The sequence below is a fragment of the Elephas maximus genome, chromosome 19 (assembly GCF_024166365.1).
Source record: "Elephas maximus indicus isolate mEleMax1 chromosome 19, mEleMax1 primary haplotype, whole genome shotgun sequence".
Taxonomy (NCBI): Eukaryota; Metazoa; Chordata; class Mammalia; order Proboscidea; family Elephantidae; genus Elephas; species Elephas maximus.
Window position 1 is genome coordinate 45937443 of NC_064837.1, and position 140134 is coordinate 46077576.

General features: G+C 49.1%; 4 protein-coding genes across 7 annotated transcripts in view; 3 read left to right on the forward strand and 1 right to left on the reverse strand.

Annotated features, from left to right (window-relative positions):
- The first annotated feature begins 390 nt into the window (after positions 1 to 390).
- Positions 391 to 15770, forward strand: MRPL45 (mitochondrial ribosomal protein L45). The gene is made up of 8 exons (XM_049860820.1): positions 391 to 497; positions 1415 to 1592; positions 2341 to 2458; positions 5298 to 5396; positions 10874 to 10922; positions 11815 to 11964; positions 12373 to 12546; positions 12723 to 15770. Exons 1-8 carry the CDS (start codon positions 432 to 434, stop codon positions 12807 to 12809), a joined length of 921 nt encoding a protein of 306 aa, XP_049716777.1. The 5' UTR covers positions 391 to 431; the 3' UTR covers positions 12810 to 15770.
- Positions 15771 to 16982: 1212 nt separating this feature from the next.
- Positions 16983 to 32085, reverse strand: GPR179 (G protein-coupled receptor 179). The gene is made up of 11 exons (XM_049860819.1): positions 31292 to 32085; positions 29662 to 29770; positions 27927 to 28014; positions 27265 to 27500; positions 26256 to 26324; positions 25837 to 25946; positions 25346 to 25584; positions 25025 to 25163; positions 24315 to 24420; positions 23601 to 23747; positions 16983 to 22170 (listed from the first exon to the last, which is right to left on the reverse strand). The coding sequence occupies exons 1-11, from the start codon at positions 32083 to 32085 to the stop codon at positions 17065 to 17067; spliced, it is 7143 nt and encodes a 2380-aa protein (XP_049716776.1). The 3' UTR covers positions 16983 to 17064.
- A 5665-nt stretch (positions 32086 to 37750) lies between these two features.
- SOCS7 (suppressor of cytokine signaling 7) lies at positions 37751 to 82374 on the forward strand. Of its 3 annotated transcripts, XM_049860033.1 has the most exons (10): positions 37751 to 38919; positions 45684 to 45748; positions 48201 to 48305; positions 48923 to 49024; positions 49878 to 50008; positions 50493 to 50661; positions 54229 to 54357; positions 72757 to 72892; positions 73316 to 73466; positions 76731 to 82374. In XM_049860033.1, exons 1-9 carry the CDS (start codon positions 37955 to 37957, stop codon positions 73434 to 73436), a joined length of 1923 nt encoding a protein of 640 aa, XP_049715990.1. In that variant the 5' UTR covers positions 37751 to 37954; the 3' UTR covers positions 73437 to 73466; positions 76731 to 82374. The 3 variants fall into 3 exon arrangements, with proteins under 3 accessions (XP_049715990.1, XP_049715988.1, XP_049715989.1); XM_049860031.1 differs by lacking the exon at positions 48923 to 49024; XM_049860032.1 differs by lacking the exons at positions 48201 to 48305; positions 48923 to 49024.
- Positions 82375 to 101087: 18713 nt separating this feature from the next.
- Positions 101088 to 140134, forward strand: part of ARHGAP23 (Rho GTPase activating protein 23) — a 74912-nt gene continuing 35865 nt past the window's right edge. Inside the window, exons 1-10 of one of the 2 annotated variants that reach the window (XM_049859951.1) lie at positions 101088 to 101186; positions 127343 to 127504; positions 130409 to 130436; positions 131766 to 131861; positions 132062 to 132140; positions 132296 to 132350; positions 135289 to 136453; positions 137667 to 137822; positions 138048 to 138159; positions 138387 to 138444. In XM_049859951.1, coding sequence (XP_049715908.1) covers positions 101124 to 101186; positions 127343 to 127504; positions 130409 to 130436; positions 131766 to 131861; positions 132062 to 132140; positions 132296 to 132350; positions 135289 to 136453; positions 137667 to 137822; positions 138048 to 138159; positions 138387 to 138444 — 1974 coding nt within the window. In that variant the 5' untranslated portion in view covers positions 101088 to 101123. Of the gene's footprint in view, positions 101187 to 123634; positions 123854 to 127342; positions 127505 to 130408; positions 130437 to 131765; positions 131862 to 132061; positions 132141 to 132295; positions 132351 to 135288; positions 136454 to 137666; positions 137823 to 138047; positions 138160 to 138386; positions 138445 to 140134 lie in introns of those variants that run through there. The other variant, XM_049859952.1, reaches the window with a different exon arrangement.

Below are 140134 nucleotides of genomic sequence, written 5' to 3' on the forward strand. Positions count from 1 at the left end.
GCACTTGTCTCAGAGCTCTCTGATTTTAGAAGGGAAACAACTCTTTATTCACTAAAACCCACACCACAGCTGTCGAGACAATCGAATGGAAATAAGGTGCAGCAAAACCCCAAGCATGTAAGGACGCAGAAACCCTTGCCACAAAAAGAGAGCCGTGCGCAGGCGCAACTGGCGCTCTAGAGCTTTCGGGCAAAGTTCTGGCGCGTGACAGCCGTGCGTTCCACCCTACCCCCAACGCCGTCTTACCACGCACGCGCGGCCTGTCCTTCGCCTCCTTCCACGCGCACGTGCGCGCCCGCGTTACGCACAGTTAGTTGGAGGGCGCGCGCCCTGGAAAATTCCACTCCCGAGCTAGCTCCACCCTATGAGCTTCTTCTGGTCTCACGCTCTTCACGCTTAACTCCCATCCCGGCGGCCTTTGCGTGAGCAAAATGGCAGCCCCCGTGCCGCGGGTTTTGTCTTGCTTATCCAGAGCTTTGGGCTGTTGGTCACGGCAGGTGGGTAGGAATTGGGCGGATAGAAGCCAACGGGCTGGAGGAGGAGGACAGAGTAGAGGGAAAGAATCGCTTTGCAGTTATGCTGGGTGAACTTGGAGGATACCGGTCAGACCTAGGTTGGGGAAGTTTGAAATAGACGGGTCCCCTTACTGATGTCAGTGGCAGCAGAGTGGGCAAAGCCTGGGCAGGGCCGTGAGGACGAGCAAATTCGCGGGACTAAGTTTCCCAGTTTGTTTAGCTTCGGTATGTTAGGCGGAAGATGTTAAAGGCTTGGAAAGTGGGCTCACTTGCCTTGATTCTTTGTGAATGTTGTCCAAAGTTGAACAGTATCTTGGAAGGAGAGAGTCCGTTATCGTCATTGTCCCTGCCTGAGCAAACCTCAAGGTCAGAGAGAAAAGGCCTCCCGGCCTTTAAAGAGCTTATTGGTCATTTGGGAGTTAAAACGACAGGATAAAGTTTAGAGTGAGGCTCCGGATACAGTGAGCAGAATGTAGTCAGAGTGAATGTGGAGGAGATGCCAAGAGGTCCTTGCTTATACTTTAATAATAGCATTTTGCACCTTTCAGTATTTAATGTTTAAGTTCCCCTCTAGACTGAAAGTTCTTTGAAAGCAGAAACTTGCTTTAACCAACTTTGCATTCATAGGGGTTAGCATAGGTCTGTACTATAGAAAAGTGCATAGAAGACCTTTAGTAACTGTTGGGTGATGTTAGCATAAAGGTTGTTTATTGGCTGCTAGTAAGAGGCACACATAAAAATTCAGGTAGTACCAGTAGTACATTTTTCCTTGGTGCCTGGCTTTATAATTTTTCCTAAGTCATTCTTGGGATGTACCGTTTCTATAGGGCTTTGTTTAGAGCTTGTTCAAGATGGTAGTTTTTTTTCCAGATTATCTTAACCTTTCCCTTGCCTTCCAGCCAGCCCTGGTGGCTCAGTCCATGACTGTAGTTCCAGTGAGAACTAAAAAACGTTTCACACCTCCTACTTCCAAACCTAACTACGAATCAGAAAAGGAGTTTATAGAACGTGCTCGGAAAGCAGGATTGGTCATTCCTCCAGAGCGTTTGGAGCGTGCCATACATCTGGCCTGTACAGGTGAGGCATGGTATTTCTGGAGCTCTGAATCAGTCCCCTTCTGTCAGAGATCTGGAAAGTGGAATGATTTAGACTATGATTAACAGCATTTAATTAACCACAAAATCAGTTTAACCTCAATTATGATTGACTTTGTGTACACCGTATTTTTTTTATTGTGCTTTAAGTGGAGGTTTACAAATCAGGTCAGTCTCTCATACAAAAATTTATATACATCTTGCTGTGTACTCCTAGTTGCTCTCCCCCTAATGAGACAGCACACTCCTCCTCTCCACCCTGTATTCCCCATGTCCATTCAGTCAGCTTCCGTCCCCTTCTGCCTTCTCATCTCGCCGCCAGACAGGAGCTGCCCACACAGTCTCATATGTCTACTTGAGCCAGAAGCTCACTCCTCACCAGTATCATTTTTACTTACAGTCCAGTCCAATCCCTGTCTAAAGAGTTGCCTTTGGGAATGTGTGTACCATATTTTATGAGGTCATCTTTAATCTTGTCTTCACACCATTCCTAGAAAGCAAGGATGAAATCTACCCATTTTGTGGAAGTAGAAATTGAGGCTCTGAGAGATGACTTAAATTATTTATTTTATTCCCTTTTTTGTTGTTGTTGTAATATGTTTCCCTCTACACACGTGTGTTTTTTAGTCTCCTTTATATCCAGGATCCTTCCCAAGTTTCTGTGACCTAAAAATGACTTTTTATCAATCTTTCCTCACTTTCTTCTTTTTTTTCCCCTCCTATTATTGCAGCTGGTATTTTTGACTCTTATGTTCCTCCTGAGGGTGATGCTCGCATGTCATCTTTTTCAAGGGAAGGAATGAAACAGAGAACTGAACGATTTAAGAAGAACGTGGCATCACAATTGTCGTAGGTATCTGACACAGCTGCGAGTGGATATTAGAATAAAAATTTCTTGTTGTTACTTTATCCCAGAGAGATCTTGAGTTGATGGGTCGGTATAACTCTCATGATAATCTGACAGTATTTTCTTTTTTTGTTGTTCTTTTTTTTTTCAAGTTGTACTTTAGATAAGGGTTTACAGAACAAACTAGTTTCTCGTTAAACAGTTAGTATACATATTGTTTTTTGACGTTGGTTAACAACCTCACGACATGTCAACACTCTCCCTTCTCAACCTTGGGCTACCTATTACCAGCTTTCCTGTGCCCTCCTGCCTTCTAGTCCTTGCCCCTGGGCTGGTGTGCCTCTTTAGTCTCGTTTTGTTTTATGGGCCTGTCCAATCTTTGGCTGAAGGGTGAACCTCAGGAGTGACTTTATCACTGAGCTGAAAAGGTGTTCCGGTGCCATACTCTCAGGGTTTCTCCAGTCTCTGTCAGGCCAGTAAGTCTGATCTTTTCTTTTTGAGTTAGAATTTTATTCTACATTTTTCTCCAGCTCTGCTGGGACCCTCTGTTATGATCCCTGTCAGAGCAGTCAATGGTGGTAGCTGGACACCATTTAGTTATTACTGAACTCAGTCTGGTGGAGGCTGTGGTAGATATGGTCCATTAGTCTTTTGGACTAATCTTCCCCTTGTATCTTTAGTTTTCTTCATTCTTCCTTGCTCCTGAAGGGGTGAGACCAGTGGAGTATGCTAGATGGCCGCTCACAAGCTTTTAAGACCCCAGATGCTACTCAACTAAAGTAGAATGTAGAACATTTTCTTTATGAACTATTTTATGCCAATTGAGCTAGATGTTCCCCGAGACCATGGTCGCCACAACCTTCAGCCCAGAAATTTGGTCCTTCAGGGAGTTTAGATGTGTCTATGAAGCTTCCATGACCTTGCCTTGTACAAGTTGTGCTGGCTTCCCCAGTGTTATGTACTGAATTTGACAGTATTTTCTTTCTCTGTAATAGAGTCGATATTTAATGCAGAACAATGTGGGCATCCTGATTCTTCGCATCTTAGTCTTTGTTGATAATTTTTGTCACATCAGCTAGGAAGTTGACTTTGGGATTCGTAGGACCCTTTTTTGGTCATATATTTTAAAATTTTAAATAATAATGAAAGAACATACTTACCTGAGAAGTGCCTTAGAGAGTAAACTTCAGAGGGTAGGAAAAGCCAAAAAAGGTCAAGAAGACAGATCTGTTCTAGGGAGGTGACTGGGCCTTAGTTAATGGGCATAAACCTGAACCTTCTTTTTAGTCTCTCTTTTAGGTGAAAGGACAAAGACTTAGTATTTATTGCTCTATCTCTGACTGTACCTAGAACAGGTTTTTCAGAATTGTTGATAGGCTTATGTGTATAAGTAACACTGATTCAATGTTAATTCTACATGTGGTCATAATTTATTTCTCTAAGTACAGATCTCATCATATTACCTTCTCTGCTTAAAACTCTTTGTGGCTCCCTATGACCTGAAGAATAAAATCTATCTTTCTTTAGGGCATTTAAGGCTTCTCATAATCTGGCCCTTGGCTTGCCCTCCACCATCTTCTGACCCTTTGTTTCCTTTATCTCTTGATAAACTTCAGTGTTTCTAAGCTAATTGCAGTGCCTTGAATATTCTGTGCCTTTGCACATCCTTTCCTTTGCCTGAAAATGTTTTTTCCCCCTTCTTTACCAGGTAATTCCAGTTTGCTCCTCAAGACTTCACTCATTCATCATGTCTGCTTTTAAGCCATCTCTTATTCCTTTTAGAGCTGTCTCTACTGTAATTGTAACTATATTCTTATACTTACTACTTCTGATAACTCTGTGCCACAGTGATTTTCTTTCATTTATTTCTCTTCTTCTGGACTATGAGCTCTTCGATGGTAGTGTGCACCATGGTTTTATCATGGGGTTATCATTTAGGGGAGAAAAACACAAATAATTACAGAAACAGTGAAGTATAAGTGCTGTGGGAGCATGTGACAGGGAAGCACAGCTTGGTCTGGGAAGTCAGGGAAAGCTTCCCTGAGAAAGTGACATTGAAAGCTGGGACCGAAAGGATTGTTTGGAGTTAGCTGGGTGAAGGGGTGGTGAGGAATAGCATTCTAGAGAGATAGAAGAGTATAAGCAGGAGCTCTGAGATGAAAAACGCTTGCCAAATTCAACGATTGGAAAAAAGCCATCATGGCTGGAGAAGTGAGTAGGAGAGTGGAATCAAGATGAGGCTGAAGAGAGGGGCAATTAGGCAGGGCTGTGCCAAGGAATTTAAATTTTATCCAGAAGGCAATGGAAAACCAGTTTAAATGAAGGAATTGATGAGATTTGATTTTTCAGAAATATACTCCGGCTACAGTGTGGAGATTGGATTGGAGTGGATAGGAGGCAAGGATGGCTGTGGTAGATGAGATCTTGAAAGTCTAAAAAAAATCTTTTGCTCCTCATTTGACTTATAATTTTCCCTTGTATAGAATTCTGGGTTAGAAATGATTTTTTTTCCTCAACTAAAATCCTCTCTGTCTTACTCCATTGTTTTCCTAACTACCAGTGTTGCTGTTTAGAAGTTCAGTGTCATTCTATTGTTGCTGTGTATTAAACCAGCTTTTTCTTTCTTAATGCTTACAGGATGTTTTCTTTGATTTTAGAATTCTGAAATTTGGCTCTGAGGTGCTTTGTTCTTTCTTTAAAATGATTTATTTAAGATAGAGGGTTGAATATGTAGGAACTTGACACATTTAGAAAGCAGTTATTGAATAATTGGACAGAAATTAGTGAATTTTATGTAAACTAAGAAATCTTTAGAAGTGATTCTCATGCTTAATTTTACAGAATCCGGAAGATAAAAGAATACGATGCAAATTTTAAAACAAAGGACTTCCCTGAAAAAGCTAAGGATATCTACGTCGAAGCTCACCTTTGTCTAAACAAGTAAGTGGACTTCCTATTTTGTACCCATTCAGTACTCAGAAACTATTATTTCAGGTCTTGCACAGATTTTTTTTTATCAGGTTAAGAGTTCTAGAATGAGAGAGCTTTCTGTGTGGGAAATACTTAGTGACTGAAGCTATCCTTAGCTCCTCTCCAGCTTCTGGAAGCTTTCACCATTTAATCTGTTCTGGCTGCACCAGCAAGTGTTGGGTCTCTGTGCTGGAATGGCTACTGTTTTCACCACACCTGATAGCTTTATTCACCCTGATCCTCTTTGTATGTTTTACCTATGTACATTTCCATTTCTATAGCTATTTTGAATAAGCTTCTTTTTAAAATTTCCAACTTTTTCTTAATTCAATCAAGGGCAGACAAATCAGAGCTGCTGGGGAGATAAGAAACTTGCTAGGAGTGATCTTAAATCTTTAGACTGTTCCTGACATTCTTTTGAACTGTGGCTAGGCTTCAGGTAGGACCCAAAACTTGTACTCTGAGATCCATTAATAATTTATTTTTGTTTTTCTTAAAAAATTAAATTACAAAATATTCCACAAATGATGGAGAAGTACCACCCATCTTAATAAATGTTTACATTTTTGCAATATTTACTTCAACATCCTTAATTTGGGGGAAAGGAGAAATAAAACATAGATAAAGCTAAAGCCCCATCTCCCCATTCTTTTCCCTTCCCAGAGATAAACACTGTCTTAGTTATCTAGTGCTACTGTAACATAAATACCACAAATGGATGGCTTTAACAAAGAGAAATTCATTTTCTCACAGTCTAGTAGGCTAGAAGTCCAAATTAAGAGTGTCAGCTCCAGGGTAAGGCTTTCTCTCTGTCGGCTTTGGAGAAAGGTCCTTCTCATCAATCTTCCCCTGGACTAGCAGCTTCTCCACACAGGAACCCCAGGTCCAAAGGACACACTTTGCTCCTAGTGCTGCTTTCTTGGTGATATAAGGTACTCCCCATCTCTCTGCTTGTTTTTCTCTTTTGTGTCTCAAAAGAGATTGGCTCAAGACACAATCCAGTCTTGTAGATTGAGCCCTGCCTCATTACATAACTGCTACCTATCTCAGCTCATTAACATTGTAGAGGTAGGATTTCTAACACATAGGAAAATCGCATCAGATGACAAAATGGTAGACAGTCACACAATACTGGGAATCATGGCCTAGACAAATTGGTGTATATATTTTTGGGAGACACAGTTCAATCCATGACAACCACTGCCCCAACTGTCATTCTCATGCATATTTTTATACCTTCACTATATGTATGTATCTAAACAGTATATAGTATTGTTTTACGTATTTTAAATTTCTTATATGAATGGTAGCTATTGTTATATATATCCTTGTAACCTGTTATTTTCATTTAGTGTTCAGGATTTTTTTTTTGTATATTTGATTTTTTTCTACTGCATTATTTTGTACCATTATTTTGCTTCTTTTTCCCTTTTCGTTTGTCAGTTTATGTAATTTTCATCTTCCTTTTTTATTTCTTCTACTCAGTGGAACTAATACATTCTACTTCTGTTTTTGTTTTTGTTTTTAAGTGGTTATCATTAAATCATTTAACATGCTTTTTTTTTTTAATCGTGCTTTAGATGAAGGTTTACAGAGCAATTAGCTTTCATTAAACAATACATATATTGTTTTGTGACATTGGTTCCCAACTGGCAATGTGTCAACACTCTCCGCTTCTCAACCTTGGATTTCCCATTTCCATTCATCCAGCATTCCTGTCCCTTCTGCCTTTTCATCCTTGCCCCTGGGCTGGTGTGCCCATTTAGTCTTGTATACATAGTTGAGCTACTATTTTATTGTTTGTTTTATGGGCCTGTCTCATCTTTGCCTGAAGGGTGAACTTCAGGAGTGACTTCAGTACTGAGTTAAAAGGGTGTCCGGGGGCCATACTCTCAGGGTTTCTCCAGGCTCAGTTAGACCAGTAAGTCTGGTCTTTTTGTGTGAGTTTGAATTTTGTTCTACATTTTTCTTCAGTTCTGTGTGGGACCCTCTGTTGTGATGCCTGTCAGAGCAGTCGGGGGTAGCTGGGCACCATTTAGTTGTGCTGGTGGAGCTGTGGTAATTGTTCATTAGTCCTTTGGCCTAATCTTTCCCTTGCGTCTTTGGTTTTGTTCATTCTTCTTATTCTTGCCCCAGAAGGGGTGGGACCAGTGGAGTATCTTGGATGGCCATTCATGAACTTTTAAGACGCCAGACACTACTCACCAAAGTAGGATGTAGAACATTTTCTTTATAAACTATGTTAAGCCAATTGAGCTAGATGTCACCTGAGCCCATGGTCCTCAGCCCAGTAATTTGGTCCCTCAGGGAGTTTGGATGTGTTTGTGGAGCTTCCATGACCTTGCCTTAGTCAAATGGTGCTGACTTCCCCAGTATCTTGTACTATCTTACCCTTCACCGTAGTTACCACTTATTTATTGCCTACTTAGTGTTTTTCCCTCCCCATACCTCCCTCCCTCCTATCCATCAAATATTGTCTTTTTGTGTATAAACTTATTCATGAGTTTTTTATAATAGTAGTCTAATATAATATTTCTCCTTTTGTGATTGACTTATTTCACTCAGCGTAATGTCGTCCAGATTTATCTATGTTGTGAGATGTTTTGCAAATTCATCATTGTCCTTTATTGTTGCATAGTATTTCATGGTGTATATGTAGCATAGTTTGTTTATCCATTCATCTGTTAACGGACACTTAGATTATTTCCATCTTTTTGCTATTGGGAATAATGCTGCAGTGAACATGGGTGTGCATATGCCTATTCGTGTGACGGCTGTTACTTCTTTAGGACATATTCCTAGGAGTGGGATTGCTAGATCATATGCTATTTCTATTTCTAGCTTTTTAAGGAAGCACCGTAACATTTTCCAAAATGGTTGCACCATTTTGCATTCCCACTGGCAGTTCTTAACATGCATTTTTGAGTTAGCATTACAAGAATCTCAGAATGCTTTTTATTCCAGTCATTACCTCATCTGCCTTGTTTTTAAGAAGAGATATTCTGTGTCTTTAAATTTCTTTGACTGTCGCTGCTGCCTACGAAGCAGCTTTAACCTGCCAGACCTATCAAAACACAGACCCCAATTTTTGAAGTCGCTCATCCTGGCACCAACAAACTGCACCAGGAACATGGGTCGCTGTCCCCATGGCTGCCTGCCAAGGGGCCGGGGGTTAGGGAGTGGTAGTTGCTACGTGACATGCTGAAATTCACTAAAATTGCCCAGCTTCATTCTTCATCAAGGACTCTCCTGGATGCTGCAAGTTTTCGCCTAGACTCCATAGTTCTGAAATAGTTAATTCTGATAGTTCTTGTAAGCTCAATAATTGTTTCAGCGGAGGGACTGATTCATGCAGCTTCGTCTTTTGCCATCTTCTGTGATGTCACTCCCCTCTTATGTTTTCTCTTTTTTACGTCTCTGTACCATAGTTTAGGTAGTTTCCTTATATCTCTCTTCAAGTTTACTGATTATCTCATCAGCTGTGTCTAATTTTACCTGGTCAGTGAGTCTTATATTTTTTATTTCATTGTCGTACTTAGTCCTTTTTCAGAACTTTCTTTTTAACAACACTTTGCATTTTTCTTCTTTTTATAAAATTCCTTTTTTTATCTCCTTACATTTACCCAATTTATAGATTCCTTTGAGTTGCTCTGTTATCTCAAATTCTTGGGACACTAATACTGCTGTTGGTTGTGTCTGTTGACTTTTGCTAGATAAATGCCAAGTGTGTTTTGTGATGTTTAGTTGTAAACTGACCTTCAGTGGAAATTGTTTCTTCTGAATATTATGAATATGCTTCCATAGAGGCTTTGTGTTTGCTTCTGCCATGCTCCTAGGGGTACTTTTGGCCAAGTATCAGTTTTTATGTTAATTTCTTAGCTTAGGACTTTCTATACTGAAGAGGCAACATATTCTGTGTCCAAATCTGAATATATTGTGGGCTTGGGGGCCTTAATTTTTCACAATTTTTTTTTTGTTTTTCCACTCAGAGTCCCGGACAGAGATAAGCTTTGTATCCAGGTTGGCTATTTTTCTAGTCTCCCTTTCCTGCAGCTGCAATCTGTTGAGGCTCTTAGCTTTATTTAGGGATCTCAATTCCAGCACCCTGCCCTTCAAGGATCCAAAGTTTCAGGGAAAAGTCAAGCCCTAGTGCCATCGTATCCTATTTCTGGATCCATTAATCATCCCTTAAGCAATCATGGTATCAACTTGCATGCTTTCCATTTGGGCTTTTAGCTCCCGCTTCCTTTATGGCATCTGGGATTTACCTTTCTTTCTTGTGAACTAGGCTAGAGTATTTAAGAGAGAGAGAGAGTGTGTGTGTGTGTGTGGTTATATTTGATCCAACATTTCTAGGTATTTATAGTGGGAATAGTTTCACATTAGCTCAGTCCATTATGCTGCCAGAGCCGATATCTTCCTTTTATTTCTCAGTGTAAGTTCTACTGCAAAATAGTAAGTGAGCTCATAGAGAAGAGAATTCATTTCTACTGAAGATTTCTAAGCCAGGATAGTGAGGATGAAGAATTCATTCAGAGGTGTCAGCTATGGTCATGGTCATGGTAGCTCTAACTACCACTTAGTCTGTTCTAGCTTAGAGCTACAGTGAGGGAAATGACCTAGACTCTTTCTTGTTAGGGATGGAGGTGAAAGTGAAGCAGACAGACAGGTTATAGTTAATATGTTACCCACTCTGGAATTAGAGATGAGATTTTTCAAGGGGACAAAGAGTTAAACTCTCTAGAAAATATTAAACTATGGGGAAAAATTATGTGTGTATCTGAAAGAAGTTAGTCTGTGGTTTAGGTTTATTTAAGATCCCTCAGCTAGGGAACCTTCCTAAAACCTTATGTCTGCAGGAGCTGGGTTTGCTGTTTTCTAATTCTGACAGCATAATGTCAGTATGACTAGGCCAGTATGGCAGCAGCAAAGATGGAGGGAAAAGAAAGAAAGGACCAGAAAAGACAGACTGTCTTTTGGCTAGGTTCACAGATGTCAGTGTAAGATCATCTTACTAAGATGGTGTAAGTCAGTACCAAGATAGCTGGTACTGCTGGTGTGTCAGAGGTGAGAGGAGATGAGATGAGCCTTTGATTACTATTTGTGTTGGACTTCATTGCCCATACCAGCTTACAGCAGAAATCAATCCCCATGTCCCAGGGAGGGTCTCTTACCCATCTTAAGGAGCTACGGTAATGACAGAGAAATTCCTTTCTGTTCCTGAGACTAAAGCATAACTTTGCTAGTAGATTGGAAGGTTTTCTGATAAATCATGTTATTGTTCATCTCTGTGACCCTAGAACTTTGCACATTACTTAGCTTATAATGTGCAGAAAATGTTTCTAAAGTTGAATTGAACTGTTTTCTGTTCTTAGGACCATTTTCAAATTCTGTGTATGGTATTCATAAAAGCAGGAGTCAATGATATATATCTCTTTCTCTTTTAGTTCAGACCATGATCGGCTTCATACCTTGGCTACCGAACTCTGTTTTCCGGTAGGTTCTCATCTTCCTTAGAACTGTGGGGATGCCTGAGTGGGCAGATTCTAGGCATTACCTTTGGTTTTCTTAGGAAGGGTCGGTTTTGAAAGTGTAGGAAGTTTAAAGCCCAGGCTTAAGTTCCATTATTTAATGATAACAACTTGATACAAACGCTGGTAGAGGCCATGGCAAATGAGGAAAGAGGAAGTCCATCAGCAAGTAGTACTGAAACCGCAAGGTGCAGATCCTGAGGTCAGGATTTGGGCTACCTTAGGCCAGACCTCCACGTGCCTACAGTGTAATAAAGTATTTAGCAGGATTCATGAGGCTTATGTTGTATGCTAGCTGCGGTGCTAGGTACTCTTGGGAGACAACTAAGAATGAGGACACTTTGGTTTAGTTAGAGGTTTCAAAGTAAGAACTTCAGTTTCTGTCAATTCAGCTGAATCACCCCAGAGACAAGTTTAGGTAACCCAGTCTTAGCAGTTTAGCCTTTATTTCCCTGTAAAATTCCCACTCTCCACTGCTAAAAGGTGAGGACAAAAGAAAAGAAACATATGCAGAAGTACGTGCAGTAATTAGCAGATTATGGAAGTATATGGGAGGGATGATGGTGAACTGGGTTATACTGGCAGTTTAGAGTGTGGTTTTCATTAATTTGGAGAAGGATCTTCAAGAGTTTTGATTTAGATGAAAAGAGAGTTGTCATAAGGTATATTCCAGATGAACAGTAGCTTGCTGAATCACAAGCCTGGAAGGTCAGAGAGAAAATAGGCACTAGAAGGCATTCGAGGGGAAAAGTTGCATGTTGCCTGTAGTATTGCAGGAAGCGAGAGCAGATATGATAGAATCAGCTTCCCTAAAAGGAGGGAAAACCCCAGTTAAACTTCTTTTCCTCTACCCTTAGGACATGGTCTGGGACCTCAAATACAAGACCGTTCGCTGGAGTTTCGTGGAATCTTTAGAGCCACCCCAGGTGGTTCAGGTTCGCTGTTCAAACCTGGTGAACCAGGGCAATGTGTATGGCCAGGTCACCGTACGCATGCACACCCGGCAGGTAGAGTCACCAGCCCACTTTCCTCCCAGCTTTTCTTTACTCTAGGTACAGGCACCTACCTCTGGAGTGCTGGGTACAGCTGCCCAGGACTGAAGGTCCTAAGGAAAGGTTCACCGTGGCTTTTCCTGCTCTGTCACTACCCACTTCCCACCACTAGATGTTAGCTCTGCTAAGGCACACTGTGAGGCTGTTTTGCCCCACCCTCCCTGGACTTGACTCCCTCCTTCCTACTCTTCCACCCCCATTAAACTCTGAGTAAAGTGTCAGTAGTTGATCAATTAGTCTACATTCAGAATTCCTAGATAGTTTTTTTCCACACATTAAAAAATTTTGTTATGGTTGTTTCAGAATTGTGTGGCAAAAATAAAATTCTGAGAAGTAAGGCTGGATTTGCTTTCATGCTTACAGATTCTGGCCATCTATGACCGGTTTGGTCGACTGATGTATGGACAGGAAGATGTGCCCAAGGATGTCCTAGAGTATGTTGTGTTTGAAAAGCACCTGATGAACCCCTATGGGAGCTGGAGAATGCATGGCAAGATTGTCCCCCAGTGGGCACCCCCTAAGCAGCCTATCCTTAAGGTAAGGCAGCTTGTGTGGTTGAGGCAGTAGTTTTGGCATCCTAAGTCACATGCTCCACCTAGTGGAGACAGGAGGTGATGCAGCACCAGGGAAGGGGAATCCTGGGGGGAGTGGATATCACTCCTGGGTAAGTCATTGGCTTAGTTGATGGATAACTCAGCTTCCTACACTTTCAGACGGTGATGATCCCTGGCCCCCAGCTGAAACCATGGGAAGACTATGAAGAACCTCAAGGGGAGACCAATAAAGCTCGGCTAGCCTGATGGCAAGGATGATCCCTGGGGTGAAGGATTGCTGATAAGGTGGCTGGAAGCTAGGAAGTCATCTGCCTCAGCCACGTAATAGAAAGAACTACCTTTGTTTTTGTCTGTCATGCTGGGGTCTTTTCAGCAGTGTCATCCTCAACAGCCATGGCTGATGGCTGGGCCCAGGTGGGTGCTTGGTATGCACAGCCATGGACCTCCACTTCTTCCTTCTTTTTTTTAATTGTATGTGTAGCTTCTGAGTCTAGATGAAAAATGGTATGTTTCCAAGTATATCTGATACCAGTTTTCCCATATCAGTGCCTGTTGAGCAAACTGGGAGCGTTCTCTTTCTAATCACAGGGCAGGGATCATAGTCTGAAATAAACACTGTCAGAGTATTGAAAAAATAGTGGTAGGTTCTGTACATTTGCCGTGATTCAGGTTGGAGGTAGACCAGCTTTCAAATAGCCGAAGTAGAAGACAAGCTTGATTGTGAGTGATATGTCTTCTAAGAAACCCAGACTTCGGGAAAATTATCAGTGCTTATAAAATATTGTATCATTTACTGGTGAGGAGTGAGCTTTTTGCCTCAAGTAGACACATGAGACTATGTGGGCAACTTCTATCTGGAGGGGAGGTGAGAAGACAGAAGGGGGCAGAAGCTGGCAGAGTGGACATGGGAATCCAGGGTGGAGAGAAGGAGTGTGCTGTCTCATTAGGGAGAGAGCAACTAGGAGTATATAGCAAGGTGTATGTAAATTTTTGTACAAGAGACTGACTGGATTTGTAAACTTTCACTTACAGTACAAAAAAAAAAAAAATTGTATCATTTAAGAGAGTCTCATGCACTGACTTTCTGAATCAGTATTTGTATTTCATAGAGGAATGTCAGTCCAAAGAAGTCATTTGACCCCCAGCCTTTGGATTGTGTTCTTAATTATCCCCTACATTCTGGTGTGATCCCAGGGAGCCTGGGTGGAGGCAGAGACCATGAAAGGGGTGATACATTTGAGAAATTCGTCTGTAAGCCTCGGTTCCCTGACTTCTGGCACCTCCTGGAAATGGTGACTATTCTTCACAGTGTTGGGAAGGCAAACATACCAGAGTATAAGCCTGTGTTGAAGTGAAGCAGTCCAGCCCTTCTTTGTTCCTTTGCTCCAGCTGGGCTTTCAGGAGGAGGATGTGAAACTTCATATGCTTGTGTGTCCTGGGATCATTCGAGGTACGACAAGGGAAGTCACTGTGCCAGCTACAGGCTGGCTGATGGTACTATCGCGTTTATCAACACATTGTGGGCTTCTCTTAATTTTTATACTTTCTGTTTCTCAAAACTTAGCTTTTTTTTTTTTCCTGCCAAAGGATTTGTCATTTGGGGTAAGGACTAATCTGTTTTGACCTTGTCTAGAAAGTAGAAGCCAAAGAAACTGGAATCAAATTGAGACTAGTTTTAATTTTTCAGTCTTCCTAAAGCTACCATCTCAGCTAAGGAGTAAGCAGGTCAGGCCTCACTGGGGAAAATTGGTGTTTGGACCGCAGCTGCTGAGTGCTGACTGAAAACGAGGACGTGTAGGCTGAGGGGAGAACCAGCACTGGCGGGTTAATCCACAGCAGCCGCTCTCGTCGTGCTCCTTAGTCTCAACCCTTTTGGCTTAAAATGTACATTAGTTTGCAGCATTACCGTCCAAGTGAGGTTCAGCCACATCCTCTTTGCCTGAGCCCTGGATTAAAGCAAAATGGAAAGGGAAGTGCTTTGAGCAGGAGCCACAGCTAGGGAGGAGGGAGGAGGGGGAGATAATCCAGGGAAGGCGGGGAAGCAGAGAAACAAAAAAGCACACTTAATGGAAAAATGATACATTGGTTTCTCTGAATAGGTAAAAGCAGTGCTTCAAATAAACTGTTTCACCTCCACCCTTCTGGATCTGTCTCAGGGTCCCCAGGTAATCCTAAACAGCAGCTAAGCAATAGCTGCCACCGGGGAGCCGGAGGATAAATGCAATTTTCATTTCCCCTTGGAACCAAATCCAGTTGAGCAAATGGCCCCAAATGTGAAGGATTGGCTGGAAGGGCCAGGCAAAGACCATCATCTGAGTGTCAGCTCCAAAGCCAGCGCTGGCAAAGAATTAGCCAGACCAAAAAAAAAAAAAAAATTTTTTTTTTATTTTTACCCCAAAGGCCTAAAGGCTGCAATGTTGTCACTTTGAATTTTGGAGCACGCATTGTTCTTTCTTTACCTGTCTACTGGTCTTTTTCAAAAACTTTGACAACAAAAATCACCACTATCAATAAACTAGAGCCAACTGCATTGGTCAAGAAAAAGTGTTCTTTATTTTTATTCCCCCAAGTGTGGGTGTGGGCACAACTTTGCTGTTCCCAACTAGACCAGACCCAGTGGGATTGTTCTGGGGAGCCCAGTGAGCAAAATTCAAGTTGGCGCAGAAGCTGTGGCGTTAATTTGCAGGAGCCCAGAGCATCAGCAGACTTCATTATGCTCTGAAAGCCCAGAGCAAGGGTAAATGGGAGGGCCTAGATACAGGAATGAGGGCATCTGGACCCTGGAAGACGGTGGGTTCCTTTATTCCTTCTGCCGTTCCTTTTGGAAATGGAGCCAGCCTTTGCTATGTTTTCTGTATACAACTGTAACTACCTAAAGTGTTTGCATGCCAGCTTATTTTTTTCCCATTGCATACTGGATCTCCTTGTTTTAACTTTTTCATCCGCATGAAAGACATCAATATCTGTACAGTTAGAGGGCAGAACTTAATGCTATCTTTAGTGTCCCTGCCCAGCTCTGCCATTTTTAGCCTGCCTGTTTCCATCTTTACCTCTCTCCTACTAGTCCTGGGACTTTTGTACCAGAGTTTTTCTCCTTGTTTCCCTCTGGTAAACCAAAAAAAACCAAACCCGTTGCTATCGTTAGTATCTTCTAATTCCAGCACTCGCCTATCTAGCATTTCTTAGGCAATGGTAGCCTGAACTGACTGTTGAGAGAAGAGAACCGAGCTAGAGAGAGCTTCCTAAGAAAGAAGGCTTTGTATTAACATGACATCCTTTTCCCAGCTCTCAGGCCTCTAACCTGCCCCGTTGGTGCTATCCTTTCTGAGGGCAGAAGCAGTTCCAGTGCTGGCTGTAAACAGGACCTCCTTTCTTGCTCAGGTTTCTCTGAGAAGGAGATTGTGATATGGGCCCCTAGTTAGGGAGCAAGTGATTTAGAGTGGTTCTCACATCAGAACCAGAGATCTCCTTGGCTCCAGTTGCATTGGCAGCAGAGAGGGGTTCCTTTGAAGACAGCACTGAAAGGCTGGGAGGAGGAGAATAAGCCAGTGAGAGCAACTCTGGAGACTGGCAAGAGATGGGGCAGGGAGACGGGGAGAGCATCTAAAAAAAGCCAGCAAGCCAGCAAGAGCCGTGCCCCTTGGACTGCGAGAGAGGCTGTCTTGTAGGGAAAACTCTGCCTTGACCAGTGTGGGAAGGATCTGGAGAAACCGCCTTTCCGTCTGTGTTCTCTGTCTCTGGTGTTGCTCTGGATGTCAGGTGTTGTTAACGGATGTGAGAATGCCTGAGCGTCTCTACTTCAGCGGTCAAGTGGGGCAGGTTGGAGAATCAATAAGCCAGAAACAGATCGAAAGTCAAAAAGGCAAGGTCTGTAAGGCATTTTAGCACCTATTTTCAGTTCATTTTTTCCTGATTTATCTTGTTTATACTGGTATTAAGTGGCTTTTTAAGCTTCCTATGGTGATCTTTATAGTTGTCCCATCCCCGTACCACAGCCATCATTTCAGATGCGTAAATCCCTGGGTCAGGAGTTTTCTATGGTCCACAGTCCCTGTATTACCAATACCTTGTGTATTTTAGAGTTTCTTCTTAAGAAATGACCCTTTGTAGACTTCAGAGAAGAATGAGGTCTCTGTGGGCTGGGCACAGACTTCCTTTCACTCCTAACATTGGCTTTACAAGTGGAGTGTTCAGACTCAGATGGCTTGTGTTGCATGCTCCAGCTGGATGAGAGGATTCTTCAGAAGCAGGAGGCCCAGCCTTTGTCCACTGGAACAGGAAGAAGAGTTAAAGATGAAGAGAAGACGGGACTTCCTGTTAGGGTCCAAGCTGCTCACTATCTCCTTGTACAATTCAGTTTTGGAATGAGTTGACCTCTGGCCTTATGGGGAGGGCACGTGGCCAAGTGTTTTTGATTAGACTCTTTGGGAACTTTTAGAACTTGAAAAGGAGCTTGGTTCCTGAAAACTAGCTCTATGTTTGACCTCACCTGATGAAGTTGTTACTCCCAGTCCCAAGGATAGACATTTGGAAGGGTGAGTTCTTTATTTTGAGTTTTAGAGATTGTTTCTTGTTCTTCAGTTAAGGAGAAAGACTTCTGAGCTTTGGCTTCTTGGAGACTTGGCTCTGGGGCTAAGCTGGTTCCTGGTCCCAGCCATGAAGGTCTTTTGGGTTCTTTGACACCTTCCAGAGTAAAAGTACTGTTTGGCCTGCTCACTTGAGGGCGGGGGCTTTTGCTTTCTGGAAGGAAGCTTCCCAGAGGTCTATAGACTGAAAGGCATGATGCTTTCTCATGGGCTGTGGGGATGAACATTTCTGCCTGAGTTGCTGTTAGAGCCAGCAGCCCAGGTTCCTTAGATGGGGCTCCAGTTCCCTCCCAGGGACAAATTTCTGCCATGGTGCCCTTTATTTTGTTTCCTTCTGGATCTGTGACTTCCCATCGACACAGCTCTACTGCTCTGCTCCCCAGACTGCTTGCTCCATGGGGACTGACTTTGGGTTGGTCGGTGTCCAGAGTATCTGGCTGAGGGAAGAGGCCCCCTGAATCTGCGCCTTCCCATGGGCAGACTGTCTCCTGCTCTCTGCTGAGTTTTGCTGCTGCTTCTGAAAAGTGTTCTTCAGTCCCTCCAGACCCTGCCTTTTGAAAGAACACCTCTCCTTGCTCTTTTGAGTCTCTGTGTACCTCCTGTACCAGTCCTCCTTTCTCTGCTGCTCCTTTACTCATTTCCCAGGGGCAGATCTCTGCTTTCTCGGCAGAGGGAGCCTCTTCCGTTGCCCATGAACACATGTCTGCTACCCTGGCCCCTACACCACTTGCTGCCTCAGAACTGTCTTCACTTCTGTCAGAAGCTTGTGGGGCTGGTTGTGGAGACAGGCCCCCACATTCTTGATTCTCACAAGGACTCACAGCCTCCTGCTTCCTGTCTGCCTTCTCTGGCATTTTCTGAACTGCCACATCTTTGGGCTCTGATTTTTCTAGGGCTTTCCCTTTCTCCCCTTGAGATTCCCCTTTTCCATCTTGTCTTGATACCCCTTTCTCAGGAATCCCTTCACTCCCCTCCCAGGGACAGATCTTGGCCTTGGTGCTGCTGTCAGGTTTGTAAACATCTGGGTCAGGAGCATCCCATGGACATACATCAGTGATCCTGCCCCCAACACTGACCTGTCCCTGGGAGCTGGCTTTCGATTGGTCTGTGTGCTGAGTGTCTGGGTGGGAGAAAAAGCCCCCTGGGGCCAAGCTCTCCCGTAGATAGACAGATTGCAGCTCCTTGCTTGTGTTTTCCCCATCTTCAACAGTGAATTCTGCTTTCGAACATGAGGCTTTTTCTCGGATAAGCATGTGTTCCAGAAGGGAGCCTCTTTTTGGGTCTTGCTTCAGGTCTCCTTGCTCTACTGCCTCATCACTCACTTCTAAGGAATGTCGCTCTGCCACTTTGCTGCTCATGCTGCTTGATAAGCTCGAGACCTTGGGGGCCTGAGCAGAGGGTTGCCACAAGTCCATGTTTTTCCAGGGACAAACAGATTCCCACTCCTGACTCAGTTTTGCCTCCCATTTTGATATGTCTTCTCCCAGGGAGGTGAGTCTCTCTTTTTCTAGAGTTTTCATCCTCTGCCCTGCTGACTCGGACCCTGTCTCCTTTTCCAGTCCCTTTTCAGTCACTCTTTCATTTGCTTCCCAGGGACAGATCTCAGGCTTTTCACCGGTAGGCACCTCCTCCACTTCCCAGGGACACACCTCAGCTGACCTGCACCCCACACTGTCCAGGTCCTGGGGTCCAGCTTTTGATGTATCGGAGTCCAGAGCATGTGAATGTTGAGAGGAGCCACCTGGATCCAGGCCTTCCCAGGGACAAGCCATCTCCCGCTCTCCAGCTGGCTTCTCTGGCTTTTTTGGAGCAGTAACAGCCCTCTCACTGGGCCCATAATCTGTGGAAACCTTTCTGGTATCTCTTGGAAATTTCCTAATGGCTTCCTCTCCCAAACCCCTTTCCTGCACTGCTCTAGCACTTACCTCCCAGGGACAGATATTTGCCTTCTCTGCAGTCAGGGTCTCTGCCACATCCCATGGGCAGATCTCCGCAGTTTTGTTTCCCACACTGCCTGATATCTGGAAACCGGCTTTGGGTCTATCTGTGTCTTGAGAGCCTGGCTGTAGGGGGAGATTGCCAGGGCCTACCCTCTCCTGGGGACACACTGCTTCCTGCTTTGGGGTCTGCCCCTCAGGCTCTGCCCAAGCTGTGACATCTGCTTCTTTGATTCCTGGTTGTCCAGGCATTTTCTCCTGGTCCTTTTGAGATTTACCTCCTTTTGGAGCCTGTCCCGATGTCCAGCCCTCTGTCCTGTCATTTACATCCCAGGGACAGATTTCTGCCTTGGCAGGCATTGTTCCCTTTACCTCTGGTTTGCTATCTTCCCGTGGACAGCCCTGCGTCACTCTGCTTCCTCCAGTGCTTAGGAGTTGGCTCTCAGCTTTAGGTGAGGAATTGTCTACACATGGGCTGGAGTGCCCAGGGACAGTGTGCTCCCAGGCACAGACCAACTCCTGCTGTTGACTTAGTTTCTGCACTGTTTTCACAGCTTGTTCCTCCATCTCTCTAGGATTCCCTTTTCTGGAGGCTTTTCCCATTTCCAGGAGAGATTCTCCACCTGTCCCCTGACTCGCCGTTTCTTTCCCCATTATGTCAGCATCCAGCTCCCAGGGACAGATCTCTGCTTTCTTGGTAGCAGGGGCATCTTCTGCCTCCCATGGACACACCTCAGTGACACTACCGCCCAAACTCCCTGAGTACTCTGGGGTTCCTGAGGCCTGATTTGAGACTGCTGAGGGACCCAAAATATCTGTACTCTCCCATGGACAGAGAGACTCCCGGTCTCCACCTAGCTTCTGTTCTTTCCAAAAGGTTGCTTTCTTGGGGGTTTTCTGCTTGTCCTGGGGGAGCTCCTGGGTTGGCTTCCCATTCTCTCCTTTACTTGCCTCCCAAGGATAGAGCTCTGTCTTGGCCATTTCAGCTTTATAATCTTTTGGGCCAGTGGCTTCCCCTGGACACATAGCCACCTCCCTGGCCTCGCCACTGTCCACCGCGTCAGACCTGCTCTTGGGTCTATTAGTGTTCTGAGGGGCTGGCTGAGGGGACAGTCCCCCGGGATCGGTACCCTCCCAGGGACACACTGCCTCCTGCCCCCTTACCAGCCTCTCTGCCTTTTTCCAAGCACTGGCAACCACATCTTTGGGCTCTGGTTTTTCTGGGGCTTTCCCCCTCTCTTCTTGGGAGCTATCTTCTAGATCCTGCCTTAGTACTCCCCTCTCAGAGGTTCCTTCACTCACCTCCCAGGGGCAGATTTCAGCCTTGTTGCTACTGTCAAGTGGACACATTTCTGATTTGGCTACTTCCCAGGGGCATACCTCCGCCACCCTGTGGTCAGCACTGTCCAGGAGCTGGAGGCCAGCCTTAGGGCATTCCCGCCACCCCCCAGGGGCTTCTTTTGCTCGCTCACCATTTTTTTCCCCAGCTGTGCCCTGTCTGCCTTGTCTCAGTGTGGCAGGCCCCGTTTTACCAGCTTTGCCATCCCGCAGGCCCTGGGCTGTCCTCCTGCCTGTGTCTTGTTTTCTGCTGCCTTCCTGGTGACAGACTAGGAGCATTCTGCTGGTGTGAGCATTCTTTTGGTTCTGGAAGGATTCTTCATCATCGCAGGGAGCAAGGGCAGCCTGCTTACTCACCGCCTTGGGCCGGCCCATCCTGGGAGATCTGGGGGAAGCCCCCAACCCCTCTCCTGAAGCTCTGTCCTTCTCCCGTCTCTTAGGACTCTCTTCCCCACTCTCCTTCTCTCGGTATGTGCTCCGAGAACGGGTTAGAGCTTTGATAGCCAGTCCCAGACTGCGCATGGAACCCTGCTGAACAGGGGCGTTGAGGCTGTGAGATTTAGAGAAGGTCTTGGGCCTATCCTCGTCCACATCCTCAGCTGCCTCCTGGAGACTCCCATCCTGTGTGTCCATTTCATTCTCCTCAGCCCTCCTTTTCTCTACTGCAACCGAGAGGGCCCTCCAGATCCTGGCCCGAGCAGGGGCAGGGGATTGGCGGCCTTGCTCTGGCCCTGAGGGGCCTTCTTGGGTCGCATTTTCTTTCCTGACTGGCAGTTCTGCATTCTCCCAGGGGCAGATATAGGTAAGCAAGCTGGGGCTTTGAGGGGGTACTGGAACAGGTGCTAGGGTAGGGATTGGTGCCAGGGCTGGAGCTGGCATCAGAGTTGGAGCCAAGGTAGAGGTGGGTGACAGCATCCTTGGCTCTCCCAGGCAGGCCCCAGACAGGGTCAAGATGGGTGTGGAGATCTGGTGCCTGATGGGTGGGCGAGGCAGCCGTCTCCCAGCCTCCTCGTGAAGCTGCCTAGAGTCATGGGAACCGCCCACACTGCAGCTCTTGGCAGGGGAGGGTGGGGCTGATAGTGGGGCACCCCAGGCTTGCTCCAGCCTCCTGGCCGATGGCCTCGGCACTGGGCTTGCTACAGCCGCCTCTGCCTTCTTTCGCTCCTCTCGCTCCTTCGCCTGCTGATAGGTCTCCTCCAGGTAGGCCTGGCTGGCAACAAGCAGAGCCTTTTCTCTGGAGTCAGCCACTACACTGAGTGATTTATGCAGGGAGGCAGGCCATGATCTGGGGAGTCTCTCTCCCACCGTCAGGTTGTGGGCGCTGGCGGACCTGAAGCCGAGGAGAGGGGGTCCCTCCACTGACTCCGACTCCCGGCTCTCAGTCTTCGAGACCTTCTTGGCCAGCTTCCTCCTCAGCAGCGAGTCGAGGAGAGGCGGGTCCTGCTCCCTGCGGTGGTCGTAGGTGCTGTGGGACTTGTGGAGGGCCTGTGGTCCCTCAGGTTCCTGGATGCTGGAGCTAAGGAGCCGGCGGCGGGAGGAGCCAGGCAGGCTGCTTTGGCCCAGGGAGCCCAAGTCCCGGGAGTGCTGCCGTGTCAGGGCCTCTGGGAACTCTGCCAGGTATCTCATGAAGGAGCGGCCCAGCCCCTGGCACGAGCTGCCCCGCTTCTTGGGCAGATGGGGGTTGTTGGCGGCCATTTCCTTGGTCTTGTGGACCTCTAGCTGGGCATAGAGCTTCTTCAGCTCATCCTGAGGGGAGGGTGAGGAGAGCAGAGCTGATGTTGAGGCAGAAAGGGCTACCTCTCCCCATCCTCTCAGCTATTATTTAGGCCATTTTCTTAGAGAGACCTCTTTTCTACCAAGCTATGTCCCTTCCTTTGTTCTAAAACTCTCTCAAAATTCATCTCACTGTTTCTCCAGACCAGCACCAACCTGGTTCTGAGCTGTATCCACTCAGCTCTGAGGGCTCAGCATATACCCCCTTCCCTGGGGGCACTGTGGCCTAGTGGTAAATCACCAGCTTGGAGGACAGGAAAACCAGATTCTAGACTGCTGGCACATCATGTGACTCTCATCTATTTTCTTGACCTCTCTGAGCCTCTGCTTCTAGAAAATACTGACATGAAATGATGGAACTAGTGCTCATGTAAAGTGTCATACTGAGGTGAAAATAATGGAATGGGGCTTTGAAGGTCTGTTCTCTTTTATATCCTGTATTTTTCTCCAAAGCCAGCCTGGGGGAGCAGATTGATGAGCTGCTGCTCCAGAAAGTAGAGGGCCCAGGGTAGGTGCTGTTGTGGGTGACAGTGCGCCTCCACACTCTGGCCTCCTTGCTTGGTTGGATTCTCGGCTCAGCCTATACTCGGGGGCAGAAGGCAAAGCAGGCAGAGCTCAGGAGGATGCATGGGGGAAAGAGGCAGAGGTATTTGGGATAAGGAATTGGGGGATGTGGGGAACTGTGCAAATAAGGCACGTGTAGAGGTGGGCCCACGTGGAGGTGGAGGGGATGGACAAATGTCTTCCTGAGATTGCTCTTGTACTTTAAAGTCTTATAAAACAATGGGCTTAGATTTCCAGGTCGCCTGGTTTCCTCTCATTAGGGTGGCTGTAACCCTAATGATCCCCTTGAGCAGGAAAATAAGAGTAAGGGTGCTTTTTCGACATAAGACCCAGGAAGAACTTTCTTTCTCTAAGACCTGCCAGGTCCAGGGGAAGGGGATCCTGGTGTGGAAATCTCTGGTGGCCACTCACTGCCTGAACCACCCTAGCCCCGCCACTGGCCTTAGGGTGACCAATCATCCTGGTTTGCTGGGGACTGAGGGGTTTCCTAGCCTGCCGCCCACCCCGATACCCCTGCTGAGTGGGTGTGGAGGACACGAGGGATCAGGGTGCCACTCATGGCTCTGCCTCTAACTTGCCACATAGCCTGGGCCTTGGATCTGGGCTCCAGAACTGTTGGGGTCTTTTCACATGGGTGGTATGTGTGGCCCCCTTTGAACAGAGTCAGGGGAAGCAGTTTAGGGCTATGAGTGGAAAAGCAAGGGAGGCAGGTCTTGGAGAGAGGGAGAGCTAGGGGGAGGGGATGGATAGTAGCACACAGCCCAGGTGGCAGGGCAACACTGCTCCCTCTGCCAGCCAAAAAGCTAGCACCAAAAGGAGGCTGGGAGGGCAACACGCACCCGAATGTCAGCGGGGTCCAGGCTGCGCTCGCTCCAGGCTGAGGCGATGCTGCTGTCAAGGTAGGAGCCCGAGCGCTGCAGGTCCAGCTCATCCTCATACACCTCGTCCACGATCTCTTCCCGGGGAGGGGCCCCTGGCTTCCAGAACTGGCCAGGGGGGCGCATGAGTGGGGAAAGACTCACCTTGGCTCCCTGTCCCTTCCTGTGCCCATCTGAGCTGTGGAGTAAGTCTACCTCGTGAGCTTCCACACCTCCCGTTCTGATTCCGGATCCTTGGGGTCCACCGTTTTGCTCACCCTCATCCGGCTCCGAGGCCAGGGATGGTCCTAACCCCTGACCCCTCCCAACTCCTAGCCATGCCCTTTGTCTCCCCCACCTATTTTTCTGTAAGACACTGCTTCCAAATAGACTCTCCCAGCCTGCCAACCTTTCAGTTTTCTTTAAGGACTCCTTTCACCCCTAGGTCTTCTCATTTCCCTTGCCCAGGAACTGGAAACAGAAGGAAACAGTAGCTTCTCACTCCCTCCTCCACTCCTCCTCTGAATCTGCTCCTTGCTCTGACTCATTCACCCCCAGCACCTTCTGTCATCCTCACCCTGACCTGGAGAGGGGGTTGCAGCGACAGCAGCACATCCACAGTGGTCGGCCTCTGTGTGTGTGTGTGTGTCTGCGCACATACACCCCACCTCATATCCAGGAGGAGGAGGAGCTCACCTTGGGGATAAAGATCAGCGCCAGTGTGGCAGTGACTGTGCTGTGGGTGTGGAAGAAGAAGAGGAGGAGGGTCCAGTCCGGGTGCAGGGAGGGAACTAGCACAAACCTGGGGGCGGGGGGGGGAGTGGGGAATAGTTAGCTGCAGGTGGCAGTAGCCTCTTCCTGCTCACCTGTCTCACTGGCACTTTTCTCCAGCCCCAGTCCTGAGTGTCTGTGGAGGTGCCCTCCCAGCTACTCCCACTGGTCTTCGTGGGTTGCCCATAGCACAGACTCCGTGCTCCACAGCTCTGTTAAGGCCCACCCAGTGGGTTGATTCTGCCTCCACCACAGGGCCAAGTTGTTAGGGACACACACACAGCAGGCCTGCTGCTCACATGCCTGAGGTTCAAGGGGGAAGAAGGCAGGGGGAATTGAGCATTGTGGGGAGGGGCATGATGGGTTGCTGGAGAGGTGGTGTCAAGAATGGGAAAGGAATTAGGAGTGGGAGGTGCTTCCTCTCCTTGGTGTTGGGGGTCTCCTCACTTCAGTGAGGCCTGGGGTACAAGAGGGGATCTGTGAGGTGAGGAGAGACCTACAGGTGAGAGGCCTTCCTCATCTTGCTGAAGCACATCAGTGTTGCAAGGGTGGCCATGAGATGGGAGTACCTTCACCTGGGTAGGTGAGGAGTGGTGTTGGGTGGAGGAGCCATAGGTAAGTGGGTCTGCCCTCACCTGGCTGTGTGGAAGGCAGCAGAGAGCAGCAGCTCGTTGTGCAGGGCGATGCCCATGTAGCGTGGCTCGTGGAAGGCCAAGGGCACAGCCCGGGTGGCGTAGCAGAGGAAGCTGCCCCAGCACAGGAGCAGCATCTCAGCTGTGGGAGGAGGAGGGAGAGTCTCACTACCTCAGCAGCCATGCTGCCCCTTTCTCTGTAGGGCATGCTGGGAAGGGCCAAGTGCTAGGAGTCTGGGTACAGGCCGGAGGACCAGGATAGAAGGACCCCTGGAGGTACAGAGCTGGGCCAGGATGAGGCTGGCCTCAGCAGAAGCAGCTCACCCACAACCATGATGTAGTCCCAGCGGTCATGGTGACAGAGGTAGAAGTGGCGGCCAGTGGGAGTGTAGCCTCGGGTCACAAGGGGCGTGTGCTGGATGCCTGGCTCTAGGACCCCTGCTGTCCACACCACCAGGAAGCCCAGCACAAAGAGCAGAAACAACCCCAGGCGCCGCAGCAGCCGCCTGCTGCTCAGGTGGGGACCCCGCTGGGCCGTTCGAGACAGAAACAGCTGCAGCACTCTACAAGGGTTAGAGGGTGGTGGAAATGGGGGAAGGGTAGCCTCCATCCATTGCTTCCCTCCTCTCCACATACGCCTTCCATGAGGCACTGCCTCTCTCCCCCCAGAAACTGCATGGAGGGGAGGGCTATCGTAATGGGGCCACAGGGGAGTGGGGCTGGCAAGGGTCTCGCTTTGAAGAACTCCGTTCCATGAATGAGCTGGGGTGGCCTAGGGTGAGCAGCATGACAGCAAAGTACACCCAAGGCCCTACCTATAAAGCTTGAGTATAATGGTGCCATAGACGATGACAAAACCCAGCAGCCGGACCCACCGGAGAGCAATGCAGCGGAATGCACTGGGCTTGAAGTACAGGATGAAGACCTGGGGGCAGGGGTGACAGAAATAGCTGCTCTCCTCCGGTTCCTACTATGTGCTAGGCCTTAGATGCAATAGAGGCATCATCACTCCCATTCTACAGAGCAGTAGCTTAAGTGTCAGAGAGGTTAGGGAACTTGTCTGGGTCACTTACTAGACCACCTCCCATTGGTGGGTATGAGTAGGGGGAATTCGAGATCTCTGAATTCCCCCAAGAGGGCAGAGAGGAGGGGTGGTTCTGAAGGTTTTCAGGGTGCCAGGCTGGGGCTGTACAGGGTTCTGGAAGGTGGGGCCAACCTCTAGCCACAGACTCACAGGGAAGTAGAGCAGTAGAGATCCAAAAAGGATGGTTTCCAGCAGGATAACCCCAGATGTCCGGATCCTCTGTGAACCCAGGAAAAAGGCAGGTAAGCAGGGCAGTGGGATGTTGGAGCCTGGAGGGTACAGTGTGGGAGGGTCACAGGTCTGTTTTAGGGCTCATTCAGTGGCTTTGGGCTAAAGCTTCACCCTGTAACATTAGCACCTCTCTCTTAAGAGGCATACACCATTCCTGCCCCACAGCTCTTAGTACCTCTGAGACTAAGCCTCTTCTGGCTGACGACGCCAAGGTTTCACATAGCCCTCCACCACGCTGCCCCAGGCCCCACCCAGGCCTATCCACCCTGGGCCTTGTTGCAGTCCTAGGAGCAAGAAAGGATCTCGGATGTGCCTCCGAGCTTTGGGTCAGACTGCTGCTTTGTCTAGAATATCCCCTTCTCTGCCTGATAAACACAGTAAACCAGGCCCGCAGCCCTGGTGGCGCAGTGATTATGTGTTTGGCTCCTAACCAAAAGGTCAGTAGTTCAAATCCACCAGCTGCTCCTTGGAAACCCTGTGGGGCAGTTCTACTCTGTGCTATAGGGTCACTATCAGAATCGACTGGACGGCAAAGCATTTGGTTTTTGTTTGTTTTAAAGCCAAGCTTGGCTTGAATGGCATGTTGTCTCGAAAGTCTTTCCCATCCCATCTCAGGCCTAGCCCTTGTCTCATTGTACTGTCATTTTATTACATTCTCCTTCCTCCACTAATCTGAGAGCTCCATGGAGACTGAGATCTCTTCCCCTAGTGCCTAGGCAGTGTTTTGCATAGCATAGATGCTCGACAAGCATTGTTGAATCAAGTCCAATGCCTTAGGTTTCCAGATGAGGAAACAGGTGATTTGGTCTTAGAATCTAGACCATAACCCATTTCTCCTGAGTTCTGGTCTTAGTAGTCTCAGGTCTTGGGTCCAGGGACCCAAGAGGGACAGGGCAAATGTGCAGGAGAGATGTAGGGCCTTCCTCGCCTTGTTCCGGCGGCAGCGGTAGGAGACCAGCATGCTCAGGAAGACGGCCAGCATGCAGCAGGCCTGGCAGGCCAGCACTGCTGCCCGCAGCGTCAGGGCCGCCTCCACCAGGCACGGTGTGCCATCCATGCAGCTGGCGCAGCCCTCAGGACATGGCTGGCACCGCAGCAGCCTCCTGGAGCTGCCTTGTGGAGATCCGGATTGCCCAGTAGGCTGGGTGGTACTCTCCTCTAACCCTATAAAGAATAAGAAGGGTGCAGGGAGAGGGGCTTGGCTGGGGTCACCTTCCTGAGTCCCCAGCCACCTCTGCCTATGGTCACCACACCTCCCTCCTTGCCCTCCTATGGCCTGTGGCCCCTGGGGTAGGGTCAGGAGGGGAAGCACCGAGGAAGTAGATACTCCCGGGGAGGGCAGGGTAGCAGGTAGAGGTGATCCCAGACTAGGGCTCTTTGGGAGGTCAATTTGCACTAGATGGGGAGGTTGTGGGATTGTCCTCAGAAGACACAGATACCTCTAAACTGGACCCTGCCTGCCTCGCTTCCTCCTTACCTTCTGCCCTTCTCCCACAAGTTTCCTCCCAGTGTCTCACCCCAACACTGCCTATCTTTCCCAGATGTCCCTTGAGCCCAGCCACCTGTCTGGCCCTCACCATAGGTACGTACCCCCAGAGAGGCTTGCCCCGTAGAAGCCAGGTCGGCAGCGGCAGAGGTAACGGCCAAGAACAAAGCCCTGACTCTCCAAGGGGATACACTGTGGGGACAGAAACATGGTATGTATTTATAAGGTTCTTCCTCTGGAAGCTCTTTCCTTCCTGGGAAGAGATGGAAGGTCCACATACCTCCCTATCCATAGCACCTAGGTCCAGATTAAGGAATCCTACCAGAAGCCCACCTAGCGCTTAGGAAGCCTTTCCTCTATGGAAATCCGCCTCCATCTCCACAATTGCCTCTTTCTCAAAGAGATCCCAAGCAAAGAGCATGGGAAGGGATCACCTCTTCGTTCAGACTGGCAGTGACAAGAGCCTCACAGGTCCCATTTTCCAGTACCCAGCTGTTGCTAGGGCACAGTGCTGGGGGGAGGTGGAAGTGAAGGAGAGCTTGAGCCCAGGCATACCTTGACTGTCTACATCCTGTTTCAAAGGGTCTCCCTCTTTGGCACACAGGTGGGTTGAAAGGGCCCCCATGGAGGAGCAGCTTCCTCCATTAGGGGCCATCTGGCTTTAGCACAAGACTGTTTTCCCCAGCCCTAATGCCAGGCTAGTGCCAAGCTGGTGGGATGCCAAGGCCAGTCCTTTATTCCACCTCTGCCCATTGATGTTTGCCCAGCAGGGGATGGAGCAGACCTCAGAGCCAAGCCAGGAAGAAGAGCACATGAATGAGGTCACATCTACTGCAGACATGCCAGGAACAGACATCAGTGAGGCAAATGAAGGGAATAATCTTAGGGGGTTCCATATGCAACCCCTGACATCACCTGAAAGGGTTAGAGTGTGGTGCTTATGAAGACGGGGCCCCGCCTTCTCCTCTTGCCTGGATGATTGGAACATGCTATGTTCCTACCACAGTCTGCAGGACCATATAAACGTATACCCCGTATACCCAGAGAAGTCAGTGCGGCTGGATTAAAGAAGTGTCTGGACAGTGGGACCCCTTCTCCATCCCTGGACTTACAGATCCAAACACATGCACCCTTCAGAGCAGCAGGGCCACCTGTTTACAGAATGCAGCGATGCCCAAGCTGCCCCCCACCTCCCAGCAGGCTGCAGGGCTTAGTTCCGCTCAGGAACCCGCAGGCGGCCAGTGCAAACTATGGAGCTGATTAGTCCCCTGGCCTCCTGGTTTCCCACTGCCAGGCTCACAGAATTACCAGCCGTTGCCCTCCACCAGTCTTGACACAACTGCACCGGAGGCTGTGGTTGCCAGCTTCTGGCCTGGGTTCCTTCACCTTCACCAGCCCCAGAGCTCCTCAAGCTCCCCTACCCCAACCCACAATTCCCTTTATTTTGACAAACACCAACGAAGCGTTCTTTGTAGGCCAGGCAGGAGTCCAGAGCTCTGTTGACATGGAGAATGTGGTCCAGAGGAAGAAAAAGGGATGATTACCTGAGACTCAGGAGGTGGCCCTGGGGAGAGATCCAGGCAAGAGGGGAGACAGGGAGGAATACTGAAATTTCAAAGGCATGGGCAGTGGCTGTGGGGAGGTGAGGGTTGCAAGTGGCCTCACTTTTTAAAAGTCTGGTCTCTCGCCTCTGCCAATCGCTAGGGACACCCTGAAGCCTTGAGAGGCTGGGTTGGTTCTGTGAGCAGAACTGGGAGCAAGACCATAGTAGTGATTGGAAAGAGGGAAAGGAGGCAGCCAGAAGCCTAGTGCACCTCCCCTGATCCTCCTTGTCCTTACCTGGGTGCTGTTGAGATCACACAGGTGTGTGTTAGTGTACCAGCCTGGGCCACTGGCACACTGATTGATGTCCACACTCTGAAGATCCATGTCCATCTGCACCTGGCCCCTGGAGCAGTGAATTGGCCATTAGGGAGGAGAAGGTGGACATGTGTTTATGTCTACTGGGCTATGAGGCAATGCAAGCTTTGTAAACTTATCATAGTGGCTGCAGTGTGCCAGGGAGGGACACAGATGCTTTCTACTTCTGCAGTGCTCTTCACCTTCACTGCCTTGGTGAGCAACAGCCCCCATCCCAGGCTGTTCTCCACAAAGCTCAGCTTTCCAAATTCCTATCATTTCCTGGTTTCTATCAATGGGTAGAGGGTGGGGGCATGTCAGGACATGTGGAAGCTAGGGCTCTGATGATTTGTCTGAAGGGGATTTTTTAACTTTCCCACTGCATGTATAGACACAAACACACATACATACACATACACACACAGTACTTAGCTATTAACTACCCCCTCACTGCCCAAGCCAGGTCTGAATTGATCACAGCAAACAAGGTGTGGAATAGAAAAGCCCTGAGGTGGAACTGCCTGGTACAGTGACTCCCCAACCCCTGCTTTGGGCTAAACAGGGAGAGAGTTGGCAAAGAACAAGGCTGCCTGCCAGGAGGAAGGGGACTATGCTGGGGACAATGAATGGGGACACTGTAGCTGGAAAAGCAGTGTTGATGGTTGGATGCCTTGCAGTACTATTTCCACTTACTGCCCCTTCCCAAAAGCCTCCCCCCACCTTTTACTCTGGTTGAGGGAGGAGGTCAGTTGTTTGAAAGGTATCAGGGTCCCGGGACAGGACAGGCAGGGCAGCGGATCCTATTTGAGGTAGGAGAATGGCCATTGGGAGTGACCCTGGGGACTTGACCAACTTCTGGACAGGAAGGGCATTGGTTCTGAGCATCCCCTGAATTTTCCTTCCCTTGGGGAAGCCTCCTCCTAGAGCCCTAAGTCATTAGAGAGCAGCAGGTTAAACTGGAGTGCCCACCTGGCTCATCTAAGTCTGGAGCATGGGTTGTATCTGTCATCCACGCCAAGCTCCCTCCTATACCCACTACTGAGACCTGGGAGCCAAGACCTATGCCCATCTATACCCACACATTTGTACACACTTATATGTAGATACCTACACATAGATGTGAAGCCCTGGTGGCGCAGTGGCTTAAACATTTGGCTGTTAACCAAAAGGTCACTGGTGCGAACCCAGCAGCCACTCCTTGGAAACCCTATGGGGCAGTTCTACTCTCTCCTATAGGGTCACTATGAGTCGGAATTGACTCCACGACGGTGAGTTTTTTTATACATAGATTTATGTATACCGACTTGTATACGCACATGCGCACATGCTCATAGACCTTCATATGCTCAGATACAGAAATACAAATAGGTTCATACACAGTATGTACCCTCACACATGTAGGCATCAACATGTAGTTCCAGATTCCAGAACTGACTGCAAACACACGTCTGTGCCCCCCAGACGTACACACATGGGTGCCAAGTGGCTCATACACACTGTACTTGTGCCTACTCACCGCCCCCCCCCAACATACCTACAAATGCATCAAGTCCTGCACAAGCCCACTTACCTGACTTCCGGGCTGAGGTCTGGCTTGAGTCCATAGAAGGTGGCCGAGAGTGTGATAAGCCAGCCAGGACGGAGCCGGCCCTGCTGGCATTCCAGGAAGGGAGGAGACAACCTCACATGCTGCATGTCCCCCACATAGCCATCCCCCCGTGGCCACTTGGGGCTACCAAGGCTTCCTAGATCATTGGTCAGCACCCGCTTCTGCAGGGCAGGGGTGTCCAGGTCTCCAGCCAGGCTCTCCTCCTGCACCCTGATTCCAGACAAGTCTTGAAGGATGGTCTCCTCCTGCAGCCGAGTGGCCTGTAGGGACAGCTGGATGTGGCTTGCCCCAGGTTGGGGGCTAAAGGTCAGCAAAGCCCGGTATGCTCTTGGGTCTCCCTCGGCCACGCTGCGAACCAGTGCCTGGTACCACTCCACATCCTCCTCCACACTGGACTCGCGGATGTCATTGGCTTGCAGCAGCATGTTGAGGAAGTTGGCAGCCTGGGCAAGGGTGCCTGCTGCCCTCTGTAAGATTGGAGGGAGGCCTGCTTTGGCTCCTGCCCCAAGGGCTTCATATCGCTCACTGCAGTTAGCCCCCAACAGCTGTTTGGCATCTCCAGAATAGAGAAAAGCCAGGGCTGCCTCTGCCCCCTCTGAAGGCACCCACTTGGGCACAGATTCTGGCTGAGCTTGGGAGGACAGCAGGGGCAGAGAGCGGAGGGGCTGTGGACCCTCCAGAGCCCAGACACAAAGGAAACAGCAGCCCAGCAGCCCCCACATAGGAGGGGGTATGACCCCCACCCTGGTGCCCATCCTGGGCAGCTCTCAGGAACCGTGGGCACTGGCTGCCTGGAGGATTTGATGGCTCAGGAGAGCCCAGCAGAGTCTGGCCCTGGATGCTGCCTGCGTCCACGCCTCCTGTCCTAGCTTTCCCTCTCCCCTCTCCTGCCCTCTCTCTCTCAATGCTCAAGCTGTCTCACCTATTTTTTCTTTGCTCTAACGTCATCAGCTGGCTTTTGGATGTAGGCATGAGGGCCCTGCCCTCTCCTCTCTCAGTGTGCCCCTCATCTCAAACCCTCTTAACCCAGGCAAACCACTCTCCCCTTCCCCTCTTATCCAGCATCCAGGCACCCTCCACTCCTCCCCACCCCACCCCGCCACATCTGCTCCAGAGAGAGGGAAGGGAGGGAAGCAGAAGGGGCCAGGAGGGCTCTCTCCCTTCCCCCCCGCCCTTTGCTCCATTAGGATAGATGGGTAAATCCAGGATGGGGTGCCATAGCAACCACAGATGAGCCCGTGCCCCTCTTTCCACCCCTCTGTTCCACTCAGCTTCCTGGCAGCGATTGCAACGGGCATGATAAAGGGCTGAGCTGCATCTCCTGGCAATCCGCTCCGGCTGCATGCACCCCCAACACTCCTGCCTAACTGGAACTTAAGACTGGGGACAGCAAGCGTGGGGAAGAGAGCCTGAAAAAACCATCATCAACCTTTGCACAGGCTGTGGCAGTTTATGAAGCACTTTCCATGTGCATTCTCTCAATAAGCCTCCCTCACAACCACGTATGGTGAATACTGTTATCATCCCCGTTTCACAGACGCAGACACTGAGGCTCAGTGACTCACCCAAGATCACACAGCTGCTCACTTTGAGTAGAGACTTAAACCCAGAGCTACGCTGCACAGTCAAACCGTCACTGTCACCTTGTTACATCAGGGACTGTAGTAAAGCCTCATTAAAACCAAACTCATTGCTGTTGAGTGGATTCTGACTTAATGGCAGTCCCAGGTATTACAGACCAGAAAGGCTCCATAGGTTTTTCTTGGCCTTAATTTATACAGAAGCACATCACCAGGCCTTTCTTCTGCAGCACTGCTGGGGTGTTTGAACTGCCAATCTTTAAGTTAGCAGTCAAGTCGCCACCCAGGGACCTTACAAAGCCTCATTACAGAGCAGTAAATCAAGGCCCAGAGAGGAGAAGGGATTTCCCTAGGACCACTCTGACAGAACTGGAGCCTCCACCCAGGTCTCTACCTCCCCACCCAGGCCTTTCTTCTCCTGCACCACAGAGTTAACAACCACAGCAGCAAAGATGGGAGCAGGGAGAAGAGCTGGGGAGAGGGGGTGTCCAAAGCTTGGCCTCTGCTGCTGCTTTTACCTTCATTTCATCATCATAAGCCCTGGCTTCTTTTCTTCATGAGAACTTGGCCAGCCTGTCTTGCTCTTCCTAGTTTTCTCACCCTCCACGCCCCACTAGCCTCCCTTCTGTTGAACACAGTAACTGAGGGGCAGAGAGTCAGCACTGTCCGAGGCAGCTTCATTGGCTCTGGCAGGGTCTGGATTCTTGGGAATAGTCACAGAACACAGCCCCTTCCTTCTTCCCTCCCTCTTGCTTTGTGCATGCTCCCCCCCCACCCAGCTGACCCAGCCCCATATCTGCCCTTTCCTCTGACACAGCCATCGCCTTCCTTGCATGCTCTCTTGACTCCTGAGTTCTCTTCTACTTCCCCCACCCTTTGATATCCAGATCACTGAGTGCATGTAGGAAGGAATGGATGGTGTTGCTGAAAACTTCTCATGCTTTATAGATGGCCTCTGCAAACAACAGTTCTGCTGTGGAATCCTAAGTGTGAGGATAAGGGCTGGGGTTAGAGGTCAAGCCCCCAGGAGAATCCCTGCTATGTCAGAACTAGAAGGGCCCACAGTCCAGGCCTTTTTCTAATAGAAAGGAAACTAAAACCCTGAGAGGAAGGTGACATCCCACAAAGCTAGTGACTGGCACGCTGGGGATCTTCCTTGACGTCTCTGATTCTGTGTCTAACAGAGACAAGGGATGAAGAGGATTCAGTGACCCAGTCTACCTTCCTGCTATTACTGCTTATTGGTAGTTGAGGGTCAACAAAACACTGGGTGAAGATATCACACTAAGTTAACACGATTTCCCCCTCCCAAAAGCTTTTCATAATATAGTGAAATTTGTGAGAGCTGGAACTTGATGGGACTGCCTTGTTTTTTCCGGGTCTTGAAAGTTTTCCACCTTTGACAGGGTGCAGTCTTGCCACTTTTCTATCCCTTGTTTTAGTGGAAAATATTTGAGTTTTCCTTCTCTGACTGGTTTCCACCTTACACAGGTTACAGCTTTCACAGGTTTACCGTAATCATGACCATATGTATGGTGTTTTAGCATTTGTTAAGCACCTTTACATATAATTTTTCATTTAATCCCAACAGCCCTGTAAGGGCGGGGGGGACTATTACTGAACCACTGTTACAAAGGAAACACAGATACAAAGATGTTTAATTATTTGCTCTTGGTTATACATCCAGGAAATGGCATGATTAGGACTCAAACTAGACTGTGCAAGCTCCAGAAAAGCAGAGACAGTGTCCATCTCACTTATCACTGCACCCACAAACCATAGCCCACTGGGCACTGTAGGTGCTCAATGAACGTTGACTGACTGAATGAACCTCAGAACTTCTTTAGATTCTCTAAGTTGTTTTTCACGCATCTTTCTGACTAGGATCCTACCGCTGCTGGGACCACTTTACAGCCCTTAATGAAAGTGGTATGTATAGACATAACAAACACACATTTAAGTCATAAAGCACAAAAATACACTTCCTTTGCTTAGAGCTTAATTTTCAATGCTTTTCCCAGGACCTGGGCTACAGGCTGGAAAATTAAGGAAATGAGAAATGCCGCATTCTTTACTCAGCCTTTGAAAGAGCCCGTGTGTGTTCCCTGGTGGTGCAAGTGAAGGTGGTGGACATAGCTTTCTTCTGCGGCCAGGGAAGCAGTTGGACAGGAGAGGGCGGTGCAGAGCCAGAAACCTTGCCTTTTGTCAGGGATTCTGTTCTTGGGCCAGAGCTTCCCAGAGACAGTCCGGGATCTTAGGTAGCCTCTTAGGCTTCAGGGGTTCTGAGATCCTACAGCAGTTGCTCTTCTTTTCTGCTAGAAACCTAAGTAACACCTGACAGGTAGCAGGGGAGGGAGGGTAGAGAATGAAATCTGTGGAGTCAGAGTCAGGCAGAGCTGGTTTTGAATTTTACTGCACCTTTTTTTTTGTTTGACCTTAGGTAAGTAACTCTTTGAACTTCAGTTTCTTCATGTGCACGGAAAGATATTCTGTTGTGCAGAATTAGACATGAATTTGTATCAGGAGCCTTTTGCAATGCCTGAAGTTGAACAACAGCTCCATACTTACCTATCAACGGCCTAATCTGCGCCAGGCACCGTCTTTGACACCAAAGGCTCCATGATGGGCAAAAAACAAATATGGCCCTTGCCCTCATGGAGCATATAGCTTCATAAGGAAGACAGACTCTCATCAAACAACCCCATGGAAAGAAAATAAATTGTTGTGGTGTGCCTTTGAATCGATTCTGACTCATATTGACCCTATAGAACAGAGTACAACTGACCCATAGGGTTTCCTAGGCTGTAGTCTTTACTGAAACAGATCGCCAGGTCTTTTCTTCTGTGGATTGGCTGGTGGGTTCCAACCTCTGACCTTTTGGTTAGCAGCTGAGCCCTTTAACCATTGCATCACCAGGGCTCCTTAATGACAAATTACACCTGTGCAATTAAATGCGACAAAGGAATGGTCTCTGAGCTTGGTGAGGAGGAAGTGCCCAGGCAGGATTTCCCTGAAGAAGTAAGAAGGGAGTTCAATCTGAAGAATGAATGGGAGGTGACTAAGCAAAAAGAGAGAAAAACCTTCCAAGAAAAGGGAACAGCTTGCGCAGTGGCCATACGCCTGGGAGCCCGACACAAGGTTGGTGGGACTGCAGGAGAGAGATAACAAGGGGGAGCTTGGTGGGAGACATGGCGAGAAAGAGGCAGGGGCCACACAGGGCCCTGTAGGCCGATTTAAGGAGTTTTGTCTTTATCCTAAGAGCAATGGGAAAACAGGAACTGTTGTAATCAAGGGGTATGAATAAATTTTCATTTTGAAAGTGTCCCTCTCGCTGCAGGACTCAACCCTCTTCCCCTTGCTGCGCCCCCAGGTACTTAAGTTGCTAAATTCTGCTGATCCTTCCTGCCTGCTTGCACTCCTCTTCATCTCTCACTGGGACAAGTGCAGTGGATTCCTGACTGCTCTCCCTGCCTCCAGTCCCACCTCCTTTACCCAACAAGCTTGATCTTCCTTAATCCTTGTAACATTCCTGCAAGTAAGCAAAACAGCAATCTTTATCTGTTTTACCGATGAGGAAATTGAAGCCTGGTGGTGTTCGGGAACCAGCCTGTAGCATTTCATGAAAGCCAACTGTTAAATTTTCAGAAATTCTTCAAGCTGGTTGTTAAACATAGCCACTATAAAATTATATAAAATTACAATGAAATAAATTAAATTAAAAAATAAAGATGATAAATTCTCAAAACTCACCACTTACTAATTATTTTACTATTATCTATGCTTTGGGGTTATTTATATCCGTTGTATGGTGGCACTATTATATAATGGTATGCTATTTGCTCATTTCTTCCTAACTCTGTTCAAAAAAGTCAAGCTGGTAGCTCAAAAGCAGCCACGGTGGGCGTATTTATACCAGGGAAATCAAACAGAGATACAAATCGAGCTTGATTTATTGTTTTGTTGATTATCTAGATTGAAGCAAAGGATGGAGAAACTATTAATCATTCAGATTTAAACACAGTATCATACTGAATTTAAACATAATGTCATGTTAAATTTAAACATAATGTCATATGGTAGCTGTTACATTGTGAATGGCACAGAAATTGAGGAAATCTTCCTCCTGTATTTGAACCCTTGCTTTCTGATTCAGCAAGGCGGCTCCCATCACTGACAATCCAGTCATTTTTTTCTCCACTTCCATTAACACAGAAGAAAATGTCAACCAGCATTCACGCTACAACTATACTCCTTGATCAACTGCAACCATAGGTTGGTTACCCATTGCAATTGTATGTTATTTCTCAATTTTATACCACACATCCTTTATATCAGTAAAATTTATGATGAACTTATATACCTTTGTATGCATACACTCCTCCACCAGAGAACCGGTTATTGAACATGATCAGCACACCCCTGGGTCTAGAACACATATATTCATGTTATCATTCAACAAATATTCATTGGCGGCCAGGGGTGAGGAGTGAGGGAACGGGGAAACAAATTTACGATGAAGTGACTCGGCCAAGGTCATACATCACAAGCGACATAGGCTAGACCAGAACCAGAGGTGTTCCCAAGGCCAGCGGCTCTCTGCCGTGACCAGACCAGCCTTGCAGGGCCGCTGCACCTTACTGAGAGGGCTAGGCAGAGCCCCAGCACCCGGGAAGTGAAAAGCAAGGGTCGAAGCAGACGACCAACAGCCAGCATGGAGGCAGCTCACGTCCAATAGCGGCCCGGGTCGCCCGCAACGTCACGCGCCGTGGAGGCGACGCGAGCACGCCCTCGAGGAAAAAGGCGTGCCCACGGCCTCCCGGAAGTGACGCCATCGGGGGGCGGTCCTCGGTGGCGGCGGCGGCGGCGCGCGTCCTGGGCTCGCGCTGCGCTCCGCGCGCCCCCCGCCCCCCTCTATGAGGCAGAGGCCGCGGCGGCCGTTCGCGCTGTCTCTCCGGGGGCCGCGGCGGGCGGGGCTCCGGCGGGGCCCGGCCTAGTCCCCACCCCAGCCCGGCTCCCAGCCGCCCGCCCTCCCTCCCTCTCCCCGATGCAGGGGGCCGAGCTCCGGGATGGCGAGGCGGCGGCGGCCGCTTCGTACCGCGTCCTGAGCCGCCTGCTCGGCTATGGAGAGGCGGCCCCGGAGCCAGGCCCGCCGCCGCCGCCCCCCGGCCATGGCCCCCAGCCACCACCTTTCCTCGCGCGGCCGGGCCCGCGGGGCTCCCGGCCACCGCAGCTGATGGTGTTCCGCAACGTGGGTCGGCCGCCGGAGGAGGAGGACGCGGAGGCGGCCCCGGAGCCCGGACCCTCGGAACTGCTGTGCCCCCGGCACCGCTGTGCTCTGGACCCCAAGGCCCTGCCGTCGGGGCTGGCGCACGAGCGGACCTGGGGCCCGGCGGCTGGACTAGAGGCACAGTTGGCGGCTCTGGGGCTCGGGCAACCGGCGGGGCCGGGGGTCAAGATGGTCGGTGCGGGTTGCTGCCCGTGCCCGTGCCCCGCGCAGCCGCCCCCTCCGCAGCCTCAGCCGCCTGCTGCCACCCCGCAGGCCGGGGAGGACCCCACGGAGACGAGCGACGCGCTGCTGGTCTTGGAGGGCTTGGAATCCGAGGCCGAGAGCCTGGAGACTAACAGCTGCTCGGAAGAGGAGCTCAGCAGCCCGGGCCGCGGAGGAGGAGGGGGCGGCCGGCTTCTGCTGCAGCCCCCAGGCCCCGAATTACCCGCCGTACCCTTCCCGCTGCAGGACTTGGTTCCCCGAGCGCGCTTGAGTAGAGGGGAGCAGCCGCAGCAACCTCTCCCGCCCCCGCCGCCTCCGGGGCCCCTCCGGCCACTCGCGGGTCCTTCTCGGAAGGGCTCCCTCAAAATCCGTCTCAGTCGCCTCTTTCGTACGAAGAGCTGCAACGGTGGATCCGGCAGTGGTGATGGGACCGGCAAGAGGCCTTCTGGAGAGCTGGCTGCTTCAGCTGCGAGCCTGACAGACATGGGTGGCTCTGCGGGCCGGGAGCTGGACGCGGGGAGGTGAGACCGCATGGGGAACTGGCTGACAAACTTCCTTTTCTTGTTTCATTTCCTCTTTTTTTCTACTGCTAACAGGCGCTCTGCCAATTCGTAAGATTTGGTGTTCTGGAGGTGGCAGAGACTTAGGGCTGAAGATGGTGACAGCTTCCATTAGGTCCCTTTGGAACTGGTGGAAATTGTGGGAACAACTTTAACCCTTGAGTTCACACCTCATGATGTTTCTCAACTGACTAGCAAGGTTTGAGTCTGGAGATGACTTGAAACCATGCACCCACCCCGTTTCTTTTTCTTTTTTGCTTTTCCAAATTGGGTATTACAATTACCCCTGGTAGGGAGGTTGCTGTAAACGTTTGGCCTTTGGGGCAGAAAGCTGGTGTTGCATGTTGACCGCCTTGCTTGTTATTCTGTCTGTGTACCAGCACTTCACCCCCTTCCTCACTCATGCATACAGATGAGGGGATGAACTTGGGCAGTTGTGGGCCAGTAATCAGTTGGGCATCTCTACTCAAAGTTAATGCTTTCTGGCTGTCCCAGGCTTTTGTGTGCTGACCAGTGTCTGTGAGAATAGAGAATAGGTTTGTTCTCAAGCCCATGTGAGAACTCTCAGTATGAGGTATAGACATTAGTACGTCAGCTCTAGGGCAATTGATGAAAATTCCAGACTTAGACATTGAGCTGCTTGTTTTCCTGTGTTTCTGAAGCGTGGACTGTTCTCACACATCCAGTATTGGTTTAGAAAGCTGTCAACTTTTGTGTCGATGAAATGAGACTTCCCTTGTGGTAACTGCCATTGTGGTTTGTGCTTTTGGATGGGTTCTTAGATTTGAATTGGTGTTGGTGTGGCTTATGTGATAGATTCCCGAGATGTCTTGGCAGCCACAAGCCCGGGCTAAATAACAGGATGAATAAATTGATAACCTTACTGTGCAGTAGAATCACTTGGGGGGGGGGACTTTATGAGATCAGTATGTCTAGGGCTCAAGAATTTGAATTAAAAAAAAAAAAAACCTCCCAGTTGATCCTCCCCAGAAGTATGACCTGGACTGGGAATCACTCATCCATGAAATTCTCTTTTCAAGGGAACTTGGGTCCTCCAGGAGGAAGGTGTGGGGTTGATTTGCCTCTGTTGCTCCTTCTGAACAACTGTGCCCTGGGCTCATTCTGGGTGTCAGACCAAACTCAAACTCCCTAAAGAAATCGGTAGGTCGATGCTTGTTGCCGGTTCAGGTAGGCCAGTATTTCTGCATTTGCCTCCCACTGAACTCATGCTGGGAGCTCAGGTCTTGAAAAGTGTGTGGCTGCTGCAATAGCTTTTTTGTGGTAGGCTCTGCATTTGATGCTCCACTCGCCAGTGGGGATGAAATTTTCATCAGATCGGGGGAGGATGGGATTGAAGCTATGGGTAATGACATAGGTTAGATTGCTAATTTTCTTGTGGTTTGCATTGCCTTTGTTCCATATTGACCAGGACTTGGTCTAGGATTCTAGAGACTCCAAATATGAGGTGTGACGTGAAATTAGCTGCTACGTCTAATAGATTAGGAAGAGGAAAAGGCATATAACATTATACGGTTTTTTGCCTTTGGAAGCAGAATTTAATGGTCATTGGTTGCTCTGTCACCAACCTTCATATTGAGCACAATACAGATGTCTGCCGCAGAGCAAATTGGGCTGTAGCTCTGCAAAGAAGCTTAGTTCAGGGCACTGGAGAATTACATTTTTTGGTCCAGGGGCTTTTTCTGATGAATTGAAGAAGAGCTAGGTATTTGTGTACAAACGTTTGGTTGACTGCTGTTAGGAGCCAGCATGTTGTGTGGAGAATATAAATGTCCAGATTCCATTTGGAACCCCAACATCAGCTATGGGATGGGAGCCAAACATGTTTTCTTCTTCCCTTTTTTTTTTCCATCTGTAAAATGGGAGAGTGAGTTCTATCTTGTTCCTGCCCTTACAGGAATAGAGTGAAGAGAATTCTAGATGGAATGTTTTGTGCTTTTTAGAAAAGAAGTAATAAGATTGAGCTAAGTTTTTTAAGTGCTTAGGATTTGGTGCTGCTTGTTAGCTTTTCCACAGCTTACTATGTGCCAGTCTTGCTGGCAGCCTCGCCGCTGTGAGAAGCTTGGTGAGTCTGGCCAGGAGAGTTGTGATTTCTGTGGCTCTGCACCTCCTTCCTGAGTAAGTCTGCCCTGTCGGGAGGAAGGATGAGTTTGGGTTTTTAGTTTGTTCTCTTGTTTTGATTGGTAGGACCTGAAAGCAATGAGAAATTTTAGTCTTTTGCCAAAGGGTATATGCCTTCCTCCTTGTTGTTGGTTGGAGTTAATTATGGGTCTGCAGTCTTTGCTGTATAATTTGGGGCTTTTACAGTAACCTCTAGGCATAATTCTCTTTGCTGTTCTGAACGTTTACCTTTCCCACAGCTATCCACTAGGAAGTGCTTACTAAATCACTTGTAAGGCTAAACAGTTTCCGTATTTTAACACTAAATTTTAGTTCCTTCAGATGCTTTTGAGTCTGCTAACTGGGCTTGCCTGGGTATACTTAGTCTTAAATGTAGTATTTACGAGTTAGCTTAGAGTGGACCCAGCAGCTCATCAGGTTTCTGTTCTGGAGTACTGGGCCAGGCCTTATAACATACACATGTTGGGATATAGCCTTCATGTCTATGGGCCTTGGTATAATATGGAATTTTCTGTTCAGGAAGACCAGTGGGGTTGCCTTGTCTGTTTCACATATGTTGGACTGATTGTGTTTCTTTGGATTTGATGAGAAATAGATGTTGATCTGACTTACCTTTTTGAATCATCACACAATACACACTTGGTTGGAAATGGGTACCTAGTGCATTTTTGAAGATTTTGTTTTTTACTGTTAACAGTTGGGGCTCTTACTGGCTGTCTTCATAGTTGTGAGGTGGAGAAATGGAGAACAGTTCTGTAGCGGTTTCCTATCTGTTTGGAAAAAAGATACAATTCTGGAAGGAGAGGTAGGCTGCCTTGGCATCAGTTTGGGGCCCTGCTGTTGTGGACAGACCTGGCAGACATGAGAAACCGTTTTCGCTGTTTCCTTGGTCTTTAGGTCAAAGGGGGTTTTTGAGTCATAGCATGACATGCTGAGAGCAAAGTGATTTTATGGTGTGGCGAGGAAGTTCTGACTTTATGTTTGCTTTTGGGTCCATCTTCAGTTGGTCTTTTTAACTGTTTTTCTAAGAAGGGGTTGTGGCAGCTCTCTTTTGGAATGAGCTCCCTGGCTTCAGAAAGCTCTCTCTATCCATTGGAGTCTTGTGCCTTTCAAGCCTTAACATTCTCTTCACTAACATCATTCCTAAGGTTTTAGACCTTGGGCTATGCCTCTTTGCTTTTCCCTGGAAGTTCCTTCCATCGGCCCCTTCATTGGTTTATGATGGAGTTTTGGATGTGACCTTGTTGCACAGATGTCTGTGTATTGGAACTAAAAATGAACACATGGTTTTTGTGCCTGTAGCACATGAACAGATACTAGCTTATGACGTGTTGGAAATGGCACAGGCTGGCTGACTTGGCACTGCGTGCCTTAGCAGGGGCAGAGGTACACTGAGGCCGCAAAACCTGGTATTTGGACATCCTAGTTTGGAAGTTCTTTTAGAAAAGGAAATGTGTAAATCTTAGGGGATTAGTAGAGACAATTTATGGATAAGAGAGGGAAGGCATTGCTATTTCATTGTCTACATTTTAGGTTTTCAAGGAACTTGAAAACAGGCCAGTGGTTCTATCTATGTGTTGCCTGTCTAGTCTAATGCTTTTAACTCCTTTTATCCCACAGATCTGTTGCAGTAAAATTAATAATGTGCAGGGTGGAAATGGACAGAGACATTCTGTCTCTTTGTTACCAGTGCACAGCTGACACAAAAGGACTGCCAGCCTCAGGTGGGGGACAGTTTGCCTGAGGTCTTCTGCCCTGCCCTGTTCTGCCACCTGAGGCATAGCCCACCAAATCCTACCCCACCCCTCAAGTCTTCCTGCTGCCGAGATGCTAGTGACCTGCTGGCAAAGTTACACTGGCATAATTTTTGTCAAGATAATCTGGGAAGGAATAAAAATAACATGAGAATGTAGTGTAGAGCTATATCATTCATGTTGCTCTACAAAAACAGCGCCTCATCCTAGAATGGACTTTCATCATTCTAAAATATATCATGCATATGAAAGAGGGTATATTAAGTATATTGTTGTTGTTAATTGTAGTTGAGTCGATTTCAACTCATGGCGACCCCATGTATTCAGAGTAGAACTGCTCCACAGCGTTTTCAACGCTGTGACCTTTCTGAAACAGATTGCCAGGCCTGTCTTCCGAGGTGCCTCTGGGTGGGTTCAAACTGCCAACCTTTGTGCTAGTAATCCAGCGCTTAACTGTCTCCACCACCCAGGGGTTCCTATAAAGTATATATACTGTATAAATAATAACGAGATGCATGCATGGGAACCCGTCGTTATGCTTAGCAAACAGAATGGTATCAATACCTTTGAAGAGCCCTGTGTTTCCTTGATTACATTCCCCTTCTCTCCCTCCCCTGCAGGTTACCACCATCCTCAGTTTTATGTTAATCATTCCCTTGCTTTGTTTTTTTATAGTTGTCTAGATTGGTCTTTTCATGGATGACTGCCATTAGAATGCTCTCAGGATCCTTAAGACAGAAACTGCTTTGGGTTTTTAGTTAGGCAGTATCTCCCTGAAGAGAGAGGGAAGGAAGCACACATATTTATTCTTAGCCTTTCAGTCTTCCAGCCCCTCCACCTTCCCATGTTTCTAGCTGCGAGGCCCCCTTATTTGCCAGGAAAAATCATTCTGGAGCTCTCAAGTGGCTCTGCCTGAGTTTAGATTCAAACGTATTTCTTTTTCTAGATCCTAGCTATGATTTTCTTCTTCAAAATGCCAGGGGCGGGAGAGAAGATGAGCTGAAGTGAGAAGGCCTCCGCAAGATGTGTGCGTTTGGGTACTGCTGTTCTTCAGTGCTTGGCACTGAAGAGCCTCGTCCCCAGCATGGGCAGATGGCAGAGTAATGCAGCTTCCTTTGAAAAGAGGCACATGGCCAAATGGCTGAGGTGTGAACCTTTTGAAAGGCCAGTTCTGTAGGTTTCTCTACTTGCTGAATTTAATGTTGTACCACAAGTTATCAAATAAAAATCAGCCTGGAAGCTCTTTAGCCATCTTAAAGTTGATGTCCAGTGGAATTAACTTTCCATTCCAGCCCTCTGGAGTGTTGGAACTAAGCTGCAGACCATCAGGAGCAACTTTTATAAACAGAGAGACTCTGTGTTGTGGTTTCTTGTTTTTTTTTGTCGCCACCTCTCCGTGTGTGCTGGCAGAGGGGGGGCATTCACAGTGTGCATCCTCATTAGACTCCTCAGTTCTCAGCATGGAGAGGGTTGCAGAGGGCATCTGAGGATAGGTCTAGACAAGGAATCAGCCAGTGTCTCAGCTATTCCTAAGTAAGACCATCGTAGTATGGTTTTGAGGTTCTGTTTGAAGTGAATTCTGAGAAGCTCAGATATCTGTATTAAAGCATAAATGCGTCAACATCCTCCAAAGCCAAATAATTTTAAATAGGATTTCATTTTGGGTTTTCTTTCCTTTGCACCCCTCCCCCACTCACTGGTACAGTTGATAGTAGAATAGAGTTTGTTTATTTTATTTAGTTCTTTGGGTGAGGGTATTTTTGGAAGGCGAGCCAACTACAGTGCTCTCCAGAATCAGGCACTGAATTCTGGGGTGGGATTTTTTTAAAAGCCTGGTTCATTAGGGTATAACTTATATATAGCAAAAAATCGTCTTTTTGGGGATATCCAGTTCTATTAATTTTGACAAACGTATAGTCATCGTAACCTTCACCACAGTCAAGATACAGCATATTTCCATCACCACAACAGGTGGTTTCTTCTGTTGTAGTCAGTCCCCTCCTAAGGTGAGTTTTTGAGTGTGGCACATTTCTGGCCAGAAAGTCTTTGACAGAAGCTTTCCGGTTTCTTTCATTTCTGACTGAAAAGCCAACTGAAATTGGTACAAAGTGAAGTTATTTTTTGGTGTAACTTTTCTGAGAAGGTCTAGGTTTTCAGGCTGGTTCTCTGGAGCTGCACCAAGAAGTCTGGGAGAGCTTAGGGAAGGGAAGGGACCGTCTTCTTTGGATGCTAGGCAGGGCCCTGAACCTGAGGGAGCCCACTTGTTAGCTGATGATTGGATCTGTATCCGGGGACATTTGTGCAGAAAGCAGAGGTCTTAGTGCTTGAAGGTTGCATATATGTCCTGTAGTGTTGTTGTCAAGTAGGAATATATTCCCTGGTTCCCTGGTTTGCTTTGGGATCTCCTACTCCCAGGGGTAGGCCCAGAGGGAAAGCTGTCGCTCTGAGCTGATGCCTGTTCGGGTCAAGAGCCTTTTTCTTGGCTCCCATATGAAAAATCAACTCTGCATTCCATTTCCTTCCTCTTGTAATGGACTTGCTAATTATCACTCTAGGTGTTTTACTGTTATAATGCGCTGGGTATGGAGAGATCCAGAGGGATTTCTCATTGCTTTGTAGCCTGGTGAATTCTGTAGCCAAATCTATTTAAGGAATTGCCTTAATTAATTTAATTCTCGCACTTTAAATTTTAGGCTTTATTACAAGAGTGTTGCTGACAGTGACTTGGGTTTTCTTTGTTTTTCAGTGCATCTGGAATTCAGTGTTGTAGTGATTTAGATGTGTATGTGTTCAGTTTTCCCCCTTTATTCTGTGTTCTTTCTCACCCCTTAGGAAACCCAGGTTGACAAGAACTCAAAGTGCCTTTTCTCCGGTCTCCTTCAGCCCCCTTTTCACAGGTAAGGGTGATATATTTCTCTTTCTTCTGACATCTGAAAGCAGGAGTATTCTGAGACCTGTCAGGAAACACACTTGCCAGTGCATCACAGAGGGAGCTTCAGGCATGTCTGCAGTTATTTTCTTCTTTCCGTGCCCACTGGGTTTGGGGAGAGGCTATTTTTATGGTGTAGACTGTGTTCTTGAGTTTGGAAGCTTTATAGTTTGAGGTAAAGGCTGCTTGCTGGTAATTAGGCAGCCCTAGCATTTATGCAGTGCTTAGTTCAGGGTCATCATGTGTAAATTAAAAGAAGAAATTACAAATTCATAGGATCATGGTGCATAAAAGACTCCCAAAGTCTTAAGGTTCCTGTCCCAGCTTCCAAGGGAGTTGATGGATTATCTAATAAACATGATCCATAATTATCTGGTCTATTTTTAAAGACTTTGGGTAAAGGGGATTACATGAGCTCTTGTTTTCCCATTTTAGGGGCTAGCAGCTCTTGCAGCTGTTAGAGTTCTTCACTGTGTCTAATTTAAGTCCTTCCTCTTGCAGCAGGGAACACAGTTGCTTAAGCAGAAAAGGGATTGAGTATCCTTGGGTACCTGTTTCTTGCCTTACGGGGAACTTTTCCAGAGAGGGAGACTTTTCTACCATGTCAGATATGAAGCTTCTTCTCAGATAATAGAAAAGGCCTTTACCACATTGCTTCAAGTCTCGGAACCTCGGTAGCCCTCACTGATTGTGGCTGAGAAGCTTTTTTTTTTTTTTAGAAAAGAGATTCCAGTCCCAAACCCTTTTGGATATTGTGTCCCTCAGAAAGATGGTTAGAAGAATTATGATTTGGAAATGGACATTTCCAGGAAGATGTTAAGCAGTCAGAGGGACCCCCATTCTTGGGTAGACTATTATGAGCTGTCAGAACAAGTGACTTGTTACCTGTAGTGGGTACCTACTGTAGTGGAGAAGGAGGTCTCTGTTCTTACCCCAAGTCTAGAGTTAAAGAATCTTATCCTGTGGCAACATGTTTTCTGTTAATAATTGCTTCCTCCTTAAAGTAAGGACCACCCACGTTTGTAGGCTCAGGTTCAGTGTTCTTGCTTCAGACAGCCTTAGCTTGCTTGAATTGTATCCTTTATTTAAGTGCCATACCTACAATGTAGACCTCTCTGATCCTGGATGAGGGCAGGTGGTCACCTTAACTGCTTGTCTGGGTCATTGCATTGCTCTGGGAAGCTAGGCTCTCAGTTACCAAACTGATAAGTCCAGTACCAGCTTCCTAGAACTTCCACTGATAATTTTTAGAAGACGTTTTCTCTTTAATTAGTGTTCAAGAAATTTGTAAAAACAAACAAAAAAAAACTGTGTATTTAGGTTCCAAAAGCCCAGCTCCTTTGTCTTTTAGAGAAATTGATCGCCTCATTTTCTTAACTGAGGAACATTAAAATACTAGGCGAGGGTCTAATTCAGCCCCCTGAGGAAGAAAAAGGTGTTGGAAATAACACCCTAAGGACCAAATTAAAGAATTCCTCAGTTCTGACCAGTGGCTCAGACCAGCCAAAACATACCTATTCCTGGCTGTCAACCTAAATGTTAATAAAATACCCTTTATTTTCTGGTGACTCAAACAGAGAGGGGGTAGATAGGGTTGGGTGGTAAGGAGTGGTGTGCATGGCAGAGAGCAGGACTGCAGGACATGCTGGGAAGTAAGAGAAACCATGTGCTACCCCTGCCAAGTTCCTACTGAGAAGCTTCCTCTAAGCTTACCTGACTTTGGCTGATGGTGAAAGTAGTTAATTTTTAGAATCATAAATGCATTTTTTTCAGCCTTTGTAACCTCAGCTATCGGGGATTATTGCTTTCCATGTTCTTTCGGGGTTCTAACAAGCCACTTGCCTTGTTCCCTAAGGCAGAACTTGGCATACAACTCTGTAAACATTAATGTGTGTGGGTTTCATTTGAATAAAGAATACCTCTTGTTCAAGGTTATATTGTAAATCAGTTGGAGACCCAGAATTAGATACCTTTACCACTGTCATCCCATGTTTTTGTCCTAAAGAATCCCTAACCCTTAAAAAAAAAAACTCTTAACACAGGCCAAAACCAAAACCACCAAACCCATTGCTGTCAAGTCGATTCCGACTCATAGCGACCCTGTAGGACAGAGTTGAACTGCCCCAGAGGGTTTCCAGGGAGCGCCTGGTGGATTTGAACTGCCGAACTTTTGGTTAGCAGCTGTAGCTCTTAAGTGCTGTGCCACCAGGGTTTCCAACACAGGGCAAAGGAATGACAAAATTTAAGATTGGTTCCTCTGGTGTTCTGGGGTGATTCCAGCCCTGAAGAGCATTAGATTTTGAGCTTTTTGAGAGCCACGGACCGCTTGCCTCCCTTGCTCGCCCTTTGCTTCCCTTTGCCTTTGGCCTCTGCTTTGGGCAAGGTGCTTCTGTAACACACTTGCTCTGTGAATCCCCCAGGTGAAACAGTGTCGCTTGTGGACGTAGACATCTCTCAGCGGGGCCTGACCTCTCCACATCCTCCAACTCCCCCTCCTCCTCCAAGAAGAAGCCTCAGCCTCCTAGGTATAGTTTCCTCCCTCTCCACTTTCCTGTCTGTCTCCTCTTCCTGGGAGGGTGAACTCTAGGGACTTTGCCTGGAGCCAGACAAGCTTCTGGGTTTCTAATAATGACCCAAGTATTTCCTGTTTCTCTCTCAGCGCCCCATCATCTCCCTGAGTGGTTAGCAGGTCTCTTACCTGCATGCTACAATATTTACCAAACCAAACCTGTTGCCATCAAGTCAATTCTGACTCATAGCAACTCCATAGGACAGGGTAGAACTGCCCCATAGGGTTTCCAAGGAGCAGCTGGTGGATTCGAATTGCCGACCTTTTGGTTCGCAACCTGAGCTCTTAATCACTGCGCTACCAGGGTTCCATATGTTGATAGGTCTTTTATTTATCTTGCCCTGAATGTATTGCTACTAGGCTGCTTTAGGAATATCCTTACACTCCTGGTTTCCAAGCAAAGCAAACCAGATTAAAATGATTCTTACCCTCTGTGCAAAAAGTCAGGGTGAAGATCAGGCTGTCTTGCCCCAGAGGAGGACAGCCTGATAATCCTTTTCCGTCTCCCCTGCTTTTACCTCGTTCATTCTGTGCTCCTATTTCTGAAGCTCTTGCTTTTGTTCTCTCTTCTAGATGATATCAGTGGGACGCTGCCTACATCTGTCCTTGTGGCTCCAATGGGGTCTTCCCTGCAGTCCTTCCCCCTGCCTCCGCCTCCTCCACCCCATGCCCCAGGTTAGCTTAGCTTAGAGGCAAGACTTGCAAGAATTGGGAGCATAAAGTGATAAATCTTTGAAAGATGGGAGGAATTGATATGTGGAAATATCGGCACTATGAGAAAGCTAGAACACCTTGGAAAACAGGCCGAGAACTGGTTTTTCTAACTCATTTTCTTTATGGCAGTGAATTTGATTTTTGTTAGGGATAAAAGTCTTTTTTTTTTTTTTGTCTCTTTGCTACTGAGACTGTTGTGCAAACGTTGAGTAGATAAATCACTTAAGAAATTACCTTAATTTCAGCATAGTGAGGAGGTTTGATATGTAGCTGGTTTTCAAAGTTCTGTGGTTTTTCTAAGCTTTTCATATTTACTGCAGCCTTGTAAATAAGTACCCAAACATTTAGTAGCCCATACCTGCTTTGCCAGCCTCCAGTACCCAAGGAATAAAATGAGTGAAATCAGCATACTTTTCTCCTTGCCTGGCAAAATCGTTACTCTTCCTGGGCAAGTAAGCGAGTCACTATTTCCAAGGCTGCTTTACCGGCGCTTCACCTCGAGGTGGGAGAAGTTGGAATCGCTCTAGGCTGGTGAAGCCCCTGAAGTAGTCACCTTAGTCAGGTTAGTGAGCAGCTCCCCTATCCCTTTCCTGGGGTTAAATGCCCCGCCCATCCTTCACAGCTTACACGAGCCCACACAGCTTTTGTGTTCCAGCCCATCCAGCTCTTTTCTACTGCTTTGGCTCTCACCCTCTCCAGCTTAGCTTCTAATGCCTTGCCCCTCTTCAGTTAGCATCTCTGCTGGGGGGAAGGTCTGCCTGTGGTTGGGAAGCAACAGGAAGAAACAAGTGACCACCACTCTGTTGCCCTGCAGATGCATTTCCCCGGGTTGCTCCCATCCGAGCAACTGAATCCCTGCACAGTCAGCCCCCCCAGCACCTCCAGTGTCCCCTCTACCGGCCTGACTCAAGCAGCTTTGCAGCCAGCCTTCGAGAGTTGGAGAAGGTAGGTGGTGCCTGAGGACTGGCAGCTCCCCTCCCCTCCCACTCTCCTAATTCTGTACCCAGGCTATCCTTTTATTATTTTCGGAGGAAGAGTAGTTTCCTTGCCTCCATATTTACAGTGACAAAACAGTATGCTGTGACTATTCATTCCAGAGAAGATGCAGTGACATTGGATTTGGAAAACAAAATTAGAACATGAAGAAGAAAGGTTGTGGAAAAATTTTTACATTTCTAAGCTGATCTTGATAGATGAACTGACCCAGTCCTTGGTAGTGGAACTGCAGAATTTTTCTTCCATTACTTTTGAGGGTTAAAAGTATAGCGAGCCTGAAGAGGATGGCTAAGGACTGAGCCACTTTCCGCTGCTTTTAGCTCTTGAAATGTTTTGGAGAATAGGGGATTCTCCTGTGGTAAGATAGACCATGCTGACAGGTTTGCCATTTCTCTGTTCCGTTAACTGCTTGACTGCTTCTTGTCTTTGATAGTGTGGTTGGTATTGGGGGCCAATGAATTGGGAAGATGCAGAGATGAAGTTGAAAGGGAAGCCAGATGGTTCTTTCCTGGTACGAGACAGCTCTGATCCTCGTTATATCCTGAGCCTCAGTTTCCGATCACAGGGTATCACCCACCACACTAGAATGGAGCACTATAGAGGTAAGAGGTGCTGGAGCTCCCCCAGCTACCACTAAAAGCCTGATAAGAAATGTCAGCCAGGGTTGCCGAGCCAGTCCATGATTTCTTATATCCTCAGGGCAAATTTTGTTTCATAATTGAGAAATTTTCACATTTTAGAAAGGTACCACATATACACTTATTTGGATCTTGACCGTTATCCAGTAGTCCAAGCACATTGATAATTTCTGCAGTAAAACGTGAACAGTCACACTAAAGGAGATAAAGACCCTGAAGTGCCTCCCAAGAGGTCAGGTTAGATTTTGTTGCCAATGTTGGAAAAGGTTTCCAGAATTGTAAATAAGGGATCATGATCCTATATTAACAGAGCCCTGAGCTAGGAGCAAAGGTAGGAGAGGTGAAAAAGTGCAGACAAAGCTGAAGGTGTGGTCCCTTGTCCTTAGACATTTACAGATTGGTTAGGTCCTTGGTTGTGTGTACCCAGGGATCAGATAGGGACTTGCAGCTAGGTATGTTGGTTCTTTTCCCTTAGATATCACTAATATTTCAGTGCCTGGGAATGACTTTAGGAGCTTGTCAGACTTCAGGGCCTTACTGAGGATGTGTGCCAGGTATCTTTTTTCCTTCCTTAATTTTTTTATACTATAATTGTGTGAATATGTTCTATACATATGTATAGACTAGAAAGTCAAAGCACTTCTTATCAGCCCACTCATTTCACGCCCCACCGCAGAGGTAGCTGCTGTTAGCAATTAGATGTTTATCCTTCTAGAAACTTTTCTTTATGTATAAAAGCAACTCTGTGTGTGTGTGTGTAGTTTTACAAAACGTATCATATAATTGGCTAAGTTGTCTGGGAGAACTTTCCTTTTAAGCTCATTTAAACCTACCTCGTTACTACAAAGTAACAGTATGAATATGCTGTTATTTAACTCTTCTGCTATCAACAAACATTTAGATTTATCTCCAGTTATTCTTTATTGTAAATGTTACAGTGAATATCCTCATTTATGCCTCCATGTTCACATGTGGGAATGTTTCTCTAAGACATCTGGAAGTAGAATTTCTGGGTAAAAAGGAATACGTAGCTAAAGTTGATAAATGTTGCAGTTTGCCTTCCAAAATACTACCAATTACATTCTCACCAATAGTGAATGGGAGTACCTGTTTCTCCATTCCCTGTCCAACGCTAGATATTATTAATCTTTTAAATTTATGCCACAGTTAATAGGTTAAAATAATTTTTTGTTTTAATTTGCACTTCTAGGATTTTAGTGAGTTTAAGTATCTTATATATTTCTTCCACAAATTGCTCATACCTGTTTTTCTGTGGGTCTTTTTCATGTTGATGTATACCTCTTTATTCTAGTTATTAGTCCTGTGATAGATATCTGCTCATCTGTTAACTTTATTATGGCTTCTTTGTCTTTGTCATATAGAGGGCTTTAATTTTAAGTAGTCATATTTACCTTTTTTGGTTTGTTTTAAGAAAGCCTTCTTCCCCACTCTTTGCCTTTCTCTACCTTTGCTGCCTTCTTCCCAGGAAGAATTCAAAGGACTGGAGTTATGAATAGGGAGAAAAGTCTGAGACTCAATTGAATGTTGATACAGCCATTGGTTTCAATCACTAGAAGATATACTGGAGGGGGTAGGAAAGGGAGAGTGAGGGCCCCATTTAAAAGTATTCTTCTAAGTAGGAGGACCTGAACAAGGTTGTTGAAGAAGCTACTCAGAACAGAGCCAGTAAAACTCTTGGTAAAAGGAAGAGACAACCTAGGATCATTAGACGAATTCTCCCAAGCTTTGTTCTTTACTAAACTTAACATTTAGAGATACTTTCTGTCAAACCATGTATAGAAAGAGAAGAGTTTAGTTTTGATGCTGTGACTGCTCTGTTCTGAATTTCTTTGCCCGATAGTCACATCAGGTCTTCCTGCCAGGCATCATGGTGATGATAATTTCCTGTTGTGGTCAGCTTTGTAGTCTCTTAAAAAATATTTATTGGAACCTTGAGATTTGTGGGATCTGTGTGCTTTAGACTGTCTTGCATCCTCCCTGGCGATACCTCCTCTTTTGTGGTCAGATGTTGCTTAATATTCCAGCCATGTCTAGAAGCAGACTTGCTGAACACAGCTCGCTGGATTGACTTTGCATCGGGGCAGTCTCTACTTGACTGCAATCAGAAGCTTGTGATGATCATTGGTAGTTGGACTGGGTAATACATCCTTTGTCAAAGTACCTGCATGTGTTACAGATTTTCAAAATGTGTAGCGAACATTGGGGAGTTTCAGGGACTTGTCCCTACCATCCTTTTCCTGCATATGTGCAACCTTAAATGAGCTACAGAAGACATTGCATCGCCAGTAAGAGCCTCTGTCATGCTCTTCCTAGGTACCACCGTGTCTTCCAGCTCTCGACCATGTGCTGCTAAATTTGCTTGCATTTGCCTTTCTTGTGAGGCAGGAAGTAGCCGGTTAGGTCAGCAAAACTTTGCCCCTAGTTTCCTCTGCCCCCACCTCTTCCATAGAGAAATGCATGGAGGAAAAGATCCAGGAATTAATTAGATAACTGTGGGGTGGTTCGCTGCCTATTTTCATGCCATTCCTAAAAACAACAATGCAAAACCAAACATTTCATAGTGAAGTATTTTGATAAACCTATTAAAATGATAAATGACTGGCCATGGGAATGATGAATAAATGCTTGACCTTTAGGTTCCTGATAGGTGAGATGCCAGGAATGAGAGCTGTTTCAAATGGTTCTCTAATTACTTCTTGTTCAAAGAGGCTTTTCTTCTTTGAATAAATGGAATTTTAATAGAAGCCTTGTAGGTCTTTCCATTGCCAGCTTGCAGTGGAACATTTGTCTTCATTTTTTTAAGTGATACTGTAGAAGTAACTAGAGAGACTCAAATCTGCAGTTCTCTTGAGCAATTAGTATCCCTTTTTAGTATATCTTTGTGGGTGGTTCCTTTGGATCTAGTGCTTTAGTTTTTCTTGTTTTTTTTTAAGTCACGGGGATTCAGATTCCCGTTTGCCTTTGGGACCCTAAAGTTTGGAATAGAATCTTTGTAATGTGTTGAGGTGTATGGGATTTTAGAAGCTAAAGAAGGAAAGACTCAGCATTTGATTTCCTGTGCCTAACAAACACGTGAATGAGAGATCCACAAAACTGCTGTTGCTGTCTTTCCCTGACACTTCCATGAATAGTTGAAGACTACGTAGATCTTCTTGAGGGAGATGTCATTTAAACTTGCTTTTGCTGTGAATCTTTTCTTACGGTCTTTATAGGAAACCTCGCAGTCTCTGATTTAAGGATTAATGTTTATACTTGATGTACCTTTTATATCTTTTTTTATGATTTGAATTTATTATTTACTTGTTTAATAAAAATCTTATAAGACCTAATTAATGTCTTATTAAAGGCAACACCTGTAGGAGCAGGTGGCTTCAGGGACCTTTGTCTGGCTCAGCTTATCCACAAACTGTCCTCCCAAAAGTGAGAATCATTGTTAAAATATTCAAACCAGCCTCACAGAGCTTTCTAAAGTAAGGTTTACATTTTTACCTCTTAATTTTCCAATGGCAGGAACCTTCAGCCTGTGGTGCCACCCGAAGTTTGAGGATCGCTGTCAATCTGTGGTAGAGTTCATTAAGAGGGCCATCATGCATTCCAAGAATGGGAAGTTTCTCTATTTCTTGAGATCTAGGGTTCCAGGTAAGGCTGTAGTTATACTAATAACTTACTTTGGTATGATCTTGTACAGTATCAAAATGTGAAAAAGTAAATAAATAAATAACCAAAGCAAACAGAAAAAATCATGCTTATATTTGAAGCTATTTTTCCTGGCTATTATGGCAACTACTTTTCCTAGAGCCACATGGTCAGTCCCGTCTTTGTACATTAATCCTTCAGTTTATTGAATAGGAGTCTTTGTTTATGTGACCACATAAATGAGAAAACTGACTCCATCTCTGATGTCCAAGCATCATGTGAACATTTGACACTCAGAAGTGTTTTTTTTGGTCACTGATCCAGGCGTCTTGGTCTTTAAATGGGAATCAGAGAGGTGAGAGCCCTAAGGTCAGTTCTGCAGGGACAGGGAAGATAAAAGAGTGTGTATTAGAATGGCAGTGATGAGTGTCAAGGAGGCTGAATTCAATTGTAGCCTGTTAGGAAGTATCTGCTGTGGGTGTGGTCCATGTCATACTAAACATACTGTCAAAGAGTAGATACTTTCTGTTGACCTTGTCACCCTACCAGTGTTGACTACAAAGACTTCTGTCCATTTGGGCGCACTGGGCAGTTCTCGTCCCTGCTGCTGTGGTCATATGGTCTCCCTGCCCACTGACTGGGGAGCTATCTGTATCATCTCTGTTGAAGGGAAAAAAGAGATGGTTTGGATGAACCTGCTTTTATAATGCTGGGAAAAGTAAAATAAGGACAAGCACAATAATGTGAGGAATTTGTAAGATACAAAAGAACAGAACTTAAAATGAGAGCTTCATGCTTTCCCATTGAATGAAATTAAGATTCTTGAACAGGGTGCCAAGAAATTGCTCTAAAAAGTAGAAGTTACAGGGAAGCCTCAGGCAGAACATCAGTAACAGGATTGAGCCAGGTTACAGGAATGTTTTTTATAATCGCGGTGATTTAAATAAGGCATGACAGGGTGTGAACTGTATTTAATTCTCACTTCATTTAGTATTGCTCGGTGCTGTCAACACAGTTGGGTCTCATGCAGTTGACTTGGTTAAAGGGAAAAGTTCGAATTCTTCCTTTGAGGAATTGCCTTTGCTTAGCAGTTTTTAAAGTTTTTTTTTTTTAAAACATTTATTGAAGGTGACCTATGTTATTGAATATCACAAATAAGTCACGTCTCTTCCCTCGGAGAACTCACAGCCTCAATGAAGGGACAGTTAGGAGATACAAGGCAAGAGAACATGTTAAATAGTGGTGACCAACAAGGGAAGGGTAATCAAGTCCGCTTGTGGGAGAGTCAGATCTCAGAGGGTTCTTGACTCTAGAGTACCTATCCACTTGCAGAGTATTGAGGGACTTTGTGGAATCTCGCTTCATCCACAAATATTTATTGAATGCCTTTTATATATCCAGCTATGTCTGCAGAAATTAAGGTTCTTAACGTTGCATTAAAAGAGCTTGTAATAAAGCAAAAAAAAAAAAAAAAAAATCCAGTTGCTGTCAATTTGATTCTTACTGATGGCAGGCCCATGTGTGTCAAGAGTAGAACTGCTCTCCGTAGGATTTTCAGTGGCTCTGATCTTTTGGTACGAGATCACCAGGCCTTTCTTACGAGGCTTCTCTGGGTAGATTCAAACTGCCAAACTTTTGGTTAGTAACCAAGCTACTAACAATATAGTTAGTATCACACACAAGTAAAACTTTGCCAAAAATCATTCAAAAGCAATTGTAGCAGCACATCAACAGAGAGTTGCCAGAAATTCAAACCACATTCAGAAGAGAACGTGGAATGAGGGATTTCATTGCTGAAGTCAGATGGATCTTGGCTGAAAACAGAAAATAATAGAAGATGTTTACCTGTGTTTTATTGACTATGCAAAGGCATTTGACTGTGTGGATCATAACAAATTATGGATAACATTGTGAAGAATGGGAATTCCAGAACACCTAACTGTGCTTATAAGGAACCTGTACATAGACCAAGAGACAGTCATTCGAACAGAACAAGGGGATACTAGATGGTTTAAAGTCAGGAAAGGTGTGAGTCAGGGCTGTATCCTTTCACCATACCTATTCAGTCTGTATGCTGAGCACATGATCCAAGAAGTTAGACTATGTGAAGAAGAACAGGGCATCAGGATTGGAGGAAGGCTCATTAACAACCTGTGATATGCAGATGACATAACCTTGGTTGCTGAAAGTGAAGAGGACTTCAAGCACTTACTGAAGATCAAAGATCACAGCCTTCAGTATGGATTACACCTCAACATAAAGAAAACGGAAATCCTTACAACTGGACCAGTAAGCAACATCATGACAAAAGGAGAAAATACTGAAGTTGTCAAGGATTTCATTTTACTTGGATCTACAATCAACACCCACGGAAACAGTAGTCAAGAAATCAAAAGACACATTGCATTGGGAAAATCTGCCGCAAAAGATCTTTTTTTTTTTTTTATTAACTTTTATTAAGCTTCAAGTGAACGTTTACAAATCCAATCAGTCAGTCACATATAAGTTTACATACATCTCACTCCCTACTCCCACTTGCTCTCCCCCTCTTGAGTCAGCCCTTTCAGTCTCTCCTTTCGTGACAATTTTGCCGGTTTCCCTCTCTCTCTATCCTCCCATCCTCCCTCCAGACAACAGTTGCCAACACAATCTCAAGTGTCCACCTGATATAATTAGCTCACTCTTCATCAGCGTCTCTCTCCCACCCACTGACCAGTCCCTTTCATGTCTGATGAGTTTCTTCGGGGATGGTTCCTGTCCTGTGCCAACAGAAGGTCTGGGGACCATGGCCGCCGGGATTCCTCTAGTCTCAGTCAGACCATTAAGTTTGGTCTTTTTATGAGAATTTGGGGTCTGTATCCCACTGATCTCCTGCTCCCTCAGGGGTCCTCTGCTGTGCTCCCTGTCAGGGCAGTCATCGATTGTGGCCGGGCACCAACTAGTTCTTCTGGTCTCAGGATGATGTAGGTCTCTGGTTCATGTGGCCCTTTCTGTCTCTTGGGCTCTTAGTTGAAAAGACCTTTTTAAAGTGTTAAAAAGCAGAGATGTCACTTTAACAACTAAAGTGTGTTTAGTCACCTCATATGCATGTGGAAGTTGGACAGTGAATAAGGAAGACTGAAGAAGAATTGATGCCTTTGAATTATGGTGTTGGCGAACAATATTGAACATACTATGGACTGCCAGAAGAACAAAGAGTCTGTCCTGGAAGAAGTACAGCCAAAATGTACCTTAGAAGTGAAAATGGCAAGACTTAGTCTCACGTACTTTGGACGTGTTATCCGGAGGGACCAGTCCCTGAAGAAGGACATCATGCTTGGTAAAGTACAACGTCAGTGAAAAAGAGAAAGATAGTGAGATGGATTGCCACAGTGGGCTCAAAACATAGCAATGACTGTGAGGATGGCACAGGACCAGGCAATGTTTCGTTCTTTTGTACATAGGGTTGCTATGAGTCAGAACCGACTTGATGGCCCCTAACAACAACACATAAAGGAAGTAGAATTGTGTTGTTCAGTAGATGTCTTCCTAGGACCTAGATGAATGCTGTAGGTAGCATATCTATTTGCACTTAAAATTGTAATGAATTTGAGAAGGCAAAGCAGAAGCAGTGTTCGTACCTAGACCATAAATGACCTCTCTCTGAAGGGTGGGGACAAAGAAGGCAAAGGCAGTGTTCTCCTTTACCATTGTTTGCTGTCTTCCTTTGCTTATCATAAAGGCCTAGGCCTTATATGAAGTTTATTTAAGGGGAGAGGATTGGAATGAGGAAGTAGAGTGATTAGCATTTAGGTTGAGCTCTAGCAGGGGTTTTCACTCAGATTCTAAAAGGCTCCTGTGTGTTCATGCTTTGGGATGATAATTGTTGAAGGACACTTTGAGTTCTGGCTCCAACAGCATCAAAGATTTTGTGCTAAAACATTCACATTCTCTTTTTTGACATTGCTCTCAGGTGTTAGGGGTTCAGTTTCTAACTGAAATGGGGCCAGCCTGAGATGTAATCAGTGACCTCAGATTTGTTAGAACCATGGGCAATATTGTAATGAGAAGGGATACAGGGGAAATCAAGCTCAGGCACCACCATTTTTACCAAGGACCCCTCCCCCAGATGGTAATTCTTCCATTTATCCTAATTAATTTCCTTCTGCTCCTTATGTGACACTATTCAGGAGCCCTGGTGGCGAAGGCTTAAGAGCTCAGGCTGTTAACCAAAAGGTCAGCAATTTGAATCTACCAGCTGCTCCTTGGAAACCCTACGGGGTAGTTCTACTCTGTCCTGTAGGGTCACTACGAGTTGAAATCGACTCGACGGCACACAACCACAACAACAACAGAACTTTCCCACTAGTCCTACCTTTGCCTACCATGATCCCTGGCATCCTTTAATACCAGCCTTTGTGCCCTGCTAGTGTAGTGCATCCAGCTCTGGGATTTGAGCCAGAAAAACCTGAGTTTGTATCCTCAACTCATTGTACCTCAGTTTCTTAACCTGTTAGAAAAGAAAAAAAAAAAAAAGATTGTAACGTCCCCTTGAAGGGTTTGTAAGGATTAAATGAAATAACAGCTGGCCCCTGGTAGGCATTCAGCAGCAACAGTTATTATCTCACCCTTGCTCTGGCTGCATGGATGCTCAGAGTGGAGGATCAGAGCCCAGTGTGCAGCCCCCCCCCGCCCCAGCAACTCTTTACAACTCCATGATGTACCTGTGCAAACCAAACTTCTGGCTTATTTTCTGCTTTATGTTTATTAGCTCAGTAAATAGAACAGTGTAATAAACCCCATGTACCCATCGCCCAAGGTCACTGGGTGGCGCAAATGGTTTGCACTTGACTATTAACAAAAGGTTTGGTAGTTCATACCCATCTAGTGGCACTGTGAAAGAAAGGCCTGGCAGTCTGCTTCCGTAAAGATCACAGCCACAAAAACCCTACTGAGCTCAGTTCTAATCTGTAACACAGGGTTGCCATGAGACGGAATTGACTCAAAGGCAATGGGTGTGGTTTTTGGTTTACCCATCACCTAGCCTCAATAACCATCCACTGTGGCCAGTCCTGCCCTGTCCACACACTATCCACCACTTTGTTGCATATTATTATTTGTTTAAATAAATTTAAAAGTGAAATACAACATGCATAAAAATTAACAAATCAGTTGTTTTGTATAGCCCTCATTATTTCTGAGAAAAGCCAGATCTTATTATCTGTAGATATTTCAGTATGTTTTTCTGAAAGCTAATGACTTTTTTAAAAATAAAGTTTATACTTCAAAATGCTTTTAGATTTACAGAGAAATTGTAAAGGTAGCATAGAGAGCCCCATAAACCATAGCCCAGTTTTCACCATTGTTGACATCTTACATTAGTGTGGTACATATGTCACAGTTCATGAACCAACATTAATACATTACTATTAACTAAAATCTATGCTTTGTTCATACTTCCTTGCTTTTTAACTGATATTCCTTTTCTGTTCCAGGATGCCATCTAGGACACATTACATTTAGTCATGTCTCCTTAGGACCCTCTTGGCTCTGACAGTTAAATAATAACTTAAAAAAAAGTATTCACAATATTTCACACATTAAAAATTGGCAGTGATTCCTTAATACCATCAAATTTCTGGTCTACATTTACATTTCCAATTGTCTCATGAATGTTATAATTTTTATTTTCAGATAATTTTAGACTTACAGAAAATTGCAAAAATAGTACAGGGAGTTCCTGTATCTCTCTCACCCAGCTTCCCCTAATGTTAACCTCTTACATTCCAAAATTGTTGCTGTCCAGTCAATTCTGACTCATAGACCCTATAGGACAGAGTAGAACTGCCCCATAGGGTTTCCAAGGAGCAGCTGATGGATTCAAACTGGTGACCTTATTAAAACTAAGAAATTAGCATTAGTGTACCACCTGTTAACTACAGGCCTTATTTGGATTTTTCCAGTTTTCCACTAATGTCTTTTTTAGTTCCAGGATCTGTTCCAGGATCCCAAAATAGTTGTCACATCTCCTTAGTCTCTTCCTGTCTGTGACAGTTCCTCAGTCTTTCCTCATCTTTCATGATATTGGCAGTTTTGAAGAGTATTGATCAGCTATTTTGTAGAATGGTCCTCAAATTGAGTTTGTCTGATTATTTTTCTTAGAATTAGATTGAGGTTATGCATTATTGGGAGAATATCACAGAAATATGCCCTTGTGTAACAATAGGGTAGTATTAGAAGTCTTCTAACTTCTCTGGGGATAATGAGAATCACATCAGCCCAAAGCTGATTCCTGTGAGGTGGAGGTCAGACATATCTCCACTCTCCAGCTTCTTCACCATTTCTGAGACCAGCTGTACTCCCCCCGCCACCCCCCAGCATTCTCTACTTTGCTGGGTTCGATAATTTTTTGCAATATCTACGCAGAACTCAGAGGCCATACTTAGAGTTAAGTGGTTTATTAGTGAAATGACACTGTACAACTTGGGATCAGGATCAGGAAACATGTAGGCAAAGTCTGGAAGGATTCCCTGACGTGGAGAGCACATCCATCTCTTCTTCAGTGTAGGACAGCTCTCTCAGCTTGTCTTGGCCATGCAAGCAGGCAGACCCTTCTCTATGCCATGTACCTCCCCACCCCACCAGCTCCCTTAGGAGAGGCCTCCTCTTGGCTGTGCATGTCGCTGCTCTGCTGTTTAGCCCTCCTCAGCCCCCTCAGGACAGGCATCCTTTTGGTCTCCTCAGGGCAGGCCTCCTCTTGGCTGAGTATGCCCCCTTTCAGCTGTGCAGGCCTCTCAGCCTTCAACCTCCCTGCCATTGGCCTCTCCACTGCTAGCTGACAGAGCTCATAGTCACTGTAGCAACTTTGTTCAGCTCTCTGAGCTGTATTCCAAGCAGCAAGTTTCTGCTGTCATCACCGTCCCTGTCACAGGGCCCCTTCTGGGCCCGTCACTGCTGAGTTTGCTGCAGGGCTGCTTCCGGACCTCTCGCTGTCTTCAGTGTTAAGCTTTGACCCATGTTACAGCTCTTTTAGGAGGTTCCTCAACTCTTCTCTCTCTGATGCTTCTCGTTTCTTGCCTTTTCTCCTTTCTCCTTTTCTGAAACCTCTGTAGGGTTGGCTGCATATATAAGCAAATTCCTTGTCAATTTCAAGGCATGGCCCTCCCAGCACAGCCAAACCCCTCAGCGGACCAAAGTCATTTCATTTGCATAGACTGTAGTATATTGACCAGTCCCTGCAAGATGCATAAAATAGACCAATCACAGGGCAGGCTACAGCCCAGGACCAGACAAATAGTATCAAACCATCAAGTTCTTTACAGCTTATCCAGGAAATGTTAGTCAACCTGGACAAAAGCCACAAACCCTCTGGGGCAGAAACCTAGGGCAAAAGTAACGCCTCAGGGTTAGGGAGAGTAAGGGCACATAAAGGAACTCATTTAGTACATTATATCAGGGGGTACATGATGCCAGTGGCTTATTATAGGTGACACTAACCTTGATTGCTGTGTTAAGTTGGTATCTTAACCAAAAACAGATTTTTTAAAAAAAATCTTATTATGCTTTAAGTGAAAGTTTACAAATCAAGTCAGTCTCATACAAAAATTTATAAGCACCTTGCTATATACTCCTAATTGCTTTCCCCCTAATGAGACAGCACACTCCTTCCCTCCACTCTCTATTTTCGCGTCCATTCGGCCAGCTTCTGACCCCCCTCTGCCCTCTCATCTCCCCTCCAGACAGGAGATGCCAGCATAGTCTCATGTGTATACTTGATCCAAGAAGCTCATTCTTAACCAGTATCCTTTTCTATCCCATAGCCCAGTCCAATCCCTGTCTGAAGAGTTGGCTTTGGGAATGGTTCCTGTCTTGGGCTAATAGAAGGTCTGGGGACCATGACCTCTGGGGTCCTTCTAGTCTCAGTCAGACCATTAAGTCTGGTCTTTTTACAAGAATTTGGGGTCTGCATCCCACTGCTCTCCTGCTCCCTCAGGGGTTCTCTATTGTGTTCCCTGTCGGGGCAGTCATTGGTTGTAGCCGGGCACCCTCTAGTTCATCTGGTCTGAGGCTGATGTGGTCTCTGGCTTATGTGGTCCATTCTGTCTCTTGGGCTCATAATTACTTTGTGTCTTTGGTGTTCTTCATTCTTCTTTGCTCCAGGTGGGCTGAAACTCATTGATGCTTCTTAGATGGCAGCTTGCTAGCGTTTAAGACCCCAGAAGCCACTTTCCAAAGTGGGATGCAGAATGTTATCTTAATAGATTTTATTATGCCAGTTGACTTAGATGTCCCCTGAAACCATGGTCCCCAAACCCCCACCGCCCCGCCCCTGCTACGTTGGTCTTCAAAGCATTCAGTTTATTCAGGAAACTTCTTTGCTTTTTGGTTTAGTCCAGTTGTGCTGACTTCTCCTGTATTGTATGTTGTCTTTCCCTTACCTAAAATAGTTCTTGTCTACTGTCTAATTAGTGAAAACCCTTCTCCCTGCCCCCCGACTCCCCCCTCTTGTAACCATCAAAGAGTATTTTTTTCTCTGTTTAAACTGTTTCTCCAGTTCTTACAATAGTGGTTTTATACAATATTTTTCTTTTTGCACTGACTAATTTCTCAGCAGAATGCTTTCCAGATTCTCCCATGTTATGAAATGTTTCACGGATTCAGCATTGTTCTTTATCAATGCGTAATATTCCATCATGTGAATATACCATAATTCGTTAATCCATCCATTGATGAGCACCTTAGTTGCTTCCATCTTTTTGCTATTGTAAACAGTGCTGCAATGAACATGGGTGTGCATATATCTGTTTGTGTAAAGGCCCTTATTTCTCTGGGATATATTTCAAGGAGTGGGATTGCTGGATCGTAAGGTAGTTTCTATTTTTAGTTTTTTAAGGAAGCACCAAATCGATTTCCAAAGTGGTTGTACCATTTTACATTCCCACCAGCAGTGTGTAAGTGTTCCAGTCTCTCCACAACCTCTCCAACATTTATTAATTCCTGTTTTTTGGATTAATGCCAGCCTTGTTGGAGTGAGATGGAATCTCATTGGAGTTTTGATTTGCATTTCTCTAATGGCTAATGATGGTGAGCATTTAATCCTCATTTATCTGTTAGCTACCTGAATGTCTTCTTTAGTGAAGTGCCTGTTCATATCTTTTGCCCATTTTTAAAAAATTTTTATTGTGCTTTAAGTGAAAGTTTACAAATCAAGTCAGTCTCATACAAAAATTTATAAGCACCTTGCTATATACTCCTAATTGCTCTCCCCCTAATGAGACAGCACACTCCTTCCCTCCACTCTCTCTTTTAGTACCCATTCGGCCAGCTTCTGACCCCCTCTACCCTCTCATCCCCCCTTCAGACAGGAGATGCCAGCATAGTCTCATGTGTCTACTTGTTCCAAGAAGCTCATTCTTCACCAGTATCATTGTCTATCCCATAGTCCAGTCCAATCCCTGTCTAAAGAATTGGCTTTGGGAATGGTTCCTGTCTTTGGCTAACAGAAAGTCTGGGGACCATGACCTATGGGGTCCTCCTAGTCTCAGTCAGACCGTTAAGTCTGGTCTTTTTACGAGAATTTGGGGTCTGCATCCCACCGTTCTCCTGCTCCCTCAGGGGTTCTCTATTGTGTTCCCTGTCAGGGCAGTCATCGGTTGTAGCCGGGCACCATCTAGTTCTTCTGGTCTCAGGCTGATGTAGTCTCTGCTTTATATGGCCCTTTCTGCCTCTTTGTCTTTTGCCCATTTTTTAATTGGGTTATTTGTCTTTTTGTTGTTGAGTTTTTGCAGTATCATGTAGATTTTAGAGATCAGGTTCTGATCAGAAATGTCATAGCTAAAAACTTTTTCCCAGTCTGTAGGTAATCTTTTTACTCTTTTGGTGAAGTCTTTGGATGAGCATAAGTGTTTGATTTTTTCAGAGCTCCCAGTTATCAGGTTTCTCTTCTGCATTGTTAGTAATGTTTTGTACGCTGTTTATGCCATGTATTAGGTCTCCTAGCATTGTTTCTGTTTTTTCTTCCATGATCTTCATGAGTTTAGAGTTTATATTTAGGTCTTTGATCCATTTTGAATTAGGTTTTGTGCATGGTGTGAGGTATCAGTCTTGTTTCATTTTTTTTTTTTTGCAGATGGATATCCAGTTATGCCAGCACCATTTGTTAAAAAGACTGTCTTTTCCCAGTTAACTGATTTGGGGCCTTTGTCGAATATCAACTGCTCATATGTGGATGGATTTATGTCTGGATTCTCAATTCTGTTCCGTTGGTCTACGTATCTGTTGTTGTACCAGTACCAGGCTGTTTTCACTACTGTGGTGGTATAATAGATTCTAAAATTAGGTAGAGTGAGGCCTCCCACTTTGTTCTTATTTTTCAGTAATGCTTTACTTATCCGGGGCCTCTTTCCCTTCCATATGAAGTTGGTGATTTGTTTCTCCGTCTCATTAAAAAATGTCATTGGAATTTGGATCAGAATTGCATTTTATCTGTAGATCACTTTTGGTAGAATAGACATTTTTACAATGTTAAGTCTTCCTCTCCATGAGCAAGGTATGTTTTTCCACTTATGTTGGTCTCTTTTGTTTTCTTGCAGTAGTGTCTTGTAGTTTTCTTTGTATAGGTATTTTACATCTCTAGCAAGATTTATTCCTAAGTGTTTTATCTTCTTGGGGGCTACTGTACATGATATTGATTTGGTGATTTCCTCCTCGGGTGTTCTTTTTGTTGGTGCAGAGGAATCCAACTGATTTTTGTATGTTTATCTTGTATCCTGATAGTCTGCTGAACTATTTGTTTCAGTAGTTTTCTTGAGGATTCTTTAGGGTTTTCTGTGTATAAGATCATGTCTTCTGCAGATAGAGATACTTTTACTTCTTCCTTACCAACCTGGATGCCTATTATTTCTTTATCTAGCCTGATTGCCCTCCAGCACAATGTTGAATAAGAATGGTGATAAAGGGCATCCTTGTCTGGTTCCAGATCTCAAAGGGAATGCTTTCAGAATCTCTCCATTTAGGATGATGTTGGCTATTGGCTTTGTATAAATGTTCTTTATTATGTGGAGAAATTTTCCTTCTATTCCTATTTTGCTGAGACTTTTTATCATGAATGGTGTTGAACTTTGTCAAATGCCTTTTATGCATCAATTGATAAAATCATGTGGCTGTTGTCTTTTGTTTTATTTATAGGATGGATTACATTAATTGTTTTTCTAATGTTGAACCATCCCTGCATATCTGGTGTGAATCCCACTTGGTCATGGTGAATTATTTTTTTGATATGTTGTTGAATTCTATTGGCTAGAATTTTGTTGAGGATTTTTACATCTAAGTTCATAAGGGATATAGGTCTGTAATTTTCTTTTTTTGTGGTGCCTTTACCTGGTTTTGGTATCAGGGATATGCTGGCTTCCTAGAATGAATTTGGGAGTATTCCATCCTTTTCTATGCTCTGAAATACCTTTAGTAATAGTGGTGTTAACTCTTCTCTGAAAGTTTGGTAGAACTCTGCAGTGAAACCCAGAGCCAGGGCTTTCTTTTGTTGGGAGTTTTTTTATTACGTTTCCAATCTCTTCTTTTGTTATGGGTCTGTTTAGTTGTTCTACTTCTGTTTATGTTAGTTTAGGTACATAGTATGTTTCTAGGAATTCATCCATTTCTTGTGTTATCAAATTTGTTAGAGTACAATTTTTCATAGTAATCTGATATGATGCTTTTAATTTCAGTTGGGTCTGTTACAATATCGCCCATCTCATTTCTTATTTGGGTTATTTGCTTCCTCTCCTGTTTTTCTTTTGTCAGTTTGGCCAACGGTTTATCAAGTTTGTTAAAATTTTCAAAGAACCAGGTTTTGGTCTTGTTAACTCTCTGAATTGTTTTTCAAAAATAGATTATTTTTTGAATTGGGATTAAAATAACATCTGTATATGGCAATTGGTTAATGTATCTTAAGCTCTTTTTTAATTATAGATTCTCCTTCCATCTTTTTTCCTTCTAAGTGCTTTATTCTTTATTTAGCAGTTTTCAAGGTAACGGGTTGGTTACTTATCATCCTTTGAAGGTGACCATTAGAGAAAATAATATGATTATGAACTCATGGAATTAAACATGTTTGATGGGTTTCAATCCATTGCAGTTGTCCTCATTGTTGTAATTATTTTTTCATCGTTGACCAGTGGAAGCCTCTTTATGTTGGTGTATTTTTTGTATTTTCTTTTTTTTTTAAATATAACAGCTTTATTGAGATTCACGTACCATACAATTCATGCATTTAAAGTGTACAGTTCACTGGTTTTTAATATATTCACAGAGTTGTATAATAATCAACAACGAATTTTAGAACATTTTCATCAGCCCAAAATGAAACCCCATACCGTTAGCAGTCATTCTCCATTCACCCATCCCCACAGCCCTTGGCAGCCACTCATCTACTTTCTATCTCTCTGCGTTTGCCTGTTCTAGACATTTCATATAAAGGGAATAGTACAGTATGTGACCTTTTGTGTCTGGTTTCTTTCGCTTAGTATAATGTTTTTCAAGGTTCATCAATGTTGTAGCATATATCAGTACATCATTCTTTTTGTGGCTGAATAATATTCTATTGTATAAATATATCACATTTTGTTTGTTCATTCAGCAGTTACTGGACAGTTGGTTTTTTCCCCCACTTTTTGGCTATTATGGATAATGCTGCTACAAAGATTTATGAACAAGTTTTTGTATGAATATGTAACTTCAGTTCTCTTCAATGAGGAAAGAATAGTCGTTTTGGTGCTAGGACAACTGGAAAAGACTGTTCTTTCCTCACTGAATTGTCTTACTAGTTTTAATCTGTATTTCTTTTTAAGTTGTAAAAATAATACCTATGCAGTTAAAAGGCCAAACTGCACACAAGGATATAGAAGGAAAAGGGAATCTTCTGCCCTCCCAGCCCTACTCCCATTCCACAGAAAGGTGTATTGTCAATAATTTGTTACATTGCATAGTTTTTCTTAAACTATTTCAAACTGAAGAGTGGAGCAGGGTATTAAGAAACGGTACTTCAGCATTAGCTGAAAACTTCGCTGACCCTTCTTTATCTTAAGATATTTTTTCTTCTTGAAGGATTACATGTAACATCATCGAAAAGTCCTAGTTTCTTCCCTTTATACTTACATTTCTAAGGAAATGAAAACCTTAGTTGTGAAGTGGGTGTGATTCCTGATCTGATTCTGGTCTTAGGGAGCAGTTTGGTATAACAGAAAGAGCTGGGTGCTTAGGCCTGGAGAAGACTTGTAACCTCTCACCCAGTCCTTGGTTGGGGAAGAGAAAAATAGTGAAGTGGCCAGATTTTGGATATGTGCTGAGGACCCCTGGCATGAGGACCAGGGAAGAGTTGCTGATGATCGCTCTTCCACCTCACTCTTACTGTTTCAGCTGTACTGGTGTCTTGTCTGGGATTTCTTTCCATTTGTAACCTCTTCTGTTAGCATATTCTGGATACAAGAGCTCACATAGTTTGCTGCGCCTGGGAGCAAACAGTAAATGGTCAGGTTGACACCAGGCAATATCAGAATTACCAGGTTTCCAACTGCTGTTTGTGAACCTCAAGGCTAAAAGTAACAATTAAATATAAGTAATTAAGTGTATATGGTCATTAATGTATGCTGTTCATTATCCCTGTCTCTTTAAGCACAAATTCTACAGCACTGTGTCTGTGGGAATAAATAATTCGATATATAAATTAATTTTATCTCCAAAACGTCATGTTGAATTTGGCAATATTACCCCCAAAAGCTTTCTGTTGCCGTAGTTTGATTTATTAGGGAATATTTTAAAAACCTGTGAGGGAAAGGGTAAATTCAAAGAAGGATTTGAGCCAAAATCATTTTTTTTTTAAACCATTTGAGTTTAAATATATTCAAGAGAGAAATCTGTGTATGAGTTCTCTCTTTTTTTTTAAATGGTATGTGAGTGGAAGATGAACTACGTGGGCGGTGGGGTGGCTGTAGTCTTCAGAATATCTTAGACTTGAAAGGGTAGCTATTGGAGAGAGAGGACTAGGAGAGGGTGGTCATGAATCAGGGTACCGTGACTTCCTGGCTGATCCCCTAGACATTCAGAGCAGGGCTGGGTGCTCTGCAGAGGCTCCCAATGAGTACCCCTGAGAGGTTCCCTGGGCTATGGCAGAGCCCCCAGTCAGTCCTCCTCAGACAGAACAGGTGTTCACGGCAGGCCAGCTTTATTGATTCTGTGTCATGAGCAAGTTCACTAAGTTCAGTGAACCTCAGTTTCTTTACATGTGAAATGGGCATAATGAAGGCATCTGTCTCAGTATAGTTCTGAAGATGAAATGAGTAAGTACTTTTAAGATAAACTCACTTGTTTAGTAACAGCACAATATATATTTCACTTTATTTTTTTGGAGGACGTTAGTTTCAGCGATCATAAAAAGGTTTTCGGAGGCAGTCTGTAGTTTTAATTTTTCCTTCTCACACCTTAAATTTAAACTCTTTGATATTCAACTCCAATAAATATTTTATTTTCCAGCACATTGTGTCAGCGGACTTTTTTTTTCTTTTTTTATTGTGCTTTAAGTGAAAGTTTACAGTTCAAGTCAGTTTCTCATACAAAAACTTATACACACATTGTTTTTCGACCCTAGCTGCTCTCCCTACAATGTGACAAAACACTCCTCTCCACCCTGTATTTCCCATGTCCATTCAACCAGCTTCTGTCCCCCTCTGGCTTCTCATCTCAAGAGACTTTCTTTCTTTGTTAATTTTTTTGTGTGTGTGATAAAATACATACTACGTCCATAAAATTTACCATTTTAACCATTTTTGAGTGTAATTCTTTGACATTAAGGACATTCACAATGTTATGTAACTATCACTACTATGCATTTCCAGATCTTTTTTTATCATACCAAAGAGAAACTCTACTCCATAAAACAGAAGCTCCCCATTACTTCCCTCTCCCAGCTCCTGGTAACTTCTATTTTACTTTCCTGTCTCTATGAATCTGTCCTTCCTAGATACCACGTACAAGTGGAATTATACAATATTTGTTCTTTCGTGTCTGACTTATTTCACTTAGTAGAATGTCTTCAAAATTCATTCATGTTGTTGCATGTATCAGGACTTCATTCCTTTTTATAGCTGAATAATATTCCAGTGTCTGTATATACCACATTTTGTTCATCCATTTATCTGTTGATGGGTATTTGTTTTTTTCCCCACCTTTTGGCCATTGTGAATAATGCTGCTATGAACATTGGTATAAAGGTATCTGTTTGAGTCTCTGTTTTCTATTCTTTGGGGTACATACGTAAGAGTGGAATTGCTGGGTCATAAGATAATTCTGTGTTTAACTTTTTGAGGAGTCACCAAACTGCTTTCCAGAGTAGCAGCGCCATTTTATATACCCACCAGCAGTAGATGAGGATTTCTCAATATCCTTGTCAAATATTTTCCTTTTATTTGATAATAGCCATCCTAGTGGGTGTTAAATGGTATCTTATTGTAGTTTTGATTTATATTTCCCTAGTGACTCCTTGGAAGCCCTATAGGGCAGTTCTACTCTGTGATCTATAGGGTTGCTATGAGCCAGAACCAAATGGACCAGCACCTAACAATAAAACAACAAGTTACTAATGATGTTGAGCATCATTTCATGTGTTTATTGGCCTTTCGTGTATCTTCTTTGGAGAATTTTTTGTTCAACTCCTTTGCCCATTTTTTAATTGGGTTGTTAGTTTTTTTGTTGTTGAGTGGTAAGGGTTCTTTATATATTCTGGATATAATCCCTTATCAGATATATGATTTGCAGTTACTTTCTTACATTCTTTGAGCTGTCTTTTTACTCTGTTGATAGTGTCCTCTGATGCATGAAAGTTTTAAGTTTTGATAAAGTCCAGTTTATCTACTTTTTCTATTATTGCCTGTGTCTTTGGTATCATATCTAAGAATCTTCTGCCACATCCAAGGTTATAAAGTTTCTCACCTGTATTTTCTTGTAAGAGTCTTATAGTTTTAGCCCTTAGAGTTAGGTCTTAGATTCATTTTGTGATTTTTATATGTGGTGTACAGAATTTCTTTTGCTATAACAATGGCTAACAAAATAATTAATTCAAAGATTTTGCAACTCAGATTCTTTCTCAAAACAGTTTGCTTGTTTATCTTCCTTAGTCCCTTTGTTTATTGAAACCAGAATGTTCTTTGTTCCCTGGAACCTGTGTTAGTGTCCCTGACACTCTGGGTGTCCCTGTACTATAGCACTGACCCTTTGGGGGTTGGGACTTCCCAGCACAGAGCCTGCTGATATTGATGAAACGTAAGCGTGTGATGTCCCCACTGGGCCAGGTTGGCGTTGGTCAGCAAGTACTTTTGCACTGAGTAGTACTAATTCCAGCTTGCCCAAGCTATTATAGTTGCTTTCTTTTAAAAGCAACATTCCCTTTTTAAAATTTTATTTTGTTGTGTTGTTGAGACTATTCAACTGTTTCTACATGCACAGTTCAGTGACACTGATTACATTCTTTGAGTTGTGCAGCCAGTCTCACCCTCCTTTTCTGAGTTGTTCTGCCCTTATTAACATAAACTCACTGTCTTCTAAGGTTCATATCTCATCTTTTGAGTTGCTGTTGTCAGTTTGATCCCGTATAGGTAGTTAAAAGAGCGTAATGCTCAAGGCAGACATCTTTTACTAGTTAAGCTAAACTAATTTTGGTTTTAAGAAGACTTCAGTTTTTTTTTTTTTTTTTTTGGTTTAAGGTTTAAAGATTATCTCAGGGCAGTAGTTTCAGGGGTTCATCCAGCCACCTTGGCTCCAGAAAGTCTGGAGTCCATGATAATTTGATCAGGATTCTTTTGATCAGGATTCTTCTATATAATCTTTGATCAAAATGTTCAGTAATGGTAGCCAGGAAGCATCCAATTCTTCTGGTCTTATGGCAAAGGAGGCAGTTGTTCATGGAGGAAATTTGCCACACATTCCATATCCGCCTCCTGTTCCTGACTCTCCTTCTTCCTCTGTTACTCCAGGCAAATAGAGACCAGTTGTTGTGCCTTGGATGGCTGCTTGGAAGCTTTTAAGACCCCAGGCACTATGCAATGAACTAGGAGGTAAAACAGAAGCACTAAACATTTTATAAAGCCAGTTAACTGGGATGTCCCATAAAACCATGACCCTAAACCTCCAAGCCAAGTGACCAAATCCAGTGAGATTTTTGGGTATACATAAGAACCTCAGCGGCTACTCTTTTTTTTGGTCATTGTTGTAAATATATCTATCACACAACTTTTGCCAATTCAACTTTTCAACTTTTTACAGGTGTATAACTTATTGACAGCAATTATAATAATTGGCTGGACAACCCTACCCTCTAAATCAATGCGATTTGCCTATCACTGTTAACCCCCCCCCCACTCCCTTCTGCCCCTGGTAACCACTATAAACTTTGGTCTCTGTATATTTGCGTTTTATTATCTTTTTATATGTGATGTCATACAATATTTGTCCTTTTGTGACTAACATTTCACTCAGCATAATGTCTTCAGGCTCTGTCCATACTGTTGCATGTATCAAGAGCTCATTTCTCCTGCTGGCTGAGAGTATTCCACTGTATATATATACCCCGTTTTGTTCATCCATTCATCTGTTCATGGGCATTCAAGTTGTATCCACATTTTGGCTATTGCAAATAGTGCTGCATGAACATTGGTGTATAAGTCTCTGAGTCTCTGCTTTCAGATATTTTGAGTGTATACCTAGGATTGGAATTGCTGGGTCATATAGTAGTTCTGTGTTTAGTTTTTTAGGCTTTTGTGTGTGTGTGTGTTCTATAACCCAGCCTGAAATTTTGGAAGTAGGAAGGGGAATAGAGGTGACTAAACCTGGTTATCCTGGCATGGAGTAAATGGCAGGAGTCATAGGCTTTTAAACTTTGATACCAGCTGTTGCCTTTTCTTCACCAGCTTCTCAGTTGGCATTTGGTGGTGCCCTCTCTAAACAGTCTTTCCTAGACTTCAGTTCAGGATACTGCTACGTGTGTAGAACAAGTATCTCCAGTTTCCAGCAGGGATCCTTTTGATTCTTGCCCTTCCTTGAGAGCTTTGAGGCTGGGATTGGCCACCTGGCTACAAATAGTCTCCAGCTTGGCATTATTCATTTGGCTGTTCCGAGGAGGAAGACTCTGAGCTGTTGAGAGTGATGCTAGGGAGGCCCTTGGCAGAGGAGATCAGATTCCCTTGAGTGTGAAATATGGTGGTGGTGCTTCTGCAAATGGAAATCAACAGCTGATTGTGCAAGAGGGAGCTTTTGCACAGAACACATACATGAGTATAAAAAATTCCATTTCTCCTCCCCAGATTCTCTTCATACTGGAAGTTGTAGTTAGCTCCATTGTTTTCCTCTGAATATTTTCCTTCATTTTTATACTTGAAGGACTGCCGCCAACTCCAGTCCAGCTGCTGTATCCAGTGTCCCGGTTCAGCAATGTCAAATCCCTCCAGCACCTTTGCAGATTCCGGATCCGACAGCTCGTCCGGATAGATCACATCCCGGATCTCCCACTGCCTAAGTACGATGGGGTTATTAGGGTTGGGGCAGGAAGGGGGGTGGTTAGTTACAAACATTAGTGAAGCCTGCAAGATGATTGCACAGGCAGAACCTGGCATAAAATATCCACAGGCATCATCTTTTCACTTCTCCTGTGTCTTAGCACCTAACTCTAGAACTGTCATATTGCAGCCAGAAGGGAGAAGGTGTGTGTGTTGGCCTCCCTTCTGCAGTCTTTATGAAAAGTGGAGTGGAAGTGGTAAGAGTGAGGGAGACAGAACTATAATAAGTGAGAAAATGAGATTTTATTAGGTCAGCAAAGAGTATTTGGTATACACTCAAACATATAGGGCCTGAAGAAGGAAGGGTTGAACAAAGGAGGTATTTCTTTTAAGAAGTATAGAAATAACACTTTATGTATGCCCCTCTTGTTTGTTTTTCACAGACCTCTGATCACTTATATCCGAAAGTTCTACTACTATGATCCTCAGGAAGAGGTATACCTGTCTCTAAAGGAAGCGCAGCTCATTTCCAAACAAAAGCAAGAGGTGGAGCCCTCCACGTAGCGAGGGGTCCCCTGCTGGTCACCACCGAGGGTATGCTGTCTCTTCCTGGCTGTTATCTTGCATTGCCTTGAGGTCCCCCGCAAACCCCTACCCCTGTGTGTATACACCTGATCCAGGCATCTGCCTATTGAGGAAAAATCTGATAACAGAGTCCCTAATGGGGCACGTGAAGTCTGTGGGTGGTACAAACAGCTAAACACTTGACTACAAGCTTAGCAGTTAGAACCACCCAGAGGCGCCTTGGAAGACAGGCCTGGCGATCTGCTTCCAAAAGTCACAGACTTGAAAACCCTATGGAGCAGTTCTGCTCTGCACACATGGGGTTGCCATGAGTCAGAATTGATTGGATAGCAACGAACAACACCAGTAGGGCACATAGTCTCATTAGGAGAAGGGCAGAGAGACATGAGAGGCCTAAAGAATATTTACCAAGAAATATACAAGCTAATCCCTGGGAACCCTGGTGGTGCAGTGGTTAAGAGCTCAGCTGCTAGCGAAAAGGTCAGCAGTTAGAATCCACCAGCTGCTCCTTGGAAACCCTAGGAAGCAGTTCTGCTGTGTCCTGTAGGGTTGCTATGAGTTGGAATCGACTCAATGGCACCTAACAACAACAACAATCACTGGGGAAAAAAAATGAGGAGGGCACACAAGTATAGGTAAGTGTACACCTTTCTGTCATACTTACTTTGGTTGGTCTCTCTGATGCATAAATGGTATATAAAGCAGGAAGCCAAAGGGGAAGAAAACTTCATCAGTGCAAAAGCAGACATGCCTTTAATTGCAGTAGGCGTACACTTCAGTAAGAGTTTCACCATGTTCCACAACTTAGAATATGGGGATGAGGAAAAACAGCCTGCTCTTCTGTTTAAAGAGTTCATTTGGGCCTCTGAAAAGTAAATTCTTCAAGAGAATAAATGAATTAACTACGGAATTCATTTATCTACAAGGCTGTTCTCTCATTGCTACACTAACTGACTTATTTATTTTCCCATAAAATATCTTGGAATAGTTTACGTACATGAATTCTAATTAGTCTCTTAAATTGCATTAAAGTGAACATTGAAAGGTAGAGTTGAGTAAGGAACGATATTGCCAGAGAGCAGTGATTTTAGCAGTGCTGGCTACGTGCAAGGTCTCACATTCTAGTGATCGCCTGCCGACGTGCAGTGACTCCCATCTTTCCATTTAGTCTGGAGTGTCGTTTGTAAGCTCTGAATATTTCTGCTTCTCTTCTAACCTTCTCTATTCCCCAATCCCATCCCTCACACAAAACAAAACAAAAAATAAAACGATCAGTGGCCTTAGAGTAAAAAGGGAGCTTTAGTCTCCACACCCTCTCTGCTCTCTTCATAAGGGATGAGAGTGACTACTGGTGTTTTCCTTAGCCGTGACTAAGGTGAATCTAGCTGTACGTCTCCTCCTGGCTTTGGAACTCTTCGATCCTGTGCTCTTTGGGGAAGGCTGTGAACCAGGTAAATAGGGAGTAATAAGAGGAGAAGGAATCAAGAAGAGAAATCAAGAAATTGGTAACTCTGGGAGGCTGCAGAGTTTTGACTTAAAGGATCCTGGACTGGTTGCACAATTTCTTACCATATCTTCAGTTATATGCAAGTTATGTGCCCTCAGAAGTGACTCCTAAAACATCTAAGTGCTGCAAAGATTTATGTCTAGGAGAATTTTCCTGCTTGTTGACGTTGCAGTCAGATTAGGGTGGGAAGGCAGGGGAAAAGGAGGTTCATTACACCTGACCTTGCCCTTGAGGAATAATTAGGATCTCTCAATTACAACACTGCTTCTTTGGGTGTGATGCCCTAGGAAGAACCCAGATGAACAAGAGCACATTCAGAGAAAGGCCTCAGAATGATTCCGGGATCCAAGCCTCATCATATGGGAAATAAATGAAGAGAATAGAAAACAATTAACCTAGAGCAGGGAAGTTTTAGGGTAGGAGCGGCTTGATAACTGAAAGAAGTATCTGATGGATTTTCCTAAAGAAGAGCGATTAAACTTAATTCTGTGTGGTTCCAGGGGGTAGGACAAGAACCAAAACGGATATAAGTTTTAAGGAGTTAGGTTTCAGTCCAGTTTTGGAAGGACATTTTTAACAGGTCCAAAAATGGAATGCTTTTCCTCGGGAGGTAGTGAATTCCTCCATTTTCATTTGTTAGGCAGGTATCTATTAAGTACCCAGTATGCATTGGGAATAGAGTGCTGAGCAAGACAGTCAAGGGCTCTGCTCTCATGGAGCTTCCACTCGTGGAGGGAGAGACAAAGAGCAAACCTGTAAATAAATGTATAGGGTCATTTAGGTTGGCCATATGTGTTATGAGGAAAATAAAATGGGTGAAGTTTAGTGACTAGTGGCGGGGTACTAAAGTTTGGATGTTCAGGGAAGGCCTCTGTGAGGAGATGACATTTCAACTGAGAGGACCTGGGTACAGAGCATCCTGGGCAAGAGGACCTCTGAATTGTAAAGCCTTGAGATGGGGAGGGTGTGCTATGATCAGGTACAGGCTGAGTAGTGTTGGAGGCAGTCATGTATTGGCAAAGGTTTGAACAGAATTCCCAGGGCTTATTTCTGCTATGACATTGAGATCGTTATTTGTGGCAAAGAACAAGCATAATGCAGTACTCACTCCTGATTTAGACCCTAGGACCACTTGAACAAAAGGAAGTATCGCTTCTCAAAGGAAATGTCTTTAAGGTATGAAAAAACCTGGCCTTTATCACTTACTGTTGGTCAAGCCGATTTTAATTTGGGAGTTCTGAATGGCCCACTTGAGCCATGTGTGCTATTATCTAGGAATTCCAGGTCAGGGTGCAGAGAGAAAGAACAATGCCTGTCTTAAATCAGAAGGTAGAAACTGTACTGACATTTGTGATTATATGTCAACACCCTTTAGTAGCCGGAAGCCACAGAGACCTAGAGCTATTTGTAGCCAGACTCATAGGAGCTTAGTTCCCTTTCTAGGCCTAGAGCAGGTGGGCCTCAGGGAAGACATGAAAAAAGATGAGTGGGAAATTAAGGAGTAACAAGAAGTTAGACAATGTGGCAGGATATATCTATTAGTCATTTCAGTACCTTTTTTGGCATCTAAGTTGTAGGCTGCTCAGGCTCTTGACAAAGGCCAGGGTCACATTCCCACCCAGCTACAGTATTTGTGGACATGTTTGTCTATCCAGGCACCATTCTCCTTTTGAGCTGTAACTTCTCTACCTGTAGAGACCAGATTGTTCCTTCACTGCATTTTGGTTCTACTCTGTTTAACAATTGTAATTTCCTTTTTTATCTAGGCATTTGGTTACCAAGCTCCAGTTTTGAAGAACCAAATGAAGATGCCATGAAAAGAGGAATAAGGAAAACAAAAGGGAATAGGAAGGGTCAGGATGCTCTGCGAAAAGACTCTCGTTCCCCTACACGGCCCTGGGGCTCGGAAGAAGCACACAACCATATTCTCTGAGCAGGGGCTTCACCTTTCACATCAGCCCCTGTGGTATCCTGGAACTGGGTGAGCTCCTTGGAAAACTGGAAGAAGTCTGAACACTGTTTCTTTTTTCAGAAGTTTTTTTTTTGGTATTTCTATTTCTCGGTATGGAAAACTCATCTTAAAGGCAGCTGGGGTTTGTGTTCATTGGATTGGAAGTGATATGAAAGATGAGTAGGTCCAAAGGAGGGAAGGGGAGGAGAGGGGACTGCCAGTTACTGTCATTCAGCTGGTGCCAAAGGCAGAGTTAGCCTCTTCATCAAGACCTTGACGAAGGGAGGAAAGGGTCAGAGAAGTGCAAAACAAGATGGGGAGTTTGCCAGGGAATGAGAATCTGCTTCTGCATAGGCAGTTTCACCAGGAGTAGGAAAGAAAGGAGGCGGGTAGTCTTGAATAGAAGATTATTGGACAAAATCTGGCAGATGGCCTTTGCTAGGGGAAGTAGTGAATCCACATCCTTTCCTTTTAAAGTTTAGGAACCTGATTTCAGAATCATCTCTATAGAAGCTCCATTCATTTTGTTTTACTTAATTCCTAAGCTCTGTGACCTCATGTTAGCCCTGTTCTTCCCCTGCCTCCAATCCATCCCTCCTCGTGATTTCATGGTAACATTATCCCTATGGTTTCCGCCAGCTGTCAAGGCAGTCGTTTTTTCTCATCACCAGAGCAGTTCAGAGCTCCAGTCACGGGCTGCTAAGGTTAATGGAGCATGCCCTGGATTTTTAATGGCAAATCGTACCCACAGCTCAGGAGTCAGTGTTACCTCCATCTGTCTGTCACCTGGTGAGAGGGAATATGGAGGAAGGAGACAAATGAAGCTATTGTAGTCGTGCTGTTTCTAGAGAAAGCTCTTCTCCAGTGTCTCAGCCTTAATGGGATTGCCTCAGCTCAGAGGAGGACAGCATTACATTGCATGGTTTTAGGCTTATCACTGTTGTCCCACTTTCGGGAAGGGCGGTAGCAAGGGCTTCTTTCTTTCCCTCAGTATTCTTTCTAGCAAGCAAAACATCTCCTGAGTCAGAGTCTTTTTGGCCTTCATTCGCTGGGAAATCTGTCAGATGCTGATTTGGAAGTTGCCTATCTTCCAGGAAGAAGTGGAAGAGGAAGAAGGAAAGCTTCAATGCTTTTCAGTGGTCTTTAATTTTTTTCTGAAGTGGACCATTGCCAAACCATATAACATTTTGAGTTTTGCTTTCCCATAGGGTTGCTCTGGGGAGAAGTTTGCCATTGAGATGTGAAAATGGCACTGTTGCCTCTTTATTACTCTTTTGCGGTAGCTAGTCCATGTGACTGCCTCTTTTGGTTCCCCTCTGCTTGTATCTGCCTCATCTCACAAGATAAATAATAATGTCAGGTTTGTGGTTTCCTCATGGCTTAGGGTGAGGCCCGTGTCTTGGTAATTGCAGTACTGTCTCATCTAGAAGCATTGGCCTTGTGTCTTATGTTCCATGTGAAATGACCAGCCTCTAGTCATGCAGCCTAGCTGTAAAGGGGTGCCCACAAGATGACCTTTGCAGCGTATACACAGCCCCCCTTTGGTTTGTCATGCATACCTCTTTCCTTGGCTTCTGTGGTAGTATCAGCCACTGATTAAGATTGCGATCCCGGAAATTGGTTTAACCTGTAAGTCTTGCCTCTTGAGGATACAGATAACTTACCATATTGCAGAAAGTGTTACTCCATTGTGCAGCCTGAAGTCAGGAATCCGTTGAGATCCTTTAGGGTTGGTAATGCGCCTACCTGAGATCTTTTTTTTCCCATTTCAGGCACCCATTTATTATTATTATTTTTTTTAGTGTGTGGTGTTTGCCTCGTTCTGGGCCAGATACAGTGGAAAATAGAAGAAGCAGAAGACTTGATCTCTAGCCTAAGGGAGCTTTGAGGTGGCTGCCACACATACAGTAATGAGAGAATGACCCAGTGTCAGAGAGAATCGGGCTGTCTTGAAGAAGTAGGTAAGGTCAGGGTAGACCAGATGTTCTGATAAGGCTTTGCGGTGATACAGTTTTGTTTGGGTCTTGGAAGGTGGATAACTTTTGGGTAGGTAGGCCAGGGCAAGGTACTGAGATGAGAAATACATGAACAATTGCATGGCAACAGAAATCTGTGTGGCATGTACTGAACAGTATACAGCCCCAAGTTCAAGCAGCATCATTAAAAAACCTGATCTGGACTGAAAAATTTCCTGGTCATCGGGCAGGTCTGAATGCGGAGGGGTTATGATGGTGAGGTGGAACCCAAAGCCGAAGTCAGCAGGGCCCTGCCCATCACCAAGGACCTCAGTGTTCTCAGCTCGCTGTGGAGGGAGGCAGAGCTCCTATACCATGGTGCTGAGGGTTTCTATTGGAGAATCTGTCACCCAGGTACAAAAACAAACCAGCTAAGGAAGCGTGACCTGCCCTTCCCACCCACCTTCTTTCTCCTCCTGGGAAGGGTGGTGTTTACTTGTGTCCATATCTGTTTTAGTCACAGCCCAGGTTGCAGCCAAGCCATTCCTCGGTAGAGTGGACTGGAAAACAGACTAGTGGATGAGAAGACAGTCTCCATCCGGCACCGGGCCCCAGTGCCTGTGTGGGGGCCTTCCGTGGAACAAGTTAGGAAATGGTGAGGAGAAGGAGATGGGATGGGGCAGTTGTCTGAAGTGCTGACCCGGTCAAAGAGAGTATATAGCCAAGGGAGGAGATGCAGCTGGGCCAGCATGCCTCCTCCTGGGCCCACCCAGCCCCTTTCCCAGTGTTGTGTGGTGGTCACGGAAACATAGTCTACAGAAGGGGTTGCTGTATTTTAAAGTTACAAACTGGAAAAGGTTCTCACTTCTGGGGACCTGTTATTGATGTCTAAGTTGTGGACGGTGATGCCAGTACCCTCAGGCAGCCTGGAGAGGGGCCGGGCATATGTAACCCTCACTTGTTTGTGATTGATCTACTGTCACCTTTCTCAGGACAGGTGTGAACCAATGTGAGCTAGTGACAACTACTGCAAACCTTGCTATTACTTGAAATGTGTGTGCTGTGGCAGGGAGCACAGGAGCAGGGAGGGCGGTAGGAGTTTTGACGTAGGGGACTAGATTAGTGGGTGACAACTGGCTCTTAGGGAGTTGGGTGATTACCTTGGCCTGGTGCCTGCCTGTGCCTAAATGTACTGAATGTAACACTCTGGAATGAGAGCTGGGGCCTGCCGTACCCTGGCCTTCTGAGAGGAAAGGCTTGGGAGCTTACCTCCATGGCTTCTCCTCCTTCCTTCTTGCCTATTTTTCACTTGATTATGTGAGCCCCTTATGAAGGTTGGGAGTGATGTGGAGATAGCTGCAAACACCCCTACAATCCATATCCAAGAAGAATTAGGGGGTGGGGGTGGTTAGAGTTCCCAGATCCAGGTGTGAGAGACTAGAGTAGAGCCAGAAATGCCCTGGGGTGCCAGCCTTTTCAGCCAGGGGCAGATTAATCCACAAGCAAGGCATGGGCTTACGTTAAACAGGGTATGCACGGGATCACTTGGGTTTACTTACTAACCTGTAGTGCATGATTTTACATGGTTTCACCACATCTTTGATTTGAAAAACAGGTGAAATTGTACACTACAGATTATTAAGTACAGGTAAGCCCGGGCGTACCTTACTTGTAAGGCTAATCTTTCTTGTTTTTAGCCCTCACCCCTGGGCCCCCAGAAGAGCATGAAGGGCTTGCCTGAAGTCCTGTGGTCCCAGCAGGAAGTGGGTGGGGATAGGAGGAACTTTCTCCTTAGGCTAGATCTTTTTTCTGCTGCCCCTCCCTTAGCTTTTGAGCTCTGTAGTTGGAGAACAAGGCATGGAATACGCTCTATGGCTGCTGTAAGGTCTAAAAATTGTGTGTGTCTGTCTGTCTCTCTTCGTGTCTTCATTTGCAGAAGTCATGCCACCGGTTGGGCTGTTGAGAGCATCTCCGTTAGGGGAAGACCTGAAATTTGTTTCCCACTTTTAAGAGAAAGACGTGCCCCCTGTCCCTAAGGGAGGAACTTTTGTGTTAGACATTTTCCCTATGGGAATCCTTGGTTTGGCTTGTGGGAAAGGGGGAAATGGATAAGTGATTTTTATCTCTACTCATCAACACAGCTGTTCTTACACTGAATTTGTGCTATTGCATACATGTAGCCATCTTTCTTTTCACTGCAGCAGTGTTTATCTGTAGTTCAAAATGATTTATTTGCTCCTGGGGAGTAAAGCCTTTTTTATTAAAAAAAGAAAGAAAAAAAAAAGAAAGAAATTCCTTCCCCACTATGATAGTTATGGGATTATTGGGCCACAAAGCTCAAGAAGGCAAGATCAAGCCTGCAAGTCCCCATGATAGATCCTGTTTTGACATTGGAACCTTCATTCTCAGCACAAAACTACAGGAGGCCTCGAGAAGAATGCAGAGTCTTGGGAGGTGTGAGATGGGGTGGGATCTTAGAGACAGAGGTGCAGGGGACTAAGGTGCTGCAGTTAAAATAGAGTAATGAATTGTATTTAAGGTATGGATTCTCTAACCTGCCAGGGAACGACCTTTCTTTACATGCAGATTTCATATTGTCTTTGTCCTTTTCATTGCTTCTTACCTTCTTGGTAGGTGACCTTTCTTTCTGTTCCCTTTGCCCTAGCCCTCCCCACTCCCATCTACCTCCCGGGAAGCCGGTCCTCCGGGAAGCCGGTCCTCCGGTCCTGCGCATGCTGAGTTTGTTGACATGCCTTCATTCCCATTTCACTTCGCTTTCGAGGGTACTGGAACTGCCCCCTTCCCTACCGTACCCCCTCTTCGACAACGCCAAGAGGCATCAAGGGGCAGGCACAAGGCAGCTAGCTGTGGTGGGAAGACAGGAAGGTCTGTTGCAGCTGGACTGAGATCATAGTTGCTCCTGGAAATAAAGCGTAGGGAGAACTTAAGACGCGCTTCACAAGAATCCAGGACAATCACAAAACGCACAGCCCCGCACAGAGCTGGCTCTTAGCTCCCTAACCAGCTCAGGTGGAGCGGGAAGGCTGGTCCAACTACTCCATCCTAGGTGCTCCCTTGAACAGGGACCTGCCCTCACGGTTACGCCCAGAACCTTTTCCCAGGGTCAAGGATGAGTCCGGCACTGCTCTCTGGGTAGGCTGGTTGGTTGGTGGAACGTTGAAACTGGTGCTGCCTGTGACACATCTACCGATACACATTTTTTGGTTGTTTTTAAGGAATTCAATGATGAGGGGTGTCATTCTAGAGTTGAAGTGGCTGTCGGGTCTTTACCAGAAGGGGAGCCCCACCCCCCTGCAACCACTTCTGTCCTCTTTAGCTGTCCCTGCCCTCCTCCAAGCCAAAGCGTGGCCTGGCTTTTGTCTTCCCATTTAGTTTTCCTTCTTTTTGTGATTAATTTATTAAAATAGTTACTGTATAATTTATTTTCATAAACTATAAAAAAAATTACTAAATGGTTAAAATAGACTTGCAGGCCAATCTTAAATGGGGTGGGAGGGTCTGAGGGTGGGGTGGGAAAAGGGAAAGATGTTTTGATATAAACAAAACAAATGCACTTTGGGTGTGTTTTGGTATTTTTCTGGGAATAGAGGGGGTGGGTGCTGGGATGTCCCTGTAGATTAGTTCCAGAATGGGGTGTCTGTATATACTGTATTAATAGGCATGTTTGACTCTTGTAAAGGGACATTAGTAGCTGCTGCAGGTCCTGTTTGGAAACTCCATGTACAATTCCCGGTTTTTTGTAAGTGTCAGTGCGGGAGACGTTTGACTCTTGTGTTTGTATCTCCTTTTTATGATTGCTGTACCGACCCATGTCTTTTTGGGGAGGGGTGAAAAGAGATTTGAAATAAAAATGTTTAGAAATTACTTCATATTACCTGAGTTTCTGTTTCTCAGTCCCTCACCCATCTCCTATGCCTAATCACTCCCCCAACAGGGTCAGATGACCCACCACCAGAGGCTGACAGAATCCCTGTGATTTCAGCCCAGCAGAGCTCCCTCAAAACTGGTCTTGCTGGAAGTGGAGATGCTGAAAAATTTCTGAGACTGATGGCCATTGCTCAAAGCTGCCTTCTTCCCCAGGAAGTACAAGAGAATTACAGAGAACTTTCTGAGGCCAAGTACCTGTGGCCCTTTTGCCTTGGGGAGCAGTGTTAGGAGATTTACTTAGAGGGTTTTCATATTTTACCACAGTCATTATTCCTAGTATTTACCTAGGCCGGCAGTCCAAGTTTTTCTAGGTTTGACCTGCATCCGGCCTGCTGTCCTTTTAGCCCGTTTCCTCTTGAGCTGTGCTCTTAGGAGAGAAGAGGACTGAGTATGTTGCTCTGATGGACAACTATGTGTATCTGGAACCACTCATATCTTTCTTCCTCACTTTCCCTCCCAGTCGTTCTCCACGTTCCTACTTAGAAGGCCAGTGTATCATCTTGGAATGTTCTTGGGAATTGCCTACAATTTCCCTGCATTCTAGAGAGTGGGAAGCCTGCTGGGGGTGAGAAACTTAATCATGAACCTAGGAGTTGCATTTTCTTGGCACTAATTACAAGTGCCTCAAGTAGGGAGTCTTGAAACCCCTGCTAGCCCCAGTCAAGTCATCCACACTTCCTTTCTTTGCCATATCACAGGTCCATCTTATCAATTCTGATAGCCATTCTGTGATAGCATTAACTCCTGATTAATTTTTACTTCCCTTTTGGAAGAAAAGGTGCTTATCAAGCAATAAAGTGTGAACAACATTCCAAGAGAAAACGCTTAAATCAGCTCTCAAATGCTCTAATGGCAAACACTAATGGGGACATCTGGGGTACTAGGCTCAGGGCTCAGTTGGGTTGGGGGCAAGATAGCCCACTCTCCAGGTGCAGCAAGAGTTCAGTGTGTCTAAAACTGGCACTACAGTGACTTTGGCATAAAGGGTCCCATTCAAAGAAATATACCCCCATGTCTATGTCTGTTGCAGTTTTCTTCAAAAACACCAGGGGGTGGGGAAGGTGCATCTGTAGGGAAGGGGCCAGGAAATAACATCCAATGCATAGTGAAACTTCTTGAAATTTTTATCAATCTCTCACACAGGATGCCAAAAACCAAAACCAAACCCAGTCCCATCGAGTAGATTCCGACTCATAGCGACCATATAGGACAGAGTAGAACTGCCCGAGAGAGTTTCCACGGAGTACCTGGCAGATTCAAACTGCTGACCTCTTTGGTTAGCAGCCATAGCACTTAACCACTACACCACCAGGGTTTCCACACACAGGATAGATGGTGCCAAAGACTCTCCTTTTCAACTTCCCCCTAAGCTCAGCTGTTTTCTCTCCCAGTACAAACCTAGCTGTTGTTAACTGCCAGCAGCCTTCCTACTCTACCTGTCCCATCAACCCTCCATCTGCAAAATAAAGGACAGAAACAAGACCAATTCCCTTGGAAGGAAGGACAGGGGGAAAGCAAGCCCTTGATACCCATGAGATAAGGAAGCCCAGGACACAAAGAATTGACCAAATAATCCAAGAAGCTGGACTGTATGAAAGAACCGGGCATCAGGATTGGAGGAAGACTCATTAACTTGCATTCTGCAGATGACACAACCTTGCTTGCTGAAAGTGAAGAGGACTTGAAACACTGATGAAGATCGAAGAACAGAGCCTTCAGTATGGATTACACCTCAACATAAAACAAAAATCCTCAACTGGACCAATAAGCAACATCAGGATAAACGAAGAAAAGACTGAAGTTGTCAAGGATTTCATTTTACTTGGATCCATAATCAACACCCATGGGAGCAGCAGTCAAGAAATCAAACAATACATTGGACTGAGCAAATCTGCTATGAAGACCTCTTTAAAGTGTTAAGCAAAGATGTTACCTTGAAGACTAAGGTGTGCCTGACCCAAGCCATGGTGTTTTCAGTCGCCTCACATGCATGCCAAAGCTGGATAATGAATAAGGAAGACCGAAGAATTGACACCTTTGAATTATGGTGTTGGCAAAGAATGTTAAATATACCATGGACTGCCAAAAGAATGAACAGATACATCTGTCTTGGAAGAAGTATGGCCAGAATGCTCCTTAGAAGCAAGACTTCATCTCACATACTTTGGACATGTTATCAGGAGGGATCAGTCCCTGGAGAAGGACATCATGCTTGGTGAAGTGAGGGTCAGTGAAAAAAGAGGAAGACCCTTGACCAGATGGATTGACACAGTGGCTGCAACAATGAACTCAAGCATGACAAAGATTGTGGGGATGACGCAGAACCAGGCAATGTTTTGTTCTGTTGTACATAGGGTTGCTATGAGTCAGAGCCAACTTAACAGCACCTAATAACAACAGAACACAAAGTAGGGCTCCAAGCTCTAAGTGCAGGGTGTTTGCTTAAGTGAGAACTTAGCAGGGGCAGTAGGTGGTTCAGTGCCACCTCAGATAACTGGACAAAGCCTGCTGCAGCATCTTCCATCCAAAGGCCAGAAGCAGCTCCATTATCCTCTCTCTCACTGTTGGCACCGGCGAGGAAGGGTCCATATCTCTCCTTTAGACTATCTTGAGTTATGGTTGTATCATATCGTTCACACTCCTACTCCAAGCACCAAATTTTCAACCCCTTAAAATTCTGTGGAAGCCATTTAATGGCTGAAACATGCAACCCCTCATCTCCACACAATTAAGTTTCTGTGTACGAAAGGTGAAAATCCAGGTTCAAGGGCTGGCTGACTAGAGACCAAGGAAAACAAGCAACACTCCTGGGAAGGGTGTTGGCTCCATCTTTCCTCAACTCACCACCATCTTGGGCACATGTGTATTCTACGGTGCCAGGCCCTGGAGGTGGGGAGGCAGGTGAACAGGACATAGGCTCTGATCCTCACAGAGGTCACAGTTGGGCAAACTGCACAGAAACATGAGCAAATATCTCAAAAGGAAAGAGCCATTGGTTTGGCTAGGAGTGGCTGGTGAAAAGCCCATAGAGGTGAACCCGGGGAAAAATCTTGAAGGTTAAGCAGGAGCTTTGCAGGCAAAGAGGGTGACAAGTAAGGCTCCTCCAGGCAGAGGGAACAGCAAGAGAGAAGGTAGAGTGGCAGAACAGATGTCATGACCCGGGGACTTGAAGCCCTACATTGTAACCAGAGTGCAGCCTAAATGGCGAGGGAAGGAGAAACAGCCTTGAAAGGTAGGAAAGTCAAAATGAAAAGGGCCTGGAATGGCAGATTGAGGAGTTAAGATTTTCGTCACTGGGCTGAAAGAGACATTGAAAACACCAGAACACACTGTGGAGTCTGAAAGAGAGGCAGCAGGGGTGCAGGGCAGTTCTTCACAGCCAGGACCAGGGCTTTGGGAGCTGGAATCACCTGGGCATCTTTTCAAACCTCACAAGCAATTCCTCCCCACCCCACCCCCAACTCACTCAAGACTGAGACACCCTCTTAGAATCTTGAGGTGTATGTGTTGGGGAGAGGGAATGATAAGGATGCGGGGTAAAACTCAGGTTCATCACAGGGGCCCCTTGCCTCCTCCCCACACCTTCAGTCATGTCCATTCCCTAACACCCCTGTGGAGGACCCAGCACAGGATTTGGAGATGGGCAGACTTGTGTTTGAGTCCTGGCGCCACCACTGGCTAGTTGTGTGATCTTGGGCAATTTATTTAGTCTTTATCAGTTTGTTTCCTCATCTTTAAAAGGGGAAGGTATTATTACCTATCTCATGTATGAAGAGTAAATGAGATAATGCATATAAAATGTGTGGTACATCTTGAACACTCACTACGTAGTTATAGGCACTAATATCATTATTAGCACTATTGTGAAGAGAAGGACTGAGAGGTTTTCGCCTTCCCAAAGGCAGAAGGAAGAATGAAATGACTTCGAGAGACCCCTCACCCAAGGCTGCAACGGAGACCTGGGTTGTAGAGAGAAGGAAGGAAGGAGGAAGGGGAAGTTGCTGGATGGTGGGGCTCTAGGGCGGCTTCGAAGCGTAGGTGTAACTGGGCCAGTCCTTGGGCTTCTCCTGCCACCTAGTGGCTCCTATGGGTTAGGCCACTCCAGCTGTCCCCTCAGATGTAGGTGGCTGTGGGGGCCAGGTTAGGCTTAAATATTCTTAAACACAGTATCTCCAGTCTTCTGCTGCTTCCTCTATTTAATTCCCTGTTCCTCCATTTAATCCCCTCGCCCGTGATAAATCCTTCATATGGCCCTAATGTGTGGGAAAAGACCCCTTTTCTTCAGGTGGAGAGAGTAGGGGAAGCCTTTGTTCTTCTTGGCTCCCAGGCAGAGTGGAGAGCTGAGGCAGACACCCCAGGGGCTGGTGGATGCCACCCTCACTCCCAGCCCCACTGACCTGGTGATTGCTAATGTTGTCCTGGGGAGGTGCCAGGGAAGCCTAGGCCTTTCTCAGTGTCTGCCCTGGGTTCTGTTTAATTCTATAAATACGTACCGATGTGCCTACTTCATGCAGGCCCTGGGTGATGGTTCTCCTGAGCCTTCCCAGTCCTCCTTTGGGAGGCTTTGCCCTTTGGCTTCCAGGATGAGAGGAGAGGCCCAGTGGGGCCCTTGGAGTCAGCTCGGTGTCCAAGTCTCTCATCATCCCCTCCCCCCAGGGGGAGGTGCCTTCCCCTCTGCGGAGGCTGTCTGGGGTGATGTTCTAGTTGCATCATGTTTGACTCCTACTTATAAGGAGAGGGGTCTGGCCCTGGGTGAGGGGCTTCAGGAGGAGCCCAGAAGCCACAGGAAGGAGCCACATGTTAGGCTGTGAATCCAGGGTCCGGCGTCCACAGGCACCTTGCACCTGCTCTCCTACCCATCGCCCTCCCCACCCAATGGCCACTTTTCCTCTCAGGGCTCTGAAGCCTCAGCTGCACCCGGCCAGGATTGCATCATTCTTGGCTTTGTTCACAGAGCAGCAGGTGGAGGAGTGGGGCCTGGCTGCCGCCGCCCAGCTTCCCTCCCATCTCCTTCCACTCCCTCCTGGGTAATCCTCCTTCCTCTTTCCTCAGGTCTCTGGCACCCCAGGAGCTGTCTGCTTTACCCTGTGGCTCTCAGCTCTCTTTCCACCTTCTCCCTGCTCCCCAGGGGGCCCTGGAGGCTGCAGAGGCAAAAAGGAGGAGGTTGGGGACAGGGACCAGTGCCAGGCTGGGAACTCCTGTTCCTCACCTGGTTAGAGACTGGTGCCGCCCCCAGGAGGAACAACTGGTTGTAGCCAGAGTAAGGCTTCCCAGAATTTGGGGACAAAAGTCAGAAATTGTCACCTACTGAACTAAAGCTAATAATAATTAACATTAGATGAATTAATTTGATGCTTTGTAGAAGATACTTAACTTTTATTGATCATTTATGTGCCAGTCAATGGACTAAGCACTTTATACTCACATTCTTAATCTTTCAGCAGCCATGGAAGTAGTACTATTTTCATTCTTGGTCTATAGATCTGGAAGCTGGAGGTCAGAGCACTGAGGATACTTCCAGATCCTTCTGGGGCCAGAAGACTGCAGGGCTACTAAATGGCAGACCTGGGATTTGAGTCCTGGTCTGTATCCCTCTAGCCTCTCAAAGAGATACAGGTGGTGGGAAAATGCTGGCCAGACTAGGACTTTTTTTTTTTTTTTAAACCCCCAATTGGAAGTTTTTACCCAGGAAACTCATCAAGAGACAAGAGGGTCTTCTTTTAATCTTATCAAGAATTCTAAAATAAAATACCTATCAAATGACCTGAGCTGGGCCCTGCCTCACCTGCCTCACTGCTACATAGCTCAGGTAATGCTGCTGCTGAAGGTTCTAGCCCCGTGTGGGTGGTAGCAATGGGAAACAAAGAGCAGGAGCTTGTAAGGGTTCCAGCCTGCCAGGGTAGACTGAAGACTGAGAGGCTGTGCACATGGACCCTGTGGGCTCGGGCCGAGATGGTGGCCAGTGTGATCCTCTTCGCTTTACAGGGACTCTTTGCTTGTGAAAATTCGTGCAGTGCTCAGGGTGTATTGATAAAATAATGTTCAGGTTTAACAACTTAGACACCATCACTCCTCAGGGCCCAGCCCCATCTTTGGGGACAGACAGTGGCTGATCTTGCAAAGCCTGACACCAGACCTCAGGCCTGGCCAAGTGGCAGCCGTTTCAGAGGCCACCTCCTTCTTGTTTTTCATTTCCTAGTGACTTCCTCAGCACTGAAGGAGAACCAGAGGGAAACGAACCAGGAAGAATGGAGGAGTCTGGCTTCTACAGCCCAGGGCCGAACTCCACCATGGCCTGGGAGAGCCGGGGTCAGGGTCTGGGAGACGTGCTTGTTGGCTGGCACTCTTCTCTGTCTCTTATCTCTTTACTCCAGGACAGACTGTCTGAAGGGACAAAGGACCCCATTGACCCCATAGCCTTGTGACCCCACCCAAGTTTGTCCCTCCTCTCCCCAGGCAGCCAGCAGAGCCCTCGGGTGGCAGACAGGGGCCATGGGGCCTCTGAGAGGGCACAGCAGGGAAGCCAAGAGATGCGGAATCCAGCTGGGTGGGGAAGATAGAGAATGTGTGGGCAGTGTCCACCAGATCCCTCGGAGGAGGGCGTCCAGGAATGAGGGGCTCCTGGGACTCCTGGCTGCTGTCCCAGTAGCAAAGCAGCAAACGCCCCACAGTGCCCAAGCATGGGAGGGCTTGGAGAGTCCAACTTTAGCCCCAAACCGGGCTGCCTGGAGGGAGTTCCAGGCCGCCCCAGACGCATTCCTGCCTCCCTCCTCCCAGCATGCCCTGCACACCCAGCCGATAAAGCCCCCTTTGTCTGGGCCCACTGAGGATCTTAACTCTCCCCATCTCAGCTTCCCGCCTCCTTCCTCACCCTCTGGTGCCTAACAAAGAGACCAGGGCACAGTGAGGAGTTGTGAAACCACCTTCATCCAGGCCTGGGCACTGGCCCAGGGGGTTTGGGCAGCCAGCTCCTGCACACCGTTGCCCCCACCCCCAGCCGCCTCAGGGCAGGTTCATTCCCACCCCGGTCCACTCCAGGCTGCATGCCCACCTCTCACATGCCTACTCATGTGATGCCCTCTGGGTTTGACCTTGCTCCATCGGGGGGCCTGCCTCACGGGCGGGACAGCAGGGCAGTGGCAGTCAGGAGTCTCCCCTGAGGGAAGTGTCAAAGGAGGGAATCTTTTTTTTGCAAACTCCTTGGTCTTCACCGGAGTCATGGCCCTACTGCCCGTAAGTCAGTTTCCTGGATGGCATCTGGAGGTTCAGATGCCCCTTCTCTGGTCATAGATAAGCAGTTCAACCCCCTCCTCCTGTTTGGCACATGCTTGGGACATGGTGCACTGGGTGGGTGACAGGAATCTGCATCCCTGCTCCCAACCCCTAGCCAAGGGTGCAGAATACATTTGAATGTGGGCAGAACCCTGTCAACAGGGAGTAGACCCTCCCTGACAGCTCCCGGCTCTCACAGCATCACAGGGTCCAGGCCTGCCCCTGCTCAGACTAGAGTAGGGATGACAGAGTGCCTCACTGTGTTCCAGTGTCTGTGGGTATTTCCGGTCTGCTCTCACCCCTGAAGTGGGTGGTCAGCTTGGGAGACAGGAGGCCTGGGCCATGTTCTGTCACCAAGCTGTTGTGTGACCTTGGGCAAGGCCCTTTCTGGGCCCCCATCCAATGAAGGATGGGGCCCTTCTGATTGTGACAAACCTTAGCAACCAGAAGGGCTTCCCTTGCAGGGAGTCTTCTCTAGACTCACAGTGCACCCCAGCACGGGCAAAACAGACTGTGCTGACAGGGATGGAACTCTGCGTGTGTGACTGTGTGTGTGACCTGTGTGAGTGTGTGCAACTTGTGTGACTGTGAGTGCAACTGTGTTAGTGTGAGTGTATAACTGCGTGACTGTGTGAGGTGTGACTTACGTGTGCGTGATTTATGTGTGTGACCACGTGCGCGTGTTACTGTGTATCTGAGTGTGTGTAAGTTGGTGTGTAAATGTGAGTGCATGACTGTGAGTAGGTGTGACTTATGTGTAAATGTGTGACTGTGTGTGTGTAAGTGGGTGTGTGACTGAGTGCACGACTGTGTGACTGTGAGTGTGTGACTATGTGAGCGTGTGTTACTGCATGTGAGTGGGTGTGTGACTGTGAGTGTGCTCGTCTGCGCGGGTCTCCGCCGGTGGCGGGCGGGGTACGGAGGGGCGGGGCGGGGGCGGACGGAGGGGCGGGGCCTGCGGGGCGGGGCGGGGCGGGGAGGGGGCTCTGGAGCCGACACCAGGCGCTCCTCGCGCGCTCGGCGGCCGCCGGGTGCAGCTGCCGGGACCGGGCGCATGGAGGGGCCGCCGCCCCTTGGGCCCCCCCGGGCCGGCGCGGCGAGGACGGCGTAGCGGGCCGCAGCATGGAGCAGGTCAGCGGGCGCGTGGCGTGGGTGCGCGTCTGAGAAGGAAAGGCGGAGGGGTAATGACTGGAGGAGGGTGGGCGCGCCGACAGGGAGGGGGCCCGCCACCGCGGGAGGGGTCCCACGCTGGAGCTCGGGGAGGGACCAGGCCCTGGGGGAGGGATGAGGCTGGTGTGGCACAGAGCTGGTGTGTACACACACACAGACACACACACACTCCCCCATCGCTGACACACAGAGAGGCATGCTTGGAGGGGCCATGCCGCCTCTCTTTACCTCTCTCCAGAAGGAAGGAACCCGCATTTAGAAACCCCCTTCCCCACTGGTGAGGTCCCAGCCCCTGCTCTGAGTCCAGGCCTGAGGGGGCTGCAGGCTCTGCAGAATGAAGGGGTGACAGGAGGGAGGAGGCTGATCTCAGGACCCCCTGGTGGGACCTCAAGACACAACCACCTCTCTCCCCCCTGAACATCAAGGGGCTTCTCCCAGCCAGGCTCCCCCTCCTCTCCCAGTTACAGCAGCTGCAGCAGCTGCTGCCATTTCACAGCAGTGAAAAGATGGGGTGGGCTGGGCTGGCTCTCTCCATCTGCCCCCCAAATACAGAACTGCAGCCCAGTCAGGCCTGGGGCGGTCTTTCTTTCACATGGGCTCCATCAGAGTCCACTAATAGTGGGGGTTGGGCATAGGCAGCAGGGGTGAAGCCCCCCCTCTGGTCAGTGCCCCTCACCCCCTCAGGAGTGCAGCAAATCTGGGACATCTAGGGCCAGCCCCCTTAAGTGGGCGAGGGGACCTCCATCGGACTTGTAGCCTGCTGTTCTAATTGGGGGGCAGCCTGATGTGGGGCAGAGTGAGGGGGCTGCTCCTGGGGTCACCTTGCCACCCCTTCCTAATCCCTACTTGGTGCAGAGGGCTTGGGATGGGCTCTGGAGTGGTGAGTGGTTTTCGTGTGACTGGGTGTGCCTTTAAGTGCTGGGCTGGTCCACACTCCCTGCCTCTCCCTGCCCTGAGCTCGGGCTCCTTGGAGGTGCTATGCCAAGGTGGTGGTCTGGGGCACGAAGACCCCATCTGGCCTGAGCTCAGGCTCCCTACCTCTGCCATGTGGTGAGGAAGGGTGGAGGGTGAGGAGTCAGGGGGAAGTGGAGGCAGAGGATGGGGTGATCCTAAGTTCTGGGAGTTTGGAGAGGGGCCCTGGGAGGCATGAGTGAGTGCTCCAGGTACTGGAGAAGCACATCTTCCCAGAGTGGGGTGTGATGTTTGGGGTGGGCTTGTGGGTTGGGCTGGTCTGCAGGCCTGGTTGGCATCTTGGCTGTTAATTTAAATAGCCAGTGGCAGCTCCCTGGAGCACCAGGCTGGGCAGGAGGAAGGGGACTCAATTTCGTCATTCTCTGCTGTTGTCATTACTGACTCTACCCTTAACTTGATTAAAAAAAAAAAGAGGCAGGGCTGGAGACCACCACTACTTCACACGAGTCGATTCTTGACTCATAGTAACCCAATGTGACAGAGTAGAACTGCCACATAGGGTTTTTCTAAGATCCCCAGGTCTTTTTTCCCCTTGGAGCCTCAGGGGGAATTTAAACTGCTGACCTTTCAGTTAGCAGCCAAGCACTTTAACCATTGTGCCACCAGGGCTCCTTATTTCCTGTCCAGAGGACCCGAAATGCATCTTGGTGGCCTTGCAGCTCAGCCTGAGTTGCTCCTCAAAGCAGTCCACCTGCCCCACAGCCGCTTTCATCAGCCTTCCATACCTGTTCTGGGGGTCAGCCACATCCTGGTGACAGGGCAGGTCCCCTTTCCCAGAGGACACAGCAGAGTTTGGCTCCCCTGGCATCGTGGAAGGGAGGGGAGAGGATGGAGGGAAGACAGGATACTGGGCTCTTGCTCTGCCCCATCAAAGAGCCACTGGGAGGCCTGGATGTGTGTCCTCTCCCTTGTCGCTGTGAAGTCCCTGCTGGCTCTGATGAGTGTGGCTTTTCCAGGTCCTTTCTAGATGTCCTAGGATATGTCTGCCTTGAGGCACAGCAGCCCCCTGGACCATGAGGCCCCCACAGAGGGGACTCAGGATCAGTACAACCTCGGAGGTGCCCAGGCTGGTGTGGTTAAAGCCTTAGAGCAGCCCAGCCCTGCCGGCCCCATGGGTATCACCAGCCTTCTGGATATGCTGGAAGCGTGGTCTGCATGGGGCGCTTCTGAAATCAGAGCTTCTTTTCATCATACCCGGGGAAGCACCTATTTTAAGTGTCCCATGTGCTGAGCCCTCTTGTAAAGCAAAGAATCCTTTTATAGTGTAAGAACCGCCCTGATGTGTCTGTTTGGTATGTGTGGATTTTGGCATGTAGGGCTTCCTTAAAGGGGAGCATGCTTGGAATCTTTTATGGGGGCTGGAATTACTGGGTGGGTGGGGTGCCAATACGGAGGGGCTTGCCAACCCCTCCTCAGTCGGTGCCCCGCCCTTTTTGTCTCCCCATCAAACTCCCTCACTGCCGCTCAGGGCTGGCTCAAGGCCAGTTGGGCGAGGGGAGCAGCTGGCAGAGATTTCCAGAGCTTCCAGGGGGAGGTGGGTGCCTTCCCCTTTCCTCCTTTTCTCTCTTCTCCTCTCCTTTCCCCTCCCTTCCCTTTCTCTACTTTCCCTTTCTCTCCCTCCTTCCTCCTCCTTTTTCTCTCCCCGCCTCCCTGAAAGGCAAAATGGAGACATAGAGGGAAGTGGAACAAGCCCTTCTATGTGTACGGGCTAGGTGAGGGGATGTAGAACCTCGGGAGCTTGTGGCAGGAGCAGAGCTGCAGGCCAGTGGCCAGAAGAATTAATGAGCTCTCTCATAAAAACAAACAAACAAAAAAACCCAAACCCGTTGCCATCGAGTCAGGTCAATTCCAACTCATAACGACCCAATAGGACGGAGTAAGATTGCCCCGTTTCCAAGGAGCAGTTGATGGATTCGAATTCCTGACCTTTTAGTTAGGAAACCCTGGTGGCATAGTGGTTAAGTGCTGTGGCTGCTAACCAAGAGGTCAGCAGTTTGAATCTGCCAGGCGCTCCTTGGAAACTCTATAGGGCAGTTCTACTCTGTCCTATAGGGTCGCTTTGAGTCGGAATCCACTGGATGGCAGTGGGTGGGCCATTTTAGTTAGCAGCCCAGCTCTCAACCGCTGTGCCACCAGGGCTCCCCATAGAACCCTAGAATTTGGCATCCTGGGGTTGGAAGGGACCACACGGCTTAACCCCTCCCAGAGCACTCTTTTTGCAGAAGAAAGCAGGAGCTTGACATCAGACGGGGGCTTGAATCCTGGGAGACCCTGGACTTCTCTGGTCCTGTTTCCTCATTTATAAAACAACCGAACCAAGCCAGTTGTCGTCGAGTCAACTACTCATGGTGCCCCATGTGTGTCAGGGTAGAACTGGGCTCTGTAGGGTGTTCATAGCTGTGACCTTTTGAAAGCCAGATTTGCAGGCCTTCTGAGGTGCCTCTGGGTGAGTTTGAACTGCCAACTTTTCGGTTAGTGCTCCAAGAGACTCCTTTCCTCATTTGTATACCCGTTGCCATCAGGCCAATTCTGACTCATAGCAACCCTGTAGGGCAGAGTAGAATTGCCCCATAGAGTTTCCAAGTCTGTAAACCTTTTCAGAAGTAGACTGCCACATCTTTCTCCCACGGAGCAGCTGGCAGGTTCAAAGCGCTGATCTTCCTGTTAGCAGCCAAGCGCTTAAAACACTGTGCCACCAGGGCTCCTCCTCATTTATATAGGGAAACTAATAGGGAGACCTACCTTACAGTGTTGTCATGGAGATTAAGTGAAACAATGTTTGCAAAGAGCTTGGCACAAAACATTTTAGTTCCCTTCTTCTCCATCTTGGCTTGCACAAGTGCGTGCCCGCACGCACACACACACACACACACACACAGCCCATGTGCCCAGGTCTTCAATGGCCTACTGTCACACGAGGGCCCAGTTAAGAGCCTCTTCCTCCTCCTGCACCATGATGCAAGCTTCCCAAACAGGGAGCCAAAAAAGGGGTTTGGTTCTCCTGAGGAGCGGGGCCTCTTTCATCCTCCTCCTGCCTTGACACCAAGGCTCTGCTGGGTGTGGCTGGCTTGCCTGATGCCAGCCTAGGGAAGCTGCAGCCTTTTGTTCCCACTCCAAGCTGGCTGCCTAAAGGTCACTGAGCTGAGGGTCCCAGCTGTTTGGCAGATTGCCAATGCCCTCTGGCCCCAGGCTGGCCAGGGGTGTTTACTCTCCCTCCTCCAGGGATGTTCAGGTGGGATTCCTCTTACCCAGGATTCCTCAGGGGCCTGGAAGCAGGCATAAGGGCGGGGACTGGCATCATCTTGAGTGGATGCCCCACCCAACACCATTAAAGATGTTCATTCTGGTCCAGCTCCGTGGGGAGCCTACAGCTTTCTCTAGTGCCTGCACCCCACACCTCCCCAGCTCTCAGCCCTCAGGCCCCCTTTCTCTGCCCCTTATCAGTTGAGGGCCTTCAAAGTCTAGGCCAAACACTGCCTCCCAAGGCCCCCACCTCTCCCCTCACTGAAGGTCCCCTCTTTTGTTTTGCCCAGTGCTGTGTGTGTATGGCATTACAGCACCATTCCATCATCCTTTCTGTGTCTGTTGTTCTCCCCGGAATGCGAGCTCTTTTAGGGCAGGCATGTCACCTGGTTCGTTGTCCTGACCCACTGCTCCACACAACAGCACGTAGTAGTCACTCAATAAACATTCATTACCTTGAATGAGCTGGGCCCTCACCAGCTTTGGAGATGACAGGTTGGGCTGGGGGTGATTTTGCCTTTGGGAGATAAGCAGATGGACCTGGGGGCTGACAGCAGGAGCTGAAAGAGCCGCTAGCTGTCCTGTGCTCGCCTCTCTGGTCCTGCCCTCCTGCCCTTCTCCACCAGGGGGCGCTCCTTCTCCTTGGTGGAAGGCTTTGAAGCTGTGGCCAGTTGGAGTCACCTGCCCTCTAACCCACCTTCCACGCATTGTTTTTTTATTCTCAGCTCACAGAGTGCTTTGAATCCATTATCAAATGTGAGCCTCAAGTTGGAGGCAGGTAGAGAAGGACTTACTGTTTTCATCTTACGGAGGGTGAAACTGAGGTTCAGACGATGTACTTCTCCTTATGGTCATACAGCTACCAGAGGAGCAGGATGAGAACTTGAAACCAGGTCTGCAGACTCTCTGTTCAGTGCTCCCTTGATGACACCATATAACCCCTTGCCAGCTCCTTGCCCAGGCCTGGTTCTGACCCTGGACTGCTCTGCCTGGGGATTCCCTGACTTCTTCCCCTAGTCCCTGCCAGCCCCTGGAGAAGAGGGTTCCTCTTCTGGCCCCCCAGACTCCAGATTCGTTTACTCCACTTCACTTATCACCCTCTCCTCATGTCCTCTCAGGCTCTTTCTTCCTTGGCTCCTGCCCCTCAGCCAGAAAGCATCCTCAAGTGCCCCCTACACAATGGAAGTCTGCCTTGTCCACAAGTCACCTATCCTGTCTAGTTGTCCCTTCCTGCACTCTCAGTGGGCCAGACTCCACCTTCTCATGCCCAGTCACTCTTTCATACAACACAGTCTGGCCTCCACCCCACTGATGCCCTGAAAGTGCTCTCTCTATCCAACACAGAGAAAAAGATGGGCTTTCTTCTACCGTCTTGCCTGCTTCCTCTCAGCCTTTCTAACTGAATCCTCCTTTGGGATATTGTACTTTCTGGTCTCCTCTTATTCTATGCTGTTCTTGGAGAATCTTAACCACGCTCCTGGTCTCAGTGACCACAGATGACTCCCAAAGCCATATCTCCAGCCCAGGCCTCTCTTCTGAGACATGACCTAGGGTTTAAGCTGTCAATTGCTATTCCAGTGGCAGCACAGCCTGGACATTAAGTGAGTGGACTCTGGAGCCCAAATGCCTAGGTTCAAATCCTGTGTGACCTTGGGTAAAGTACTTGAGTTCTCTGGGCCTCAGTTTTCTCATTTGTAAAATGAGGAGTGTACTTTACAGGGACTTTGTAAGGCTTGATTGGAATAATGCATACAAAGGATTAGCACAGAGCCTGGTTTGTCCTAGACAACTTCGAACACCACAGACAACCACTCTACCTAATACTCTGAACTAGAAACCTTGGAGTTGTTCTAGAGGCCTCTGATGTTACCCTGCCTAGGTACCTTATCCCCTTCCCCAATCCGGGGTTCCTGCTGCCTATCCTCTTCCTCTGTTCTCTCCCACATTGTGCCACAATAGCCAAGGCACATCTCCACTTGAACTGCCTACCCTAAGCCAGGGTAGAATCTGAGTGCCTCAGGCTAAGTCATTCCATGTCACATCCCTGCCAGTGTTTCCTGTCTCATCATCTTGCACTTCCTGCCCACCTACCCTCCATTCCAGCCTTGGAGTCTGCTCTTCCCTGCCTCCTTGCTTTTGTCCATGATGGTCATTTCCCCTTAGCGTCCTTTCCCCCGTCCCCACCCCACCCATGGCCCATCCCTGAAGACCAAGGAGATCAACGCCATCTCCTGCTGGAAGCCTCCCTCTGTTCTCCAGTTACTGAGTGCTCTTTTTCTGGGATCTCACTAGAGAGTCTTGGTTTGGTGAGACTAGGAGGAAAGGAGCTGGGCCTTGTCTCTACATCTCCAGTGGCACCTCCCTTGTTCCCTCCATCCCCCCAGCCCCCTACTCTCCCTTCACTTGTTGGGAGCTCCTAATAAGCATTTGTGAATGAAGGAAGGTGATTGGAGTGGGGATGTGTTTAGAAAGAGGGGGAGGAGGAGTCCCTGCTGAGTATACAAGAGTGTCCTCAGACAGGGACATCCCCACCCATCTTGGGCTCTATTTCCAGAAACCCCTGAGAGTGTTCCAGGGATAGGGGGGATTCATAGGGATGAAGGGCAGCAGAGGATAAGATGCAGAGAAACAGGGGATGGGGAGCAGGACGGAGGTGAAGGATGGGAGGAAGAGGGGCTGAAGGAGATGGGGGGTGGGGCAGGATAGGGTGCTGGTCTAGGTGCAGGAAGAGGTGGGGAAGGGCAGCGGGGTGAGGGGAGAGCCAGGCTTTCTGGGAAGTGGGAGGGGGTGGGGGAGGTGTGCAGTGCATTGTGAGGGAGGAGTTGGGCCTGCCTGCTGGATGGAGCCTGAGCTCATTTCCTCTCACTGCCTCCTGCAGGGTCTGAGGGCACAGGCCCTGGAAAAAGTGAGTCAGGGGCACCCCAGTGGCCACCACCACCCTCCTCCCCTCCCCCATGGCTTTGGTTCAGCCTAGATTTCAGATGCCACCCCTTCTCTCTTACCAAAGACACCCCACTTCTGGGCCCAGAGTGACAGCAAGCTTTGAGCCACTGAAGCTACAGGACAGAAAGAGGCAGGAACACAGATCTGGTTGAAGATTAAGCAAGAAAATCCAGGCAGTATGACAGATTACAGTTAGATAGCAGGAAGGACTTCCCAGAAGGGAGGGGATAATTCCGGTTACACATAACCTAGATGAAGAAGGATGGCAAAAGAAGAGGAGTCATTAACTACCCCCCAACCCCCACCGATTTATAAAAGAGAATGGCTTTCCATTCACTTCCAGGGCATTTAAAATAAATAATAAAAACATATGATTTAAAAACCAAGTCACTCAACACACAATACAGGAGAGGTCAACAAGACTGGACTAAACCAAAAGCAAAGACGTCTCCTGAATAAACTGCACACTTCGAAGGCCAGCGTAGCAGGGGTGGGATTTTGGGGACCATGGTTTCAGGAGACATCAAAGTCAATTGGCATAATAAAATCTATTAAGAAAACATTCTGCATCTCACTTTGGAGAGTGGCGTCTGGGGTCTTAAATGCTAGCAAGTAGCCATCTAAGATGCATCAATTGGTCTCAACCACCAAGAGCAAAGGAGAATGAAGAACACCAAAGACAAAAGGTGAGCCCTAGAGACAGAAAGGGCCACATAAACCAGAGACTACATCAGCCTGAGACCAGAAGAACTAGATGGTGCCTGGCTACAACTGATGCCTGCCCTGACAGGGAACACAACAGAGAACCCCTGAGGGAGCAGGAGAGCAGTGGGATGCGGACCCTAAATTCTCATAAAAAGACCAGGCTTAATGGTCTGACTGAGACTAGAAGGACCCCGGTGGTCATGGTCCCCAGACCTTCTGTTAGCCCAAGACAGGAACCATTCACTCCCAAAGCCAACTCTTCAGACAGGGATTGGACTGGACAATGGGACAGAAAATGTTTCTGGTGAAGAGTGAGCTTCTTGGATCAAGTAGACACATAAGACTATGTTGGCATCTCCTGTCTGGAGGAGAGATGGGAGGGTAGAGGGGGTCAGAAGCTGGCCGAATGGACTAGAAAAGAGAGAATGGAGAGAAACAGTGTATTGTCTCATTAGGCAGAGAGCAATTAGGAGTATATAGCAAGGTGCGTATAAATTTTTGTATGAGAGACTGACTTGATTTGTAAACTTTCACTAAAAGCACAATAAAAATTTAAGACAAACAAAAACCAAGTCACTATCTCCTTCCTCAGGCAGTGAGCCCCACAGGAGTAGGGATGGTCTGCTTGGTGTCTGGGCCACCCAACCACCTGCAGCATCTGAGGCCTGGTCTTGATCAGGGTGAAGGTGTGAGGGACTTGGAGCTGATCAGCTCTCAGGATTGGGAGAGTGGTGGTGAAGCAAGCAGGTCTTGTGAAGGCTCTTGCCCTAAGTTTTGTGGGGGATTCTAGCAGGCAGAGTCAACGTTCGCACTTCCATTGTGTCCCTTCTCCAAATCATACTCCTAGTTATCTGTGGCCTCTTCCTTCTTTTCTCCATTATCTGGGTCAAGGAATACAGGAGCCCTTTAAATCTGCAAGGAGGCTTGGGGAAGAGGTAAGAAGTACAAAGTAGAAAGGATGGGGATTAGATAGCAAGGAGAACTTTTCAATAGCAATAAAGGACTGAGGGACTGTCCCTCTCGTGGACCTGTTCAGAAGGGGCTGGACAGGTCCTGCTTGGGGGCAGGGAAATGAGAAGCTAGCTCAGGACCCCTGCTGGCTCTTTAGGCCCAGGCAGTTCAGAGTGAAGCCAGGAAGGGTGGCTGTGGGAAGCTTATGGCGGGAAGGCCTGGGAGGTCTCTTTGCCCTCCGTGCTGCCCACCACAGAGCAGGTCTGTGGGCCACTGAGCTGGTTCGGTGAGAGTCTGAGGGGCTGAGATACTGCCAGCCTCTCTCCTCCAACCTTAATCCCCCTGCCTTTGTGGGGGCCTAGGCTGAGACCCTGCCTGGAAGGGGGGCTTTCCCTAGGTTGAGGGGAGTGGAGCCCCAGAAGGTGCTATCTCTCTGCCATCTTTCTTCCTGTGGGCATCACCCATCTCTGCTCTTGTGTCTCAACTTCCATGAGTCTTTGAATGGAAGACCCCCTAAGCCTTTTTCTTTCTTTCCCTTTCTTCCATCCTGGGTCTTCTCATCCTGGCCTCTGACTTTCTCTGCCTCTCTCTGCAGTCTCTATCTTGTCTCTGCTGCTCTCATGCTCTAAGTGTCTCTTGGTTTCTGACCCTGTCTGTTTCACTGTGTCTCTCTCTGCTTCCCTCTCCCTCCCTCCCTCTCTCTGTGCTAGTTCTGGGTGGGACGCCCTTGTTCTCTTTCCTCGGATCACCGTCTATCTGGGCCGGTGCCCTAGAGGCCGGCACAAACTGTCTCGCTGAGACCCCAACCCCCTTCTCCAGGCTCTGTTAGAACCTCTAGCTCCGCTGCCAGCGCAAAACCCAGCCTCAGCCCTCTTCTTAGCCTGTGGTCCCAGGTAGAAGCTGCTGGTGCGCCCCGTCGGCGGCGTGGGGGGAGGAGCAAGGGGCGGGTCCCCGGGGGGCCCACCCCGGCTCGGCCCCGCCCCGCCCCTCCCGGGTCCCTCTCGGCGCCCCTAGCCGTGCCCCGGCCGCAGAGCCGCCGCTGCTGCCAGATGAATGGAGTCGCCTTCTGCCTGGTCGGGATCCCGCCCCGCCCGGAGCCCCGGCCCCCCCAGGTGAGGGCGCTGGGCCAGGGGAGGGGGCGGGGCAGGGCCGGGCGCCGCCGGGGGACGGGCGGCCGGGCCAGGGTCGGGGCGTCCCCGCTCGGGGCACAGCCTGGGGCACAAGGCGCGGGCACCGCGGGCACGGCGCGGGGGACCTCGGCTGGCGGACGGGCGGGGAGGGGGCCCGAGCGAGAGCTGCCCCGGGCAGGGGGCGGGAAGGAGGGAAGCACGGAGGGGGCCGAGAGGGGCACGGGGCTGCCAGGGCAGGGCACTGACCGGAGCGGCGGTGCCAGGCCCCGGGCGGCCGGGCAGCGGGAGCGGGAGGCCCTCGCCTTTTGTCCGGGTTTCCCAGGCAGGGCGACTGCCGCTGTTTCCTCTGCCGGAGTTTTCGTTTTCCGTTGGCGAGGCCCCGGCACAGCTGGAGGGAGAGGGGGTGGGGGAGGGGGTTCCCGGAGCTGGACGTCCTTGGCCACAGAGGCCGGACACCCCCCTCCTTGCGCCACGCTAGTCGCCGCTGGGCCGGACCGCGCCAAGTGCTGCCCACCGGGGATCGGTCGCCCCCTGAGTCCTGGGGAAAAGAAACATGGTCTAGGACCCCCGCCCCGCAGGAGCGGCTGCCCTCCCCACTGCCCTCTCCGGCTGGCCGTGGGTAGGTGTGGGCACGGGGTGCCAGGGGCATTACTCAGCGCTGGGATGCTTTGCTTGGTTTTTCATCTGCCAGCTGCTGAGGCTGGGGAGGGGCTAGCAGGGGCCTCCCGGCACCCATGAGGCCAGCCCATTCATCTGAGCCTGGCAGCCCAGTCCTGCTGGACTCAACACACATTCCCCCCAACCCAGGTTGCAGGGCTGAACACTGTTAGGCCAGAAGTTTCCTGAACTTGGAAAAGAAGTTCCCTGGGGTCCAGGTTGGGGTCAAGGTCTGGGCTGAGGGCTCTTCCTCTTTTGACTGGCTAAAGGACTTAGAGCCGCTCCTCCCCACCCCTGCACCCAGTGTTGGAACTGGGATCTGGGCCTTTGCAAACCAGTTGGAAGCCTGGTGTGGCTCTCCGAAGCTAGCTAATGCTCAGTTCTCCCTTCATCTGCATCTCTCTCCCCTTTGCCCCCCCTTTCAGCCAAAGTGTGTTTCCTAATTACAAACTTGAAATTCAGGATGGACAGGGGGTGGAGGTGGAGGTCATTAAACATGAGTCCCTTGGGTTTGAGTACATATGGATGGGTATAGACACAATTGGAAAGAAGGCTGACAAATTGTGATAAACGTAAAAAAAAAAAAAAAAATGAGTCCCTTAGATTCCCACTCCACAAACCACATACTTCCTCTCCACCCCCGACCCTTCCCACCCTCACCCTCTGTCTAGAAGTGGGTAGATGGTGTTTGATCCCATGTGACTCCCCCGTTCTGCCAGGGCAGCAGCCCCATTCCCAAAAGTGGCTGGCCCTTAATGAGATGTGCTTGTTGGCTTGCAATTTGAAGTCCGATTACATAACCAGTCATTTCACCTCCAAACACAGCCCAAACGCCCCCAGCCCCAACCTCTTCCTCCACGTGCCCACATGGTGGTTGGGATCACCCAAAGTGGCTGGAAGCTCCAGGTCCCTGCATCCCAGCCCTGCCCTTCCCTTAGGAGTGATGAGAGAGGTAAATCCTCCAAGCCCCCTGTGGGTGTGCAGGGTAGGTGCTAGTATCCCATGCTCCTGAGAGGGTCTGGGGCTACACAGTGACAGTACCAGGGCTAAAAGCCGGCCATCCTGCTGATAAGGCACATGATGAAGTTTTGGGGCCAAAACCAAACCTGTTGCCAAGTCAGTTCCGACTCCAAAGCCAAGCCCAAACTTGTTGCTGTCAAGTTGATTCCAACTCATAGCAACCCTAGAGGACAGAGTAGAACTGCCTCATAGAGTTTCCAAGGAGCGGCTGGTGGATTTGAACTGCCGGCCTTTGGATAGCAGCTGTAGCTCTTAACCACTGAGCCACCAGGGCTTTCAGTTCTGACTAGGGAGGTGTTATTAGGAAGGTGGCTTTATGACACTGTGGAGAATGAGACAGGCCTGAGGGAAGGGGTCAGGTCACTGAACTTCTCTCTTGGGTATTTTGACTTTTCCCCAAGACCTCAGTTTCTGCCCAGCCCAAGCGAGGAGGGACTGCACCTGGGAAATAGGCCCTGTGCTTGGACAGCCTTGATCAGAGCCTCTGTGCCCCCTGCTCAGGCCAATCCTGAGTTTGTGGAGAAAGGGTGGAGTATTCCCAGCATGGATGGGAGTAGGGATGAAGGAGGGTGTTGATTACAGAAACAGGGCAGGAGTGGGTAGAGGCACTTACGACTTCTTTGTTGCAGAGGCACTTAGAGGAACTTCATGATGTATAAGGTTAAGAGAGAGATTACAAAGGAGGAATATGTAATGTGTTAGAGGACTAGGGGTTGCAGCTAGATGATTGGGCGAATTCTACGGATTCCTATGATGTTGGTTTCTGACAGAGAAATCCAGAGGAATTCATAGGGTAGGCAAATAGAAGCACATAATAAATTAGTGCCTGGAAAAAAATGTGTTTTTAAGGAAGGGGAGTTGGGTTAATAGTACAACTAATGACTAAGATATAGATAGCACTTACTCTGGTCCAGGATTTCGGTAAATTACTTCATTTAAACCTCACAACAACACCATGAGGTGGATACCATTATCATCCCCGCTTTACGTTGAAGACACTGAGTCACAGAGAGCTAATAACTTGGCCAAAATATCGAGTAGTGGAGCCAGGGTAGGAACCCAGCAATCCAGCTCCAGGGTTTATGTGCTCACCCTCACTATTTGGCTTCTCAGGACCGGCCTTGTCCCACTGTCTCTCCCACCCTGAATCTGGGCCCGTTTTGGACAAAGCCCAAGGTCAAAATTAACTTCTTGCTGGACTGGAGCTCAGTGGCTTATTGTTCAGCTAGGACAGGGATAGGGACCAGAGTCCCCAAGGACAGCAAAGCCTCAGGTGTCCATATGTGCTTGGTGGGTGGGGAAGCGAGTTATTTATTCCTCCCCACCTCTAGCCCCCAGATGCTGGCTCATAGCACTTAGGCCTTGGCTTGCTTCATTGGTGTTTTCCTTCCAAAGGGGCGTTAGCCTTGCCCTGCTGGCTGCAGGGGTTTGAAGGTGAGGCATTGGCTTGGTCAGGACTTTAGACAAAGGCTGGTTTTAATGGTCCTGCTCTCTCTCCCTCCCCAGAGAAAGTCATGAATAGGGCCTCTGGCAGCTGGCTCTGCCTTTCCCCTAGTATACCCCCTCATTCCCTTCAAACAACCCGCCTTTAGATCCAGGCCCCCCTATTTCATGTGAAATTGTGCCAGCTTGTCAGCAGGGCAGTGCCAGTCAGTACTGGTGGGTAGTGGGCATCCCCTCCCCCACTGCCTCAGTTGGCCATCAGGCCTTGGGACTGGACATTGGGGCAAGTTTAAAGCCTGTGGGGTGGAGGTATTCATCACTTGCCCAACTCCCTCAGGGGGGAAACTGAGGCCAGAGAGTGCCCAATGTCACCTAGCCAGCTGGTGGTAGACAAGAACCCAGTCCTCCCAGGCTCCCAGGCCATGCCTTTCCTTACACGGTTCTGTCCTTAGTGTCCCCCTAGTGCAGAGTTCTGGGACTGGGCCCTGGAAGGAAGAAGGGAGGGCAGGGAGGAGCAGGGATGAGTGGACAATGTGTCCCGTTCATCTCTGTGTCCCCAGGGGCCAGCACAGTGCCTGGCACAGAGCAGCTCTCCATAAATGTTTGTCAAGTGCAGGCCCGGGGGTGGCCCTTCCTCCAGCCTCCCAGGGTACCCCATGCCCAGCTCCATCCCTGGCATCCTGATGGTCAGTCTACAAGTCAATCTTCCTGACTGGGGTTATTTGAGGGCAAGAAAAATAATAATAGCAACTGCTTCCATAGTGCTTACCACAATAGTAGGTAAACCAAAAAACCCAAACCTGTTACTGTCCAGTCAGTTCCAACTCAGTGATGCTGTAGGACAGAGTAGAACTGCCTGCCTGGTAGGGTTTCCAAGGCTGTAATCTTTATGGAAGCAGATTGCCATATCTTTCTCCCATGGAGCAGCTAGTGGTTTCGAACCGCCAACCTTTTGGTTCGCTGCTGAGTGCTTTAACCACTGCACCATTATTATCCCATTTGACAGATAAAGAAACTGGTACAAAGAGATTATGTGTCTTCCTATGGTTACACAGCCAGTAAGTGGCGAAGCTGAGAAGTTGACCATACTCGTAACTTCATTCCAAGAGGCCTCTGAGATGTTGTGTTTGTCTTGATATCCACATTGCCTGCCTGGCACACAGCTGGAACTCAGGGATTGTTTGTTGACTGACTGACTGAGTATGTGAATGATGGAACACTGCATGGGAAAAATCACGGAATCCTGTAATCTAACCCTGCAGAAGTAGCAGGGGTTGGGGTCTTGGGAAGGCAGGCTAGAAGTGCATCGGTGTGCTGTATGCTCTGAGAGGAAGGGAAGGCTCCCCCACACCCTGCCATGCCTGCCCTCCAAGACCTGACAGGAGAGGGAGGGCTCCCCCAGTCTTCTGGGCTCTCTCTGCTCCCTCGCCTTTTCCCCCAAAGTTCCAAGAGGACAGTGCTGAGGCATGGGAAAAGACTACAGGTTGGTTTAAAGAGGCCAGTTCCTTTTTTTTTTGGAAACCCTGGTGGCATAGCTGTTAAGTGCCACAGCTGCTAACCAAAAGGTTGGCAGTTTGAATCCACCAGGCACTCCCTGGAAACTCTGTAGGGCAGTTCTACTCTGTCCTATAGGGTCGCTATGAGTCGGACTCCACTCGACAGCAGTGGGTTTGTTTGGGTTCCGTTCTTAATCTCTCTGCCTCTGAGATGTTCCAGCCCAGTGCATCATGATGGTAGAAGATTCTGTCCCTTTCATCCGAAGGGTGGATGAAGTGTCTGGTTTGGGGCAGGGTCTGTCATAGCTATCAATTTTCCACCTCTCATTAGAAGGACTGTTAGATCTTTAGCCACCTCTGGCCCTAAACCTTAGGCCCAGAGATCACCTGGGCAGGTGATCTCTCCCCCCCCCCGAATCCCTCCCCTCCATTTTGCTGTGCCACACGTCTTCTACGACAAAAGGTGATGAGGAGCTGACTAGGAAAAGAGGACTTAGTGTGGGGGGTATGGTCTGCCATCTACATGGACAGGCTACCCATGGGAGATGACAGGCCACCCATGGGAGATGACAGGCCTTGTTCTCCGTGGCCCGGGCTTGGCATAGCCTCTCTGTACAGCAGGAGGCAGGCAGGATCACCCTGCAGTTGTGTCTGGGCCCAGCCTTCAGCTTGTCAGGGTTCAGATTTCAGCTTTACCGCTTATTTGCTGTGTGATCTTAGACAAGTTATTTAATCGAGTGTTCTTATTGCTGAAATAATCCCTCCAAATTGTTGAGAAGATTTAAATGAGGTCATACAGATAAAGTGGCTGACATTTGGTAACCTCAATAAATGGTAGCAACTATTATTAAACAAACAATAACCAATGGATGGAAATGAGAAGCAACATACTTTCATGGTCAAAGTAATCTGAAGAGGAAATGAGCTGCCCCTGGAGGTGCTGAGGCCCCCATCACTGGAGGTGGGCAAGTATTGGACATGATGTGGACTAGAGACAATTCAGGCACTGGGTAGGGGGCTGACAGAGAAAACTTTGAGGGCCTGCTTTGAGATCAGCACCATGTGATAGGAAATGAGAGGCACAGATGAGACCTGGTTCCTGCTGTTGGGGCCTAGGGAGAGGAGGCAGATACCCCAGCCTCCTGGGACCATGAGAGGCTGGACCATGGTGTGGGCTCTGAGACCCCTCCAGGGAGAGGGAGTTCCATGAGGCTGTTCGGAGGAAGCCTGGAAGGATGGGTATGTTTCTGATGGCTAGGAGGAGGCGGGGAGGCCATTGCAGGCCTGGGAAGGCCTTGGTGGTTGAGGGGTAGTGAGGAATATAGGCTGCTGGTCCTCAAGTCAGCCCCCAGGCTGCCTCTGCAACCTGGCTTCCCAAGAGGGTTGGCTGTGGGTGGGCGGAGACTGGTGGCTCCCTGCCTCCCTCCCCTCTGCCTCTCCTGCAGGAGGGGCCGTACTCTGGGTGGCAAGGAGCCCGGGCCTGTAAGGAGCGGAACTGGGGAAAGAAAGACTTCTTATGCCCAGTACATTTGGGGGCGCCCAGGGGTCGGGTTGGGGGGAAAACAGTGGGGCCTTTGTCCCCAGCCGCCGGGAATCTGGCCGAGGAGCCAGGTCCTCTTTGAAGTGACCCTTTCAAAGCTCAGCTGGAGACCCTGGGAGGAGAGACAGCTCAGGGCAGGGGATGGGGGATGACAGAGACCCACAAGTCAAGGCCTAAGGGATAGAAACAGCCCCCATGCAGGCTTCTTGGGGTGGGCAGGCTAGCAGGAGGTATGTGGGCTGAAGCATGTGACCAGGCTGGGGGGACATTTGGGAGCCATGTGGGAGGACGTCCTCTCCAGCCGTCTCGGCCTCCACACGAGAGGTTCGTATGGGCAGAGGTAGAGTTCATTTTGGTCCTGTGCCTGGTTTCTAACAGTCCCCAGCCTGATTTCTGTCTGACCGTGGGCTTCTAAGTCAACAGCTTCTTCTGACTTTTTAATTTCCTCAAAAAGAATGAGAGCTCTTTGGAGAGAATCAGGAGTGGATACAGGACTTCGAGCCCTTGGTAGGGGGGAGTGGTGGGGAGCTGGGCTATCTGGAGCTTTTCCTGCTCCGGAGATCCCCAAAAGACCGGAAGGGGAGGCTGAAGTGGAGCCCCCCCACCCACCCTCCACCCTGCCTTTCCATCTTTCTCAGTGTGGAGGAAACTGTGTATTGTTCCCCAAAGAGAGGGAAAGAAGGAGGAAGGAGGGAAGCCAACCAGAGAGGGGACATATTATATGTTTCAGCTGGAGGAATTTTAGAGGCTGCCCGGCCTGCCCCCCGCCTCACCATTTGATTTGTGGAGAAACTGAGACCTAGAGAAATGACAGGCCAAGGGGATAGAGGCAGAGGGGAAGGGACAGGCCAGGGTTGAAGGAAGAGACAGGATGGAAACCAGGCAAGAAGAGGAAAGGGCCTCTGGTTGCTGAGTTGTAACGTGAGAGTAGGGGAGACATGCCCAAAGTCTTTTCAGCTCTTAGTGGCCATTCCATGGAAAGAGGAAAGGAAGGAGAGAGAAGTTGCTGTTGTTGGGTCCCAAGGCCCAAGTAGGAAAGGGGACTCTGGGTTTTGGACTGAGCAGTGGACTGTGGTGCCTTTGGTGGCCCAGGTGAAAATCCTGCCCCACCCTGATATTTTCCAGCACACACCGCTCCATATCCCCATCTCTCCTTGGCATCATGGCGCCCTCTGTCCTTGGGAAGATTCTTCTAAAACTTCCTTTCCCCTTCCGGAGTTATGGCCTTGGCTCCTCCCAAAGGAAGGGGAGGAGAGCGCTGAGGCCCCAAGGACATGATGAAGGCTGCAGGCATTCTGGACTCTCTGGTATCTTAAACTAGCATCTGCAGAGCTGAGCCCTCATTAGCTCTAATGAAGCCTTGGCATCATGCTGCCCCCTCCACCCTGCAGCACCTGGGGGGTGAGGGTGACAGCTGAACTTGGGGCCCAAAGTCCAGGAGAGGGTTGGGTATCTACAAGAGGGGAGGGTGGGAGGCAGGAAATGAGAGGCAGGGATCAAGGCTGGCTACTGATGGGTGGGAGAAACAGCTCCCCTTCCTTCCCCGCTGGGACCTTTTTCTCATCCAGGGGCTCCTAGCCCCCTCCCCCGCTCCCCCAGTGTGAGGAAAGCATTATCTGAGAGGGGGGGTGTGGCCATTCCCAGGCCCAGCTTGCTTAGAGTGTCCCTCCCGTCCTCTCCCTAATTTCAGCCAGGGGCAGGGGAGGCACCTGAACCCAGAAGGTTCAGAGATTGGGAAAATCAGGCAGGGGTTGAAGTCTTAGTGCAAACCAGCCTTCATTCATTTACCTATCATTTCTTGCATAGCCTCTGTGTTTCAGGCTTTCTCTGTGGCTCTCGGGACCTAGATGAATACGACACGGCCCCCTCCTCAAGAGGTTCCTTGCCCGTCTTTCCCTACCACCCGAAAGTCTCCACTAAGGTTTTATAGGAGCCCTGGTGGCGCAGTGGTTAAGAGCTCAGCTGCTCACCAAAAGACTGGCAGTTCAAATCCACCAGCTGCTCCTTAGAAACCGTTTGGGGGAGTTCTCCTTCGTCCTATAGGGTCCTTTGGAGTTGGAACAGATTCAATGGCAATGGGTTAAGGTTTTGTAACCATGAGTGCTGAGATGTGCATCTACAATATCTGCTAGTCCAGAACACCTCTCACTCCCTTTCCCAAAAATGTTAATATAAAAATGGGCCAGTCTATCAGGGGAGACAGATCTGTGGCAGACCAAGCTAGTGAGTTACGTATGTGCTAGTGCAGCGGTCTGTCCAGGGTGATGATGGCGGCTATCATTGATTGGGCATATACTATATGCCAAGTGCTATGTGGAGGCTACCAGTTTATCATCTTCCCTGTGATAGCATTTAAGTATTAATGTGGTCAGAAAGGTCTTACCAGGAGTTTAAACATGGACACAGTACTGCTGGGTAGAATTGCTATTAAAAAAAAAAAAAAAATCAAGTTGCCATCCAGCGGACACCAACTCATGGTGTCCCCGTGTGTCAGAGTAGAGCGGCTCCGTTGGGTTTTCATGACTGTGGTCTTCTGGAAGTAGAGCACCAGTACTTTCTTGCAGGGTACCTCTAGGTGGACTCGAATCTTCAACATTTTGGTTAGCAGCCAAGTGCTTAACCATTGGCACCATCCAGGAACACCAGATTAGTCTCCTCTGGTCTCCTGTTTTCAAACCTGTGGTTGAGTTGAGGGCTCTTTAGTGACATGCCTTTTGGTCAATTTCCAAGGGCCGTCATGAGGTGGTTGTATATTTACAGATGCGAGAACTGAGACCCTGAGAGGGGAAATAACCTCACCAAAAAAAAAAATGCCAAACCCTTTGCTGTCGAGTCAATTTCCATTCATACCAACTCTACAGCGACAGAGTAGAACTGTCCCCACAGGGTTTCAAAGGAGCAGCTGGTGGATTTGAACTGCCAACCTTTTGGTGAGCAGCTGAGCACTTAACCACTCCGCCACCAGGGCTCCAACTTCACTTACGATCACCCAGACTGAGTCCTTCTGAATTCTAAGACTGTCCTTGCGGCCACTGCTACCTTCCCTGACAAGGAAGAGCCTGGAAGGTCTCTCTTCCCCCACTCTCCCAGTGCACCTCCCAGAGAAGGTGCCCCACCCCCACCCCAGTTGAGCCTTGAAGTACAAGTAGGAGTTGGCATCACGAGGGAGGGGAGAGGGCAGATGTACTCAGGCAGTGGATGAAGAGAATATGATTATGTCCTACTCTGTAGCTCTGCCTTGTGCAGGGTTTCTCCCTGTGCCTGCCTGGAATCTGGGTTTGCTCTTGAGTGGTGTGGGGGACTCTGGGGTTCCGCCAATAAACATGGGCTGAGCCTCTGCCTTTTCTAAAGCTTCTCTAGCTTTAAGGGGAAAAAGGCTTCACTGAGGAGGCAAGGCTTGCCAAGGCTTGAAAGATGTTTGCTGGGCAGACAGAAGGGGGGTGGAGGAGAGGGGAGGAAGGGTGTTCCAGGCAGAGGGACCCAGCATGAAGAAGGGCAAGGAGATGTGAAACAGCCTGGCCTGTTAAGGGATAGATGAGTTCAAAATTGAGGGTAAAGAGAGATGAGGTTGCCAAGGCCACCAAGGGCTAGGTCCTGTCCCTCCCTCCCACCATCATGGTGGACCCTTCATGCCATATTGGGGAATATGACTTGCTTCCATAGATACTGTAGGGCCATGTGAGGCTGTTAAGCAGTGGAGGTGAGAGATGTTGAGGGCTGAAACAGGAGTTGGAGGTGAAGAAGATGGGATAGGAGTGGGGTACATCACTTTTTCCCCTTTCCAGAAACTTACTACACCATCTTGTCTCCTTGTCTGGAATGTCTTTCCTTGCCCTCTCCATTTTTGAAACTCCTCTTCATCCTTCAAAGCCCAGTTCAAATTCACCTTCTCTGTAAAGTCCCCACACCCCCCTTAGAAAAATTCCTCAAATATAAGGGAAATCCCTTTTTTGAGGACTAGACTGAGGCTTACACCTTAAGCCCCATGAAGGTGGGGACTTTATCCTGTTCACTGCTTTATCTCCAGCTTCTAAACCAATGCTTGGCACATAGTAGGCCCTGTTGACTGATTATTGTTGACTGACAGACTGAACGTTCCTATAACACTTGACACTGTGGTATGATAACCACAATAATAACAGGAGTATTGGTTGTAGCTAACATTTATTGACAACTTCAGTACCAGACACTGCTGTGCTGAGCACTTTAGATACACACACTCACACACACACACACACACACACACACATACAGTCTCTCTTTATTAACTGTGGTAAAAATGTATGTATGTAAAAATGGCATGGGGTCAGACTTCCTCTAACTTCAGGGGGAAAGAGGAGAATCACCATCAACATCAGCCCAAAGCTGATTGGCTATGAGGTGGAGATAGGACATACCTCTACTTTCCAACCTATCTACCAGTTCTGACACCAGCCATCCCTCCACTACTCTCTCTACTTCTTTACTGGGTTCAATAATTTGTTGGAATGGCCACACAAAATTCACAGACCATACCTACGATTATGGGATTTATTAGGGAAGTAATAGGTTACAATTCAGGATCAGATCAACTTGAAAGTAACAGGAACAACTCAGGACACAGTTCTTCAATTAAGACAGCTTCTTCTTGGCCATGTCCGTAGGCAGGCTGCTCTCTTGGCCCTTGGCCCTTGTTCTCAGCTGCCTCGGCCGTCGGCTTGGCCTCTACCCTGCTCAGGCAAGTGTTACAAAGCTCTTTAGCTTTACTAATAAGTGCCTGGAGGCACCCCACTCTGCCAGGAAGCCTCCTGCCCGAAGACACTCAACTCTCTCACTCTGTGGGCTGGCAAGCCTAGCTCCAGCAACAAGTGCCCAGAAGCGCCCCACTCTGCCAGCAAGCCTCCTTCCTGGAGGCTCTCAGCTGTCTTGCTCTGTGGACCAGGAAGCCCACTGTATCTGTCTTACTTCATGGGCCACCAGAAAGCCCATCATGCTGTCTTATGCCTGTCTCCTGGTTCTTCTGCTATCATTTTTCTGTGGCTGGACTCTGCTGTGCTTTTCAATACTTCTCGCTGTCTCACGGTGTTACAGCTCACTCCTTCTCCTGGGTCTAGGAGGCTCTCAGTGTAGGGATCCCGGGTCCAAAGGACACACTCAGCTCCTGGCTCTTCTTCTTGATTGTAGTGAGGTCCCCCTCCAACCTCTGGATTGGCTCCCTTTAAGCCTAGCAGGATGGCAAAACCAACCAATGCCCTTCAAGAGTTCCATGTATCTTATTTGCATGGTCCCACTCCTGCAAGGGTTCCACACACCTTATTTGCATTAACAAAACTGTCCAATCCCCTTGTTGGACCACAAGTGTCTTATTTGCATAGTTCCACTCACTCATTTTGTGGGAGTTACAAGACCATGGCTAGAAGGACCATGTAATAGTAACTCACTGCACCACAATATAATGAAACATTTTTCAGTTTAACATTTTTATATGTACACAGTTCAGTGACATTGATTACATTCATTGTATTGTACAACCATCATTACTATCCATTTCCAAATTTTTCTATCACCATTAACAGAAACTCAGTGCCCCCTAAACAATGACTTTCCCTTCCCCTGCTCTCTCTTACCCCTGGTACATTTGGTTTCTATGCATTTACGTGTTCTAGGTATAAGTGGGATCATACAGTATGCAGTGTTTGTCCTTTTGTGACTGACTTATTTCACTCAGCATAGTGTTTTCAAGGTTCATCCATGTTGTAGCATGTATCTCAGGACTTTATTTCTTTTTATAGCTGAGTAGTATTCTATTTTATGTATATACCACATTTTGTTTATCCATTTGTCTGTTGAAGGACATTTAAATTGTTTCTGCCTTTTGACTATTGTGATTAGTGCTGCAGTTACACACACTGTCTCTTTAAACTGCACAGTGACCCCATGAGGAAAGGATTATCTCTATTTTATAAATGCAGAAACAGGCTCAGAGAGGTTAGTAACTAGTCCACGAACACACAGCCAGGAAGTGGGACAAAGTTGGGATTTGAACCCAGCTCCTCTGAATCCTATTTAGGAACTTTTAAAGCCTCTTTATTTGTTGATTGTCTACCTCTTTGATCTTTATAAAATCAGGGACTGTTTTATTAATTTTAAAAATTCTTTGTGGATTAAGGAGCTAAGATTTGAACTAAGATTTGTTAAACAACCCCTACATGCCAGGCACTCAACACTGAGTCCTCTCAAGGACCCATTTACAGCTGAGGAGACTGAGGCTTGGAGAGGGAAGGGACTTGCCCAGGGTCAGCTGGGACCTGAGCCTGGGTCTGTCTGCCACCTCTTTCCACAGAGTCACTGGGCCCAGCCTCATGCTGGGCCATCAGATGCTGCCCAGTTGATACTTCCAGAATAGAAGAGGAGCAAAGGCTCTGAGGTTGACTGATTTGTTCAGGGGCACACAGGACACAAGGGATGGGACTGGGCCAGAATTAGGTCTCCCACGTCTAAGCCCGGTGTGCTCCGCACTGTGGTCACTGATGAGGACAGGAAATCCTGAGGCAGGAATGGGTACTGTTGTGATTGCCCCAGCTTGTTAGACATATGAGCTCCAAGGAGGCAAAGCTGACCTGCACCGGGATGGTCAGGGACAGTGTCTGAAGCGGGCAGTCTGAAGGGGACTTGCAGGAGAGGGCGAGAGGTCTCCAGACGCTGCACAGCACGGGTAAGCTTCCAGTCACTGACTGACCGGAAGGAACCTCCAGGCTTTCGAAAGGCAACCCGCACAGGGCGGAAGCGTGAGTGGACAGGGGCCCTAGGCATTGGCTGAGGGCTGAGCACCCTCTTGTTGCCAGTCCAGTCCGCCTCTGCAGGGATCCGCCAATCAGAGATGCCTGCTCCATCTCATTTGCATGACCACACCCCCTCGCTTCTGTCAGCCTCTGCCCCCAGAAGTGTGCCTCCTTGGCCAGCGTCCCATTTCAGGCCCCCTGTGCGGAGCTCGCGTGGGAGGGCAGGAGTGGGGGGCTGCGAGGTGGGAAGGGCCGACCCGCTGCTAGCCGGGCGGTACTATTCTTAGCTCAGGGGCTGGCGTAGTTCGCATACTTGGCGTTTCTCATGTCTGGCTGGCCAAGGCTGTCGCCTCTCCCCCCCACCCAACTTCCTCTCCCCTTTGCCCTCTTAGCCAGCCTTAGGGGAATCTAGGGTGTCCGGGAGCTGCCTCAGGATGGTCGAGCTAGCACAAGGAAACTGAGGCCTAGAGAGGGGGCGTGACTTTCGGCGGTGCATGGAGGGAGAAAGCGGTAGTAATGAGCCTCGTAACCAGATGGCTCGGAGCCTGGGCCCTGCCGGCAGACAGACCTGGCCTTGAATCTGGAGCTGACGCTAGCTGTGGCATCCTTAGCTTGTAGTCAGGGAAGCTTTTCAGAAACAGTCAAGCTGAGAGCTGGAGGACGAGAGGGGTCAGTCAAGGGGAGGTGGGGGAGGGGAGAGGTAAGTATTACGTTCCAGGGAGAGGGAACTGTGTGTATGGTGGGGGAGCCCTGAGTGGGCTAGGGCTTGGCATGAGAAGGGCAAGGTGGCTGGAGCATAGCCAGCTGGGGCGAGGGTACAGAAGACACTGCAGAGAGGATTGGAGCAGATTTCCTTTCCTCCCCACCCTTCTCTCCCTTATTCCATCACTCCCGCTTTCTGGATCTGGTTCCATTGAGGTAGGGGTAGGGTTGTGAAGAGATGGGCAAAGATCTGAAGCAGACCCTGCCCCAGGTGGACCTCTCCCAGGGATAGGGGGCCCAGCCACCCCTGACTGTCTCAGGAGAGGCTCATTCCTTCCTCAACATTCAGAAGGAGTATGCTGAGCACCAACCTTGTGTCCGGAGCTGGGGACTCGCTGGCCAGCAAAGCAGGCATGGTCCCAGTCTTCCAGAACTCACAGCCCCAAGGGGGGAGACGTTTGGTGAAAATAACCTCGTCAATAGACACCAACTCTCAGAGTGCTGTGAGAGGGTGCAGCACCCTGGTTTGGGAGTCAGAGGAGGCGTCTCTGGGGAAGAGATGTTTTTGCTGAGAGCTCCAGGGTGGGTGGAATTAATTAGGGTGTGGGTTGGTGGGGTGGAGGGTGTGGGAGCTAGAGAAGAGAAAGTAGCATTCCAGAAACAGCATGTGCAAAGGACCTGAGGCCAGAGCACAGAGGAGGGGGTGTGGTGGGTGTGGACACATCCCATAGGGCCTGATGGTCATATAATATTAAAACAAAGTCTGGATTGTCAAGGGCCAGAGAGGTGATGGCATCTTAAGAGCTGGATTAGGGGGGAGATGGCAAAGTGGGTGGATTCAGGAGACATTTGGGAAGCAGAGTCAACTTAGTGATGGCAGGATGTAGAGCTGGGCGATAACAACTCCCATTTATCGGCTCCCAGCAACTTTGTCAGGCTGCTGTCCCTATCTTCGTTTTGTAGCTGAGGAAATAAAATCTGTGTGACCTTGACTGATGACCTTGAGATCACAGTCAGAAAAAGGCTGGGGCCAGTATCAATGGCAAGAATGTCCCTTTCTTCCTGTCAGCCTCCTTGATACTGTGACTGTGACAGTGTCCCTTCTCTCACCAGCCTCCTGTCCACCACCCCTTGATGCCCCGTGGGTTAGCCCAGCCTTCCCTACCTAGCGCCAGAACTGGATAGGGGCCAGGAGGCCAGGGTGGTGGTGGTGGGGCGGGGTGTGTGTGTGTCTTTGTGTGTATGTGACCCTTACCAGAGAGACAGCTCAGCTGTTAAATGAGGTAATGCATTTGTAGCATGCCTGGCATATAGTAAGCACTGGACAAATATTAATTACTGTTGTGGCTCTTATCATGTCCCCAAATTGGGGCCAGGCAGACTTGTGAGGAGGAGGGTCTGAGGCTGAAGATGATGCCATCTGTCCTCTTCTGACCACAGAGTCCAGCCCAGAAACCACCCCAGCTCCCTCATGGGCAGGAGCCCAGGGAGGTTGTTTGTCCCTGCAGAGCCACCATCCCCTCCACCCCTCCAGCTGCCTCTTGGGCTTCCTAGACTAGATTAGGGAGAGGTTCAGCTCATAGGCAGGGCCATGTGTGAAGGGGAAGGTAGGGGTGACCTGGGTGGGTTGGGCAGGGCCTGGGGTGAGGGGGTGGGTGGTTTCAGGGGTGGGGCTGAGAGCCTCTCCCTGCAGGAGCCCCATGTACCCTGGGGGAGACTTTCGGAATCTGCTGAGACCTGCCCTGGGAGGGGATGTGGTCTCAGCTTGACTAGGACTGAGCTCTCCCCTGAAAGAAACCAGTAGGTGTACCTGTTGACACTGCCCAGGTGGTCAGACAACAGGAAAAACTTCTGCAGATGGGAGTGGGGACGGTGAGCCACACTCAGAGTTCGCCCCTGGTTCCCTCTGAAATGAACTGTCCAGTGTGGGGTCAGGCAATGGATACAATGATTTTGGACAAGAGTCATTGCAGGCATCCTCCTGCCTCCAGGAGTGACTGCCCCTAACGTGGTCTAGCCTGAAAAGGGATTCTGACCTCTTCCTAGTACTCCTTGACCAAAGGGAGACCCCTCCTAAGGTACCACAGTCACTCTGTCCTGCAGAGGACCCTTCTCTGCAGGACATGGGTCAGAGATGATCCTAGGTCATGACTGGGGACTGAGGAGCCCAGAGGGGAGCAGGTTGACAGAATGAGGACACCCTGCCCTCTCTGGACTGAGGGAGGTAGGGCGTGACAGATCTGGGCCAGCAGGGGGCTCTGCTGTACACAGGACCTGCATGCCTGTCTCTGCCTTAGTTGTGTGCACCCTTCAGTGTGAAGCACATTTTTCTTGGAGTGCATGAGAGTGTTGTGAGGACAGGAACTTGTCTCTGTGCGCACCCCCTTGTGTGTATATGTTATGAGTGGTATATAAGCATACGGGGGGTCTACAGCTGTCTGTGCACGGGGCCTCTGGGATGTCTTTCCAAGACATGGATGACTTAGTGGGTTAGAGTAGACGTGTGTGCCATGTAGGATCAAGTGTTGGGGGGCAGGATCTCCCCACTTAGGTGGGCTTCTGCTAGAAAACTCTTCATTCCAAGGTTCTGCTGCCTCGGGGTACAGCCTTTATGCCTCCATCAGTCCGGCCCCTGACTAACTTGTCACTACCAAGGACCTACTGTGGGCAAGGTTCAAACTCCCCCAGGAGCCTGGGGGCTCCCCCTGGGTGGGGAGCGCCCCCGGGTGGGAACCTTCAGGGTCCAAAAGACCACAGTAGGGGCTCTCAGAAGGTGCAGTGGAGAGGGGTGGCAGGGAAGGTCCTGTCCTGGGCTACTTGTGTGGGCAGGGCCTGCTCCTAGGCACTGAGAGGAGACCCATTTATTTGTTCCATCTCCTTTCAACAAATATTTTTTGACCATCTACTTTGTGCAAAACACTCTAGTAGGCATATGCATTTCTGAAAATTGGACAGCCATTGTCCTTAGGGAGTGCTCAGTCTGATGGGGGAGACCAAGATCATGCCCTTGGGCACCCTCCAATCTGAGGGAAAAGACCCAGGCCGTGCCCTCTGGGAGACCCTAGGCTGGTGTGGAGTGAAAAAGCCCCTGCTTTGAGGGACTCCTAGTTTGAGGAGGGGAGGCACAGCCCCTTTTCTTTGGGGTGTGCCCAGACAGGCCCAGAGACCAGAATGGATACATGGAGGGCATGCACTGAGACAGCCGAGGGGCTGCCGAGTAGCATACATCAGGGGGTGGAGAGGGCTTGTGGTGGGCCCTGTCCCACACGCCAGCCCACAGTTGCCTGGGCAACAGCCCTGATGTTTACTTTGTGGCTGGCTCCAGACTCACCCTTTTCTGCAAGTGCTCATTTCCCACCATAAGGAAAGATGCTCTCTTCATTCTCCCCTCCCCCTGGTGTCCCTGAGGAGGTAGCTGGCTCTCCTGCTGGGTGGAGGCCCTGCCAGCCTGGCACTTTTGCCATGCGTCTTGCCTGCTGGGAGCAGGCCCCATCCTGGGTCTTGCATTGCCCACCCCTTCCCTACTTCCAAAGGGTCTGTAAGACAGGGCTCTGGAGTTGCCAAAGCTTCTGCAATGGAAAGGGGGCTCCTGATGACTCCTCTGCTCCTGAGGAATTGGGGTGGGTCAGGAGCCTGTAGAACCTGGGGCTGGCAATGCGAGGGGTGATGATGCCCATGTAAGTGGGTTCACCTGTGTCTGTGTTGACGCCTATAAGTGTCTGCATGTGTCATGTGTCTGTGTACATGTGGCAGAGCGTCTGCATGTCTGAATGTAGGTGTAGCTGGGTGTGTGAGGGTGTGACTACCCAAAAGGCGATCAAAAGCATTTATTGAACCTCTACTATGTGCTCAGGGCTTATGCTAAGGACATTCTTTAATTTACTTGATCCTCCCAGTAACCTATGAGGTAGAAATTAGTGTCATTCCCATTTTAATGGTGACAAACTGAGGCTTGGAGATTTAAGTAACTTTCCTGAGTTCTCACAGCCAGAAAGTGATAGAGATGGGACTTGAACCCAGGAGTCCTGGACTCCAGAGGACTCTGAGTCCACGTGCTAACCTCTAAACTACGCTGCCATTGAAAGAACTTTGGAATTGCATGCCTTTTGGGTTTATCTCTGCCCCTCCCTGGGATGGGGGTGGGATGTCTGCCATTGGAAACTGCTTCCTTCTACTCCTAAAGGCAGGTGCCCCTCCCCCAGCCTCCCTTGGCCCAGCTAGGGAGTGGGTGAGAAGTGTCACAGCCATCCCAACCCTGGGCAATATTGGCCCTGGATGGGGAGGGCATGGTGTCTGGGGAGACCCTGGAAACTACTGCTTGCCAGCAGGCCAGACTGAATGTGGGGTCCCCAGGCTCCCAGTGACAAGGGCTATCTGTGCACTGTGGGGGTTGGGGAGATGCAGGCTTGCTTGGCCGGCTCATCCACTTGGCCTGTTGGGGCATGTCAGGCGGGAGCCACGGCACAAGTAGTGCTGGGAACCAGGCTCTGAATGGGGCAAAAGGGTGGAGGAGGACCAAGGGGGTGGTTGCCCTTGAGGGAGGAGACTGGGGCAGGGGTTGGAAGCCCTGGTGTGGGCTGGCAGGCCTGCCTTTGGTATGGCATTGCCTGCATGCCTGGGATGGATGGCACTGGTGGGGGAGGGGGGTTACTGCTTGTAAGGTTGTGGGGGTGGTTATGGGTCTGTGTTTGGTGGTGTGCCATGGGTGTGTGGGACCAGATGGAGCATCATAAATGCTGGATGGTTCTCTGGGGGTGGGGACATTGTTTGTAACATTGCGGTTTGGGGCCTACATTCTGGGAGGGGATACTAAGCAAGCCAGAGGAAGGAAAAGCAGGCGGGATTGACCCTGAACCCCTCTCTCTCATGTCCTTAACCCCATGCCCTTCAGGGCTCTCAGTTTCCCTCTTTTTCATATCCCCTGACCCTCGGGCCCCAGGACATTCTCCTCCCCTTCCCCAGGTCCTGGGTGCCAGGTTCTCGCAGCTGCAGACATCCCCCCTCCAGCCCAGATCACCTTCTGTGCGAAGGGCTAATCTGGGAGGCCCCTGACCTCCCCCTCAAACAAACTGTCCCCTCCCAGAGAGAAGAGGCCCCACACCCCTGAGGTTGGGTCTTTCTTGGTGTGTGTGGGTCTCCTTTGGTGAAGGTGAAGTCAGCTGGCTTGAACTTAAGTCTGGAATTTGGGGACCCCTAAAGGATTCAGGAGCTGGGACAATGCCACTAGAACTGTAAGTGCCCTGAGGGCAGGAACTGTGCTTGTCTTATTCTCCAATGCGTCCCAGCCCCTGGCTCACAGCAGGCACTCAAGACATGGTTGTCAAATGGATAAACAAGAGGGTAGTGGAAAGAGATTCTGGTTAGGGGTTAGAAGGCCTGGGGTCTGATTCTAAAGTAGTAAAAGTGAGGCCTTGAGTCTATCATTTGTCCTCTTTGAGCCTCAGTTTCAATACCTGAAAAATGGTGAGAAAAACAAGCCCTGCCATATCCAATTCTTAGGGTAAAGATCAAATGAGATAAAGTGAAAGTACTTTCAATCAGTAAAGGATGATGATCTTATTTGGAGAGAGAAGCCACAGGGAAGACTGGATACTCTCTCCTTGAGGGTACAGCCCCCAAACCCCACCCAGGGATTCTCAGAAAAATAAGATTGAGTGGATTTTGCAAGCTGGTCAAACTAGAGGGGGACGGGAGGGGCTGTTCAGTGGGGTCATTTCTGATTTGGGGGGAGGAAGCTGCGGAGGGCGTATGGGGAGGAGGACTCACCACAGGCAGGAAGGCTTGGAATAGAATCTCAGCAACGCCTGGTATTTCCCAGCCCTCAGCCCCCTCCCCCACCACCCTCTGGGGCCCACCCCACATTCCTTTCCCAGAGGAAATGGTGGGGGGATGCTGAGAAGCGCCCCAGGCCTGGTGGATCATTTATGTACAACTACGTACAACGTTCAAGACTCTATGATGTACGTCCACCTCCCAAAGTCCTGGTAGAGGCGGGTGGTGTGGAGGTGGTGGGAACAGTGTGGGTTTATGTTGGGAGAGTTAATTACCTGCTTTGCTGGGCCTTGCTGTCCCTGCCAGGTTAAGGGGCAAGAAATGGACATTGCAAATATGGCTGATCATTTCCAAGGTCTTTGGATGCAGAAACCCCATATGGTTTACCCCTCCCTGCAACTCCCAGAGCTCTCAACAGTACCGAGGGAGGTGGATTCTTGCTCCAGGCCCACTAGCAGCCCTTTTGGATGTGAGAGGCTCCATGGGGCATGAGAGGGGAAGCAGGAACTGGACTTGCAGCAAGAGGAAAGGAGGTTAGGCAGCTGGAGGGACTTACTGTCCACTTAGGAGAGTAGGCCAGGCTCTAAGTCTATGACATCCCTGTGGCCGTTGCCCTCCCTTGGGGCCACATAGTCTGACAGGGTTGAGAATCTCTTATTGGCACTTCCAATTGTCTATGAGTGTCTGGCCTTTGGAGAACGTGACAGGGAAGCCACTGGCTTTGGGAGTTGCCTCCTGAACGTCTCAGCAAGAGCAGGGGTGGCTCCAACCCAGAATCCTAGGTTTTCTAGTTATTGAGGGCCGGGGGAAGGGATGCTGATGGGAATGCGATGTGAGCATTTGTCCTGCTCCCCCAACCGAGGTCCCTTCCAGCTCTGCCCCAAAGCCCTCCTGACTCAGCGCTGGTGGCAGCCTCGCTCTTCCCGTCTGGCTTCCGCCAGGGGTGGGGGTGGGGGTCCAGCTCCTGCATAGGGGCCCAGCAAGCGGCAAACAGGAAACAGGAGAACAAAACCGCTCCCTGGCTGACACAGGCAGAGGGCCGCCCCCACAAGCCTCACCCTCACCCTTCCTCCTCTCTTCCTTCTCCCTCCCTGGATCCTGCCCAACCCCCATGGTCCTCTATTTCTCCTCCTTCTGTGCCCTCAGGCTCCCCACCCCTCCCTCTGTCCCATCTCCTCTCCCACCCCTCTGTTTCTAGGCCTCCCCACACCTTGTTGACCCCCATCTCTCCTCCCTTCCTTCTACCCCCTAGATTCTTCTCTCCACTCTCTGCCTCTCTAGTCTCAGACCCCTTTCTCCATCAAGTACCTCCCATATGGCCTACCATCGGGCAAGTCCTTACCTGGGAACAATGGGTGATGGACAGGGCAGGGAGGTGGGGAGGAGCTGTTTTTAGGTATTGATGATGGGGAGGGAAGGGGAGACTGACTCTTTAGTTCGGTTTTCCCTTCTGGCAGCTGCCCCACAATGGCCCGATACTTAGGACTCTTCCTCCTGGATGCCTCCTCCTAGATTTGGGAGCAGGGTTGGTCTGGAGCTGCTGCCTACCCCACCCCCAGCCTCTCTTCCCTGGCCGATGGCCAGAATTTGGGTATAAGATCCAAAGTCAGAATGAGGGGCTTTGGGTTTGAGTCCCGGTGCTTCCGTAACAAGCTATGTGCACTTGGGCCTCAATTTCCTTCTCAGAAAATTAGGTCACAGTAGTGGCCCCAGGCCACAGTGAATGGCTGTGGGAAGAAGCACACTGTTTGTGAACAGCCACATGGGATAGAAATGGTGGTAGTGATCACACACCTACTTGCCAAGGCCTTTGCTGGCTCAACTGGGAAGGGGCCTGGGAAGGAGCCTTAGGACTTCCTGTCTGACTCGCATGGTGGGTTGGGGGGGAGGAGGGTTTGAGCTGAGAGTCCACTGTCAGTTTGGTGGTAGACCTTCTGGTTAGAGCTAATGGGCAAGTGTCCTGAGGAAGAGGGCCAATCATACTTCCCTGGGGTCACAGTGGGAGCTCCACTTGGGACCTTAGGATGTAATGTTAGAACTCTGGTGTGGGGGTGTTAGGAGTGTGTGTGTGTGTCTCATCTGGAAGGGCACGGCATCTGTGTATGGAGTGTGCCTGCTGGGCAGGGTCTGCCTGTCATCTGTATGCGGAGTGGGCTTTGTGGATGTCTCTGCGTGGGCTATGTATGGGGTGTATGGGTAGGTATGTGAGGAGCTCTGGTGGACTTTTAGGAGCAGAGTAATTATATTTGCAAATGTGTCTCTGTGAAATGTGTGGACCACATGTGTGTATGCATGGGAGGGTGTCCAGAGTGTGTGTGGTGTGTATACACCGAAGAGTGTCCACACACAATGTGTGTGTGCATGAGGGGAAGAGTGTTATGTGTTTATGTGTGCGTGTTTCTGTCGGTATGTGGACAGAGTGTGTGTGTGTGTGTGTGTGAGAATGGGAGGGTGTCCGGTACATGGATGTGTGTGTGGGGTGGGTCCGTACAGGGTGGGCAGAATGTGTGTATGCCCTATGTGAGGGCCATGGAGTGTATGTGTGTCTCTCCGGGGCCTGTGAGTTGGATAGGAGTGCATGAGTGTATGTGTGATGTGTACTAGAAGGAGTACACGTGGATGGGTGGGGGTATTGTGTGTGAGTTTTTGTGTGAGTGGGAGGGCGATGGTATGTGTATATGTGTGTGCCTGGGGTGGTTTGTGTGGGTGTTTGTGTGTGTGTGGGAGCAGGGCGGCCGCGGACAGGGGCCGCCCCGGAGGGGGAGGTGTCTGCCCTGTGCGACTCACCCGCGTGTCCTCGCAGGGGCGCCTTCAGCTGGGAGGCGCGGGAGGCGCGGAACCACTCCAGCCGTCCTGCCGCCTTCCGCGCGGGCCGTCCGTCCCCTCGGAGCCACTGGGCCCCGGCCCCGCGGCTCCGGGGGGCGGGTGGGGGTCCCCGGGGCCCGCCTGCCGCCCGGGGGTCCGAGGACGCCGCTTGCTCCGCTCCGAGGAGCGGCCGCGGGCCCCCGCACAGCGCGCCCCGCTCCGGAACCCGGGTCCGCGGCGCGCTGGGGCCCGGGCAGCGGCCGTGCCCGGGGACCCCTGCCGGCTGCGGCGCTTGTGGGCAGCGCCGTATGGCGCGTGGAGCGCGCGGGGGCCGGGGGCTGGCGCTGGGAGCGCGCCGTCGGCGTGGACTGCAGCGCCCCGGAGCCGCGCTGCCTCTGGCTGCCTTACCTCGGCCACAGCGACCGCCGCGTCCCCGGGTCGCGCCGGGCCAGGGTGAGCGCCGCCGCGGGGCTGGCGAGGCCGGGGGCGGGCTGGGCAGGCATTGGCAGGGAGTGGGTGGAACCGGGTCACCAACTCCCTGCGTTCTTGGAGGTGTATGCGCCCTGCATTCCAGAACCCAAGTCCCTGGAGTGGGGAGTGAGTGAGGAGCTTGGAAGATGGGGAAGGGTGGAAGACTTGGCGCTCTTTCAGGGGTGCTGGGCGTTAATCCTCAGTCTGGGTTCCGCAGTTGTGACCTACGGTGGGCTCAGCCATCTTGGTATCCAGACAGTGGAAGGATGGAAAGGCCAGGGCATTTTGAAGAGATCCATGGGGGAATCCTAGAGAGTTTGGGCTGTAAGGACCCTGAGTCAGAGCCAGGCAGGGGTTCCATGAATTGGCATGGTGGGCACTACCTGCTCTAAACCCGGTAGAGGACCTGGGCACAGGGGCACACAAGGGTTTTCTACTGAGCAGAGGAGACTGAGGAAGCAGAATGGGCCGCAGCAGGTAGTAAGTGAGCTCAGGGTGATGACTGGCAGGATTGGGGGTGGGGGCTGTGTTTCTGATGTCCAGGACTGGCCTAGTAGGGCGTGAGTCACACTGGGCACCATGCCCAGCATGAACGCTGTGCTCCCTGCAGTGACCTCTTTATGCTCCTGGGAGGGGAGGAGCAGGATTCCTGGGTTCTGGTTCCTGGTATTGCCAGCTCACCATGTGTCCACTTCTGCCTCTTTTGTGGCCCTGGGGCTGCCTGTCCTTCTCCCACCATCAGCTAGTATTTCTGGATGTCTCTTTCTTTCCTAGCATGAGGGCGGGGGTGTGCCCCTCTGACCCCCTCTCTCTCCATCACCTTGCCCCTGTGCCTGCCTCAGAGAGGCAGAGTTGGGAGTGTTTGTGAGTTGTACTCCTCTCCAATCTAATCATCTTTCTAGTTTTTATTGCTGGATCCCTCTCTGTTCTGCGCCCACCACCTCCCTCCCCCTCAAGATAAAAGCAAGACCCAGTGTTATTACAGGTCAGAGGGGAGGAGAGGAAACATACATGTATAACACCATGAAAGACTGAGGTGAAACCTAAGGAAGAACTTCCTACAGAGGAGATGCCAGACCTGGGGTTGTTATTGGGGGCTGTGGTTTCTCCTCTTCAGACAGGGAGATTACCACACTGACATTCCCAGGAGCCTAGTAGGAATGGGATGAGGGAAGGGAGATTGGAGGGAAGGAAAAGAGGAAAGGGAGAGGGAGAGATAAGGGAGGGGGTGCCAGTAGGGCCTGAGTGAGGAGGAGACCAGAGAGAGAGGAAGGCATGCTTGCTGCCCTGGATTACAGAAAGGGCCCCCCAGGGAGTGGCACCCCCAGGCAGCTGGCAGCTCCAGGCAGGATGTGCTGGGGGAGGCGTGGGGGGGCGGCATGTGGGGACCTGTCCCAGCCTCTTCTCATCACTGGGGCAGCTGGTGGCTTAAACCTTAATCCAGGACACCAGCAAGACAATGGGCTCTGCAAACAGTCTCAGCTCTGAGCCTGGGTTGGGGGCGTAGAGGGGGCAGCCCACACTGGGGAGGAGCAGGGGCTCTGGTAGAAGAGGGCAGTGGTGGGTTCCCCGAGGCTCTCCTCTCTCCCTTATCAGTTCCTTGTCAGGTCAGCAGAGATAGGAAATCCAGGGGATTTCAGCCTTTAGCAGAATTCCCAGAGAATGTTCTTTTCTGGGCTCCCCAGACCGCCATGGGGGTGTGGGACTCAGCGGGGGAGGCCAGGCTGTAGCTACAGCAGGAGGAGCTGAGGGGCCATCACTGGACCTCCCACCCAATTGGTCCTCCAGCTTTTGCTTGACTCCTCCCAGGGATGGGGAGCTCACAGCCTCATCTTGGTAGTTTTCCATTAGAACGGTCTCCCTTGCCTGGTGCCTCTCAGCCTCTTTGTATCTTCTACCTGGCTCTGTCCTCTGGGACTATATGAAGAAAGCCTATTGCCTCTGTCACATTTTTCTTTAATCTTTTTCGATTTGAGGACATACCCCCTTCCCCTAGGCTGCTGGACAGCAGCCCAGTGTCCCATCCCATGCAGAAATTCCTAGCATAGGGCTGTGTACCGGCAGGCTCCTCCCCCTGACCTGTGCACAGGCGGGGGTGGGGGGGTGGGGGGCTGGGGGTTGGGGGGGTGTAGACAACAGTGCGGTGGGAGCTCCTCACCTCAGAACTAGTGGCTTCTCTCCCTCTGTACCGGCCCCTCCTTTCTTCCCTCCACTGGAGGGTTCTGCCTGGTGCCAAAGGGGAGTGAGGGGGCTGAGGACTGTTTCTGGGTAGAGCCCTTGGATTGGGGGCAGTGGGCAGGCTAGGCTGCCTGACGTTGGGGGTCCAAGAGCCCCTGAGGGAGGCCTCCTGGCTTTTCACTAGGCGCTTCCCCCTTGGCTCTGGTCTTCTTCAGCCTGTCTCCTTTGGGCACATCTCTCTGACACCCTCCTATCACCTGCTTTCTCTCTCTGTGTCCAAGAAGGGGACCTGAAGGGAACCTCCTCTCAGGCACTGCGCTGTCCCTCCTCTTCTCCCTCATGTCCCAGGAACAGACCTGTGCTCCCCCATGCCTTTGTCTTCAGACGCCCTCTGCCATGTCATCTCAGGGAATCCCAAGTATTCTGGCAGGTCAGCCAGAGGGCAGATGCCCGCCTTAGGTGGGCTGCTCTGTTCCAGTGAACCAGCCAGACCTCTGAGCTGGGCCCAGAGCCTCCAAGTCCCTTCTGTTGTCTGATGTTTGCTCCACTCCCTCGCTGCTCTTAGTCCCCTGCGTGTTCCTGCTGCTGCTCCTGAAGGATTCACGTGTGTACATTTGTGTGTCTGCCTAAGTGTGCGTGTGCATGCCTGTGTGTCTCTGGTGCGTGCTGTGTGCATGTGTCTGTATGTGTGTGTGCATGAAAATCTGTGGGCTATGTGTGACTGTGTGTGTAACTGTGTGTCCTCATCTGTGTGTTCACATCTGTGTCTGAGTGCATATTTGCGCCTGTGTGTCCATGTGTTTGTATGAGTGCCTGTGAATGTGTCTGTGTCTGCACGTGTGTGTCTGTCTGTGTGAGCATGTTACACGCAACTCTGTGTGCATGTGTGTGAGTGGTTATGCAGCAGGCAGGAATGAGCTCAGACAGCAGCAGGCATTTCCCAGGTAGGGAGGCTGAGTGTTTGGTGCATACGTAGGAGGTGCTCAGCGAACATTTGCTGATCTGAACGAACCTCCAGTTCCCTGCAACAAGTTATTTCCCTGGAGGCAAGGCATCTTGGGTGGACTGAGGAGAAAAGAAAGAAGGCAGGAGCCATTGGGCTGATGAAGGTGGGAGAGGAAGGAAGGGGTGAGGAGGAGTACATGGACAGGGAGGGTACCTGACACCCTAGGGTCTATGGGCCTCTCCCGGTCCTCTTCACATCCTCTGGGCTGCAGAGAGAGGTGCCGAGTATGCAGACTCGGGAGTTCAGACCACACTGGTGTTCAGCCCTCTCTCCCTGTGCTCCCACAGCTGCCACTGGGCCCGAGAGATGGGTGCTCTGCTGGGCGCCCCCTCCGCTGGCAGGGGCCCCGCACTCTGCTGCTGCACAAAAGTCTCCAGGATGGCTTCGGCTTCACCCTGCGCCACTTCATCGTGTACCCGCCCGAGTCGGCCGTGCACTGCAGCCTGAAGGTACACCCAGCTATCCCACTGCCCCAGCTGGCCAGAGAAGCTTTTGCAGGCCAGGGGAGATTTCTTGGCGCTTGTCCCCTCCATGGTCCTTTTGACCCTCCCTGAGAAGCAGTCCTCCCTGAGGTTCAACCTGGCTCCTTTCTCCTGTGGCCTGGGGAGGAGTGTCACAGGGAGGCAGGGACAGCCCTGTCACTTGCGCTGTGTGATCATCATGGCTGGGCCATTTGCACTGTGTGATCAAGCCTCTGAACCTCTCTGGATGAGATCTCAGGGGAAGGGGTGGCTGGTTCAAGGCAAGGGACCTAGAGGTGGAGGAGCCAGGATGCTCAACTCATACCCCCAGACGCTTGGCCTCTCAAAGGAGACTGACCTTCTTAGAAGAGATGGAGTTCTCCGGGCCCCTTGTCCACTGGCCTCTTCTCAGCTGGGTCTGCTGCCTTCCTTCCCAGCCTGAGCTATCTGGGAGCATGTCCCAACCCACCTTTGAGACTCCTCCCAGAGTGTGCCAAGCTTATGCTAGCCCCAGCTCTATGTGCCGGGAAGAGCCCTGGGTTGGGATGAAAGGAGACCTGAGTTCTAGTCCTAGTACAGCTTCACCCTCCTGTGGCTCTTGGGGCTCCATGGCTCTTGCTGTGACCTGAGGGCATTTGGTGACTTAATCTCTAAGGACTCTTCCAACCCTAGAATGAACATCAAGTTCTCTGAGTCCAGGAACCAAGGGTATAGGTTGCAGGGAGAGGTTCCTGATAGCAAAGAACAGGGGTGACGGAAAACATGAGGGGCTCCAGGCAGGAATCAGGGCTCCACATGGGGCTCTACTCCTTTCCTCCATCTCTCTCCCAGCAGGGGTGGAGACAGATTTATTTTGGAGTCAATGAGCCCTTCTTTCCCCCTCCCCCAGGGCTGGGATCAGCCTGCACAGCTGTTGGGGGATTCTCCCTTAGGGATCTTGGTCCCACCTGCCAGAGAACCAAGGCATTGGATTTCATTGTCTGTGCTTGTGTGCTTGCATGTCTCTGTATGCACATGTGCACGTGTAGTATGATGGTCGTGCACACGCATGTATGCACTATCTCTATGCATGCATGTAGGTGTCTGTACATACTCAAGTGCGTTCATGTAACTGTGCCACTTTCATGTCCACATCTGAGTCTGGGTGCAACTGCTTAACTGTTCTCATTGGCTGCAGCTGTGCTTAGCATAAGCGGGGGCTGATGGTATGGGGGCGCTGCCCCACCCCTGATGCCCAAAACACCAGTCCCCTAATTCCCTGGAACCTTGATTTCTTCCTTCCCCCTTTCTCCAGAATGCCCCCGCCCCTTGGCCCCTGCCACCTTCTCTCAGGGGACCCTGCTGAGGGGTGACAATGACAGAAATAGTCTTCAGTGGTACAGGTTGTGTGGTGGACCTGTCTAAGAGAGGCATTGTTCACATGGGGCTCTGGGAGACCCCAGGTTGCAGTTAAGCCAGGGACAGGCTTCATCCCTTTCTCGGAACTTGCCCAGGGCTTAGAGGGCCCCGGCCTGGAGGCAAGAGGAGGCTGATGCCCCCCCTTTCCTGCTACCTGCCTGGAAGCCTGAGGGATGCAGCCACTCAGCTGTCTAAATGCATCTGTCTGCCTTTGCCACCCACTTGCTGGGCTGTCACCTCACATCAGTGGGTGCAAACCCCCATGGGGGGTGGGACAGAGGGCCTCTCTCCAGCAGTGCCCAGTGGCCTTCCTGTGGCCCACCCACCCTGTCCTAGCTAGGGTGCCAGAGTCCTGGGTTCTGGCCCGGCTCTGTCACCAAGTCTCTGGGTGGCCTTGGACGGTCATGCCCTGTCATCTGTGAAATGGGTGTATCCATGGAGGGGGTTGGATGAGATGACAACAAAGGTCCCCTCCAGCTCTAAAATGCCACATCCTGCTGGCTTGTCCTGTCTCTCTGACCGTCTCCTTTCCCTCATTCCTAATTCACCCCCAAACCCAGTGTCCTTCCCCATCACTCACCAGGATGATCCCAGCAGGCTCCCAGGGGATCCTCAACTCCATTTTGACCTCTGCACCTAGCTGCCGGAATCCTCTCCCTAATGCTAGTTTCATACCCACCCTCTCCCCCTCAAGAACCTTCATTGGCTTCCTCTTTATCTCTTTTCAAACCTGAATGTTTCCTCTGTCACTTGCTCATGTTGACTTTCTACTTTAGCTCAGCTGATCCACCCCATATTAGAAAACAAACAAACAAATAAACAAAAAACACTCATTGCCATTGAATCAATTCTGACTCATAGCGACCCTATAGGACAGAGTAGAATTGCTCCCTAGGGTTTCCAAGGCTGTAATCTTTATGGAAGCAGACTGCCACTCTTTCTCCCGCAGAGTGGCTGGTGGGTTTGAACCACTGACCCTTCAGTTAGCAGCCTGCCATCAAGTGTCTGCATGTTCCCTTCCCCTTACCCAGAATGCCTTCTCCCTGCCTCCCTCAAATTTGGCTCAAAATCCCCTCCCCGCAGGGATTCTAATCAGCACTTCCCTTCCCATTCTCTTAGAACTGATAGCTACTGTTTGCACTTGTCATGCCTGCTTATCTGTGTCTGCCTGGGTCTTCTGTGTGGGGGCTGGGACCTCCTCAAGGAAGGTGCCACGGGCCCACTCGTTGGATGTTGGGATGATGGGATCTGTGCAGCAGGAGTGAGAGAGGGGAGGTGTTCTTGGCCTTGGTTGTGATGTCCCAGCTGACAACCCTCCCACCCCTCAACCCCCACAGCTGGGCTAGTTGAAGGGAGATAAGGGGTGCAGCCACTGGGTGGTGGGAGTGGGAAGGGCCCGCCCTGGTGGAGCTGCTCCCCTCTCCACCCAACACCCACCCCCTTGCTGCTGAGGGCTGGGCAGAGGGCCCACACCCACCTCCCTGTCCCCTGCAGGAGGAAGACAATGGAGGCCGAGGAGGAGGTAAGGAGTGGCGAGGGGTGGGTCCCAGGGCTGGGTCTGTGCTGGGACTCATCCTCCCGCCTTCTGTCTCTTTCCCTCTGCCCTAAGTCTGCCTGGGTTTTGCAGCCCTGTGCTCCCTACCCCAACTTCTCTTCTTCCCTTTTCCTTCTCCCTCTCCTGTCCTCTTCTTCCCTTCCCTTTCCTTCCAGTCCTGCCCTGTCCCTTCCTACCCCTTCTCTTCCCATCCTGTCCAGTCCCTCCTCATCTTGCCTCTTCTCTGTTGCTGGTTTGGCTCACTCTGGGCATCTCCTCCTCATTCTCTCTCTCTCACCTCCCTCTGTCTTTCCCCACACTTGTCTCCCTCTGGGTCTGTCCGTTCCACATTCTGTGTGGGGTATGTCGGGGAGCAGATGGGAACCAAAGACCTGGCCCCTGCCCTTGAGTTGCTCCAGCCCAGACAGATCCACCAACAGAGGCACAGGCAGGGGCTGCAGAGAGCCCAGGGGCTGGGGCTGGGGTGAGTTGAGCAAGGGCTGTCCTTAGGGATGGAGAGAGTAGGGTCCTGTTGGGAGTGAGGGGGCCCTGAGGTCCTTTTTTCTTCAGATGTGAGCCTAACTTCCCTTGCTGTCACTCTTGCTATCGCAAAGGGCCCCTTGATGGCACCCAGGCTCCCTGGGGGTGAACAAGGCAGAATTCCTTAAACAGGCAGCCTTTTGGCTCTACCAATGGGGCTTCTACTGGGCAGCCATGGGCAGTTCCTGTCCCAGTGACTCCTTGGGGGAGGGGAGGGGAATAGCCCATTACCCTGATACAGTCAGCAGGGCATTGATACAGGGGAGAGTATTCCTGGGGTATATGAATTTCCACCCCAGGGTCTTCAGGCCTCTGTTGGGGAAGGGATGGGGTGGGAGGTGTAAGCATTGGGTGTTCATGCCCCTCCGTGTGTCTGGGAGCTTGAGGGCTTTTCTGTGACTCACCCATTCAACTTGGGAACTTGATACCAGCCTCTTTCAAAGCACCCTTTCCTTTTTTTTTCCCCCTCAACTTTTTTTTTTTCTTTCCCTGTCTGTCTCGGCCACTAGACAGTGAGCTCCTAAAGGGCAAGGACTGAGTTTGTTCCTTTTTCCTAGTTTCTAGCACGGGGGCGGGGGTGTGTGTGTGTGTGTGTCTTCTCTTCTGATTCTGTGTGCCCCTGGATCTGTTATGGTGTCCTGTGGTTGTGTGGGTCTGTGTATCTGTTTGTGTCTGTGTGAGTGTGATCATTCTGAGTGTGTGTCCCCTATGTGTGTAGCTGTGCATGGGTGTGACCTTCAGCAGCCACCCCCAGCTAACCTGGCTGATGCCCACCAGGACCCTCCCCCCGGCACCGCCTGGAGCCCATGGATACCATCTTTGTCAAGAATGTGAAGGATGATGGCCCCGCCCACAGGGCAGGGCTTCGCACAGGTGAGCTGTTCCAGTTACCTGGCTCTCTGTACCCTTCTGGGTCTCTTCTCCCTACCCTCCAGTTAGGATGAGATTCTGGGATCTAGATGTTGAGGAAATTCCTGTCCCCCCACCTTCATCTATACATGGTACCAGAGTTCTCAGGTGGGGCTGTTGGTGCCCCATGCTTACTCATACGTGGCCCCTTCCCTCGTCCTCAGGAGACCGGCTGGTGAAGGTGAATGGGGAGAGCATCATTGGCAAGACCTACTCCCAGGTCATAGCTCTGATCCAGAATAGGTGAGCACCCCCTGCCTCCCTTCCACATAATAGCTCCCGGCCCACCATGTCCCTGCATACCACCTTGGCCCTTCGCCTGCCCTGGCGACCGGGATCCCTGTTCTCCCAGTCCCCCTTGTCTTAGCCTAGACTGACCCTCTGCCCTATCTCCTTAGCGATGATACCCTGGAACTGTCCATTATGCCCAAAGATGAGGACATCCTCCAGCTGGTGAGTCCTGACCCTGCTCTCTGAGGGGTGGGACCCCTAGACCCTTCTCCTCAGGCACTCACTCCTGCCTCGGCCCTTCTGGGAGGCAGGGAGGAAAGGGCAAATCCTAGGGTGTAGGGGGCAACATGGCTTGGCATTGCCCAATCGGGGATGCCAGTCCCCTCCCTGGGCTGGGACTGGCCGTTGCTTCATTCCGGGCTGCTTTGTGCTGGGGGAGAGGAGGTGTTGGCCTTGGCAGGCAGGATTCCTGCTCGGGTATCTGGAAGGAGGGTGGCCCAGAGGGCCCTGCCAGACTGGCATGTTCTTGTCCGCACCCAGGAGAGATTGCCTGCTTCCCACACCCTCTCCCTGCCAGGCTCCATAAGTGTGTCTCTTACAGGTGTGTCCACCTGGCCCACCACATGCACTTACACAGCACACACCAGATGCCCCCACAGCACACCCCAGCTACCCCACCGTCATGTGTTCCATTCACACGACACACCATGCACCACAGTACACAAGCAGAACATACCAGGCACACAGCCACATAACACAACCCCACAGTTGCCCCTTCATACAGCACACTCTACCATCACAGTACACGAGAACACACACACAATGCACGAGACATGCCACACAAGGCACATGCCATGATACAGACAACCCGTCAGTGCTACACACAGGCACCCACCACTACACCCCCCCAAAACATCGCAGTGTGCCACAGTACATCTGCTCACAAACATTGCCATAGCCCAGACATATGCAGTCGTAATGCACAGGCTGAACCCCCTCCCCTGCGGGCACTCCTGCCCACCACACACCGTGAGGGCACATCCCACAAACAGCATATCTTGCACTCATATGTTTACATGTATCCATTTATAACACACACACAGACACACAGACACACACACACCCACAGACTCCCTCTCTCTCTGCCTGCCTCTCTCGCCCAGCCCTGACCCAGAGCCCAGGGCAGTCCTCTCTACCCAGTGTCTGGTTCCCTGGTCTCATGGGTTCCAGCCAGATGTCAGCTTGCTTGCCCCTGAGGTCACTGCCCCTCAAGGGAGGGCCGGGGGCCAAGCCCAGGAGGCCCTGGGAGCTGCCGTGCTGGCTTCTGCCCTGGCCGAGCTCTCGTAATCACTGTAATCACAGTGCCATGCTTGGCACCATGCCCCTCTGGGAACCTCCACCCTCTGACCTCCATTGTCCCCTTACCCTACCTGGGGAGGGGGAGGCAAGGCTGGAGGTTCAGAGAGATGGATGGCTTACCCCAAGTCTCAAAGGCCCTGCCTGTCCGTGCACCTCCCCCCAGGCTGAGACGAGGCAAGCTACTGGGAGGGTGACAGGGTGGGGCCTCGGGTGTCCCTGACTCTCTCCAGCCGGCGGGACAAGGGGTGGGAAAGGCAGCAACCTAGAACTCAGCTACGCAGGCTCGGGTGGGCAGGCAGTCCTAGATATCTGCATCTGGAGACCTCTGCTCCCCCCACCACATCTTGGCTGGCCAGAGGGTGGGGCCCAGGCATTCCTGTGGTTGGGAGCCAAGGCTGGAGGCCAATCGGGCCTCGGCAGCTGCTGACGCCACCGCCGACGCGGCGAGGCCCCTCCACACCCATCCTCTCCTCCCTCCTCCTCCCGCCAGCCAGCTTCTAGCCGGGTGGGGGCCGCGGGGGAGCCACAGGGAGGGCAGACTGAGGGGGTCCAAACGCCAGGGCTGGCAAAGTGGTCAGAGGGGGCTTAGCAGGGGATGGGGACAGCGGAGGCGGGCCAGGATGCTGCCTAGGCCAGCGCCACCGTGATGTGATGCAGGAAGCCCTGGGAGCCGGCAGGATGGCAGGAGGGAGAGGTATGTGAGTGGCCACCCCGTGTGCGCGGGTCCGAAGGGGGCTGAGTGTGTGCGGGTGTGGTTAGTTCATCCTCATCACATGATGTTTGTGCCTGGGACTGGGGGTGTAGCTATTTGTGTGTGTCTCATTGTGCTTTGCTATGTGTGTGTGTGTGAATGTGTTTTGGGTGTGTATGCTACAGTGTCTCCTTGTGGTGTGGGGTGTGTGTGTGTTTGATTTTACCCTCCCTCCCTTTGATGCTTAACGCTTAGAGAGGCCCCCCCTCCCCAAGCAGCTCATCAAGGGCCAGGCTGGGCCAGGGCCACAAGGCCGCTGTCCCTGGGGGCCACATCCTTTTTTGGCTGGGCCTGGGCGCCAGCCCTGTCACTCCTCAGCAATGCAGCACCAGCCCCAGCTCCCAGTGCCAAATTCCAGGCCTGGGGGCGGCAGAAGGTGGCTGAAGGCCCCTTGGCCTGCCTGGCACCTCTTCTGAGGCTGGCCCAGAGGGCAGAAGGTGGGCACACTCCTCCCCCTCAGTGGTCCAGGAGCCAGGCTTCTAGCTTCCCATCCAGGGGATGAGCGGGCAGCTGGACTTTCCCAACCTCCGCCCACCCCCAGCCTACCCCACCCTGGACACAACCCTTAGCTGGCTTCCTTTTCTGTTGTCTGCCACCTTGACTGGTCTCTGTTGGAGTTTTCCAGCTCTGCCCCAGAGGCTGTGGGCATCCCTGGCCCTAAGAGCAAAGTGGGAAGGCTGCTGAGGCCAGCAGAGGGGAGGACCCCAGGAAACATGTTGGAATGTTTGTGGCTAAAGGCAGTCCTTGTCATAAGCCTTAGAGAAATGAGGCCCAGAGCCTCATAGAAGTCAGGGAGAGAGAACCCTGTCTCTTTCTCAAGTAGGTGTGTGTGTTGGATTCTCAAAAGCCTCTTAATTCTTTCTGTCCTCCCTCTGGAGTGTCTCTGGGGTGTGCCCTCCCACAACCATGCACTTACTCAGGACTCTCCCTACTAGGTCCTCTCCCTTCAGTCCCCTTCCTTGTCGGGATCCTTGACCTCCCCAGGGCTGCACTAGCCCTGTCTTGTGGGACCTGTCTGGCCCGCTCACCTCCCTCCGTGTCTCTGGCCAGGCCTACTCCCAGGACGCCTACCTGAAGGGGAACGAGCCGTATTCCGGAGAGGCCCGCAGCATCCCAGAGCCACCGCCCCTCTGCTACCCCCGCAAGACCTATGCCCCGCCGGCCCGGGTCTCCACCTGGGCCACTGTGGTGCCTGAGCCCCTCTCAGCACTGCCCAGTGATCCCCGGAGTCCCGCTGCCTGGAGCGACCCAGGGCCCCGAGTCCCGTCTGCTGCTTGTGCTGTTCCAGACAACCCCTCTTTGGGGATGAGCCAGCCCCGCCCCAGCCCTGGTGCCTTCCCCCGCCTCCCCTCCGAGCCCCGGACGCTCCGTGCCTTCCCAGAGCCCGGCAGCCGGGTGCCCCCCAGCAGACTGGAGTGCCAGCAGGCCTTGTCACACTGGCTGTCAAACCAGGTGCCCCGCAGGGCGGGGGAGAGACGGTGCCCAGCCATGCCGCCCCGGGCCCGCAGTGCTTCCCAGGACCGGCTGGAGGACGTGACTGCCCACCACCCATGGCCCTGCTCCACCTCCCAGGATGCCTTGAGCCAGCTGGGCCAGGAGGGCTGGCACCGAGCCCGTTCAGACGACTACCTGAGCCGGGCCACTCACTCGGCTGAGGCACTGGGGCCAGGGACCCTGGTGTCACCCCGCTTGGAGCGCTGTGGCTGGGCTTCTCAGCATCCGTCTGCCCGCCCCACTGCCTGCCCTGCTCGGGACCTGTCGGGACCCCAGGCCCCACCCCCACCTGGCCTGCAGGGCCTGGACGACATCGGGTACATTGGGTACCGGAGCTACAGCCCATCGTTCCAGCGCCGGACTGGCCTCTTGCATGCACTTTCCTTTCGAGACTCACCGTTTGGGGGGCTGCCCACCTTCAACTTGGCCCAGTCCCCTGCATCGTTCCCGCCAGAGGCCTCTGAACCACCCAGGGCTGTCCGTCCAGAGTCCAGCACCCGGACCCTGGAGCCTCCCACCGAGGAGCGCCGTGACGAAGTGGTCCTGAGGCAGAAGCCTCCGACGGGCCGAAAGGTCCAGCTGCCCCCTGCAAGACAGATGAACCTCGGTTTTGGTGACGAGTCCACAGAACCAGAGGCCAGTGAGCAAGGAGAGCGTCCAGGCAGGAAGGTGGCCCCTTTGACCACTACTGAAGACTCTCTGGCTTCCATCCCCTTCATTGGTGAGTGATGGTGCAGGTGGCTGTCTTGGGGGACTTGGTTGTCTGTGCCCTAATTTACCCCACATATCTGTCTACTGTGGGCAAAACTGTAGCCTGTTGGGATCATCTTGTTTCTCTGTCTGTCCATAGTCCATCCATCCATTCTGTCCATCCATCTTTCCACCCATCCTTTCTTTTATTCCTACCTCTCATTTATTTATCCTTCTAACCATCTTTTCATTCACCTTTCCCTCCCTTCCTCTCTTCTCCCTCTTTCCCTCTGTGCCTCCCTCCCTTCCTACTTTCCTTCTTTCCATCCATCCGTCCATTTTCCTTCTTTCATCTCCTTCCTTTCACCTGTACTTCCATCCTTTCTTTATATCATCCTTCCTTTGTTCCTTCCATCCACTCTCCATCTCTCCAACAATACTGATGTCAGGCAATGTGCTAGGCTTCTTCCTCTCATGGAATGTATGGCCCAGCAGGGGAATGAGACAATCCAACAATAACGGTCCAGCAGGATGGAGTGTGATAGCAGTACAGGAAGCTCCGGGAGAACATAGGAAAGCACATAACCTAGACTGGGGCACGGGAGCCAAGGAGAAAATCTTGGAGAAAGAACATTATGGCTAAGACTTGAAGGATGAGAAAGAGTAAGCTGGGGAAAGAGTATTCCAGGGAGAAGAAACAGGATATGTTTCCTGTATCCCTCACCTCGCCCCTCACTCCCCAGGATGCCCTTCCAGGTCATGGGGATGGGTCCTGAGGGGCCTTGTCGGTCACTGGGGAGTTTGAACTTTATCTTGAAGGAACTATTGAATCCTTGCCTTCAGAATAGGTATTAGATAAAAGAGAGACAAGAGAGTGGAGAGGCAGGAATGAGTCCCAAGTTTCTGGCCTTGCTGGAGGGTGGTGCCTCACCCCAATATTGCAATGAGAAGGAGTGAGTCAGGAAGAACAAAAAGGTTTAGGGCTTGTTGAATATGAGGTGCCTGTGAGGCAGCAGGATGGGTTGGGCTGAGTCTAGGGGTCTGGGAGAAAGACCAGAATGCAAGATAATGGCACCGGAAGCCAGGAGTCAAGATGTGTTGCCATCAGGGCCTTGGAGGGCTTGAGGAGCTCTGGGATGTGGTCTGGGCCTAGAGTCGAGGAGCATGGGGCTGGCAAGGCTGGAGTGGGGAGGCAAGCTCAGGCTTTCTGCCACCTCCACCCACCACTCCCTCCACTTGTGCAGATGAGCCCACCAGCCCCAGCATCGACCTCCAAGCCAAGCACGTTCCTGCCTCTGCAGTGGTCTCCAGTGCCATGAACTCGGCCCCTGTCCTGAGCACCAGCCCATCCTCCCCAACCTTCACCTTTGCCCTTGGCCGTCACTACTCCCGGGACTGCAGTGAGTCTCCCTACGCCCCAGCCTCATCCTGGCCCCTACTGTCTGGCCCCCGGGGTGTCTGTTGGGCCTGTTGCCCGATGTCTGGAGCTCTTCCGACTGGTTTCTGCTGCCCCTGGGACCCCATGGGGGGCGTCATCCCCTGGCCCTGCCCAAATGAGAGGACTCTGGGGATGTTCCTGACCTGCCGCCCCCCTGATCCTGGGGCCCAATATGGGCACTTTGCAGGTAGCATCAAAGCCGGCCGCCGCTCCTCCTACCTGCTGGCCATCACCACGGAGCGCTCCAAGTCCTGTGACGACGGGCTCAACACCTTCCGGGATGAGGGCAGGGCTCTGCGGTGAGGCTGGGTCTGGAGGCAGGGTGGGCGGGACCATGCCTAGCCACCTAGGCCAGCTACTCCTCTGGCTGGTCTATGGCAGGGGTCTGGCCCTGGGGTCCTCTATCCCCCGGAGACAGCGTGCTCCCTCCCTGGAAGTCCTCTTGGCCTTCGGGTTTGGGGGCTGACAAGACAGTGAGGTGCCAGCTATGCTTCCTGTATCCCTCACCTCACCCCTCACTCCCCAGGCGCCTGCCAAACCGAGTACCCAGCCTGCGGATGCTCCGAAGCTTCTTCACTGATGGGGTGAGTGCCGAGTGTGTGCGTGCGAGTGTGAGGGTGCTGGGGTAAGGGTATGGGGAGGGGGATGACCCCTCAGATATGGAGCACAACCTTGGGGTAGGGTTCCAGGTCTGTGGCAGGAAGACCCCTGTGATTGAAATGTCCTGTCTTTCCCTTTCTCCCTCCACCCACCCACCCTCCTCTCAACCACATGGCTCCAGCCTCACCAGCCTTCTGTCATCACTTAAAGACATTGTACGCCTGCCCACCAAAGCCTTGCACTTGCTGTTCCCTCTGCCTAGAGTGCCCCTTCTCTAGCTCCCCCATAGCCACGTGACTCACTTTTTCACTTTCTTTTTTTTGTTGTTGAGGTTATACACAGTGGAACATACACCAATTCAACAGCATCTACATGTACAGTTCCGTGACATTGATTGCAGTCTTCAAGTTGTGCAACCATTCTCACCATCCTTTTCCGAATTGTTCCTCTCTCATTAACATAAACTCACTCCCCACTAAGTTTCGTATCTAACTTTTCAAGTTGCTGTTGTCAACTTGATCCCATACAAACCCGTTGCCGTCGAGTCGATTCCGACTCACAGCAACCCTACAGGACAGAGTAGAGCCTGGCGGATTTGAACTGCCGACCTTTTGGTTAGCAGCTGTAGTAATTAACCACTATGTCACCAGGGTTTCCTGATCCCATATAGATAGTTCTTAAAAGAGCATTCTTTACAACTTAAGCTAAACTGTTTGGTTTAAGGAGTACCAGTGATGCAGTGGTTAAAGCGCTCGACTGCTAACCCGAAAATCAATGGTTCAAAACCACCAGCAGCTCCACAGGAGAAAGATGGGGCAGTTTGCTTCTGTAGAAATTTACAGCCTTGGAAACCCTGTGGGGTCACAATGAGTCAGAATCAACTCGACGGCAATGGGTTTAAAAAAGACTTTAGAAGACTTTTTCACTTTCTTCAGCAGCGTAGTGGTTAAGCGCTACAGCTGCTAACCAAAAGGTTGGCAGTTGGAATCCACCAGGCACTGGCTGGAAACTCCATGGGGCAGTTCTACTCTGTCCTACAGGGTAACTATGAGTCAGAATTGACTCGATGGCAATGGGGTTTTTTTTTGTTTGTTTGTTTTCAGCCTTTTTAGTCAAAAACCACATTCCGCCCCACCTCTGAATTCCATATCTCCCTTTCCTGCTTTGTTTTTTTCCTTAACACTTACCATGTTATACAATTTGTGTATTTATCTTGTTTCTTGCCTGTCTCCTCAGCTAGAGTGTAAGCTTCCTGAGGGCAGCAATTTTATATGTTTTGTTAACTGCTGTGTCCCTAGTACCTAACACCGTGCCTGGCACAGTGGGCACTCAGTCCATATTTGCATGATGTCGTCAGGGGACAGGGGAGTCCACTGAAAAGGGGGCCACAGGTTTGAGATGTGATGGAGGGGCTGGCATCTGCAGCCTCGGGACTTGGGGAGACTTGAGGTCAGGTCTGAAATGGCTTGAACTCTTGATTGTGGATGGACTGGGAGAGCCATCTTGATTTCAGACCCTCGATAATATCTCTGATTAGCTTAACATCTTGATGATATTATCACCTGGTTTATTCCTTATCACTTCCTCTGGTTACTTAGCTTTCCCTTGACATGTCACCTCTATTGCTGGAGTTCTGTTGACACTGTCACTTCCTCTGTTTAACTCCTTGTGGAC

Bases quoted from the DNA above. Each gene is read 5' to 3' on its own strand.
- MRPL45 (XM_049860820.1), top strand. From the start codon at position 432: ATGGCAGCCCCCGTGCCGCGGGTTTTGTCTTGCTTATCCAGAGCTTTG. The intron at 10,923-11,814 runs GTAGGTTCTCAT...CTCTACCCTTAG, and splicing joins CTACCGAACTCTGTTTTCCG to GACATGGTCTGGGACCTCAA. The intron at 12,547-12,722 runs GTAAGGCAGCTT...CTACACTTTCAG, and splicing joins CTAAGCAGCCTATCCTTAAG to ACGGTGATGATCCCTGGCCC.
- GPR179 (XM_049860819.1), bottom strand. From the start codon at position 32,085: ATGGGCACCAGGGTGGGGGTCATACCCCCTCCTATGTGGGGGCTGCTG. The intron at 26,325-27,264 runs GCGAGGAAGGCC...CTGGGTTCACAG, and splicing joins ACCGCTGCCGCCGGAACAAG to AGGATCCGGACATCTGGGGT. The intron at 25,164-25,345 runs GTGAGCTGCTTC...CTCCTCCCACAG, and splicing joins GGACTACATCATGGTTGTGG to CTGAGATGCTGCTCCTGTGC.
- SOCS7 (XM_049860033.1), top strand. From the start codon at position 37,955: ATGCAGGGGGCCGAGCTCCGGGATGGCGAGGCGGCGGCGGCCGCTTCG. The intron at 48,306-48,922 runs GTATAGTTTCCT...TCTCTCTTCTAG, and splicing joins AAGAAGCCTCAGCCTCCTAG to ATGATATCAGTGGGACGCTG. The intron at 49,025-49,877 runs GTTAGCTTAGCT...GTTGCCCTGCAG, and splicing joins TCCTCCACCCCATGCCCCAG to ATGCATTTCCCCGGGTTGCT.